Genomic DNA, 144,179 nt, shown 5'->3' with positions numbered 1-144,179 from the left:
GCTGGTTTGCTGGGGGAGCGAATGCTTCGAGAGAAGAAAATGGCGCTTGGTGCAAGTCCCTCCTCTTCCCGCACGGTCTGCTCCGCACTTCGCCGCCTCCCACGCCCCCTCCGTCCGACCTGTCCCCCCGCCCCCCGCAGCGCCAGCGGTTTCCAGCCGCGGGCTTCCTGCAGGCTTCCTGGCACCGCGCGACCCCCTCCCCGGCCTTGGTGCTCGCCGCCCTCGCCCTGTACCGGGTTCATGTGCCCTTTAGTCGTAGTTTATTTTCATCTCGTCTTTCCTAATCCTCCTCGCCATCCAGGACCAAAGATCTCGGTTTTTTAAGTTGTGTTTTGTATATATTCTACACTAGCGATTAGTATTGTTTGCCTGAATTATGAGCCTGCCCCCCCCCTTTTTTTTTAAACAGGAAAGGCTCATTAAGGAAATATATATATTTTGTTAAGCTCTAAGAGGCTGGCTTTAGTTATCATTACCTTGTTTTCTTGTTAATGGACTTAATTTGGGTTAAAAAGGAGGGTGTTTTTCTTTGAAATGATCTTAGGCCCCCAGGCAGCTTTTAACAGATGGTATAGTTACGCTAGACCGTTTCAAAGTGAAAAATAGGTTATGTTTAATTTAATTAGCTTTGAAGAAACGTTTCTTGGCATTATTAGCAGCTAGCATACAAAACTGAATTGATTTGGAGATAAGGTTGTAAAATGGAACAGTAACGGGAATAATGCATAAAACGTGGTTATGAACGTTGCTGCTCCCTTCCGAATTTACTCATCAAACTCAGCATGGCTGGGTTGGGTATGGTTTGAGCTTTCCTAGTTTAATGGCTGGGATTGGGATGGCCCACTTCTTTTACCTTGACCTCCTATTGTGGAACAGTCAGGCAAACTGCTAATACAAGGTCAGTCTAGAGTGCTAGATTATTTATGACAATGAATGAATTCTTTTTTTCTTCTTTATTTGAACATAAACTGTGTTGTACATATTGGGCCCTTAGTGGCATACAAAAATTAATATGACTCAGTCTCTTAAGAGGGGAGATGGAGAGAGCTAAAGATACTTTGATAATAAGCGTTCTACTACCTGGTATTGTAAGTGCGTTAAAAATAGGTACAGCATGCCTTGGAATTCTTTGAAAATTGGGATTTAGGCTTAAAAAAAAACTCAGCAAAAGTAGATACACAAGGCTCTCTGCCTTACTGTGCTCAGGCATTCAGTAAACAGCAACTTGAAAGGAAGGCACCAGACTGTGTATCTCTATCTGGAGGACCTGGGGAACTAGGGTCTTAGTAGGAATATAAGGAAAGGTTTTGCCTCTCCCACAAGCAGATTGTTCAAATTTTAGTGTATTCCATAGTAGAAAATTAGTAAATGTAACGAATTGTGAATTATGTATAACTTCGTGAACTCTGAATTAATACTTGTGATTTGATGACATAGTCTAAAAGCCAGAGAAAATTAAGAACATAGACAAAATATGAAAAATAGTATGACAGTGGCAAATTAATTATATCTCAACATCTGTATAGTGCAACTGTTCCTCATGTTGTGTGAATGTCGTAATTTCCTGTGGTGAATAATTTTATGTTAGGTGTCATCAGTGAGAAGTGTAAAGCAGTAATGAGAGGAGTTACTTATATTTTTCCCTGGCTTTAACAGTGATTGATGTCCGATGTTTCTTGCATTGTACCATACACATAAACATCTAACTCCACTAAAATGAAGTATAAAAAGACCCATTGGCTTTGAGAAAGGTGTGAGATGTGTATGACACTTTCTCCTTGCTGGGTTCAGAACGCTTGACTCTGCATGTTATTTTAAACTTGGAAGAGCATAGATTAGAGTATAACTTCTAGCATTGTGCTCAGTATAACAACTGCAGTACCACAGAATGGTAGAATGAACCATGGAACTTCTTAAATTTTTGATTGGGGGAGAGTTAAATTGAATGTAATAGAACAATTCATAAATCATTTACATCGTATGTTTTTCTTTCAGAATGCCTAAATCAAAGGAACTTGTTTCTTCGAGCTCTTCTGGCAGCGATTCTGACAGTGAAGTTGACAAAAAGGTGACTATTACTGCACCAGGTCCTGGCTGTGATACTTAATTCAGCAATATTGCCCATACCCAGTTCTGAAGGACAGCATTGCATGTCAGAATCTTAAAATGGAAGCTTGGATGGGTGTTTCTGAAAATGGGGATGGCCCCTGGCCGCATGACTTCATTCAGATGCCTAGGGTGCTGCTACATGCACACTCCTAGCCCCTAAATCAGACTCTAGCCAGCCTACAGACTTTAACTTCTGTTGAGGAACTCTAAAGCTGCAGAACCACTGCCATAGACCTAAAGGAATGGCATTAGAATTAGGCCAAAGTCACTATTTGCCATTCTTTAGAAATCTGCTTAATCTTTAGCTATTGTGTGAAGTAGTTGATCCAAATTATCTGAACTCCTGGAATGTATGTGTATGTCAGTTTTGACCGACTTCTCAGTCATTGGTGTTTATCCAACCCACAAATATTACTAAAAGTGTAGGCTTGGTACATTTTAAGTTAGAATGTTGTTTACTTTGGTTCCCTCCTTTTAGTTAAATCAACACCCAGCAAAGCTGACATGAAATTCCCCGTTTAGGCAGAATAGGCTTTTTCTTCATTAGATAACAACTGCACTGTAAGTGGTACATTATTCCCCTTAACCACTCAAGCACCTCACACTTTAGTCAGGGCTTTCTTCCACACAGATCTGTCCTTTATCACCTGGAAGCTTACACAGTGTGTCTCTGAGCTTAGCTAGCAGAGTTAATTAAAAGAGAGCTTAAGGGAGAATCTTGGAGAAGATGGACCTTTATAGGGAAGCACGACCATATTATCATCTGGAAGATTGAAATAAGGCTTCAAAGAAAACACATATACTGTAGTAGGAAATCTCTCTTAATTTTTTTATTTGCATCTAGTATAGCATTTGAATATGTTCATTTAACATATTTTTATTGAGCTTTTATGTGCCAGGCATGTACCATTCCACAGGGAATATCTAGACAGATCCCAATATAAAGAATAATTGCTTTTGCTTACTAAGCTAAGTTTTGCTGTTTTTCCCACATAGTACTGTTAATCCTGTAAGGACTTATATTAAATACATCATTTTTTTGTTTATATACTTTATTTTATCTAGTTTCATGTAATTAGTATAACATTAAAATACATATTAGCTTAGGCTTCTCACTAAGGAGCATGACTGCCCTCTACTGTTTGGGTTGGGAACTCTTCTGGTTTTCATGGGCTGTTAGCTCATTTTGAGAATGAGGCTATATAAAAAGCTTTTGCAATAATGCTGCTTTTAAAACATTGTTTTGATTTTTTAAAAAAAAATATCTTTGTTGATTTCAGAGAGAGGAAGGGAGAGAGAGAGAAACATAAATGATGAGAATCATTGATGGGCTGCCCCCTGCGCGCCCCCTGCTGGGGATCGTGCCTGAAACCCTGGCATGTACCCTGACCCAGAATCCAGCTGTGATCTGGATCCTAGGTCTATGGTAAACCGCTGAGCCACGCCTGGCCGGGCAACATTGTTTTCGTTTTGAATGTCAGTCTAATACATTGCTGTCTATCGTCAGTTAACTTCTTTGTGATGAGAAGATCTTGAATTGTTGACTTGTAGTGCCCAGTACAAAATAGGTTTAGCGTTGCCTACTCATAAATTCCCTAAGCCAGAGCATAAATAGTCATCTCCTAGAAATGGAATAAGCTGGTTGTATTTTTCCTAATTAGCACATCTCCTTTGTAGCTTTAGCAAACTTGTGGTTTCCAAAAGTTGTTTCAAAAGCAGCAGGCCCCTCATCTTGTTCCTCCCAAAGAAACCGTATGTGGGATCCTGGTCTACAAAAGAACTTTCTCTGCTTAATACCACTCTAATGCCTAAAGTATTTTTTGGGCTCTTGAGAACAGTTTGAAAACACTATTACATACCAGTGCTAGGTTAGTTTCAAAGTTTCAGTCAGGTGAAACTTGGGTAGGTTTATACTTACAATTTTTTACATAATAAATGTAATCTTTTGACCCTTTAAGTCTTAAAAAGTATTGGAATCTATTGAACCTGTAGATGTAAGAAACACCGAAATTTGTAGAGAACTTTTATAAGAGTCTATTTGAGCCAAACTGGTGACATTGTCAGGAAGCAAGGTCTCAAATGTTCCGGAGAATAACAGTTTTGCAGTTTCTCGTACATTTGGAATTACAAAGGAAACATAAGGAAGATTACATGAAAAGCAAGGCTGGGATTGGATTATAGGTTAGTTAACAAGACCATGTTTTCTCTTGAGGGTGACTAGTCTTCTCAGGGGTCTGAAAATGAGGCATTTCAGAGGTGTGTTAATCTAGATGCACAGAAACAATGGACAGGGCTTAATGCAAAGATACACCTTTTACTAAAAAGTATATGCCTGGGGTGTGACCACCCTCCATGACCTGCCCAGTTAGGAATTTATGTATTCTATCACCCTGTGAGGTTACTGTTGGTCACTGAACTTGTTCATAACCCTCTTTTTTTCATAAACCTGAGAAGTGTTATTCTTAAGTGTGTGAATTTTAACCATATTCATGTTTTTCTTTCAAGTTAAAAAGGAAAAAGCAAGTTACGTCTGAAAAACCTGTAAAAAAGCAAAAGATGGGTGAAACTTCAAGAGCCCTGTCATCATCTAAGCAGAGCAGCAGCAGCAGAGATGATAACATGTTTCAGGTAAAGTTGGTTATTTTCTTAGATCCAGAGGATTTACCATATGGCTGGATCTGAACAATGATAAAAGGCCCTTAATCTGGATCCCAGGTCGACGCTCAACTGCTGAGCCACGCCTGGCTGGGCTCAACCCCTAATTTTATATGTAAAGGAACCAGGACCCACGTTTAGAGCTTATATTCTATTAGAGCATATTTGGGAAAACCAGATCTACTTTTAGGGGATGGTTATCTCACCAAAAAAGTGGGTTCAGTTCAATTTGGAAATCTTCCCATGCCTGGTAAGGGTATTAGACTCCTCACCCTTTTGAAAATGCCTCTCAGAGGAGCATAGGCCTTATTTCTAAAGTGACTTTTCACAGACCTGGTAGTGTAGGCCTTCTAAGAGATAATATATGTTTAATTTCGTCGTTATTACTGCTTTTTCCTTGAAATGGTATTTTGGTGGTAATACTGATTTTTAATTGGCTTAACAGCACATTAGAGTGCATTGGTTATGTAATATGAAATAAGGACTTTATTAGTAATGGTTTGATAATTTTATTAGAAAGATGAAGGATGGGGTTTTTGGAAGGAAAATGAGTTAGTATATTTTGTATAGTTTTTGAATGGATCGTAAATGCATTTTCTTAAAAATACATCTTTATTGATTTCAGAGATAGGAAGGGAGAGGGAGGAGGAGAGAGAGAGAAACATCAATGATGAGAGAGTCATTGATCGGCTGCCTCCTGCACACCCGCCAATGGAGATCGAGCCGGCAAGCCAGGCATGTGCCCTGACCGGGAATCGAACCATGATCTCCTGGATCCCAGGATGATGCTCAACTGCTGAGCTGTGCCTGCCAGGCAAATGCATTGTTCTTGAACGTCACTTTCCAGTTTATTGCTAGAAAAATGCATAATACTATGTAATATAATGTAAACCGACATATTGTTACATATTTACTTTATTCATAATACATGATACATAAGCATTTTTAGAGACTTCTTAAAACTTTCTATGTTGATGATGATTGTATCTGTTGAGTTTTACATCATCCTTTTCATTATTTTTCCTGCTTTATTGCTATTATTTCCAGTACAATATTGAAAAGAAGTGGTGAGGATAGGCATCCTTGCCTTGTTCCTGATCTTGGGCAATCCTGACTTTCTCCTTCTTCTAATGCCACTGTTGCTTAAACTCTGGAGGGGAATGTGTATACTGCAGTGGTTTGCTTCTCTGGTATGGGAGAGTGAAAGTCCTGGGATAAACGTGGTGCATTTTTCTGTAGGGCCCATTTTTATTTGGAGATTTGCATTGAAGCTTTATGTTAAAATGAGGGATAGTATCTAAAATGCATAGTAACTTTTAGGTTCTAAGTGACTCAAATTTCGGTTGGAGTGGCAGTTAGTCTGTGTCTCTAGATTTTCCTTCATTCTGACCCCACAGCTGGTGTTCCTTGAAATGTTACCAAATTTTACACCTTTTCTCTACTTTGAATAGTTTCTTACTTAGTATACATCAAACACAAGTTATTTGAAAGTGATTAGGGACTTCAAATTGTAAATTTGTAAAGTTTTGAATATGTGGAAGGTCAGCCATGTTTGGGAGGAAGAAAATAATACCTCTTATCTTAACCTGCAGCAAACAAAAATAATTAGAACATACTTTTTGAAATTGTGGGTGAGGGTACTTCTGAGAAGTTTCTAGAGAGCAAGGGTAGAAATTAAAGTAGTTAGCCAACCATTTCTTGTGTTTACTGTGCTGTACTCTGCGCTTTACATAAAATAATTGAGTGCTTGTTGTTTCTTTTTTTTAAACAAACTACATTTATAAGTATAACTGATATATGTGTATAAGTACTTTTTAAAAAATGTTTTTATTGATTTCAGAGAGGAAGGGAGAGGGAGATAGAAATAGAAACATCAATGATGAGAGGGTCATTGATCTGCTTCCTCCTGCACGCCCCCTACTTGGGATGGAGTATGCAATCTGGGCATGTGCCCTGACTGGGAATTGAACCGTAATGTCCTGGATCTTAGGTTGGTGTTCAACCACTGAACTATGCCGGCCGGGCTGAGTGCTTGTTACTTCTTATTTAAGACTGGTAAAATGCCATTAATATGCTAATGGTGTACGTATCTCTTTTTTTAAAATAGATTTACTTTTTCTAGTGGGATTTAAAGTTTTAACCCTGTTGTCAGGTTTCAGGTTTCTCAGGAATACCAGAACTTTAATATGATGATGTGTTTTAAGCACAAAAGTCATAGCTAGTTTTAAGTCAGTAAGATTGAACAGTAGGTTTAGAATGAGTGAGAGGTAAAGCTATTAGAGGTTTTGATCAGAAAGTATCATTTTGTAGTTTTAAGTGCAAGACAGTATATTAGAGTAGCGTAAGACTTCCTGGAAAGTGTTTTCAGGTACTTCGTTGAGTAAAGTGTTTCCATTCCTGTGGAATTTGTAGTTTGTATTAAAGATCAGTATTTATTTTTGAAAAATAGTTTTCTGTAGACGGTTTTAAGTTCTCAATTTGAGACTGAGTGAAGTGTATTAAAGATGTTATTTGACATGAATGTCTAAAGGGGAAAGCTATGTCATATTATTGACTCTGGATTCTTACATTCAGAATGGTTGCTAAAGCAGTGTAGCTTGCTTAAGTTTATGGTTTCCTATGGTTCTGGTTTTTAATGCAAGATTTTGCTTTCTAATGATTTTTATTGTAGAAAACACAACATAAAAACTTGCCACCTTAACCATATGTTCATGTTGTGAAACATCTCCAGAACCTTTTTCATCTTGCAAAACTGTTACACAGTTAAAATAACAACACCCCTTTTCGTCCCTTCCCCAGCCCCTGTAGACCACCAGTCTGCATTCTGTCTCTGAATTGGACTGCTCTAGGCACCTTATAAGTGGAATCACATAGTCGATATCTTTTGGTGACTGGCTTATATCAGTTAGCATAATGGACTCAGGCCTGTCTGTGTTGTAGCATATGACAGGACTTCCGTCTTTTTTAAGGCTGGCTAATATCCCATTGTATGTACACACCACATTTTGTTTATTCATTTATCAGAATATGGACATTTGGGTTGCCCCATCTCTTGGTTATTGTAAGTAATGTTGCCATGCATATGGATGTCCAAATAAATACCTCCTCAAGAGCTTGCTTTTATTTCTTGTAGATACATACCCAGAAGTGGGACTGCTGGATCATATGTTCTATTTTTTTTGAGGAACCTCCATACTGTTTTCTGTTTCCATAGTGGTTGCACTATTTTGCTAATGATTCTTTTAATGTAAAATGATTGGAAATGTGAGATGTGCTTGTTGAGTTCTGTCTCTTTAGGAAAAAAATTTTAATAGTGACATTTCCTTTGGTTGTAGTTTTGATATTGAGAGTAGTTATTTTTGTGATTAAAGGTATCATAAGTATGCAGTAAGTTGTGAATATAAATGTGGACTGTAGAAATTAATACATTTTTATGTTTTGTTTCTTTTGCAGATTGGGAAAATGAGGTACGTCAGCGTTCGGGACTTTAAAGGAAAAGTCCTAATTGATATTAGAGAATATTGGATGGATCCAGAAGGTGAAATGAAACCAGGAAGAAAAGGTGAGATTTAATTTCCTGAATTTGGTGCTGATATTGGGACTAAATTAAAAATTAAGTGACGTGCCTTGTTTGAAATTGAAATAATGTTGGCAGTGCACTAGGAAGATCCTCGGTTGATTCACTGTCTTCTGTAGTCTTTTTTTGGGTACCACACAACTTATTTCCTTCTTATTTTTTAATCCTCACCTGAGGATATGTTTCTATTGATTCTAGAGAGAGGAATGGGGGTGGGGGAGAGAAAGAGAAGGTGAGGGGGAAAAAGAGAGAGGGAGGGGGAGAGAGAGAGAGAGAGAGAGGGAGAGAGAGGTGGATGTGAGAGAGAGACATCAATTGACTCCCTCCAGTACTCGACCTGATGGGAGATTAAACCCACAACCTTTTGGTATATGGGATGACTCTCCAACCAACTGAGCCACCTGTCCAGGACAACACTTATTTTAATGAGGTGTCTTAAATATAGCTGTTGGAATAAAACCCATAACAAATAGTGCTCCTAATATCACTCCAGTTGGCTACTAATTTACTTGAATGTAACTTAAATTTATTTTTACATTAATTCTGAAGTAGAGGAGGCACTATCTGGGAAGTCTGTTGTAAATCCTGGTTCACAATGTTTTCTTTTGGATATTCTTTAGGGTGGTGTCTTTTAAGTGGGTTTTTGTCTTTTGTGCTTCATCCGGCATCATACAAGTGTACTTTATTAATTCACCAAATAGCTAGAGAACATTTGTGTGCCAGCATAAATTCATAGGTAATCTGGGTAGTTAGCTGCTTTAGGTTGATCCTTAGCTAATGAAAAAAATGCCTCATTCTTTTATTCTGCCTGTAAGCCATTTTGAAAGATACGGCTTGTTTCCTTCATGTTGTTTTAGGTTTATGAAACTTAACTTTCATACCCGTTTACATTTGTTCTGGATTGGTCATTCCAGCTGTTCTATTGTGTCCAAAGCCAGATTTCTTCTCAAATTTCTGCAAACGTGTAACTAAAACAATAAGACTAGTTTTTTAAAGCCCTTCTTAGGTGTTGTCCCAATACATTCTCCTCCTTCCTCTTAGTTTTGTGGCCTCCTTGCAGTTTTCTGAGAAGTACATTAATTCTTCAATTCCAGTTTATTTCTCTATTTGTATGGGTCCGATATTAGAATATTGGAAGTTTAAAGTACAAAGTTCTTTCCGTTCAAACTGTTAGTTCTTAAATAGTACAGACATGTCATTTTCTAACATTTTAAAAGAGTGATAGACCAAGCTTTTAATTCAGATCAACTAATATAATTCACAACAACCCTTTGAGGTACAAGAACCATTTTGTATTTATTTTTAAAAAAATAGTTTTATTGATTTTTAAAGAGACTGGAAGGGAGAGGGAGAGAGAGAAACATCCATGTGAGAGTGCAACATCAATTGGCTGCCTCCTGCATGCCCCCTATGGGGACTGAGCCGGCAACCAGGGCATGTGCCCTTGACTGGGAATAGAACTGGCAACCTCCTGGTGCATGGGACAATGCTCAACCAACTGAGCCACACTGGCCAGGGATAAGTACCATTTTAATGACCAGGAAACTGAGGCTCAGAGGTAATGTAACTGTTTTAAGGTCATATAGGTAGTGATATGTGAGACTGTGATTTAAACCCAGACGCATAACTCTAGAGTGTACATTCCAAGAAGTCCTGTATGGATCATATCCCAGGGATTTTCTAAAGTGAAATGAATGCTTCTAGAAGAACTCAGCACAAGGGTCACTCACCTTGAGTTCCTGTGGAAATTTTGAGCAAATGTTGGAACCAGCAGGATGTAGAAATGGGGTGTCAAATACCAGATCTGGACCATGCCACTTAGCTTGCTAGTTTGCAAGCAATTGTGAGATACATCTTCACGTCACCATTTGTTCTCCCTGAGCCGAGTATGCATCATGCAGGATGCAGTGTTGGAAGTAAAACTAGATGTAATATTGATCTTCTCAGGTAATTGTGATGAATCTGTAATTAACAAATTAAGAGAATTTGTTCTCAGTGTTATACCGTCGTACCATTTTAAAGTGGCAATTTTGATAAAAACAGGATTTCAGTTGGAAGTTTGAAAATCCTCGAAAGCTTAAATAAATTTTCAACTTTTGATTTTTAAAACTTTGTTTTAGGTATTTCTTTAAATCCCGAGCAATGGAGCCAGCTGAAGGAACAGATTTCTGACATTGATGATGCAGTGAGGAAACTGTAAAGTCAGAGCCATATAAAACCTGTACTGTTCTAGTTGTACTGTTCTGTCTTTTTACATTGGCTTTTGTTTTTTAAACGTTGTTTTCCAAGCTGTTGTATATTTGGATTGCAGAACAATTTGTAAGAATACTTTTTTTTAATGTGCATTATTAAAAATGTTCTGAGTGAAGCTAATTGTCAACTTTATTAAGGGGGATTGCTTTGTGCCCACCACCACCTAGTGTAAAATAAAATGAAGTAATACAATCTAACTGTTGTGGCCTTCTTTGAGCAGAAGAACTGTTACTATTTAAGGCCAAAAGTTAACAGTTTATAGACCTTTTAATTTCAACTCGGCTTTTACATTCAAAAGGATTTATATTGTATTGAATTTATAAACTTGATCTATGAAATCCACAGTTGATCCGCTTTCTGCTAAACAAATATCTAGGCTTTGATTTTCCACCCCAGCGATACTTCACTTTCCCCTTATCTTCACTTTGTTTTCCTTTAATAACTTGTCATATTCAGTTTTCCTTTCACTTTTTGCTCTTTTTCTTAAATATATTTTGCTAATCTGGAAAGTCAGTGAAACTGTCAAAATGTTAGTTATCTCAGTAAGGTACTTGTAATTAAAATATATGAGAACTACAGTTACTAATTCTACTGTATTAAATATTAGGACATATAGTTTGATAAACAACATGGCTTGTACGAAAACTCTGAGCAAGTTAGTGTATGTCATGACCTGTAGTGTTCTGTGTAGTAATCTTATTGTTTAGTCTGCAGAAAATAATGACTTAGGTGTCTGATTTGCTTTCACTTATTAAACGTTCACCATAGGATGATGTCTATAAAATCAGATATTGTTAAATTAGACTAGGATTTAATAAAAATTGTGAAAGCTTACTGGCCTAACATTTTCATTTTATAACACTGAGTATGAATTACATATAGCCAGAGATATCACGGAGCTTTACTGTTATAGTAGGTAATGTGGTTGGTTTTTAGGGGAAAGAGCATATACTTGTGGTTTTTGGCCTTTGCTTCAGTGGGCTTGGTTCTTTTGCAGTTAATCTGCTGGACTTAAATAAATGTTACTGAGTTTTAGCAGGCACTCTGATAGGATTTTCACTGAACCAGTGATAAGGCAGACACAGATTGAGGCACAGGTTTCAGGGGCTTGGCAGCAATAAACAGGGCATGGTGTGCCTTAGGGAAAGAATGTAAGGGAGCTATAACTGAAGTTAAGGCAGTGAAGGCAGGGGAGTTCTCTGCAAACTAATGATATTTTGATCATGTTGATAGGACACAATTCTAGATAGAATAGTAAAAAGAAAGGTTTAAAGACGTGAAAAATTCTTGTTGACAAATTATTTTTGATAGCTAAAATAATTGGTTACTGCCATATCAGAGAGTTGCACTATTATACCAACTTTAATTGCTAACTATATCTAGAACATTTTGTAGACTCGTCAAGGACTTCACCTCAAAACCACCTGCCAGGCCACAGTTACTAATTTATCTGGCAGCTATTCTAAGTATTTTTTTGACATTTTTAGATTTTTATTTTTTAGTGTTTTCAGCAGTAGCCCTAATCAGTACATAATTGGGGAAATAAATTCTCTTCTGGTATTTGAACCTTCATCAAATAATATGTACCAAAAGTGTTTTATACAATGTGTTTTAGACAAATCATACTTGATTGATAACCTGTTTTTGGAAACATGTAGTGTCCTGTTAACTTGATTGGGTAGATTTGTAAAGTATTCCTTATATATACAGAAAAGGTAGTTAGAACACAGAACTTTGATTTTGGTGTAGATGGAGAGGGGGGTAATGGCTGAATATCCTAGGTTTATATGCATTTAAGGAGTGTATGCATTTTGAAACAATCTGCTAATAGATGGTGCTGAAATCTATTATTAGGCATTTTCTAGCTGTTCAGCTTGTGTTGTTAACTCCATATAAGGAGTGCTTCTCTGGCACAATTTGGTAAGTTGACTGCTAAATTCATTTAAATAATGTTACTGGATAGGCAGTATATAGAAATTAATCTTTTCTTGTGTGTAGGAAAGGATGAGAACTGGGTTAAAATAGCCAAATTTACTTGTACTGAAAGAAAGTGTACTTTGTTTTCTGTTTAAACTTTATCTTCTTTGGTGAGATTCTTCAGGAAGAAAGCTTGGCATTTTGGGCTAGCCATATCTTACTGTGTAATGCCAAGATGAATTTATTTAACATCAGCCCTTGAATGTACCCAGCATCAGGGCTTTTCTAATGGGGTTTTACTCTGTCTTTTCAAGTACAAGTAGCATTTGATCAAATTTTCAATGCTCTTGGCATTTTATTAAAAGAACAACCACTAAAAAAGAAAAACTGTATATAATTTGATGATTCTCTTGTTTTGCTTCATAAATGCTTAAGAACTTCTTTTGAAGACTGTTCCTACCTCATTAGCTAGTCAAGACCCTGTGATGATCAACCTATTCCACATAATATTTTTGGAAAAAAGAATTATGAAAATAAGTATGTACATCTTGGCCTTGGCTATTGAGGGGAAAAGAGAAAGAATTGAGAAGTAAGTGTTCCTGACATGGCTGTGTTAGAAAAGTACTATAAAAGTTTGAAATATTAAAGAAGCGCTGGCTAATATTTAGGTATTTCTCTTGATAGTCTTTGCTATTCACTTTTTATGGAAATTCAGTAAAAACACTCAAAAGTGTTTGTGTGTGTGTGTCTGTGTGTGTGTGTTTTTTTGTTTTTTTTTTTTAGTGGTGTTTTTCCAGATAAATTCTAGGGGTGAACCTTTACATAGTCACAAGTATGTAATTCTGTAACTGGAATACCTGTATGCTTTGCTTGGTACATCTTCCATGGAGATGTCAATGAATATACTCCTCCATCTGTGAATATTTTAAATGTTGAAATAAAAAATAAGAAACCTGCCCTATGTGTCAGCCCAGTTTTACATGCCTGAACATGAATGTCTGCGTCGTCTATCAAATAGATTTCACTAATGAATGGAATGCCTTTCTGTGTGAGGGCTTTTGGAGTGTGAATTAGCCTTAGCACGTTAAGTCTTCCGAGGACCTTGGGACTGGACTGTCCACCGGGTCCAGCTGGAAGAACGTAAATACTGAGGTGTACACAGCCTCCTTCCTTTGCCCTGTGGATGTTTGCGGTCTGAGTATCCCTGGCTATACTTAACTGTGTAATGGGCTTCTTGGTATATTTCTTTTTCTTTTTTTTTTTTTAAATATGTCTTTATTGATTTCAGAGAGAGGAAAGGAGAGGGAGTGAGAGATAGAAACATCGATGAGAGAGCCATTGATCGAGCCTGCAACCCGGGCATGTGCCCTGACCGGGAATTGAACCCCGATCGCCTGGATCCTAGGTCGATACTCAACCGCTGAGCCACGCCCGGCCAGGCTTGGTGTATTTCAAACAGAGTTTCATTTGTGAAGCATTTTCCCCTTAATTAGTGCTCTTGCTTAGTTATGTATTGAGATCTCGTACAAATTTCTGTTCAGGTAAGTTTACACAGGGATAGAAAGGTCCATGGAACACTACTTATTTAATTTTGCTCCACCTGGTCAACTGTAAAACATACTCAAAAATCTAGTCAAGAAAAAACAAAAAGTATTGAATCACTGACTTGACGATTTTATAGTATGGCTCAAAGGCGTAATGGAGCCAGAAAGGGGGTTTGAAAATCGTGAAACATTGAAAAAGTTATATGGAATTATTTACTGTATAACAGTTCATCCCAGACTTAATGTCCCTCTGAGTAAAAGACACTGTTACACAGGACTTTTCTCCACTCGCTTTATAGAAAAAGTCCGTTACAGAGTTCAGACCTTCCCAGACATGCTTTTACAGCCATTTTAGTCCTAGATTAACAGTGACCTGTTTCTGACTAAAGTGGTGAAACACTCCTCTCCTAATTTCACTCGTAGGCATTTGAGAGTTTAAAATAGTTGATCCTTCTGCTGGATAACTTGAGGTTGGGAGTGGTTTAGGCCACTTCCATTCTTTAACTGCCAGAATAGAAATCGTCCTGAATTTCAGCAGCTGGATGCTATCACTACTATAACCTTTCTTGGTAAGAAAAACCACTTTATACAAACTCTTTTTCCTACCGCCAGGTCAGAACTTCTAAAGTTGCTCGTGTAATGGCTCATGAGTCTTGGTCCTGCTCCCTGATTAAGCCTGAGACTTGTGACAGCTCCCACTCTGGCTCTATTTTCCAAATAAGTGTTTGTTGCAAGAATGGTACAGAGAACTCCCATATATCCCTTTACCCAGAGACCCCGTTCAGATTTTGCCAGTTCCAATGTCTATAGCAAAAGCTGCCAACCCACCTGATTTGTCTCTAGTCTTAAGTCTGACAAAGTACCTCAGTTTTTCCTTGACTTTTACAACCTTGACATCTCTGAAGTTCGGTAATTTGTGGGCCGCTTGTGATGTTGACAAGGGCGGGGAAGGCAGTCTGAGGAGTGGAGACCCAGCAGCTTGGTTATGAAGGATGGAGAAATGGGATGGTGGCTACGGAAGGATGTTGCTCCTAGGGCGGGGTGTGTGACTGAAGCTGACATCTGAGTGACAGTGCAGATTTGACTGTTCAGTACACCTTTAAATTGACTGTCAGCTACTGTTACAACCACTTCACTTTTCAGCTTCTTCCTAAGTGCCACCTGAACCATGAACACTTCTAATAATTTTAAAGAAAAAAAATATACCTATTTTACCCCATGGTAACATCAAGAATCTGATCATGCCCTGGCTGGTGTGGCTCGGTTGGGCGTCGTCCCAGGCACTGAAAGGTTGCCAGGCCACTTCCTGGTCAGGGCTCATACCCAGGTTGCAAGTTCAATCCCCAGTCGGGGCGTGTGCCGGAGGCAACCGATCTCTCCCTCTGACACCCCCCCCCATCTCAAATAAATAACAAAAATCAGAATTTGGTAGCGTGGAATGAAGTAGAGTCGGAGGTCAAGAGTTTGATAGACCAAATGGCTGTGGCACTTCATCATAGTGGCAAGTTGTGACTATAAAGATTTTGTAGGCCTCTGACAGCCAGGTGAAGGGAGGTGTGTGGGGAAAGTAAAAGGAAAAGTCATCAACATAAAAATAAGACAAAGAGCTAGAGAGCCTTCATTGCTGCTTAGATGGAGTCTCATCTCTGCTCACAGAGCAGTTCTGGGACAGGCCCATGACTGGGTTGTGAGGGCTGTACAATTGGAGCACCAATTAAATGCTCAGTCCTACATCTCTAAGGGCACTAGTTGGGAAAGGACATGATGGCATTTGGGCTGAGAACTTTGAACCTCCAGATTCCCCTGGACCTCCACTGCCTGCAGAGGCAGGCCACACCCGCCCTACTGCCTCCAGCCCCATAGCCAGAATTAGATCCCAACATTTCCTGTTAGAATGACAGGGCCTCCTCCAGGAGAGCCTATAGATGAAGAATTTAACAGTCCTCCGTTGCAGGAGTGCAGGGAGCATTTGTGGGAGTAGCTCTTGAGTGTGTTAGACCAGTGGGGTCATAGATGGGAGCGGCCCCCTCTTACATCTAGTAACCACTTGAAGAATGTGCATTCCATCCAGTGACCTTGGACTTCATTCCTCCCCACCCCCCTCATGTTTTATTTTGAAAAATTTCAAATCTACAGAAAAGTTGAATGAACAGTAAAAGGAACATCCTTATATCCTTCATCTATTATTTCACATTCTGTCTCTTTTGCTGAACTGCTTGAAAGTAAATTACAGATACATACATACATATACACATATATAGATACATATATAAACATTCATACATATATGCATAATATACAAATCTTTTTGGGTGAACTATTTGAAAGTAAACTATAGACATTTCATTGCTAAGTGCTTCAGTATGCATTTCTTAGGAACAGACTTATTAACACAAGTAACACTTTTAATGGAAAATTACTGTATTTTCCAAAACAAAAATAGCGAGAAGAGTCACATCATTTTATATATTACCAATCTGTTTGCTAGGAGATAGCTGGATCCTCCTGTCTGCTCCTGCAGATAACCTTCTGTAGTACATCGTTTGGGTTGAAGTGTATGAAGAAAATTCAGTCTCACAGACACACATATTTGGAAAAGGGAGAAGTATTTTAAAATAGGCTTTTCAGATAATTGTGGTTATTTTTTGATAACCACAAAGCTTGACAAGTGAGAGTTTCTGAAAGGTTAGTTGCACTATGCAATTTTTGCTTGGATTCTACCAGCAACAACAAAAATGGTCAGTTGTTTTCCTTGAGTGACAGGCCGGTTTGTTCATTTTTGAGAAATGTCAGCCAAATCCATGCCTGAATCACCCTAGTTTGTCAGTTATTCCTACAGGTAAAGCGATGCTCCCTGGAGGAAAATGATAGCTCAGGTCATAATCCAAACAATGGTGCTGTGCTTTTCCTTGAGACTGCTGTTGAACTTCAGCCTTTCCCAAGAATAGAGACATCCTCTTAGCTAACCTCACAATGATTACACCTCTAGAAAAATTCAGGAATTCTATCTTATATTCAGTTTATATTTAAATTTCCCCAGTTGTCCCCCCAGATGCTCTTTGTTTCTTCCCCTGGTACAGTATTTGATCAAGGTTCATGCCTTCATTTGGACATTAGTCTCTTTTAATCTGAAATAATTATCTACTACTTTTGTTGTTCATAACATTGACTTAAAAGAGTCCAAGCCAAGTATCTTGTACTATGTCCCACATTCTGGATTTGTCTGTTTCCTCATGGCTCAATTCAGGTTGATGACATGTCTTTTGCAAGAATACTACAGAGTGAAGTTCTCATTGTATGACACCCTAAGGCCCATCAGGCCAGGTTGCTTCCTTTGCTCTGTGTGATCACTAGGTTAGCCAAGGGGGTGATTGCTAGACCTCTCCATTTTAAAGACACCTTCCCTCACCCTTCTAATTCTTTGAAAAGCATGTAAGTTTGGGGACCTAGAGTGGAAGGGAGGAATGGTTCCCATGAATTGGCAGTGGGGATGGCCCTTTGGCCACCTTAGGCTTCTTAGGCCCCTGAACCAATAGGTGGAATTTTATATGGACTGAGATGATTGATACTGACTGTCTGGAAGTAACTGGGCTGTGGGGAACTATGTTTGGGAATCGGGATTTATTGGTGATCTTTTGTACTCCCTTGACCAGTTGTCCTGGTGAGTGAAAAACTGGAACAATCCACAAAGGAAAGAAGACTTTGAGCTCCCCATCTGGAAAAGAACTCTGGCCCAGCCAATATGCTGGGAGAAGTTGAGGGGAACGGGGAATGGGCAGTGGGAAAAGGCAGCTACAGTGACCAACACAGGCCTCCCTGACGTCACAGCTGTGTTTTATGTAACTTAATTGTTTCTTGTGTCCCTCTGTTTGAAATAAGTTATGTGGATAACACCAATGCTGGCTAAAGTTTTAGGTTTAGGCGAGAGTATGAGAAAATTGCTGTCAGCTTGACATGAAATGGGAGGTGATAGAACTTCATGCCCATTCTGTGATGGGGGCTCAATCCTTCACCAGATGAAGGACCAGAGAGGATGCTGAACGCAAAAAGGCCGGGTATATATTCTGCCTGTCCCTCCAGGTCATCATACACTGTGCTCCGTGTGGATTGTATCCTCGGCCTGTGCTCTCTAGTTTCTGGTTGCGTTTGATCCATGGCGAAGGGAGAGTGAGGCGGAGCGGGGTCAGGCTGGCTGTGTATCTCATCTCTACTCCACCCAAGGTGACTTCTATCTGAACTTCTTTTGGGTTCTAGCAATTGCTCCTTCCCCTCGCCTTTTGGCTGTGGGATGGTAACGGTCTTCCATTATTACTACCCCAGGGTTATAGCATGGTTACCCTTTGGTTTTCTTAAGCCTTTGCTCCCATCTTGGTAAATAATCTATTTTAATAAACATACTCTTTGAGTACCACCTAGTGGCCATCTAGGGAGCAGCTCTGCTCCTCGAATTATCTGTGGTCGGAGTGTCATTTCCAAACAGTTGTGGACCAATATTTTTGTAACATAAAACAAAAAATTATTAGAAAAAATTATGTAAGAAATACACACAAAATACAAGTCTCAATTTTTGTTATTAAATTAAACAAAGAATAACATTTTGATAAATATAATCAGAACAAATAACATGTAGGGAAAAGGAAAATTAAAACTGCACATCTTTTGCTGTAAACAAAACTAAACAAAAAGTTAGAGTGAAGTAGCGATTGCCCCGTATTAAGTGCCTAAACACAGTTTGAACAAACATGATATGTATCAATATTTAAATTTTGTACCCAATATTCTTGCAAATATAAACCAATATTTAAATTATGTAAAAATACTAGCTTTTTAATGTGATAACTGAACTAGTTTCTTGCTTGTTAAAACACCTAATGTAGATTGAATTTTGACAGTGTTACAAATAATGTTTTGTTTTAATAACATACATAGAAAAACCAGCTCACAGAGGCATATTAGAGGGAGTGGGAGAAGATACTTTAAAGCAATCTCAGCACATTCAGGATATTATCCTAATTTTTATTCAGAATTAAGCAAATGAGCTTATATTTTCACGTCATCTTCAATCCTTCATAAGTTGTCAATTCTAACAATTTATCTTGTATTGTTATAGTTAAATTATCTTTTGATAAAAGAAATGAATTTCAGATCCATCTTCTTTTGATGGAAAAGAAAATTTAAAACATTCTATCCAGTATCTAAAGTATTGGTAATTATTGTTAAATTATGGTAAATATTATAGTTTATATAAACTTTGCCTTTCCAAATTATAACTTAGCTCTTATTTGCCATTGGAGAACATGTTGCACGAAAGTATTAAAATATTTTAAAATACTGAAGTTATCAGGCAAATAAGTAAACACAGTTGTTCAAGTAACATCTTTAAAAAGTAGGAACCAACTTTTAAACTAAGAGTTTGTTCCTGAGTTCAAACATTCTCAAGAGAACTCTTTCAGCAACCTTCAATAACCACTGTACTTTGGCAAGCAATACTAGTTGTTGATGATCAGCTTCTCAATTAGTACTAGATATTAGAGAGAATATTCTTTTTTATTACTCCTCACCTGGATATACTTTTTCCGTTGCTTTTCAGAGAGAGTGGAAGGGAGAGAGAGGGGGAGAGAAACATGGATGTGAGAGAGACACATCGATGGGTTGCCTCCCACATGCACCCTGACCAGGGCTGGGGATGGAGCCTGCAACTGAGGTACATGCCCTTGGCCGGCGGAATCAAACTCGGGACGCTTAAGTCCGTGAGCGGATGCTCCAACCACTGAGCCAAACCGGCTAGGGCTAGAGGGAATATTCTTGATGGCAAAGCATTAGCTGTTATGTCATTCAGAATATTTGCTATATGAATAAACATTACAATCACCCCCCTCCCCCAACAAATAGCAAGACCTTTTCAGTGAAGGGAGGAGTACATTGTATTAATTTGCAAGGGGAAATGCAAAAAGAGAAGGGATAAAGAGGCATTGATCTACAGTGATTTAGGGGGGACAATGGGGTATAGATACACACACAGACAAAATTATAAAAGCAACACTTCCTGCCTGGGGCAAAACTAATTCTACCGTGGACTATTTTCACTTAGACTTTTTCCTCCCAGGTTTTCTGCTTATTTCCTTGGCCACCATTTTTCTTTTTATTTTATTTTATTGCCACTGCTGAATATTAAGTGTTAAAAGCATTTAAAAAAGTTATTTCTTCAGGTATTGGAGAAGGGGGACTGTGTCTTGTCTTCACTGTGTTTGCCTTTGAACAGCTTCTGTTTTTAGCCACAGCAGATGCAGGTGAAATAGGTGAACGACAGGAAATAAACAGAATCGCCCGACTCATGCTAGTCCAAACCAGAAGAGGTTCATTATTTTGCCAGAAGGTGGTAGCAAAGTTACAATCAGGCCTTGGGTAAAAATTTTCAATGCCAACACTCAATGAAAGGAAGAAAACAAACCAAAAACAACACGCCAGGAAAACAATGAACTGTCAGCTGCTTGTTTATGGCCTGATTTTTATCTTACAGTCCTGTTTTTAGAACTCAGTATTATTAAAAGAAAAAGCTAAAAGATAAATACGGTTGTTACTCCTTAAGTTTGAGGAAATGAGTGATTATTAAAAAATTCTTTAAGAGTCCAGCCTCTTTATCAGACTGAGTTTCTACCCTGTCAGCTCTGCTCTCCATTGAATGAAGAGGTCAGAGGCGACAAGTAAAATGGGAGGTAAACTCGTAAAGTTCACCGCATTCTACAAACTGGCACAAGGGTGTCATAGGACAGCGCTCCACACGTCTCCACAGGAAAGCGCTGGGAAAGAGCAACCTAGTACCGCATAGTTGCTGTTTCAAAACGGAAAGCAAGTGATAAAAGAAAAAGATGAAGAGGAGAACCGAGGAAGGAAAGTGTGTCTCTCTCCTACCTGCCTTTGGGGCAGGAAAGGTGCAGGCCGGGCGGGGCGGCCTGATTTCAACTCCGCCCTGCCTTTGGCACGAGTACTCTTGGAAGGTTTCTTTTAGCCTCAAAAGTCTGAAATTCTGTTTCCACTGAACAAAATGCCACAGTGCCTCACCAGTCAGGGAGTTTCATGCAAGTCCTCAAAAGTGTCACAATCCCTGGCACACGTCCGAGGGTGTGCGCAGGGCACGCCTTTCTCAGCGCGCTGGCTGCGGGCTGCGAGGGGAGCCTCTCTGTGTCCATAAGCTCACCAGACGTGAGCTCTCGGCCTGCAGTCGGCGTGCTCTCAGGGAGGGATTTGCACGAGCCTGTGCACGCTGGGCCTTAGAGCTGCAGGCCTCCCTGAGGTCTGATTTGTACACTAGGCGGCCAGGGATTTCGGACGCAGTGGGAGGGCCCAGTGGTTAGTGCACAAGCCACTGGCCCACCCTGGTGCATTGCGTGGACCACACTTGCCTTTCAAGACACCAGTGTGTGTAGAACGCGTTAGAATTCACCTGAATGGCGTTGGTGGTGGTTGCTTTCAGACGGGGCTCCGTGTTTTACAGGAGGTTCGCTTTTCGGCTTGTAGAGTGTTGTCTTTATCACGTGCTCGCGGGACACACGCAGGGTCTGGAGCCAGGAGAGCTGGAGTTCAGTCTTCGATCTGCCGCTCTCTAGCAGCGGGGCCTTTATCAAGCTGCTTACCTCCTCTGAGCCTCGATTTTCTCACCTCTCAGTAATAATGACATGAATAATAGCACTGCTGAAGAGAAATGAATGTCTTCTCCTGTGCGAGCATGCATAGTAAACACTGCCCAAGGGACTATTCTCACCTTTCTGCTGCTGGGAGCTCAGGACAGCGTAGGAAGACCCGTGGTAATCAGACCAGTTCATTACTGGTGCAGCCAGCCCCGTTCCCACACCCACCAGTGTTCATGAGCCGGTCCTCTGCATCTGTGTTGGCTGGAGTCTGCTTTAGAACCACCAGGAGGAAGGTCTGAGAGGACAGACATGTAAAGGAAATGAGTGTGGTGGGCCTGGTGGGCTAGGGGGTGGTGGGGACAGGGTCAGGCTGAGGACAGTGCACCTTGTCCAACTGCGGCCATTTGGAAGTGCAGGCCCAGGGGTGCCAGATCTTTTTTTTCTTCTTCTTGACATCATTAATGAATTTTTAAAAATTCAACTTTATGTAGGTTAAGAAACAACAAAAGCCCCCAAATCCCCACAAATCTAACCACATTTGAGCCTTGATGTGGCCCATGAACCACCAAATTTCAAATTCTGCAGACAGGCCCTTGCATCTGCAACAGCTTCTGTGGAATCGGCTTCCAGGTGCAGAGAGGGGACTGTGGAGATGTTGGCTGTGGGAAGACTGAACATGGGCCTGAGCCTCTAGAAATGGGGAGATTAAATAAAGAAGACTGTGGTAAGAGTAATAAAACAACAACAACAACAACAAAATCCTTGCTTTTTTTTAAGGGTCCAAAGTCAGAGAAATTTCTAATATACACACAGGCTGATAGAGATCAATGGTGGGGATTGGCCCCTAAATGTGAAGAGCCCTAAGCAGACGCAATGATTTTCCCCAAAGTTTTTAGGTTTTTACTGTGTTAACATCTTACAACTGCTATGACTCATCTACAGCAAGGAAGAGGGAGCGTGTCCATGTCCCAGGGCACAGACCACTGTTAGATGCCCCCAAAACTTCATTGTACAACTGCAAAGTTAAAGCACATATGTTATGTCAAAATAGCAATACAAACATTTTAATCAAAGGAATGGATGTGTGGGGAATGGTTTAGCTTATTTATACAGATGCCCGTTATCTAATGAATAATCATACTGCTCTTCTGTGATGAAAGTTATTGCATATCCCATCCGACCCATTGTTCTGATTTAGACAGGTTAGAGACAGCTTTCAAATTATCAAAAGGAAAGAGCATCATGCAGAAAGTATCTGTTTTACTAATTCGACATTGCAAAAAAGAATCACTATAACTTAAAGTTCCAGCCTCTTTAACCATCTGTATTTCTAGATTGTATTTACTATGTATTTTTGGTTCAGATACTTTAAGAAAAAATGGTTTATTTGCATTTCAAATTCCTGGGTTCTGTCTAAGTTATGACTCAGATGTTCTGCTGATTGTCTTAAGGCTGCTGTTTTATAACACTTTTCTGACACGACGCCAGGAATGTGGCAAAAAAAAACCCAGATTGAGAAACCTTAGTCAAACTGAGGCAAACATGAGCAAACTTTATCCAAGTGAGGAGGAACTCTCAGTTTTCAGCAGATATTTCAAATGGCTGGGTTCTTGTTTTGTTAAATGTCACTGCATAAGCCAATATCTATTGAGTGACTGCCGCCTACCCTCTGTTGTGGGCCATAGGGTTGGGATGTAGGAATACATTCAACACTCTCATTATTGCCCTCAATAAGATTGAAATTCAGAAATACAGTCATTGATATTTTCTTCTGAAGTTCAACTGAAGTTGACAGATAATGGCCGAGGGCCTGTTGTGTCCCAGGCAACATGCTAAGCATGTGGAAGTCCCTACAATATGCAAACAAGAATACTCAGCTTACTGAGTAAGGCCTCAAGGTACCACCGTGGTGTTTACAGTCTCAAGAATGAAATGATCTCTGAGGATGGAGATGTTTTCTGGAAAAGGAAATGCTGTTAAACCAGAAGGGTGCTATCGTCTTTCGATCATGGAGCCCCTTCCCCCTTGGAGCCTTGGACATGTACTGTACTTTGTACAAACCATTAAAGAGTTTGTGGAGATGCCTCTTTCCCCAGAGTGGTCAGTTCTCGGAGACTTTGCATTAGGCTGTGAATACATTAAGTTTTAACATGCGCCTCAGCAAGGGGCAAGGCTGTTTCAGGAGCTAGGGGCCTTGCCTTCTGTATTAGTCTGCTCAGGCTGCCATGACAAAATACCACAAACTGAGGTGCTTAAACAACAGAAATCTATTTTCTCACAGTTCTGGAGGCTGGAAGTTTGTGATGAAGGTGCCATTAGGGTTGGTTTCTGGTAAGGCCTCTCTTCCTGGTGTGTAGGCAGCCACCTTCTGGCTGCATCTTCAGATGGCCTCTTCTCCGTGGGCTGAGGGAGAGAAAAATCTCTGGTGCCTCTTCTTCTTCTAATAAGGACACCAGTACTGCAGAATTAGGGCCCCACCCTTGTAACCTTATTGAATTTTACCTCTTAAAAGGCAGTCTCCAAATACAGCTACTTTGGGGGTTAGGGCTTCAACATATAAACTTTGGGAGGGCAGAATTCAATCCACAACAACTTCTTTTATTTTACAAACCGATAATTTTATCTAGGAAACAGTAGTGCCTATAAGTAATTATCCTTCATCCCCAATTTTATATAAAACAAACAAACAAACAAATCCCAACCAGATCCTTCAAGAGTAACCCTGTAAAGATAATTTCCTGAGAGGAGGAGCAGCTGGACCCCAGAACCTGTTGTTTGTCCCCCAAGTTCCACCACCCTAGGGGGATCTCTCAGATGTGCCCTGCCACCACCTCCACCCTCAGTGGGTTCAGGGTGGGCTTGGAGAGTGTCATTTCCTTTTGTACAAAACTGGCCTCAACGGGGAGGCATGACCTCTCCTGCCCTGTATCACAGCTGAGCCAAAGTCATGTCACTTAGGAGAGGCTTTCCTAAGAGCTAGGGAGTGACAAAAGGTAGACAGTTACTTTCTGCAACAGGAACGACAATAATCCTTTGGCCAAATCCTCCCTGTTTATGGCCCACTGCAGTGAGCTGCCTAGTTCTTAGTTCCCAGGGTACTAAAAGTACCCAAGCCTCTGCCTTTTATCTCAAGAGAAAATTCCTAAGCTCCTCTTTTTTATTTCCCATTTCCCACCTCACTGGTGAGCCCAGCAGTGACCACTCCTCTGCAGAGAAAGTCATGGAGGCAGAACCTCAACATGACAACCATGTCACCAAGCCCCTCAACATTCCACAACAGGATGGCCCTTCACTGGGAGTCACTCACAGGTGTCCATGTGTCTGTGAATGCAGTTAAAGGGTGAGTCATCTTTATCTCCTCAGGGCTTCAGGTTGAGCGCCAAGGTGGGCTAGATGTTCTTTGTGGAATAAATTGCTCACAGGTCAGCTTTCTGGTTTTTAAATGTTTTTATTGATTTTTTTTTTTGGAGAGAGAAAAAGAGAGAAACATTGATGTGAGAGAGAGACATCAATTGGTTGCCTCCCATACCCATTCCAATTGGGGATCGAACCCGCAGACTGGGCATGTGCCCTGATCGGGAATCCAACCAGTGACCTTTCCATGCATGGGATGATGCTCAGCCACATGAGCCACACCAGCCAGGGCTCATGTGTCATCTTTCTACCCGGGTCCTAGTTGATCTCTGCTTTATTTTAATTAATTAATTAATTTTTAAATTTATCTTTATTGTTGAAAGTATTACAGGTGTCCCATTTCTTCCCCCGAATTGATCCCCTCCACGTCACTGCCACTCCCTCCCTAGGCCTTCACCCCGTTACTGAATATGTCCATGGGTTATGCATATATTCATATAACTTCTTTGGTTAATCTCTTCCCACCCTCGACCTTCCTTCCCTCTTTCCTTTGAAATATGATCGTCTGTTGCATGCCTCAATGTCTATGGATCTATTTAGTTTGTCAGATTCTTTTGTTCATTAGCTTCTTCTTAAAGAAGACTCTTCAACATTTCCTGTAGTGCTGGTCTGGTGGTGATGAACTCCTTTAGCTTTTCCTTGTCTGAGAAGCTCTTTATCTGACCTTCTATTCTAAATGATAGCTTTGCTGGGTAGAGCAATCTTGGTTGTAGTTCCTTGTTTTTCATCACTCTGAATATTTCTTGCCACTCCCTTCTGGACTGCAAAGTTTCTGTTGAGAAATCAGCTGACAGTCGTATGGGTGCTCCCTTGTAGGTAACTAATTGCTTTTCTGTTGCTGCTTTTAAGATTCTCTCTTTGTCTTTAACCTTTGGCATTTTAATTATGATGTGTCTTGGTGTGGGCCTCTTTGGGTTCCTCTTGTTTGGGACCCTCTGTGCTTCCTGGACTTGTAAGTCAATTTCTTTCCCCAGGTAGGGGAAGTTTTCTGTAATTATTTTTTCAAATAGGTTTTCAATTTCTTGGTCTCTTTCTTCTCCTTCTGGCACCCCAATAAAACGAATGTTGGGCCTCTTGAAGTTCTCCCAGAGGCTCCTTATACTATCTTCATATTTCTGGATTCCTTTTTGTTTTTGCTCTTCTGGTTGGGTGTATTTTGTTTCCTCATGTTCCAAATTGCTGATTTGATTCTCAGCATCCTCTACTCTACTGTTGACTCTCTGTAAATTATTCTTCATTTCAGTTTGTGTAGCCTTCATTGCAAATTGGTGCTTTATTATGTCATCGATTTTCTCAGTTATTTCCCTAATAGTGTGCTTAAACATCCTTTTAAACAAAATTCTGAACCCTGTATCTGTTAGCTTGCTTGGGTCTATTTCATTTAGTTCCTCTTCTAGAGATTTCTTCTGTTTTTTCCTTTGTGACATGTTTCTTTGCCTCCACATTTTGGCTGCTCCCAGGTGTTTGTTTCTATGTATTAGGTAGAGCTGCTATGTCTCCTGGAATTTGTAGAGTGGCTTTGTGTAGTAGGTGTCCTGTAGGGTCCAGTGGCTCAGCCTCCCCAGTCACCTGAGCTGGGCCTTCTAGGTGCTCCCCTGTGTGGGTTGTGTGCACTGTCCTGTTGTAGTTGAGTCTTGGTTGCTGTTGGTGTCACTGGGAGGAAATGACCCCCAGGCCAATCAGCTGTGAGGACCAGCTGCAACTACAGCCAAAGAGCTGCTGTGCTGGAGACACCCCTATGGAGTAGGTTTACTCCAGTGGGGCTTTGGTGTTCACCAAGTGCACCCCTTGAGTATGTCACTCGTGGATGTGGTAGGGTTGTAATCCAGCGTGGTCGAGTCTGACCACCAGGTGCACTGTCTCTGGGGCCTCCTGAGAGGTGCAAAGTCAGCCTTGTGCTAGTGCCTTGCCCAGGGCCACCCAGCATGAGCTACACAGCAAACTGTAGTTGGCTGCTTCTTGTGCTGGGCTTGGAGAGGCCAAGCTATGAGCCAGTGCAGCTGCTGCTAGTGCCAGGCCTGGGGCTGCATATCAAGCCGCATGGGGCCCGCTGCTGCTTGTTTGAGAGATTTTATGAAAGTCCTAAGCATGGGGCTGGAGAGGCCACTTGCACAGAAAAGCCCCTGGAAATGGCCTGGATGAGCTGCAGGTGGGGGGGGCCGGGCCTCCGGGAATCATGGGGCGGGGCCAAAGGTGTGAGTCAGGCGCTGGTGACTCAAATATGGCGCCTGCCTGCCGGCTGTGCGGGGAGGACTCGCCACAGGAGCCATGGCCTCCGCCAGCCCTTCTGCCTGGAGGAAGCCGCCCTCCGCCTCTCGCCCGGATTCCAGGCAGGTTAGTTCCCCCCGAGTGTCCCGGGTCCTTTCAGGCTGCTGCCCGGCGCTGGGCTCAGAGGGAGCGTCCGAGTGAGTCCGTGCGGGCCCTTTGAGAGGAGCTGCTGGGGCTCCCGCAGCCTCTGTGACCCTCAGAGACAGTCCCCTCTGGTTTCACAGCCCGAAGTTGTGGGGACGCCTCTTCCGGGCCCTGGAGCCCTGGGCTGGGGGCCTGCTCTGGGCTGGGACCTCTGACTCCTCTGGGAAACCCTCACCACCGAGATTCCCTCCCGGGTTTAACCCGCAGCACCAGGTGTGGGCCCGCGGCCGCGTCTCTGTGATTCAGCCCCGATCCGCCCGCGTCTCCACCCGTCCTCCGGTCTCGGTGCTGCTTCAGTTCCCTGGTTGTGGGGCTTCTGTTCAGCCAGATTTCAGGAGGCTCTGAGTGACGGTGGTTCTGTATTTTAGTTGTAATTTTGATGTGGTTGCGGGAGGCGGAGGGTGCAGCTGTGACCTACGCCGCCAGCTTGTTTCCTTCCTCTGTTTTAAACTTTGATCTTCACTGGAGCATAATTGTTCCTTCCAAATGACGATACCCAGTGCCTGCAACACGGAAGTCAGAGGGGAAAAGTCCGAATAATTATATCAGTTCTTGGAGAGTTTATTTTTCATTATTGCTGCACAACCCCAGATAATGTGGAAGCCTATCTGGAAGCCTGAGAGGCTCCCCGGTAGTCACACAGCAGTAATGAAAGGACTAAAAACTGTACTTACAGCTAGATGTTAGGAGCATCTAATCTTTGTGAGAACATTAAAAAAAATACCATTTTGCATATGTGCATTTTCATCTACCAAATAATTGATAGAAAAGGTTGTTTTTTTGTCTAGGAAAGGAGAATTTTAGCAACAAAAACCGAGGTTTCATTATTTTCCTAAATCAGTTGAATCTATAATACTCAGCTTTCTGCCATCACTCTTCAAACAGCTCCTGGGCCTGAGATCTGGGAGATGATACCAATCCCATATTCAGCTCTGAACTCTCAGCACACATGGTTCTTCTCTGAGCATCCTTGAAAAACTGAGGCCCTCTTTCTCAAAGAGAAAATTACAGAAGCTTACAGAAACTTGGAGCACTATGCTGTGATCTTTGTTGAGACATGTTCAAAAGGAAGTTGGTGTGTGTGTGTTTAATAGACAAAGATAGAAAAGGCCAGGAAAACAGACTCAATTTTTCTTTGAAAATTTATAATTTCCAGGTTTCCAATTTTGACTAAGTATTTCGATAGCTCTGAGAGAAACCTTTTCGGTCCACTGGTGTCCTTGGATTAAAATAAGCCTCTCAATTATTCACTCATGGGCCACCTGTATGTGAGCAGTATATCAGGTAGGTCCTGAGGAGTGCAGAATTGGGAAGTGACGCTTTCCTTGCCTTCAGAGGGTGCACAATCAGGACCTCCAGGGAGGTGGCAGTTCAGTAGTGCCCACTTCAGTAGTGCAGCCAGTGTGGTGACTTTGGTGGGGAGCGGGGGCTGTGAGGTTTGGAATGAGTGGGACTGTGTGTCATTTAGGACCTGACCTGATGGCTGGTTTACAGCTGTATGAAGTGGGATGTGAGGGGACACTGGCTGCATGGCTCCCTGGGTTCAGCAGGAGATGTTGGAAAATTACGTAAATGACTCAATAGAAAGAAGAGATGGGAACCCAGCCTTTGTGATCAAACATGGCTGATTTTCAAGAGGATGGGGCAGGGAGAGGAGAAGTGGGGAGAGAAGCAAACATATGTGCATCAGTGCAAATGCAGAAGAATCTAAAAGGCAAATGGACTGGACTGGAAGGGGAAACCTCAAGGTAAGTGCCATGGGAATGAGCTGATGAGGCTAGAAGGCTGTGGTTAGAGCAACTCTCCTGGAAAAGACTCGGAGGACTCTGTGATATTATGAAATTAATTTTTATCGTCTGTAACACTCTTTTTTATCTGTGCAGTCTCACTTCTGCTATGAATCTCTCTCTACATCATCTATGGGAATTTCCCCCACTCACTTAACCTGCTTTTGAGTCTTCCAAGCTTAGCTGATTCTTCTTTTATCTGTAAGGTGGTAACATCTAACACAGTCAGTAGATGTCACTGTCGAATAGTTAAGGTATCTGCCTACCAAGCTCCTATATCAGAAGCCTCAAGTTCCCCTGGATGGATCTGCTCCATACTTGGTTGGCTGTGAAAAGTCTAAAATGTGTGCAGAGCAGTTACTTCAGACAACTCTGTAGCCACCTCTCCATTTCAGATAGGACACTGGAGACGTGATTTGTGCAGCGTCTGACCGTCGGCTCTCACGCCTTGGCTGCAGCACATTGCCTCATGCACTAAGAAGCCACAGTTGCCCTTCAAGGCTGACTCAATGGCATTTCATGGTATCTACCCCTGGCCCATTGCCCTCTGGACTTAGATCTTTAAGTTGTAGCCAAAATCTTAGCCCCGAAGATGGAGACAGGATCAGGTACCACATGGTCCTAAGCGCAGGAGCCAGTCTGGATGTGCCCTGTCACTTGATAGCAGACAGACACTCTTCATCAGCTACTCAGGACTCCAGGCGCCAGGAAGTAAGTTGAGGTCAGGGAGTTTGTTTTATCTACTGATTTGGAAAAATATTTAGCCTCCCTGGAACAGGGATGTGCATTCCGTGTGCCTGAAGCCATAAAATTTGGCAAGTCCCATATCAGATGCCTAAAACTGTTATACAACTCAGTCTAATTTAGATTGTAAGGCTGCCAGAGGGAACCAGGTCTCTCTGTTGGTCCAAAAGTCCCCTCTGACAATTCTGAGGGCCCAATAATCAATATCAAGCCATAATGATGATAATGATGATGATAATAATATCCACTGCCCAGATTTGACCTACAGTTCAAGAAACACAGCTTTGGATGATCAGAAGCTAGAATTTGGCCCCTAGGGATATGTGAGTCCTTGTGCAACAATTTGGCCAACTCGCAAATGAAGACAAAGGTATTTGACAGTGTGAATTAGAATAAAAACATCTCTAAGCCTAGTGTTTCTTCCACATTTGGCTCTGGCAACCAGAAAAGAAAAGCCATTTTCTTGTATTTTTTTTTCAAGAAGAGGCCGTTGCGCGTTTCAGATAATTTTTATTCAAAATTGTCTTAAAAAGATTTAATTCTAGTTAATTTTGCATGGTTTATATGAATCTTCAAAAGCAAACACTTAAAACTTTGTTCTCTGGGAAAGTAACACTTAAAACAGATAAGCAAACTCAAAATCAGTGTATTCAACACCTACTTTCCAAAGGATTAATAATGCTTGTGTTGTATTTGTGTAAATGTGCACAGAACTTTGGAAAGAGCGTACGTTTCCAATATGTCACTCAGCAGGTTCCTTAACCTTCTCATATTCATGTTCTGTTTATCACAACACAGTGTATTCTGTTTAACACTAATTTTGTTGACTGGGAAAGAAAGATCCCAGGAGAGAGAATGGGAATTGGAGTTAAATAAGAGTGGGAGGTGCCAGGTTGAATGAAGTTCAACTGGCTTTTGAATTGTATGGTCACTCAGAGCCTTTAATGCATTAAAGTATGAGACTATCAGAGAGGGGAGCACTATACAAATTAAAGCACAAAGAATATCCGAGAGTTGCCCAAACTTAGCTATATAAACTTTTCCTCCTTGAGCATCTCATGGAATTCAGGAATTTAGGGAAATAATCACTGTATGCCTCAGGACTCTGCAGGTTGCAAGTAATAGAGACCAAACAGTAGTTTAAGCAAAAAGAGGAAACCATTTGCTCAGGTAATCAAGCCAAAGGCAGGACAAGGGTGGGGTTAGCCTTGGACAGCTGGAGTAGCTTACAGTAGCATTTATTGTGTGGTGACCATATGCCAGGCACTGTCCGACACCCTTCACGTTCATTGATTCGTTCAGTCATCACAGCAGCCCCATGAGTGAAGTACTATTATAATCTTCTTTTTGCAAAAGTGGAAACTCAGGCTCAGAGAGGTTGTCTCCAAAGGTCACCTGAGCAGTCTGACTCTAAGCCCACACTTGGAACCACTATGCATTGTGTGTCTCCAGGGACTTAAATGCTGTCAAAGTTTATTTTCTCTCTGTGACTCTTGTGTCCTTGGGTCTCTTTCATTCACTTCAGTCAGCTTTCCCCATGAGATTAGAGACCTGGCTCCTGCCTCTTAGTTTGCCCCCTCACCTCCTTCCCAGGAAAGGGCTCCTCCCCCTTCATGTTCTATTTAAAACATTTTGGGGAAAAGGCTACGATTAGCTCCTGACTTAAGGTCATGTGCCCAGGCTTGGGGGGCAGGTGGGTGGGGTGTTCTCATCAGCTCAGCTCACGGGTCACTCTGTGGCCAGGAGAGGAGAAAATAATGATTAGTTGTACCCCCTGTATCAACATGGTCTTAATGGGATGGGGGAGCAGTTCTCTGAAACAAAGAAGGTGTGTTTTCCAGAAGAGGCCTTGGGCACTGATATTCCCAACTCTGGCACATTCTGGGATGTCAGATGATTGAATGGGATGTTCATGGAGAGTTGCCAGCATGGTTCCTGGCACTGGAGTAGGTTGTGGATTTGTTGTGGCTACTCTTTTATTCAGGTTGCAGAAGAGAAAGACCTTCCTTTTAACAGGAGCACTAAACTAAGCCGGTGGAAGAACTAGCTAGGAAGTGTGCTTTGTGTGAAAATCACAGAGTTAGAACAAGACGTGACTATCAGGGCAAGGTCTAGGTCTCAGTGGTCAGGCCAAGCCGGCGGAAAAACCAGGTCAGAAGTCCAGGGAGGGGGAGCAAGATCCAAACTTAAAGCACAGACATGCTTAGATGGAACAGGCCAGGAGTCAACATCCAGAGGTCCAATCTGAGTGAGAGGGCACAGGCAGGAGTCCAAACGGGCAGGAGGTCCAGTCCGAAGCAGGTCTGGATGGACCTCCTGGGGCTGGAGTGCAGGATCCCAGCTGGGTGAGGTCAGGGAGTAGTCCTCAGACGTAGAACAGGGAGACAGAAAACAATGCCTCGGATTCCAGTCTCAGGGATTGACTACAGAGCCAAGTGATGCCAGAGAGAATTTCCTCCAATTCCTAGACAGGAAAGTCAACACAAACAACATACTACTAACTTCAACCAACTATACCCACACATTCTAAAGGTCATCTCTGGCTATTTGTGGGGTGGTTGTCAAATCCCAAAGAGCACCCCGCTGTGGAGCACTGTGATGCCAATGGCTTCAGTTCTGACGGCGGTCTTCTGCAGGCCAGTCTGCATGGCCGCCAGCATTGTTCTCAGACCAGGAAGGCATGGCGAGCCTCTTTTGGGATCACACGCCAGGTGGAGCCTCACCACCTTTGTTGCTGTCAGTTTCACACTGCTGCTGTAATAAATTACCAGGAACTCAGCGACTGAAGACACGGATTTATTATCTCACGGCTCTGGAGGTCAGAAGTAAAAAAATGGGTCTCGCTGGGGTAAAATCAAGGTGTTGGAAAGGCTGCAGTCCTCCTGGAGGCTTTGGGGAGGATCCCTTTCCTTCCCCTTTTCTAGAGACCACCTGCCTTCCTTGGTTCATGGCCCCTTCCTCCATCTCCAAAGGTGGCAGCCTAGCATCTGCCAGCATGTCTCTAATGGATCCTCCTGCATTTTGTTTTATAAGGGCCCTTGAGATTACAATGGACCCCACTCCTCTTCCAGATAATCCAGGATAATCACCCCTTCTCAAGGTCCTTAACTTAATCCTACAAAGCCCCTTACACCATGTGAGGAAACACATTCCCAGGCTTCCAGGATTAGATGTGGAAGTCTTGGGGGGGCGGGGAGAGGCTGTTTATCAGTCTACCATAGCTGTCACGTGCACCTTTGAACCTCCAGACAGCTTTGGCTGTTTGTCCTGTGCACACATCATTTCCACAATGCTTCCACTGGTCTGTTCCAGGTTTTGTAAGAACCTGCCTGGGTACCTCCAGGGTGAGAGCTGCATGCCCTGGATGCATTAGCTCTCGTGGAGGATGGGACTGGAAGGTACATGCTGTTCCCCCAGTAAGGCGGGCTTCTGTAAAAGCTGTTCCATATGCTAGAGACGTAGGTCATCCAGAGAACCCTACCAACCATTACGCTTTCCTCCATGAGGGGGGAATTGCTCAGCAACCCCTGGTCCCTAGCTACAGCCATGTAAATCCCCTATACTTATACAGACTGTTGAAAAGCGAATGGGATGGATAGGTCTGTCTGGAAAAACTCTCATTCTTGTGCTCCAGGGAAAATGCAGAATATTCATCACAGTCTTGTTTGTAATGGTGCAAATGGCAAATAACTAAAGTTTCCTTCAGTAGCAGAATGGATACATAAATTGCTGTTAGACCCCGTAGAAATCACCATGAAGGAATTAGAAGTATGCATATTGATATGGGAAAATATTAAAAATGTAATATTGTTGAAAACATTAGAATTATATTGTTTATATATATAGGATGTAAAAGTATAAAAAAATGCTTGGGATGGGTGCCCAGCCTCAGGAAAGTAGATTCTGCCTCTGGACTGGAGGGGCGGGAATGGCCCTGGACAAGGCCACATAGAGAACAGCAGCCACATTGGTAAATTTCACTTTTTGTAACAAAACAAATGGAAGTGAATGTGGCAAAATGGAAATATTTGTTATAGCTAAGTGGTAGGGACCATGTATATTTTGAAATATTTAATATTAAAGCAGTGATTAATTTAACAGCCTAAGCATAAGACATAGTGTAGTTGGATTATTGTAAAAAGCAATTGTTTTCTATAATTTAATGTTAAAAGAAAATTGAAATAGTCCCATTACAGCCTTGGCCAGTGTTGAGCGTCGCCCCATGCACCAAAAGGTTACCCGTTCGATTCCCAGCAGGGGGCGTGCAGGAGGCAGCTAGCTAATCGATGTTTCTCTCCCTCTCCCTCCCTCTCTCTCTAAAAGTCAATTTTAAAAAAAAGAAGAAATAGTCCCATTATGAAGTCAAACTACATACTGAACCAATGAATGAGTTACAGTTTTTCAACACTGTACCCCAACTAAAAATTGATTTAGCACTCAAACTACGTAATTAGTAATTTGCCTCCTTGTCTTTTTAAAGGGCATGGTCAGTGAGGATTTATTCTCTTGTTTTCCTTTCATACAAATGCCACTTGAAAAGGGGAGAAGGGGGTGTTTATACCAACACAAATTCTTACTAAAAACCTCTCTAGTTGGATGATTTCAGCATGGACTTGCAGGGTAAAATCAATGTTCCAGAAATTTCCTCCCCCGGGGACTTGTGCAACAGACAAAATTTCCATCCATATGGAACTAGATGAAAACATATGCTAGGTAAAATTTTATAATGAATACAGAATTATCTCATCACTGCGATAATATTGAGTATCCAAATAATAATATGAGACTCCAGCTTCACCGGGTCTACGCTTCTGCCTTATACAAAATATTACAGGCAAGTTCAAAAGCAGCAGCCATGTAGGAATTTAATTCAACCCTCCTGCCCATTTGTTTCTACTCACCTAGGATTTTGCAGTCTTTACTCTGCAAGCATCACTTTGTACTACTTCTCCAGTGTTCTCACCTGCATGAGAATCGGGTTCCATTACCTTTATTTTATTGCTCCTTTGATCAACCCCCCGTATGTAACCAGTGCACCATCCCTGCGGCCACCCCCTCCCCTGAGCCAATGTCCTTACTCCCAGGGTGCTGTCGCTGTTTGCCGGGCTGCCTTTCCACAGAGGTCCTTCCCACCCCTGCCCCAACGCCCCAGCTGGTGTCCCCGCTGTGGGGACGCCCCCTCCTCGCGCTAGCTCTCTGCCGGCCCCACTGGGCTGTCCCGGGTGTGAACACTGTGTTTTCCTTGCTGAGCACTGACACGCTGCTCTGGCACCACCGCTCTTCCCTGTCCCCGTGCGGAGCCTACCTGGCTCTGCCTCACCTGATTGCTTTAGGACGGAAAGGTTCGAGAAAGAAAGAGAAGGGCACTGGCAGGAGGAGGAGCTGGAGGAGTTTTGTGTACTTTTTAATAACGAGAAGCCCCTAACCCTAACCCCACTAAATAAATGCTGAGCCATTTTAAAAAATGGTTTTTAAAAATCGTTGCTCCGTTGCTGGCCTTCCCGGGGCCCCCACGTCTCTGCGCAGCCCTGGCTGTCAGGCCCTCACGCATCCCAGTTTCTCCTTCCTTCCCTGCGGCCCAGGCCCAGGCCCAGGGAGGCGGCTTCTCTCAGCTTCCTTCATCTCCCGAGGTGTCACTGCAGAAATGTCCCATGATTTGTGCCTGTCAGAAATAATGTGGGTTTGCCGGGATCAAGTTTGCCAAAGCGATGGATCACAGTATAGGTCTGTTTATCAGGGGCTGTGACTGAACGTTACACATGTTTATTTCCGAGTCGGGAGCTGTTTTTTGTAACCGTTTTTGTTCATGTGCCTTGGCACGTAATAGGCAATCGGTGTCTGTTTGCTGGATTGTAGCAAGTGATGCTAATGGATATTATGCTCCACAATGTTTGAACACTTGAAGACTGAAACTAGAAAAACTGTCATTTTCAGTCTCCGGGCTTTTAATTTTCTGAGTTGGCTGTTCCTTTGTTCTGGGGAACAGGCCTTTGGTAATGAAATGAAACCGGGAAGGAGCAAAGACCCTCTTCTGGGATCAGAGGCGTGAGCCAGTGATTGGCTGCATTGTGCACACGGGGTGTGAGTGGACAGGGCTGCCTGGCTGCCTTATCTTTCCTTTTGCAGGGGAGGTTTTTCTGGGTCCAGATCCAGGCTGCGATGTTTTGCATGTCGCTGCTCCAGACACCAGGGCAATGTGTGTTCTTGCTCCCGTATCAGGAGCGGAGACCCTGAGGCATCTGGGAACACACACAGGCTGTAATCCCCTCCTTCCTTAAGCCAGAGGAGAGACTATGCCAAGGAACTGTGCTCGGAGCAGAGGGACCTGCGTGGGATTATGGCTGATCCCACATGGTATTATTAAAGATTGAATAGCCCACTTGGCAAACGCACTTGTAGAGAAATGTGTTCTGACGTCTTTTGGGGCTAAAGAACAATACTGTAGTCCTGGGGGTGGAGGCTGGAGTTTCCCCTGAAAGGAACAGACAGTCTGACCACCAGTTGTCCTGGAAAGAGGTCAGTCCTGGGGGAGGAGGTGGGAGCCTTAGAGGTGGGAGGAGAGCACCCTTTATTCTCTGAGGCCCGGGGCCAGTCAGGCCTGATGTTGGCAAGCGGAGGTGTTCAGAAACCTCCTGTGGTTGTGGGTACCCTGGGCCACGTGCCCAAAAGGCAGATGGGGAGGAATCCAGGGCAAGGTATATGATTTTAATCTCTTCTCTATGTTTTACTTCTCTTCTATGATTTTGGAAACACACACACACACACACACACACACACACAATTTAACTCAGCTAGATTAGAAAAAAAAATCCTTGGAGCAATGGGTAGATTTCATCACCTGCAAAATGAGACCAGGACCTAGCACACAGGGTTGCTGGTGGACTAAGTGGGGCAACCCAGGTCAGAGGGTCTGCAATTGTGCTCATTAAATGAGTTTCCTGTACTTTCCACAGTGAGCTACATTAGGAACTATTTCCAGGGAAATTTCTCTCTTGAGCACTGCACTCCAACCAAACAAGCCAATTCCTTCTCCACAAGGTTTTGTTTTGATAAATGTGCTCGTGTGTGTCCTGGTGGCTCACAGCAATTAATTTTCTCTCTAAAAAAATTAAAAAAAAAAGTGACATAAAATAAAATGATAAACTGTCAAAGTGGAAAGAACTTCAGAGATGACCTAGGTTAGTTTCACAACAGAACTGTGTTGGTTTTTTGGATGAGACAATTATGTGTTCATGGGACTGTCCTCCTCATTACAGGGCATTTAGCATTTTTGGTTCCCTTAGTTTTTTGTGACAACCCAAAGACACCCCACACATTTCCAAATGTCCCTGGGGTGGGAGAAAGTAATATTCTGTTGAGAATCACTAAAATCTTCATTTTCATTTGTAGAAATGTAGGGCTGAAGAGCTCATTGACTTGCCAAAATTACAGAGTAAACTAGAGAGCCAGAAGAGGAACCAAGTCCTCTAACTCCTGTAGGTAAGTCTTATTAGCTCTTTACCTGGATTGAGAAACTGAAGTTCAGGGTGGTTAAGGGCATGCCAGTGATCACACGGGTTATAAATGGCAAAGCCTGTATTCAGCACCGGACCTGTTTGGTTTCAAAGCCCACCTGTCACATTCCCTCCCGCGATGCTCATCAGCTGGCTCACATGTGGTTAGAGAGTGAAGACCCTGACGTGCTTGACACTTTCTGCAGCAAAGGGACAATCCACAGATGTTCTGACATTTCTAGAATTTTCCAATTTTTCTCTTGTAAGGTGCTATAATAGGTGACATTTCAAAGTGATAGGTGATGCAGAAACATCTAAAAAAATTTTTGATTCTTACCCATCTATTAACTCTTTTTGAATTGTGCAAATAATTAAACTTGCCCCAGTCGTGACTTGGCCCTGCTGTCCCAAGGTTTCGAGGCGGGTTGAAGGGATAAAAGGGATGGGAGAATTGAGTCATCACAGGCACGCAACAAACAGCACAGCCACGCCGAAGCCCAAATCGCCTGCAATACGGCGGCCTGTGCTACATTCACGTTGGGAGCAGCAGCACATTCCAGAGAAATACCATCTGGCAAGTTCAAGTTACGTAAGTAATTTGGATTATATTGCTTTTGTCATTTTGTTTGAATTTTAAAATTTGTTGTGGCTTTATAAGTTAATAAGTGCTATAAATCCAAAGATTTTTATCCCCCTGGTTTTGTATTTGTACACATCTAAGTAACATTGCAGTCAAAAGTAATTTAGGATAACACTAGGTGGTTTGTGAGAGCTTTCCTTTTAAAATATTTTATTTATTTATTTTTTTAAATAAACAGTGATCCTGTTAAGAAACAGTCCCCTAAATGTTTTGGACCTTTTCTTTAGGAGCTGCCTTATAGTGAGTGCATTTCTTTGAATATTGTCAAGGGTAGAAATCTTTCTCCTCTGGTCATGGATGTGTTCAAGTCATTGTAGCTCACGTTTTGTATCTGCCTGCCTGGCACACATGAAGCCTTCTTTTGGTTGCTGTCTCTCTGTCTTCCTTTCTTGAATGCGGGCTTGGTGGAGCCGTCTTCACGGTACCCCATCCTTCCTCTCCCCTTCTCCCCTGGCCTACCGCTGGACAGGGGTCCAAATGATGCCAGTCAGACTCTCACTGGAATGTGAGGCTTGAAGCAGAGTGACACAAGGACTGAAAATAGTTGAAGCTGATCCATCCTCACGGTGGAGGCCCAAAGAGGCTGTCTGTGGCTTCCTGTGGCTTTATTCCTGGTTTTATCTGGGTTCTGTCTTTCTCAACAGCTGATCAACTGTTGCTTTAATTCTGTAGGCTAACCCTTATAGTTCAAAAAATCCCTTAATTTTTCATTAATTTAGCCAGAGTTGATTTTTGTTCCATGCAAACATTGATGGAGTCATTGAAGCCTGGTTAGTGATAAGGCCAGGAAGTTTTGTTTGGGATCAACAAAAGAATGTAGCAATAAAGTCATATGTGCGGGATTTATTGGGGCTCCTCATCTGGCTATTTATTCTATAAACACTTATTGAAGGAAGCCGTGGGGACTAGAGTCTTTAGAGTCAGAGCTGGTTCTTTCACTTACCAGCTGTGTGTAACTTTCAGCATGTTACTTAAAATCTCTAAGCTTCAGCTTCCTCATAGGCAAATTGGGAATTACAGTTTGGAGAGATATTGATCATTTTGATATCCTGCTGTTGATGAAAGGACACTAGTGGGACCTGGTCAGGAAGTACCAAACTCCTTGATGCCTTAGCAAGACACAGGTATGCTGGAGGACGGAAAACAGGCCCTGAGAAAGGTTAGGGCTTTGCCATCTTGGTGAGTTTCTAGAGTCCAGTGACCCAGGCATTTGGGGATATTCCTTCTAAAGTGAGAGACACGTTTTTGTATCTTGCCTTGCTCTCCAATGGGTGGGCAGATGGAGGCTCAGAATTGCTCTCCAATGTGGGAGCGACAGCAGACATGGGCAAGTTCAACCTTCGTTCTGGTTGACTCCAAACCCTTGTTTTGCCTGTGGAATACTCCTTAGGAACATGAGCTTTAGAGTTAAACAACTGGGTTCAAATTCCAGCCCTGTCACATATTACCGGTGTGAATGCGGACAGATAGTTCTGTTTTTTGAAGGTTCAGTTTCATCATCTCTAAAACAGAGCTGACAACAATGCTGACTTTGAGTTATTGTGAGAATTAAGTGAGATAATGCATGCAGAGCATGCAGTCCCTTGTTCTTACTGAGCTATGCTCAAGAAGTAGTTACTGTTACTATGCTATATTGCCTTTGTGGACCAAAAAGGGGCCACATGCTAAATCTGACAAGCTCAGGGGAGGCCTGCATGGTGAGCCTTACAAACTCAGAGACCTAAAGTAACCACATAGGATGGTCTGAACATAAAAATTCCTAATGAAAAGCAGGTCATGCGGGTAGTCATGTCCTAGGCCTGTAGCTTCTTTGACAAAGGTCAATCTTTACCTTAACTGTGTCTGTTGTCTTTTTGCATCTAAGATAACATACCTTTGAAATGTCAGAGTAATCTTATTTTCCAGACCCCTCAGGGTACAACCTTGCGCCAGACCACAGACCTCCACTCCTCATTGTTACCCTGTTTGGCGCATACCACCTCCATGTGCTGTAAATGTTAACTAACTATCACGTACCCAGTAACTCTGTTTTACTCTTTAATCTCAGAGATTCCCCACTGATGGACCACATTTAAAGTCATCAGCACAACACACCCTAAATATGAGAGTAAACAGAGGAAAAAAAAAGGGAAATGGACAAAACATATAAACATACATGGGCTAGAGTGAGGATGGAAACAGGAGTAAAGATTAGAACCCTCATCTCTCTACCAATCCAGGAGGCTGTAATTGGGTTTAGGGAGCTTCATCACACACCATGATCTCTTTGTCTTTAGCCGGTATCTTAGCTTGTTAGTGCTCTTTATCCACTGAGTTGACACAAAACCTTTAATCCATGAGGACCTGAGTGCCACCCTGGCTCTGATATATGGCCTGTGTTCCAGGGGTCCTGGTGGTTCATCCACTGTCTTCTTCTCGCTGGTATCGTCGAGTGAGGAGGATTCCCTTCTTATGTCTTGCTCCTGCTGTGTTTCAGCATGCCTGGTTCCCCTCCATAATCAGGACCAACACTTCCAGACAACTTAGCACCAATTTAGGACTCACCCTGTTTGACCAATAGCATGAATTTCTGTTTTTGTAAATAAAGTTTTATTGGAACACAGAGATATCCACTCATTGATGATTTGTCTATGGCTGCTTTCATGCTACAATGGCAGAGTTAAGTACTTGAGACAGATACTGCATGGCGTGCAAAGTCTAAAATATTTACTATCTGGCCCTTTATGGAAAAACTTTGCTAACTCCTGGGTTGGAGAAATGACTCGATAGTCAATAATTGCGTAACAGTTCCCAGGGGCTGTTTGGTTTGCCAACATCTGTTTGGACAACTGCAAATGCTGTCTCTCTACCTGATTAAACATCAAATAATTTATTGTCCTTTCCCCACGATTTATTTCTTTTCATTTCAGCTGAATTGGACATAAAAATGAACATGTGATAGGAATCATCCTCTTTCCCCACATATAAAAAATATTTCCTTCCACGTGGGTCAGATGTTTACAATGATGCCTTTGCTGTCTGTAATAGCAGGAATGGGAGGAAGGCGAGGAAAGCAGGTGGCTAGGATACAAAATTAAGGAGGCGCTCAGTCTCAGGGTAACACGAGTGCTAAGCCCTTCACTGGCACAAACTTGACAGTGAATGTCTGTACATTTTTGTGTCCTAGGTGTCCCTAGTGCCTTGCCCTAGTCCTGGTCCTAGTAATCATGGGTTTCTACTTTACCTCTGATTATTTACCTCAGCTTCTACATCTCCAACATTTCTCACATAGTGTGTTCTTTCATTCCTGTTGATATTGAAGAGATCGTTTCAATTGCAGTGTCTCCTTAGCTATAGTGAATGTGTGTTGTGCTGTCCAGACCCCAGCTTTAGGACAGAGGCACTCACCCCACCAGTAGCTGGGAAGCCGATGGCTGAGGGCTGTCGGCTGAGCTATTCTCCAGGCATTGCCCTCAGTGGAAGGAAACCACTTCATTCAAGATCATGTTCATCCCTGGGGTCACTCTCCAAGGTGCAGCTGAGCACCTTGCTTCAAAATTGGGCATTCTAGCTCCTGAGCTCTTGGTGGGATTGAATTTTAGTGTGTATGCTGTGGATGCTCTTATAAAAAAGACAAGAGATAAATAGAAAGGGTGTGTAGAAAAGGGAACCCTTATACACTGTAGGTGGGAATGTAAATTGGTACAGCTCGTATGGAGAACAGTGGCAGTTCCCTAACATTTAAAAGATAGAACTAACATATGACCCAGCAATCCCCCTCCTGGGTATATATCCAAAGGAAATGAAATCAGTATCTCAAAGAGATATCTGCACTTCCATGTGCATGGCAGCATTATGCCAAGACATGGAAACGACCTTAATGTCCTTCAGTGGATGAATCGATAATGAAAATGTCACTTACACACAATGGAATATTACAATGAATATACAATGGGACATCATTCAGCCACAGAAAGAAGGAACTGCTGACATTTGGGACAACATGGGAGAAACTGGAGGGTATTGTGCAAAGTGAAAGAAGCCAGATAGAGAAAGGCAAGTATTGTATGATATCACTTATGTGGAATAAAAAAAAAGCTGATTCCATAGAAACAGAAAAAATGGTGGTTGGCAGGCACTGGGAGGAGGGGAAATAAGGAGATGTAAGTCAAGGGTATAAACTTTCAGTTACAAGAAGTTCTGAGGATCAATTGTGCAGCATGGTGACTATAGTTAATAATATGGTATTGTCCACTTGAAAGTTGCTGAGAGTAGATTTTAAGCATTCTAACCACACACACACAAAGAACTAACTATATGAGGTGATGTACGTGCTAATTATCTTGATCTTGGTAAATATTCCACAATGTATATCACACAGGCTGTACACTTTAAATATATACAATTATATTTGTCAATTATTCTTTAATAAAGTTTGAAGAAAGATGACCAGTTCTAAGAATTAAACAAAACCAAAGTAATAATGTAAATTTTTCACCTACTAATTAAGATCTATCCATGTCATTCTCTGTGTAAATAAGAAATTTCTGTATTGGAATAATGCAGGCATGCACAGGAAACACTCTTTTTCAATAGTACAGACCCATCTACAGCATATATTAAAAACAAAAAGAATCTTATGGAGTAAAAGGAACGTGAAGAGAGCAATGAAGGGAAGAATTAAAATAAGACAAGAACCTTGCAGATCGATGCTTAATATGCCAAGAACTGAGGACATGGTTAATTAAAAAATCTGTACCTGAGGTTAAAACAAAACCTAAAACCCCAAAGCGATTCACTGAACATGGATGATTTACAATTTGAGATAATTTATACACTTACATATACTTGAATGTAAGAAATTGCCCAAGTAGAAAGTCATTTCCTTGTCATAGCTCAAGATTTCCAAGAGTCAGTAAAACAACAGATTCAGGTAAAAATAATCTTTATCACTTTTTCTCCCAGGCAGTTAGTACAGGGAAAAAGAAATAAAGGCTGAGAAAAATATTTTTGTAGGATGGATGAAGAGCACAGAACATTTAATGCCAAAGGAGTTGCCAACAATTGAAAAATAACAATGTGGGGGTTAGGGGGCTGGGTGAAAAAGGTGAGGGGATTAAGCAAAGAAAAATAAACTTCATAGACACAGAGAACAGCATGGTGATTACCAGAGGGAAAGGGGGTGGGGGAGGTAGAAGAGGGTAAGGGGGGGCCAAGGGTGATGGAAGGAGACTTGACTTGGGGTGGTGAACACACACAATATACAGATGTACAACATACAGATGATGCGTTATAGAACTGTACATCTGAAACCTATATAATTTTATTAATCAATGTTGGCCCAATAAATTTAATAAAAATAAAAAAAATTAAAAAAGAGAAATGTTCATGGGTCTTCTTTAAGAAGAAAAGGCAAAATATATAAATAATAAAATGGCAATAAATACATATCTATAAAAAAAGAAGAAAAAAAGAAAACAATATTAGCCTGATGAAACAATTTTCTCCACTAATGTCAAGGTGAAATTTAATGTTAACAACATGATCACCAAAAATATGAGAGAGCAAATGTTAAGAATTTTCCTGATGTTTTCCTCATGGTATTTGATTCTATTTTAGTCTCATGCATCAGCTATCTAAGATTTAATACCTAGGGGAATGTACTTGCTGGGAAGAAATAAAAATATATACCTTCGAACATTGTACATGGTGGTAACTAAAATTTTCTACATCATCTTTAATTTCTGTTCACAGCATTACAAAGAATAATGTTCTGATTTTTTTTTTTTTTTTTTTTTGGATATGGCATTTTTCCCATTAGCAAGGAAATAATCAAGAATTAAGTATGAGTGATGAGGAGCTGGTATATCAATGTGTTAAGGCCTCCAAGTTGGTATTTAGGATCTTCAGCTTCTCATATTGTTTGCATAATCAGAAACCCAACAGGATAATATTTGAATATTCTGAAAATTAGTTTTAAAGTTTATATATGTGAATTTATATATATGTGCTAATTTTTATTTTGGATTTATCATTAATGAAGTAAAATTTTAAGTGGCTACTACATGTATCATTTTTGAAGGAGGGAATGCAGGAGTAAAAGAAAAAGTCCTAGCCCTCATAGAGTTTATACTCTAATGGATTAGTGCTGGCTAATTTAGAGAATAAAGTGTTCAATATTTTTTTGTTACTCATATTTTACGGCACGTGTGTTCAATATGTTGATGTAATAACACCAGGAAGAAGATTTTTGTATGATGTTTTTGAAATTGAATATATTTTTGCCCTGATCAAGTTTCTCTTAAACATAGCTCATTTGGCTATTATAACATGACTGACTATCACAAAGATTTAAGTATAACTTGGGTCAAATCTAATGAATGTCTGATACAACAGGTTTAAGCTGGAACACGTAATTCTTGACACACTGTGGATGTTTAAGAGGTTGAATTACACAAGAGCATTAAGCCTCGGGCCTGACATCTTTATAGCCTGTGTATTTGGTACATTAGGATACATTTTACTCTTTTATCACTATTAACAATACCCTCGGTGTAGAAATTAAATACCTTCCTTCCAGTACGATCCTCTTTTGCTTCCATACAATCTGTGTATTCCTCCCCTCATCTTCAAAGTCCTGCCCCTTTGCACAGCCACTTGTATTTTTTCCTGTGTTTTTTAAATTTTTTTCCAAATCACTCTGATGTAACCCTGTCTCCCCTCGCTCCCTTTAGTTCTCTAAGGCTGGAGGCAGCCTGAGTTTCTGAAGCCTTACAGCAGTTAAGGGCAGCTCTGGGTCAGCAAGCCTGGCTCCTGCTGTCTTTGTGAACTACATAGAGAGAGGAGAGAATACTGAACCAGCTCTTGTCTCAAGCTTACCAGAAAACATCTGAGTGTGGGAATCCAGGGCTAGTATCAAAGTAATTGCCAAGTGGGTCCCCCAGGTTAACCACCTTCACCACACCAACATTATTAAGTAATGTCTATTGTGATTGGGCAATAGCTAATTCTAAACAAGTTACACATAGCCATGCCAATTTGGGTTTTGAGGTCATTCCTTTACATCATAAGCATTTATTGAACACTTACTTGGTACAATACTCTTTACCAGGCATTCAAGGGACTATAATACCACGAACTGCCTTTTTTCCATTTCCTACTGTATTTGCACTTTGCACCCATCGTTTCTGATCCTCACTTCTGCAGCACCAGGTTGATATTATCTCCATGTTGGAAGTAAGAAAATTGAGGAAAGTGAGGAAACTGAAGGTCAAAGAGTCTAAGTGATAATCTCGGGACATGTTTGTAAGGCTTCTAAATGCGTACTTCCACAGAATACCGTTCCGAAGACCAGATCCCCAGCCAGACGTACCTCCCTGTAAATGGAAAGAAAATTGAGTATGATTGGAACTCTGTGGAAATTGGATGGGGGAGGAAATTGTTGCTGAGGCTTGGATCCATTAGTAAAGGCTCGAGGAACACAGTAGGGACCCAAGAGAGTAGGACCCAATGGCTGTGCACTTTGTCCTGAAAAAAATGTTCTAAAATTCCATTTTAAAAAAATGTTATTTTAGCTTTAACCCTCACCTGAGAATATTTTTTTCATTGATTTTTTTTCAGAGAGAGTGGGAGGGGGGAGGGGGAGAGAGACACATCACAGGCTGCCTCTTAGACTGGGGCACCTATACCAGGGCTGGTGATTGAACCTGCAATCCAGGTACATGCCTTTGACTGGGACTCGAACCCGAGACCCTTCCGTGTACAGGCCCATGGCTCTAACTACTGAGCCACGCTGGCCAGAACTAAAATTCCATTTTTTATGTGCCTTCTCAAATCCTTTCTGGACTATCACAGTGTACAACTAAATAAACCAGTGAAATATAGTCAATATTGGTGTGCATGAAGTTGAGGCACATCCACTGTTTTTGTGAATGTAGTAATTTACATCAAATAACTTGTCTATAAATCAATGTTATGGGAATTCTTCATGTGGCTTGCAAATCCTAGAAAACTCATGGTGATACTCAGGTTAAACCATAGACCAGCTCTATATTTTCTGGAAGTCTTTCTAATGTCATTTTGTCTCATAACATCTCCAAAGAAATGAAAAAAAGACTGGTTGATGGAAACCTAAGAGGACAGTAATACAGAAACAAATCTGACCATCAGGTGATAAGCCTGTTAGAGCTATTTTTTAAAAGCATCCCTCAAAGTCACGTTTGACTGCAGTTTCTGATAAAATTGAATAATAAATTTAAGTAGAAAAAACATGTGATCGCTATTATTTTTAGTGCTGGCAAAATGTAGATTTGTATTAAAAAAAGCACAACAAGGCCAATTAATAGAGTCCCTGATAAAACAAAGCTAAGACCTAGAGGCAAAGTTTTAACTTAATTTTTTGCTTTCATTGATTTTACTCCAATGTCTTGAATGTTTCCTTTAAAACACAAACTGTATTTTAAAAATAAGATCTTAACACTCATTACATTACAGAGATATTCTTGAATTATGTGTAATATTCTTTCATCTTTTCTGCCTCTAGGGGGAAGTGTGTTTTCAACAATTCTGTCCCCAGAAGGTATTTTCTTTGTGGGCTACTGGCTTCACAGGGACATTCTCCCGTGTGACTTCAGGGATGGCTTCACAGGGAGAACAGAGTCTCTTGGAAAATCTGGAAGGCCTCCTGCTTGAGAGGTTGCCCCCAGGATCCTGAAGGAGAAGGTCATAGGGACTATTACAATTGGTGGAGAAACTTCTCTCTGATAGCATTTCTAACATATTTCAAAGAATCCCATGTTAAGGTTTCCTATGTAATGCTGTCTTTCCTGGTAGCAGATACACACTGGTTTTATTTCACACAATTGAAAAGCAGATAGTTGAATACTTTATAGAAAATTTGCCACCTTATTTTGGCAACTTAAAGTTAAAAAATATGGTTTATAGATATTGATGAAAACATTTCTAAATCCTATAAAAAAGTGTTAGTTTCTATGACATCACGTTTAGGGCTAACATTTGTTTTTAGGCCTTTCTTTCTTCTTTCTCTTTCTTTCTTTCTTTCTTTCTTTCTTTCTTTCTTTCTTTCTTTCTTTCTTTCTTTCTTTCTTTCTTTCTTCTTTCTTTCTTTCTTTCTCTCTCTCTCTCTCTCTCTCTCTCTCTCTCTCTCTCTCTTTCTTTCTTTCTTTCTTTCTTTCTTTTTCTTTCCTTTCTCTCTCTCTCTCTCTCTCTCTCTTTCTCTTTCAGAAGTAGTAATGTGTTTACTCACACATTACACAAACTCAACTTTATCAAATTTTAAAAATTATTTTTATATCTATGAATAAAATTAGCCCTTTTCAGTAATGTGGGTTATAAATATTTCCCTAGTTTTTTGTTGTTTGTTTTGTTTTTTGGCTAATTTTATTTTGTAGCATTCCCCTGTAACTTTCTTTTGTTTTCAGCGGGCAATTGTAGCCTGAAAGAATGCATTCAGTGAACAGGTTAGCAACTCTTTAAGTATTAAAAAAGTGCTTTTTTTCCATTTTGGTATTTTACGGATTGGAAAGGAACAATATTTAAAAACTGAGTCTAAGGGACAAGTTATTTCAATTTTTTTTCTTTTTTCCTTCTTTCTGGGTTCGATTCATCGTTACCATTATAATGTTGCAAAGATTCTATCATAAAATATTAGTAATCTTACTGTGTTGTATATTCTCAAAGCTTAACTTCATACAAAGTAAAATTTTGATATAAAGCATGCTATTACTTAAAGTGAAAGTTAGCTTTGTTCCCTCTTTTACATGGTGTAATAGGTGGGACATGCTTTCTTTCTAATCCAACTCCACATGAAAATATTCCCAGGGCATGAGGAATTATTAAATATGCCATTTATATTCTTCGGGCCTCAATTCTTCATCTAGAGAGTGCTGGGTGTCAGGCTGGGTGACTTCTGAAGTCTCTTCCAGCCTTAAGGTTGGAGAACTCCATGACATTCATAATATTTACACAAACTTTCAGCTGCTTGGGAAAAATCTAATTTGATGGAAAGTAAACAATCCCGTAATATTACTTATATTACTTGATGGGTCTTCCTATACTCTGGTGCTTATTTTTGTTGGAAAACCTTTTTTCGTTTTTTTAAATCCTAATTTCTGCTCTTTGGAAAAATTTAAGGGGTGCTTTGAGCATCAGCAAGAGCAGGAGTGCTGGCTTTTTTGGTGCTGCCGTCCAGTTGGGGGGGGGGCTCTTCCCTTCCACAGCCGGGTTTGTCAGTGCTCCTGAGCGACAAGCTGGACGGTGACAGCTCTAATCCAGAGGCCACGGAGAGGCCGATACTCACCCAAACGCAAACTCACTGCCCTGCGCGTGACCCTGGGCGCGGCTGGGCAGCGCGGGGCGAGAGGCAGAGGCATTGCGGCGGTGCCCCGGGCTCCCAGGCGCCGCAGCGCGCCCGCGCTCCCCAGTGTGCAGAATCGCAGCGCCATTGGCCGCTGCTCCCCAACGCGGGGCGCTGCCGGCGGTAATAGGACACCCTGGTTCCTTGACGTTTCTTGGCAACCAGTTTGGAAATCCATTAAAACCCTTGGATTTAGCCATTGTTCTCTCATTCTTGTTTCTTTCTCGATTTCCTTCCTCCCTCGCTTCCTAGGAGTTCAGGGAGGACTGAATGAATGGCCGTGAAGCTCTAAATTTCCATTTCCACTGTGCGCGTATTATTCTGTGTGTGGATTTAAATTTGTACAGATAGATGCCGCTTTTGCTACTGGTTAGCAGCTCTAATTAAATAAGTGAAAGTGCTCGCAGGAGTCAGAAGCTCCTACACCAGGAACCATAGTGCATACTGTGAAATTTAAATGACCCCGAGGGTGAAAGTTACCCAGAATTACATCTTCGGTTCCTGAAAGATCTATAAGGAGGGTGCTACGGACGGCGGCGAGCGCTGATGCCTGAAGGTGCCACATGTCTGGAAACCCCAGTTTGCCTTTTCAGGGTCACAAATGAGAGCGAGAGCGATCTCTCTTTCGGGCCTGGCGTTTAAACCAACCAGCCAACAAACTTGCAAAGCCTGGGACTGGGCACCGGGGATGCCAGTCGGCTTCAAGTTTCTGCCGAGAGAGGGCGTTAGTCTAAGACGCATACATATTTGTGGAAACGACGCCCAGTAGTCAAATGAAAGACCATTTAAAAACATTTTCAATTTATTTTAATTTGCGGGACTTAAGTGTCAGAATTCTCCTGTCCCCGCTGCACGTTCACACTGCAAATGTCCTCAGTGTATTACCGCGTTCAGAGGGTCCAGTTGCGCTTGGACCTGCCGCGCAGCGCGGCGGGCTCCTGGCCACCGGCTTCTCTGCGGCTGTTCCCATCCTTGTCTCCACTGCGGTTGTGGCTGCGACCAGTGGCAGGACTGGGTCTCCGAGGCAGGACCTTCCCCGGCATTACGGAGCCCAGACCAGAGTCTCGCGCGCGCTTCCGAGCAGACGCGGTTGGATTTCCGAGCGTTCGGGTTGGAGCGGAGCGTGCGCTTGTACCCAGGCGACCCTCGGGGTAACGGTTTGGGGGGAGGGGGGGAGGTCTCTTTGTTTGGTTACCTGGTTTAGCAAACAAAGCCCCGCAGACGCCTTGGAGATGCTTCTCAGGCTCGTTGCCGCCTCCAGAAGCCGAACCGTTCGCTCGCCTTTGGGAGCAACAAGTTTCACTTTCCCGCTCGCAGTGCGCGGCGGAAGGTCTGCGCGCCCGGACGCGGGCATCCCCGCAACGCCGCTGCGCGAACGCGCGCTGCCCAGAGGGAGGGGTCGGCGCCGGGCTCGGGGAGGAGGGGTGCGACTACCGCCGGGCTAGCAGGGCGTTCCAGGTCCGCCTTCGAGCTGCCTGTACAGGGTCCACGGTCCCTGTTCCCTTACCTTGCGCCAGGGGACAGGGAAGGTAGGGGTGCCCGCCCCGAGTTTGCGTGTCAGGAGGGAACGTGGCCGGCGTGAGAAAGAGGTGAGAGCGAGGTGGACCTACGGATTTTAGCGCTGAAACCACCAATTTCTAGGACCACCCCTTTTCTCTAATCGTGTTGTTTATTTTTGCACGTTGTGTGTGTGCCTGCGAGCATTTCTGTACTTTCGAAAGCATTTTCTTTTTAAAAGCTGGATGCTGGAAAGAGCGCTCCAGTACTGGGCCTGGGGGAGGAGGGGACCCCGGAGGCGATGCGGTGCGGTGGGGGCTCCCGCGGGTGCAGACGTCGGTGACTGCGGCTTTAAGCAAAAGGCCCAGGGCCGGCGGGGGCTGGGGGTTAGGGACAGGGGAGGGGTGGGAAGGGAAGGGGTGCGGGGAGGAGCCCTGATGTAAGAATGTTAATGAGAGGCTCCCCCAGCCCAGCCCCCACCACTCCCCACCCCCACCCCCCACCCCCTGGAAATACAAGCCCGGCCTCTGCGCGCCATGTGTGGTAACATGCTCAGCCGCTGCCACGCTATTTAAACGCTGGTTATGGATCCAGGAACCGGCGCGAATCAATGAGATCAAACGCGAGGGAGATGCACCGTCAATTACAAGCACTAGGACAAGTCTAACTTTTTTGCTTTTACAAATACGCTTTCAAAAGCAACCTTAGCAACGCCCAAATAGAAGCCACCTCTAAGCAAAATAGTATCTATAAAGGGAGGGCGAATATATATATTTATAATAAGTAGATATATAAATATTTACAGGCGTACAGGTTTACACCCGGTGAACTTTTTCTTTTCTTTTTCTTTTTTTTTTTTTTAAACGAGTGACATTGCAAAGAAGGACTCTTCTTCCTCTCTATCTTTTGGCGACTTAGGGCAGGGGGTATTTTATTTTCTTAGAGCGCCCAAGGGGGCGCAGGGACCTCGGAGAGAAGAGTGGGGCAGAAAGAGGAAGGGTGGGTGGGGGGCCGAGGGCGAGTCGGCGGCGAGGGCAGGCGCTTTCCTGCGGCACGATGCCGTCCCTGCTGGTGCCGACTTTCTCCGCGTGCGTCCTGCTCGGCTGGGCGTCGCTAGCCGGCTGCGCGGGCGGCGGCGGCGGGGGCGAGGGCCTGGGCGGCGGGCGCCGGGAGAGAGAGACGCCGCCACCGCAGAAGATCGAGGTGCTGGTGCTGTTGCCGCAGGACGACTCGTACCTGTTCTCCTTGGCCCGGGTGCGGCCGGCCATCGAATACGCGCTGCGCAGCGTGGAGGGCAACGGGACGGGGCAGCGTCTTCTGCCCCCCGGCACGCGCTTTCAGGTGGCCTATGAAGACTCTGACTGCGGCAACCGCGCGCTCTTCAGCCTGGTGGACCGCGTGGCGGCGGCGCGGGGCGCCAAGCCCGATCTCATCCTCGGGCCGGTGTGCGAGTACGCGGCGGCGCCGGTGGCCCGGCTGGCGTCGCACTGGGACCTGCCCATGCTGTCCGCGGGGGCACTGGCCGCCGGCTTCCAGCACAAGGACACGGAGTACTCGCACCTCACGCGCGTGTCGCCCGCCTACGCCAAGATGGGCGAGATGGTGCTCGCGCTGTTCCGCCACCACCAGTGGAGCCGCGCCGCGCTGGTCTACAGCGACGACAAGCTGGAGCGGAACTGCTACTTCACCCTCGAGGGGGTCCACGAGGTCTTCCAGGAGGAGGGTTTGCACACGTCCGCCTACAGTTTCGACGAGACCAAAGACTTGGACCTGGAGGACATCGTGCGCTACATCCAGGCCAGTGAGCGAGGTGAGCAGGAGGGACCCCGGGCCTCCGCGGCAACGCAGCCGCTCCCCGCAGCCCTCCCCACACACCATCCGCTCCTGCGCGGACCCCGCTCCCCCCCGGCTGCGCTACGGACTCGGGAGGGCACGTGTGCGGGGGCTCGCGGGGTGCGCGCTTTCGGGTTGCTAAGACCTTTAATCACCCGCCTTCGCGGTCTCCGGGTGTACGTAGAAAGTCCCGGGGACGTGATGGGGCCGGGGGGAGGGGCGTCGGAGCCCGCGGCTCCGACAGGTGCTGTCCAACCATCTGGGGTTTTTCTTCCTTGTACCCCCATCGCCCAAGCCCGGCTATCGATTAGGCGCGCACTCTCGGTGCCCTGCTCCAACTGGGACCTGAAAGCATGTGGAGGCCAAAACAACTGTTGCCCCAAAGAACTTGCTGCCCAGCCCTTTCGCGACGTGCGCCCCCTCCTAGTGCGGAGGCGGACGCGGCTCCGCGGCCCGTGCGCCGCCCCCTGGCTCGCTCGGGCCTCCGCGTTCCCCGCCGCTCCTGCCACAGATCCCAGCTTTCTTTTAAAGCTGACTTATCGCCCTTCTCATTCCTTCCGTGTCCCCTCCAGCCCCTTATAAACGAGCTTATGTGGTTTCCACCCAAATGCCTTGCTGTGTCTTGACGCAGGCGACACTCACTTCCCCCGGGGTGTTGGGCATCGCGGTCTCTAAAGAGCCGGGAGGCAGACTTTGGGGGAGCGCGCTCTGGAGGAGTGGGCGATGAACCCCCATTTTTAATGCTCCCCAAGTTTTCTCCGTGGGTCTCTGAGGGTTTGACTGACCACCCAACTATGGCTACCCGGAGTGGGAGGAGAAGCGGGTAGTCGCGGATACGTAATTGCGAAAGCCCCCATGTGGCCCATTTTCCTGCAGAGTAAACTGCGGGAATGGCTGGCGGAGACGGCAGCAAAACGCAGTTCCCTTCCTGCCGGTGTCAGGCTTGGGGAATCCCACCTCTGCTCCCACTTGCACCTGGATTTTAAGTGGTGCAACCCCAGCAAAGCTCCCCACGACCCCACGCCGGGAGCCCGAAGGGAACAGGGGCTGAGCCAGGTGCAGGATGAGCCCACGGCTTGGCACGCCCGACCCCTGGGCGCAGCCGGAGGCTGGAGGTGTCCGGCACACATGAGCGTGGGCAGAGGAGCTATGGAGGATGGCGCTGCGGCCACCTCCCTTCCCCATTGGGCCACCTCCGACTCGTAGTGAACGCACCCTTCAGAGCGAGGAGGCGGGAGGTGTTGACAGTGGGGGTGCGTGGCCAGGTTTCGAGTTTCGAACTCCAGGCTGGCTGCGCCCAATCGCTGCCAGCCAAGCAGGCGGGGCGCGCGGGCTTTGCGGATTATGAAAAAGGGTACTTGTATCCAAAGGTTGCGGACTCGCCACGCCCGGCCGAGAAACCCACATCTACCTCTTACCTCCAGGCTCCAGGTTACTGCAGACCCCTGCAGACACTGGGCTGCTCTGGCACCCGGAGCCAGAGTCTTTGGCCCTGGGCTTTCGAGGGCCGGGAGCTAGGAGTTGGAGACTTCCCAGGGCTAGCTGGGGATGGGATGTGCGTCCCCCTACCCGCGAGATCCGCAGTCTTCTGCCCACGTGTCTCTGCTGCCACCGCCCTGAAGCTCTCAATGCCGGCTGTGATCCCTGAGCACGTGGCCTGGGATTCCTGGCCAAGGGGATCTGTCATTCCAGGTTAGGGCAGATCAAGGCCACGGGGCCCCTCAGCCTTGCAAGGGGTGGTTGAGGCCAGGGAGCAGGGAGTGCAGCAGTGCCCTGGTGGGCTTGGGGGTTTCAGAGGGCCTGGACTATATAGTCTGCTGCTGCTGATTAGTTTTTAATTCCAAAAGCCTCGAAGGTGTACCCAGTCTGCTTTTTTTTGTACTTCTTTTTAAAAAAAATTATCTTTATTGTCGAAAATATTACAGGTATCCCCTTTATTCTCTATTGTCTCCCCTGCTCTGCACTCCAGTGCCCTCCCCAGGTCTTACTCCACTATTGTGTGTCCCTGGGGTATGCATATATGCATATAAGTTCTTTGGTTGATCTCTTTCCTCCCCTCCCCTTTCCCTCTGAGAATCGTTTTTTTCTTCTAAGGTTGAATTTAGTGGTGAAAGCTTGCTTGGCTGACCTGTATATTTTACAGGTTATAAAGGTTACCATTCCTACTCTAAAGTATATTTCCAACAGTGACTTGGCAGATGTTCAGAAATACAAAATAGTTTCTGCCCAAGTGACCCCCATGGCAAATTCCCTACCCTCAGGAAAGAAAGTTGCTTGAGGACAAAGCTCTCTCTGGGGATCTTCTACCATCACTTTACCATAAGCAGTTAATGGGTTAATTAGGAGTTCAGTGGAGTTTGATTTCCAGAGCATTTGTCTTGGCTCAGGCATTCACTGGAGAGGGAGCTTGGGCTGCTCCTAACTCTCTGTCCCTCAGCTTCCTCAGGTAAAGTGGGAGTAGTAGGTACAGCCTCATCTTGGGGCTACTGGGAGTATTAAATGAGCTAACACACTGAATGCGCTGGAACAGTGCCAGGTGCATCAGTGCTCAGTAAAAGTGAAGGTTTATTACAGTGGTTATTAGTTTATATACATGATGATAATCACTTTTACTAGAAGATGAGGCCGTGACCTGGGGAAAGAACCCTGGGGTGAGAAGCAGATGCTCTGGATTTGGTGTCTCCACTCCGCAGCTGCTTGGCCTGGCCAGGTCACTTACCTTCTCTAAGGCTGAATTTCCTCCTCTGAGAAATAGTGAGTTCAAATGAGAATCAGGCCCCTTCAAAGTGATGTTTGGTGGTTCTGATGTGTGCTCACTCAAGTATAAAAGTGTAACTGACTGTGTTTTTGTCTTTGAAAATTCTATATTAAACATCATAGAACTAGGAGTCCACCCCCACCCCCCACCCCTTTGGAGATAGCATTTTAGTACTTCTTTGGACTTAGGTTCATCTTTAAAATCAGATGCAAATATTTGAATCTCTTAAAGGGTAAAAACTTACAATGTCACCATCTTGAATAATAATGTGACTAAAATTTCATTTGGCTACGTGTTGTACTGTAGAAAGCAAAACTAAGGGATATCAACTATTCTTTCATTTTAGTGGTTTACCATTGAAGTCAAAGATTACATTTTCTCTCTCTCATGCCTTTAGCCAACATATCATATCACTGAAATACACACATCTGAGCATATATTATTTAAAGAAAAAGATCTTTGTTTAAAATTGATTCAGTTATGCAGTCAGCTAACTACTGCCTTCAACATTCTATGCTAAACGATAAATTTATTTTTAAAAAGGCAAGTTTAAAACTTTTTCCAGCTGTTGTTTTGTCTATTTAGCTTATAAAATACAGCACTAGAAGTACTGTACCCAAAAACATTTTGCATGAAGAACTGTAGGTATATCCCATTAGTTATTAATAATATGTCATTAATTTGGGCCTGCATAACATCTGTAGAGATAATAGTATTTAACCAGTACAGAGTCATTTATTTTTAGAATTAGGCTGGGGGAAATGACCAAGTGGTTGATCAGAAGAATTTTATTTTTATTGTTCAAAATATTACAGATGCCTCTTTTTCTCCCCATTGATCCATTCCACCCGATCAGCATAATTTTTAAGAAAAGAACCCAGGATAAGTGAAATAATTAACACATAGCAGGGGGAAAAAGAAGCATTGTAGGCTGCCCTATGGAAATTCTGAAATCCTTTGGAGTAGATGGAACTTTGTGAACAATAAAAATAAAGGTGCAATCTCTATTTTGCAAGTGAAACCCGTTGCTATGTAGTGTAGAAACAGCCAGAGAGAAATCCCTTTTCTTAAAAACAGATTTTATTTTTATGAAAGTTAGTTATATAGCTATATAGTTTAAAAAGTCAGAAAATTACATGATTACATGTCTTATTAGGAACAAGAGTTTTCTGTCTCCTACTCCCAATTTCTCACTTCCCAGAGGAAACTATTTTCATATCTTGTAGTTTTTTCTGTAGGTATTTGACCTCATACCCTAAATCACATGTTGCTTTTGATTTTTTCAGTTTTAGGTTTTACGTCTTGTCATCCAGGGGAAGATGCTGATTTAGTTCTCTTTTACTCCCTGTTAAGCACACATTCAAGTTTTCCTTCATTGTGATTGCATTATAACTTTTGGTTAGCTTAGTAGTATTCAGTGTCTGTATTATTATTACCTTCTAAATGCTATTTGTAGTTGAGCCATACAGGCTACTATGATGACGTTTCCTTTCTTTCCCTACTTGTTTTCCTTGGGGTTAAAAAAAAGTCTATTTTTGTTTGCTTAAGTTTCCTATGGAATTATAACTACATAATCTACCAATGTTGTATTTTAAGTCTCCTGAGCTGCTCCAGTTTAGTTATTTTCCAAAAATTCTGCAGAGTTGTAACTCTAGGTTCTTTCTTCAACATCCTCCTGCATCTCCCATCTCTCTCCAGCTAGATCTTTCTGTGTTCTTTCTTGGTTCACACTCTTGTTTTGGTGGAGTACATCCTCCAGGCACTTTCTCAGAAAGGATGAATGAGAGCTAAAGTTTGAGACTTTTCATGACTGAAAATTTCTTCATCCTACCATTATATGTAATTATAGAATTCTAGATCTGAAATTATTTTACCTCAGACTTTGAAGGATTGTCTTTTAAATTCCAGTGTTGCTATTAGGCAGCTAGAATTGATTCCACTTCTTTATCTACTGTTTGTTGTTTTCTTACCCCCTGGAAATTTTTAGACTATTTTTGTTGCTCCCAATATTTTTACATTCCATTATGATGTAATTTTATGCCACTATTTTGCCTTATGCACCCAAAGGTATTGAAGGGTAGGCCTCTTCAGTCCAGAAACTCATGTCTTCTAGTTCTGGGAAATTTTCTTAAATTATTTCTTTGGAAATTTTATCCCCTTCACCTTATCTGTTTTCTCTATTCTAGAACTTGTTTTATTTGGATGCTAGATCTCCTAAGCAGATACCCTACTTTTCTTATCCCCTTTCTTACATTTACCACCTGTCTTAAAAAAGTTCTTACTTAGATATTTTTTTGACTGCTCCCAGAGTGACTGAGATTTGGTTTTTCATTTCTGCTATCATATTTTCAATTTGCAGCACATGGCACATCTTGCTTTGTTCCCATGCAGTAAGTAGCATCCCTTTTCCCTTCCAGGTATAGAGTTAAATGAAAGATGGATGCAGAAGTGACATAGACAATATGAAAGTACCGTTTTTATTATCAATAAAACCTATTGGAGAACATGGGTTTAGACCTGCTGCCAAAAGGGCTGCTTATTACTTTCCCTCAGAATTAGGCAGGTTCATCCACTAAGTTACAGATCAGCTGTTCAGCTGCAGATCCCCCTCCAGGACAGGCCCTTTATATGACAAAAGTCACCCATAATGTGTGCTCTCTGAAAGCAGACACATCTCAAAGAGAACGGAAGAAAGGGCTGAGCCCAATGTGCCCAATTTTTTTTTTTTTTCCTTCTAGACTCACCAATCAGACAATTCACTCCTTTTCCTCCTGGGAGTGGGGATAGAGAAGGGTAAATGAAGGGAGTGTCACCTTTTTAGAGGTTGCTCCAAATGGAAACCTGAGACTGGGGAAAGGTATGCATACCCCTAACTCAGGTATCCTTCTGGTCTCTGCATTGACTTCTACAGCCACCTCTTTGCACTTCTCTCTGCGGTTCTTAGAGTGATGTTAAGAATGTGCCATGCCAGAGTAGTGAGAAGTCTCTTACAGAAGACACGGGGAAATCAGGAAGTGGAGGGTGACATGGACCATTGCAACTTCTTTGGCAAGTGAAGACAAGAGAGCGGAATGACACAAACTCTATCCAGAAACTTAGACTCCCACCACCACCACTCCTTTTAGAATTTTAACAATTTGACCCCCAAATTACTACTTATATATTTAAATATACTTAAATACAGTAGAAACCATCTTAATTGACCTCCATGTTAACAACTTACAGGATTAGCTGATGCTTTTTCTCTGTGAACCTTAGTGACTGCTGGCGAGCGCTGGAGGGTAGCCTGCAGACCTCTCACACGTGTCCGTACACCTTCCAAGAGCTGTCCCCAATCTGTTTATGCCAATTGTGCTTATTATTTTAAGCATGTAGTTTAATGAGTTATGTAAACTGATGAAACATGAGTAGGAAGAGAATGGTATTTTAATGAAAACTATTTTAATCTTCTGATAGACTGCATAAAGGCAAATTGCTAAAAATACTTAGTGTTGAATTAGGGTTGAATGAAACAACCATGAGAGATTAGGGATTATCCTACAAATCTAGAAGGATTCTGCACTCTGACTGCTTTGCCAGTATCTTTAAATACTTGCTCCAACTTAAACTGAATCATAATGTGCATTATGGGTTTATTTTATGCAAAAAAAACAGTACCTTGCCCATGAACTTGGAAGTTAAGGGTTCCTCTTGAGAGTTAAACCACATGGTCAACACACAACGGATGAGATCTAAGATAATCAGTCTGCTCAGATAGCCACAATGCCACTTGGGTCACTTTTGCTCAGTCCAAGTAGGCTCTGACATTTAAGGAAAGAGTGCGTCCGTCAGAAGGAATTGGTCTTGATGGTGATGGGGATAGAGAGAAGTAGATGCATCAGGACTGTAAGACAGAAAAAGAAGTGCCTGGGAGGCCAGTGTGGGGCAGAGCCCAGCTAGGACTTAGGAAAGCTTGAGCTCTGGCCTTGTGGACCCCGCCTGTTTGGTCCTGGGCCGGGTATATATCTCTTAGGCTGGAGATATCCAGCCCTGATGCCTTTAGATGCCTGAATCATGCAACGGACTTACCTGATTCTGATTTCATCCTTGCTAACTTCCCACTTCTTATGATTTTGCTCCCCAGTTTGCATGCCTAGTTACATGCTGACGCAGACAAGTTCGTAGCCATTTCGGTCCTCATTGAATTTAAGTAATCTGCATTTCAGGTCATCTAAAAATATCTGAGTTAGGTTATTGGGACTCTGTATTCAAGCAGTGACTCTACTATTTATGTGCTGACAGAATGAGGCTGTGCGTCTGGGGGGTTAGAGGCAAACTCCGAACTAGGATTAATTGATCAAAAACTGATGAGGGCTGCGGGGCAGACAGTCTGCCCAAGTCTGCTGGACCCTCCTGGACATGTCCCCTCTCAGAAGCTACACTCTTCAGTTGTCCAGCCTCAGGCCCTTATTGGCTATTCTGTGGGACGCCTTGGCTTTTCTGTTTATTTAAGGGACTAGAATTGAATCATTGCTAAAACAAGGGTCTAAGGCATAATGAATAACGTGTTTCTTCGAAAGTCTCCCTACTGAGGCTTCCTGCGATCTGATTATGTATCCCAAATGTATCATTATATTTCTGAGCACAAACAACACCTTCTCCCACAGTTACAGCTCTTGACGAGTTTTATATTGTTTAAAAACAAATTCTCCGGAGTGGTTGGCCTGTCCATGGAGCCCCTTGGCGGTAGGAATGTCAGAGTCATGGTCTAACACTCTGAATGAAGGTCGCAGTGAACGAAATATCAACAAGCCCTAACCCTCCGCGCGGGTTGCCAAGGCAGCTTTGGCACAGCCTGAAGTTTGTTTTACGTCTTTCAGCACCCATGCTTTTACAAAGAACATACTCATCTCCCAGAGCTGGCATGCACGGTGATAACGCGGTCCCGGCACCCAGGCCTCTCCTCTCCTCTCCTCTGTGTGTGCAGCAAAACACAGCGGGTCCCTCATGGGGACAGGGGTCAGCGACAGTGATCGAATTAGCTGGGTAACGGCCAGGTTCCCGATCCACTGCAGCCCGTTGAAGCTCTGGGCGGCAGGCGACAAAGTTCTGGAGCTGCCGAAAGCCTCTCGCACCCGGCAGCGTGGCTGTGAACTGTGGACTCCGGCTGACTCGTTCCTGTGTGTGCTGAGACAGCCTGAGCGACGTGTGTCAGCATGAAGGCCGCAGAGAGCCCGGACCGCGCCCTGCGTCCTCTGTCTGATCTGCCACCGAAGGGTCTCCCTAAAACCGTTCTGTTTGCTTCTTCAGGAAAACGTATTTACCGTGCGATTAAGTATAAAAAGCAGTTGGCACTTCTCACTGTCTTATATTGGGCAAATCTGGTGATTCATTGGAAGAATTTTTTAAAACTTCATTTTGAAATAATTTTACATTTTTGGAAAAGATGTAAGAAATTATTTAAAATAACACCCAACCTCTGTTATAGACTTCACCCAGATTTTTACCAGTTGTTAACATTCTGCCATATATCCTTTTCATTCCAAATTTCTCCCTTCCCCTCATATTCTCCCCTCCCCTCCCCTCCCCTCCCCTCCCCTCCCCTCCCCTCCCCTCCCCCCTCCAAATATATACACATATACATCACACACAAATATTACTATCTTTTTATTAACTATTTGAGAGTAAGTACAGCCGTCATGCTCCTTGACCCCTAAATACTTAAGTGTGTTTCTTAAGAAAAGAGACACTTACAGATCCATGGCCGAACAATGAAAACCACGCTTCACACAAAGCAGCGCTATTATCTGGCTTACAGACCTTAATCACATTTCTCTAGTTGTCCCAATAATACCCTTTACAGCAAAACTTTTATTATTATTTTCTTTAAGGTCCAGGGTCCAACCGAGGATCACACATTGCGTTGTTTTCTGTCCCTCTAAGTGTGTTTTAGTCTAGAACATGTCCTCAGCCTGCCTTTGTTTTCCGTGAAATTGACCGTTTCGAAGAGCACAGGGCAGCTCTTCTCCAGCCCGCGCGCTGCTGGATTGGCCGCTGCTTCCTCCCGATTAGATTCCGGTTTCCTACTTTGATGCTTTGGTCCTGGGTGTGTTACATCAGGAGGCTCAGGAATCTGTTCCCATGGTTGGTGACATTGGCTCCCATGCCTTGGTTGTGGTGGCATCCGCTAGATTTCTCCACCGTAAAGTTTCTGTCCTTCCCCTTTGAAATTAATATGTAATTTGTGAGGATGCTTTGGGGCGATGTGAGGACCCTGTTCCTTGCCAGCCACCCCCCGCTGGGTTCAGCCTCTCACCATGTTGCTGGTTCCTTTCCCCAGTGGTGATCATGTGTGCCAGCGGCGACACCATCCGGGACATCATGCTGGCGGCTCACAGACACGGGATGACCAGCGGAGACTATGCCTTCTTCAACATCGAGCTCTTCAACAGCTCTTCCTACGGTAACTCGCATCCGCTTTCCCCTTGTGGGCTGGGGGTCAGCAAGGGGTGAGAAAGAGCCAATAAAGTGAGTTACGGCAGCAGATTTGATTTCCATAACTAGGGGTTTAGAAATTTCTGATTCTGATCACGGTCACGACTCCTCCTAAGTTCTCTAGCTTTTCTTCTCTGGGAACTCAATTAGAGCAAAGAGATACCACTTACCTGTGATGCCGAGGGACCTGTCTTCAAATGATCTTAAGTCTAGGCCCTAAAGACCCAGCCTAGTGCATTTCCAACTGCCGGTTGCCTCCATGATGGACTGTAGAGATAATTTGAGTGAGATCTGGGCACCATATTGAATAGAATGGAATAGACTAGAACATATCAATGTAATAGGACATGTTAAAGTGTGTCACACATACCATATGTATTATTTCATGAAACTTTTATTTAGTAATATAATTGTGTGTTTGTGTGTATATATTTATGCATATTACCCATATGTTTGTAATGGGCCACCATGTGAAATAAATAAAATAACCATTATTGTAAATGGAGATACAACATTTTGAAAGTCTCTGCTCCCAGCCCCACTTCATTTCAGATTAGTGCTCCTTAAGCTTTTCCTATTTAGAAGTTCAGGAGCCACCAACATATGTGATTGAAAGCATTTAATTTCTTAAAATGGGCCTGGGGAAGTTCCCAGGGTGCCTGTGATGGAGGGTGTGTAAGAAGGTCATCAAGATCACAGGTATAAGACAGTTTTCCCAGGTGTGGTCAGGACTCTCTCTGAAGTAGACACTGTCGGGCACATTGGCAGTTGAGGGGAACTGTGACTGTGCATGTCACCAACGGCATGTTGATGCTGAGCTCCTCTTCCCAGCTCTGGCTGTTGGGACAGTTAGACAGGATCTGAACCTTACAACACACACCCCAGCTTCCTGCCCTGATATCCTGGTTACTTAAGCACTAGATCACTGCCCATAAACGGACAGTAAAGCACACTTCTCACGGGCATCAGGGAAAGTTGATGACACAAAAGTAGCCGCTGCTTCCTTGTAGTGGGTAAAATGGGAGATTTGAGGCTTTCGGGATAAACACCCAGTGTTTTCCTCCTTGCTGCTGTGATGGTCTTCTCCCCTCCCTTTCACTAGCAGAGTGGCAGTTTCACTTCTTGATCCAAGGTCAGAATGTACTTACATTACTGGCTGCAGTACTGAGTTCATGGAGAGAGTGGTAGACACTGGTGAGAAATGAAAAACACTTATTCTGAATTTTGCAAGTTGGCTACTGCAAACATAGAATTTGGAGGCAATGCATGTGAATGCACATTATAAATAGGCAAATGCAATACAAATATTAGGTACTGGCATTCCTCTCATCCACAGATAAAGCTCGTATTACTTTCTCCTGTCATTTTAATGCGTGAGTATTATAGAAAATTTGAGAAACAAAATAGCACAAGGAAGAAATTAAATTTTTATAATTCCATCACCCAGATAAAAGTGTATTGATAACATTTGGAAGTATGTACATCTTGTCTATTTTACAAAATATAGATTTTAAAATACTTTTAATAAAATGATCACTCTATTTATAGTATGGGTACATAGTGTTTTATAATTTTGACTTGCCATCTTTACTTTTTCTGTCTCCTATTTTAAAATATTTGTGTTTTTCCCAGCTTTTTGCTATAAGAACGAGGCTATATTGAGTTTCCTTGAGTGTATGTGCATATGTGTGCCTGTACACACACACACACACACACACACATTTATTCTGTAAGATAAATTTCTAGATGTAGAATTTCTGGGTCAAAAGTTACATGCATTTAAGCTTTGGTAGATATTGCCAAGTTGTCTTCTAGAGAGGTTGAGCAATTTACACTTTTGCAACAATGGATGAGATTGTGTGTTTTCCTATATCCCTGTCATCTAACTTTTAAATTATTTATTTCAATTTCTTTTCATGACTATAAGCAAAGATTTGCATCTTTCTTCCTTTGAATTCGACAACATTCTTGTAGAGTTCATTCTTAGATATTTTATGTTTTTTAGTTGTTATGATGATCATGATCTTTTTCCATTGCATTTTGTAACTGTAGTTGTTATATAGAAAAGCTGTGAGTTTTGTTTATTTATTTTGCAAGAATTCCACATATTAAATTCCTCCATTCCAACAGTGTTTATATCATTTTCAAATGACAAGTTTTCCCTTCATTCTGATAGTTAACATCTTATTTCTTTTTCTCTTCTTGTTGCATTGACAAGAGCCTCCAGAAGAATATTATATAACAATGGTGATACTTTAATTTCTGACTCTTTGTCTTTAAGTACATATACATATATATGACTTACTGTTGGTGATTTTGGAACGTGTTTTTTTTGTTTTTTTTTTTAAATATATGTCTTTATTGATTTCAGAGAGAGGAAGGGAGAGGGAGAGAGAGTTGAAACATCAGTGATGAGAGAGTCATCATGGATCGGCTGCCTCCTGCACGCCCCCGACTGGGGATCGAAGCCGCAACCCGGGCATGTGCCCTGACCGGGAATCGAACTGTGATCTCCTGGATCCTAGGTCGATGCTCAACTGCTGAGCCATGCCCGGCCAGGCTGGGACAACTTTTAAAACTTATTTTTCTGAGTTCAGTTTTTCTGCTTCTGGAAAATTACACACTTATACAGTGTATAGTGTGCTTTTACATGACCTAGAAAGTATCCTCAGTGTTTCTGATTCGATTCCCTATCTTTTCCCTTCTATAGCCTCTCTGCTCAGGTTTTGAGCTCAGGTGTCAGTCTGTTTGAGAGGCTGTGCACTAGGTCTTGGCACACTGATGTAACCCTGCCCTCCCCGCAAGCCTTAGTTTTATCTAATGATAATAGGAATAATAATAATAATAATAGTACTTACCTCATGGCATCAGGCTGAGTAATAAATGAGGTGATGTATATGAGATACATAACAAACTTCTTGAGTATTTAGTAAATGTTAGCTATATTTATTATTAGTCTTAGTTTACTTTGACTATTACACATGAAACTTTAAAAATACATTTGTACATTTTCCTGTGGTCTGGTTTCATAGACTGATTTAGGCCATACATTGTTATCAAATTAACCAACTTTTAGAGATTGTGTCTGTATGCAAATAACCAAGACTCCCAACAATAGTGATGTAAACAAATGTAGAGTTTTATTCTCTCACTTGTAAGAAGTCCAGAGGTGGGCAGTCCTGGGCAGGGATGGCAGTGCCATCATGTCCCCAGAGATCCACGCTGCTTCTGTTTTTTCTCTCCCTCAATTTTAGTGAATGGCATCCAGCCTCAGTGACACAAGATGGCAGCTAGGGCTCCAGGGATCATGTCCTAATTCCAGGCAAGACAAAGAGGGGAAGATGAGAGGCAAAAAGAGACCCTCTCAATTGACTCAGTTGTGTTGGGAGAGCTCTCTGGAAGCCCCACTCGCTAACTTCTGCTTACATATCATTGCCTGCCCCTGCTTGTGAGGGGGCAGGAAATGGGTGCTTTTGGCTGAACTCACTGCTACCCCAAGTCAATTTAGGAATCTGTTGCTCAGGAGAAAGGAAAATGGATGTAGAGAGACCACTGTCCGTGTTTGCTGCAGACCCCGAAACACCTTTCCTCCTCAGAGTAGAGGCAGGAAACAGAACCTATGACAGGCAGAGCAACTTAGAGCAAGGTTCTGGTGTCCATCAGCAGGAAAGGGGTCCATCATCTGCTCCGAGACTGTGCCCCAGGGATCAGATACATGTTCATGAGAAGTTTCCCACCATCCTCTCTCTGTGCTTCCTCACACCAGACTCTACACCCATTCTAGAAAAAGGTTCTATTTCAATTAAGACTTACTTGACATTGGACTTTTTAAAAAACATTTTGACAGTATGTTCACATTTACCTTGTACTAGATTGTTTGATCTTGATGAGCACTCAAAAACACTCTCATATCTGTCCAAATTACATTGTTACAGGAGTTCAGAATATGTTATGGAGGAATCGAAGTGATGGAAAATAAGGTAGAAAGAATAGGTTTAAAAAAATCTGGAGAGACAATGATCTGTGTTGCCCTGGGGAGTTTTTATTAGCACCTTGGAGCATTCTCATTCATTGGCATCACCTTTGGACGTAAGTTAGGTGGAAAGGTGTTTGGACGATCCCATCTAGGACCGTTAATAGGAACTTTCCTGCCTCCCTGAGAACTCGGAGGGCACGAATTAAAGTGAGGAGGGAAGGATAGTACGGCTGGGCGATGCACATGAATCATTTGACTCACTAAAAGTGGAAAAATAGCAGAAAAACTGGGGACGGATTGGATTGATTATGTTTTGCTATAAAAGTGATTTATGCACATCAAAGTCAGTTTGGGACAATGAGAAGAGGAAAAGAACTCTGACACAGTCTTTCAACTGTAGCAGTTGTTAAACCACATTTAGACGCTTCCCCTTCCCATCTTTCTTCCTGTTCCTTGTGTCTCTAACATTTTCGTTACCCACTGCGTTTGCGGTTTTAAATCTTGGAACACCCCAAACTCTGATGAACTGTACCGGGGAGCAGGCCCGGCACCAGGGTTTGGAGTCCGGATTGCGTTTGAATCTTGCTTCTGTTGTTTATTAGCTAAGTGACTTTGGGCACCTTAATGCCCTCGAGCCTCAGTTTCCTTATCTTGAGATGGGGATCATACTTAAATCTACCTCACAGTTTTTAGGAGGGTTCAAGAATGACATGGCCCAGGCGAAGCTGTTCACAATGGCATCACCCAGCAAGTGGCGCTGTTATTGCTGGTGGGAGCAACTGGACCAGCCTAGCTCATGACATGCATGTGACACCTGGCCATTCGGAGAGGGCAGGGCGAGGCAATGAGCTTCCCTTTCACTTAAATGGCCACCAGAGGCTAAGAGCCATACATAGTACCATGCAGCCAGCCCAGATGAACTCGGGCATTCATTTCCAGGGTGCATTCTGTGATGTCTCAGCTAGTCACTCAGCCCACGTTTATCCGAGGCCTACTATGTGCTGGCTCCTGGGTAAGTAGTGAGAGCTACAGGACGACACAGTTACCCTGATGTGGCCACAGGATTGCTGAGCACAGGGCTTGGTGCACAGTGATTATTTCCTTTTTCACAAATATTCTGTACCCTTCTCACTCTAACTGCAAACTTGGGACTCCATGGTGTTCAAAACAAGACAGGACAAAGCTAAGCAAATTTGCTTTCCTTCATTCCTGAGACGACTGTTAAGAATCGCCTTCTGGGCCCCACTTTCCACAAGCAAACGTCTCTTTCCTCTTCTCAATCCCTTGTTCAGGACCATTGTGAGAATATGACATTAGTTCCTCCCACTCCTCTGAAAGTGTGTCTTTCAGGTTACCGGCCACCTCCTCATTGCCAAAGCCATTGGCCTCACCCCAGGCCGCGCCTCCTCCCCTGAGGCAGCCCTGTCCAGCCGAACTTTCTGCGGTGCTGGCTGTTCCTTTCTGTGTTGAAACGTAGCAAGTGCGACTGAGAAACTGAATTTTTAGTTTTATTGAATTGTAATTAATTTAAGTTTAATTAGTCAAACATGTGGCTAGTGACTACTGTATTAGTGCAGCTCCAGAGCACTCAAATTGTTTCCACCCATTTCTTTCTGGAAGCCCCGTTTTTTCTGGCTTTGGTGCACAGCGTTCTTCTGGTTCTCTGTGAGCTCCTCTGTCTCCGCCTGCTCCTTCTGCCCACTAAAAACAGCATCCCCAGAGTGTCTGTGTCAGCCGTCCTCCCCCCCCTCTGCGCTCTCTTTCTTACCCAGTGCAGTCAGCCCCTGGTTCTAACTCTAAGCCTTATGGAATGACACCCAACACTCTTCGAGCCTCCACTCCTCTGTTTCCTACCCTAGCCTGGTGTTGTCACTTGGGCATTCTGTAGTCGGTGACCTTGGATTGCCCATGACCTTAACTGACATCCTTGTAATTTCCATGTCCGCCTCCCCCTTCTGACTCTGCTCTTTCCTCTAATGACAACCGGTTTTCCTTTCCCCTTTGCATCACTGGTGACGTGCCTCCCTCTGTTGTCCCTCACTCCCTAACTCTTGTGGAGTCTTGAGATTCCTCTTGTGCAGTCCTCTGCTATCATTCTCAGGGGCTCTCCCTTTTTTCATGATTAAAAAAGCAATAAATAATGATTATTGAAAATTTCCTAGATTCAGAAAAACACACAACAGAAAAAAGAAAAGAAAAGGAAAGAAAGGGAACTTGCCCATGATTCTAGCTACCCAGAGAACCATGTTTAATTTTGGGGGGGGTGTGACTTCCCACATCTGACCTCTTGTAACCTCTTGCCTGGACTACTGTGGCTTGAACCTTCAGTGTCTCCCCACTCTAATCCACTGCTATGTCCCAAGGCATGATTCTGATCATGGCACTCTCCTGTTCCACTCATAAATCTCCAGAGGCACCCAGTTGTCTACCGAATTAAATTTGTCCCACGGATGCGGCATCGTGCCAAGCCGACCTCTGCTTTCCTAGGGCTTAGCAACCCCATACAGGAGATGTTACTGACACATCACAGTGACAAACCCACAAAATCAGCAGTCATAGTATCAGTTATGTTTGGGACCAGATACCTATTTATTTTGGCTTAAGTTTATTAAGCACTACTGTTTCCATTCCTCTTTTCTAGGAAACAAAACTTCAAAGTTATTATCTTTTAGATTTTGGTAGACAAATCTGTTGTACTGGATTTCATTTCTTTCAAATTAAAAAAATGATTTTCCCATTTGAGTAACTGAGAAAGTTGCCGTTTCCAGATCCGTGTGTTTTTTCTAATTGTGCAGCATAGCACCCGATAGGGCTACGTATTCCCAGGAGAGAGCTCTCTTTCCCAGAGCTGAGAAACTCCCACCCTCTTTGCCTAAGAAACGTCACTCCTGCTGAGTCTTATACCTCAAATCAATTAAAAGTGAATCAATAAGTATTGATGGCATGCTTATGAGAAATGGGTTCTTCCATGGCATGAAGATGTTCTGGACATTTCCAGACTTTGGGGCCTTCCTGACAGGTGGGTTCAGCCGCTTCACAAAGGCCAGGGGGTCTGTGTCCACCGCGCAGCTGGGCTTCCCTGGGCCCAGCAGGGAGGTGGCGCTCACTCGCGCGGGCACAGTGGCCGCCTGCTCAGGCTGCCGCCGCCTCTGGGCTCAGGAGGCTTCATGTGGGAGGAGGGGGACTTTGTCAGGTTCTGTTTGGTGGCCTGAAATTTAATCTTGTGCTCACTGAGAACAGATCTAGCCCTTAATGAATTTTGTCCTCGGCTCTGCCTTATTTATCTTTGAACAGCTGCTGCCCACTGGATGTCGCGGACATTTGCACCTTTGCTTGTGCCTTAGGCTCTGCCAAGCATGCCTCCCCATCCCCCTCGGCGCCTGTTAAAACCCTGGCCTGTTAAAACCCAGGCCGATGCCCCCGCCTCACACGAAACCTTCCTTCCTGGGAGCCGGGCGCCTTCCTCTGCACTCCGCAGTGTTCCTTTGTATCCCCCCCCCAGGCTGTTACCTGTAATAACTTCAGTTGTTACAGGTCTGTCTCTAGAGCCTTCTCTTGAAGGTGATGGAGACTGTTCAAGACACTCATGCTGTCCACTGTGCTGGCTCCCACAGACCTCTGACCGTAGTTCAGTTAACCCATGCTTGTCTGACTTAAGCTGTGATGGAAACTCCAAGGCCACTAGCTCTCTTTCTGTAAGAGTAGAGAGAGGGCCACGGAGCCCAGACTCACTCTCCAGAACCATCCTCGCTGCTCAGCCGTCAGGCTGCAGGCATTTGCCATGGACGGGGGACTCAGTGTGAGCAAGTGCCTTCAGTGTGGGACTCCAGGGCTTGAATTCCTTGTTGTATTTCCAGATTGCCAGGGATCATAATGATAATTCATAGAAACAGCAGCTTATTGCCAAATGTTAGAGGTCCACATTTTCTTCTAGGGCGCTGAAAGCCATGTAGTTTCTAAAAAAATGAAATAATAAGAGATTAATGATTTTTAAAAAATCCTCACCAGAGGATATATATATATTTTTTATTGAATTTTGGAGAGAGAGGAAGGGAGGGAGGGAGAGAGAGAGAGAGAGAGAGAGAGAAACATCTGTCTGTTGCCTCCCATATGCGCCCTGACTGGGGATCAAACCTGCAACCCTTTGGTGTACAGAACGACTCTCCAACCAACTTAGCCACCCCGCCAGGGCAAGAGTAATGATTTTCACCCCTGTAATTTGCCTTTGCTTTTGTGAAGGGAGAGTTGTGGAACAGTGGGGTACCCAGCTTCTCATGCCTCAGTTTCCTCATCTGTAAAATAAAGACGATAATTGTACCCACATCACTGGGTCTTGTGAGGATTAAGTGAGTTTCTGACTGTAAAGTGCTCAATAAATAACCAGAGATGATTATTATATATCCGCCCAGTCCATGTTAGCAATTTTCATTTCATTACTATCGGTGCAGATGGACACTGTCCAGTAAATAATGTAATGATGTGCCCAGTGCTAGAGATACAAATCCTCATTCCCCTAAGCTACTTCTCACTCTAAAAGGATTCCAGAAATATTTTCAGAGCTATCGATAATTTCAAACTTTTTTGTTTTAACGGTGCCAACTTGATCATGCTTGTGCACACCCGCTGTCATTCAGAGCCATTCCTGCCACCACATCTGCATAGGATCAGGTTTGTTGCACCAGAGCAACAACTTGGTTGACCTCCACAGTGGACTGTAGGGATGAAAAACTGAGCACGAATGAGAGCGAATGAAACTTTCTTCTCACTCCTGCAATGCTGAGATTCTCGAGGCCTGCAAATTACAGTTACACGGTTATTATAGGGTAGTAAACGCCACGGTGCTTTTATTTCTCTCATATTTCAAAGGAACACATGTCTAAAGGGCCTTCGCCTCCTCTGAGGGGCCTGACGTTGTCACATCATACCCAAGTGCAAGGCTATGACAATACCTCCTGCCCCTGCTTCCAAAAGTAACATGTAGAGACACATCGCAGTTGGAAAGGGAGAATGGCCCCTTTATGGTGACTGGCTTGGAATGATAAATATTTTTATTTCTCCTGTAGGAGATGGCTCGTGGAAGAGAGGAGACAAACACGACTTTGAAGCTAAGCAGGCGTACTCATCCCTCCAAACAATCACCCTACTGAGGACAGTGAAACCCGAGTTTGAGAAGTTTTCCATGGAGGTGAAAAGTTCTGTTGAGAAACAAGGGCTCAATGAGGAGGATTACGTAAGTGCTTGATTGCGAGCCGAGACCTTAGGCATGCTGAAAACAGGCTTCTAATGAAATCAGAGGTGACAAAGTGTCCCATTCTGAACCATTCAGAAATTCCTAGGTTCATGTCTGACTGTCACTGTGCTTTCTGTGTGTGTGTATGTGTTTCTGGCCAGCTCTCCTCCCTCCCTCCCCCAGCAAGCCCCCATCACCCCCACCCGGCACTTAACACTTTTCCAACTGCTGCAGAAAGGCAAATTGCTTTCTGTGGGCACTTGTGGTAATGCCAAGCAGATGTCTGTAGACTTCCATCGCTTTGTCAGCTAGGAGCGTGTTGGGGCAGAAGATGGATGAAAGGGTGCCAGAGCTTTGCATACCTAATTTTTCCAAAGCTTGGTGGCAGGAGGTATTTCAGGTCTCAGAAGACTCTTTCTTTTGGCAGTCTGTCTCAGCTTTATGGCGAGTCTGCTTCTCTCTTGTGGCTGTGTCATTGCCCCTTTGGCTGCAAGCTGTTTCTTACCCGAGTATTCCAGAGCTTCTCACTCAATTAGTGCTGTTGTTACTGAGACATTTTCTAATAGTGGACTGGAGTTAGGCCGGGCTATGGATTAAACAGAGGGACTCTTCTCATTGATGGCACCGAAGAAGGCATCTGACCACTCCTTCCTTGGTGCCATTGTTTTGATGTCTTTGCTGGGTGGCCCCTCACACCTTCGCCCCACTCCTGTTTCATAGCAGGGTGAGCAGCGGGTCCTCAGGCTGGTCAGGTAGATGAGCTGCTGGTTTTCAAAGCCTTTCCCTCCACAGTGTCCAGAGCAGCCTAGGAGCACCTTCTTAATTTTTTTAAAAAAAATTTATCTTTATTGTTGAAAGCACTACAGGTATCCCATTTTCCCCCCAAATTGACCCCCTCCATCTCACTCCCACCCCCTCCCCAGGCCCTCACCCCGTCATTGTCTGTGTCCATGGGTTATGCTTATATGCATATAACTTCCTGGGTTAATCTCTTCCCACCCTCCACCCTCCTTCCCTCCTTCCTCTGAAATATGATCGTCTGTTGCATGCGTCGATGTCTCTGGCTCTATTTAGTTCATCAGATTCTTTTGTTCATTAGCTTCTTCTTAAAGAAGACCCTTCAACTTTTCCTTTAGTGCTGGTCTGGTGGTGATGAACTCCTTTAGCTTTTTCTTATCTGTGAAGCTCTTTATCTGACCTTCAATTCTAAATGATAGCTTTGCTGGGTAGAGCAATCTTGGTTGTAGTTCCATGTTTTTCGTCACTTTGAATATTTCTTGCCACTCCCTTCTGGCCTGCAAAGTTTCTGTTGAGAAATCAGCTGACAGTCACATGGGTGCTCCCTTGTAGGTAACTAACTGCTTTTCTCTTAGTGCTTTTAAGATTCTCTCTTTGTCTTTAACCTTTGGCATTTTAATTATGATGTGTCTTGGTGTGGGCCTCTTTGGGTTCCTCTTGTTTGGGACCCTTTGTACTTCCTGGACTTGTAAGTCAATTTCTTTCCCCAGGTAGGGGAAGTTTTCTGTAATTATTTTTTCAAATAGGTTTTCAATTTCTTGGTCTCTTTCTGCCTTGTCTGGCACCCCAATAATATGAAGGTTGGGCCTCTTGAAGTTGTCCCAGAGGCTCCTTATACTATCTTCATATTTCTGGATTCTTTTTTGTTTTTGCTCTTCTGGTTGGGTGTTTTTTGTTTCCTCATGTTCCAAATTGCTGATTTGATTCTCAGCAAATTATTCTTCATTTCAGTTCGTGTAGCCTTCATTTCCGATAGTTATTTTATTAGGTCATTGATGGTCTCACTTGTTTTCCTAATAGTCTTACTAATATGCTCGAGCATCCTTATAAACAAAATTCTGAACTCTGTATCTGTTAGCTTGCTTGGTTCTATTTCATTTAGTTCTTCTTGTAGAGATTTCTTCTGTTCTTTCCTTTGTGACATGTTTCTTTGCCTCCACATTTTGGCCTCTCCCAGGTGTTTGTTTCTATGTATTAGGTAGAGCTGCTATGTCTCCTGGAATTTGTAGAGTGGCTTTGTGTAGTAGGTGTCCTGTAGGGTCCAGTGGCTCAGCCTCCCCAGTCACCTGAGCTGGGCCTTCTAGGAGCTCCCCTGTGTGGGCTGTGTGCACTGTCCTGTTGTAGTTGAGTCTTGGTTGCTGTTGGTGTCACTGGGAGGAATTGACCCCCATCCCAATCAGCTGTGAGGACCAGCTGCAACTACGGCCAGAGAGCTGCTGAGCTGGAGACACCCCTTTGGAGCAGGATTTACTTCACCAAGTGTGCCCCTTGACTGTGTCACTTGTGGATGTGGTAGGGTTGTAATCCAGCGTGGTCGAGTCTGACCACCAGGTGTACTGTCTCTGAGGCCTCCCGGGAGGTGCAAAATCAGCCTCTGCCAGTGCCTTGCCCAGGGCCACCCAGCATGAGCTACTCAGCAAAACGTAGTTTGCTGCTACTTGTGCTGGGCTTGGAGGTGCCCAGGAGAGGCCAAGCTATGAGCCAGTGCAGGTTGCTGCTAGTGCCAGGCCTGGGTCCCCTTATCAAGCCGTATGGGGCACACTGCTGCTTGTTTGAGAGATTTTAGGAAAGTCCTAAGCATGAGGCTCGAGAGGCCACTTAGAAAAGCCCTTGGAAATGGCCTGGATGAGCCTGCAGGTGGGAGGGGCAGGGCCTCCGGGAATCATGGGGCGGGGCCAAAGGTGTGAGTCAGGTGCTGGCGACTCAAATATGGCATCTGCTGTGGGCTGGAACCTCTCGCTCCTCCGGGAAACCTCCACCGCTGAGATTCCCTCCTGGGTTTAACCTGCAGCACCAGGTGTGGGCCTGAGGCTGAGTCTCTGCCCCTCCTGCCGGTCTCAGTGCTTCTTCAGCTCCTTGGTTGTGGGGCTTCTGTTCAGCCAGATTTCAGGAGGCTCTGAGTGCTGGTGGTTCTGTATTTTAGTTGTAATTCTGATGTGGCTGCGGGAGGTGGCGGGTGCAGCTGTGACCTATGCTGCCATTTGGCTTCTCCCTCACACCTCCTTAATTTTTTAAAATTTTATTTAATTTTTAAATTACAGTTTACTTTCCGTATTATTCTGTATTGATTTCAGGTCTACAGTATAGTGGTTAGACAATCATATACTTTACAGAGTGTTCTCCCCAATATTTCCAGCACCCACCTGGCACCGTACAGTTATTACAATATTATCGACTCTGTTCCCTATGCTGTGCTTACATCCGCATGACTAGTCTGTGTCTGTGAAATTTGTTTGTTTGTTTAATCCCTTCACCTTTCTCACCCAGCCTCTCAACCCCCCTTCCCTCTGACAGCTGTCAGTCTGTTCTCAGAATCCATGAGTGTTTCCATTATGTTTGTTTGTTTATTTTTTTTTTATTAGATTCCACATATGAGTGAAATTATATGGCACTTGTCTTTCTCTGACTGGCTTATTTCACTTAGCAAATACTCCCTGTGACTCTTCTGTAACTACCAATTTGTATTTCATAATCCCTTTACCTCGTTCACCCAGTGCCCAACCCCCCTTCCTTCTGGCAATCACCAGTCTGGACTCTGTGGGGGCACCTTCTTAATGACAGATGTATGGCTTCCCCAAGGTAGACGGCGACAAACTTCACAAGAGATTGTCACTTCCAAACAGGCCTCTCCTGATTTCTTTTCTTGAAGTACCACAGGGTACAAGCCTTGGCCTCAGCCAGACCTCCATTCAGAACCTGGATCTAGCACTTCCTCGCTGTGTGATCTGGGGCAAATTCCTTAGTCTCTCTGATCCAAATTACTTCTGCTTGTTGGGAAGATCACGGGTAATCTATCTGAAACATTTAGCATTAACCCTGTCAAAAGTTGGAACTCAATAAATGATGCCTCTTTCATACTATTATTATACTATTATAATAATATTATACCTGTATTTATAGAAACTTGCTATCAAATGACATACAAAGGTTCTTGTAAACTTATTTGCTAATGTCTTAGATGTTGTATATTATACATACATCATTTAAAATACCTTTTGACTTTCTAAATCAGCACTGTCCAGTAAATATGCAACATGAGTCGCGAGTGAGCCACACGTGTAATTTAAAATTTTCTAGTAGCCACATTTAAAAAAGTTAAAATAACCAGGGGAAAATAATTTCAGTAAGACATTTTATTTAGGTCATATATAAAATATTATTTCAACATTTAATCAGTGAAAAAATTATGAATGAGATTGTATATTCTTTTTATTGTACAAGTCTTTGAAATCCAGTATGTATCATACCTTTTGTATCATATCTTCAGTTCAAGGGCTTGGTAGCCATATGTGACTAGTGGCTGCTATATGGGACAGTGTGCTCAGAACGATGACAGAAATAGGCCTGCTGTAGCAGAGCCCAGTTTAAGGAAACCTATGGTAGTATCATCATCATCCAAATCCTTTGTCCCAGGGACATGAAAGAACACCGAGGGCGCTGAGCTACCTTTAGCGGTGCTGTCAAAGGTGGCCTGGGCCATATTGGAAACATTTAAGTCTTATACATGCCATTGTATTATTTTATTTTACCTCATTTATAGTAACTTTATGGCTTAAAAGCTCAACAATGGTGTCATTTTTGTCCTGCATCCTTCCTGAGGTTGTTGAAGCTCAAGTATTTCAGTATCGGTTGTCCAACATAGTGAAACTCATTGGGCAAAAGTTGGCATTTCAACACACTACTGGGTCATTCTTTTTGGTTACCTATCAGTTTTTCTGTATGCAGAATATTAAATCTTATTTTAAGGGTAGTCTGAGGTAAATCTCATTGGGAAGGTATACCTACTACAAAGATCCATAATACATTGCAAACCATGTGCTTTAGAGATTATTGGTTGTCTTAGATTACAATAAAGCTTCTCTCTGATGGTGGGATCATACAAAACTGACTTTATAAGTAAATAAAAATGATGATTTTGAGTAGAAATTAGAGCTCATTGTAATTACTTACTGCCATTCTAAAGATGGGCCTGTCTTTCATAGCCATGCCTGTGTTACTCAGGCTCTTTGAGGGCCAGTTGCAGATGTTTGTCAGGCCAGCATAGACAGGTGGTTGTGGTGACCACTGTGGAAGAGGGAGACATGGGTGTCTGAGAACCAGGAGCTAGGGTGGCTGGGACTCACACGTGCTACACCTAGATCAAGTGCAGGAGGAGATGCTTGACAAGACTAGCAAGGCTTGGTGGTCTTCATTCTAGGGCTCAGCTCTTTCCTAGGTCTTTCTGTGTCTCTTGTTTGTACTCATCTGCTTACTTAGAACTTAAGTTCAAGGCACCCATCATGGGCTCCTCGGCCCCTGCTTTGGATCTCACATTCAGAAACTTCAGTGGACTCTGATTAGTTCTAAAATTTATCACACATTTTCTAAACAGTCACATGGCCTGTCAATAGGGACAAATCTGTTTCTTTTCAATTCTTCTAAGTATGCTTAATTAAAATTATACTGAAGTATGTTGAATGAAATAAAGTATTTAGTAATAATAGCTTCCTTTTATTGGCTGCTTCCTTTTATGTGCCAAGCATACAGGAAGGGAATCCAAAATAAACTTTTGATGGACCTGGCTAGGATCCCAATACAGAGTGAATATAAGTAGTGACGGTGGGCATCCTTGCCTTGTTCCCAACTTTAATATGAAGAACATAACAGATTTCATACCTGTGCATTTCTCCAAGTAAGCCTAATGTCTACCATGGGGTTTTGGGAGAGCCTTTATGAAATTATAGGAGTTCCCTTTTATTCCGTGTTGGTGAAGTTTTGTTTTGGCAAAATTACACCTTTTATTAGGATAACTGAAACAAACCACACCAAACATCACAGTGTATATAATGTAGGTGAAGGGAAGACTTTGGACACAGGATTTTATTGCAGGCGTTATAAATGATATTATATCCCTGACTCTATGTCATACATGTTAGTATCATGTTCGTCATATTAGCATATTGGCAGCATGTGTTCTGAAAATGCAAACATTTGAAACTTTAAAGTTTTTATAAGGCTATAATGAAACATTGAAAGGATGGAGTGGCTATGATTTTAAAATAAAATTATTCTATATTTTTAACTTACCAAATTTTGATGGTTAATTAAATTTTGTTTTTATAAAGGTGATTTCCTCTCCCTTCCTTTCCTTCTCTCCCTCCCTCCCTTTCTCCTCCCTTTATCTCCACTTCTTACCCTTTTAAATATTGACTTTTTAATGAAGATAATTGCAGATTTACATGCAGTTTTAAGAGGCAATACAGAGAGATTGCTTGTATACATGCCCAGTTTCCTCCACTGATAACATTTTGGAAAATTATACATAAGATCACAAATGGATATTGACACTGATACAATGCACTGATCTTACCCAGATTTCCTCAGTTTTATTTGTACATGTGTGTGCGCACACGCGTGTGTGCACGTGTTCGTGTATAAGTTCTATGCAATTTTATCGCTTGTGTAGGTTGGGGTATTTGAATTTTATCAAATACCTTTTCTGTATCTATTGAGCTAATTAGATGTTTTTTCTTATTCTGTTATAGTATAATTTGTTGTATTACTAGATTTCCCCCCAGTTTTATTGAGATATAATTGACACATAACATTTCCAGGCTATGTCATCTCAAAGGTTATTACAACCTATAGATTAGCTGTCTCTGGGTCAAATACCTACTCTTGTTTCATTCATCTCTGGGGGTGGTTGGGGAGGTGCATGTGTGTGGAGTGACAGAAAATAAGACTGCTTAGGGCCGGGCTGACACTGGGGCTGTGGGTGCTGCATGTGCTGTAACGGTCTAGCTGTTAGTACATGTATCACATGACAGTTTCCCCACAATTTCCATAGGTAACGTGATAATATTTTGAGAAGTACCTTTGTGCTCTTACTAGTGAACCAGGTAGAAACCAATTCCATTCTGATAAGTTATGTCTTAATAGGGCCCAATGGCCACCACAGGAGGCAGTATAGCCTAGTGGTTAAATGCACAGGCTTGGAGTTTCACAAACCTGGCTCTGCCTTTTACTATTCTTACCTTGGGCACATTTCTGAAATTCTGTGCCTCAGTTTACTGGCTGTAAAATGGGAGAGAAGAATAATTTTTAAACTGGGAAGGTTATTGAAAGAACTTGAGAATTATATATACAGATAATATTTAACACAATGCCAGGCCCTTAGTACATATTCAGTGGATGGTAGCTATTTTTTTAAATTTTTGTCTCTCATACTTTTTGTTTCTTACACTGCAGACCAATGGATATGATGTTCTTGCGTGCCTAGTGTACCTAGAACTCCTCCTCACCCCTCAGATCTTAACGTAGACAGTCTTCCCTGACACGCCAGCCCGCCTCCTGGCACTCTGCTCCTTCCATCACAGCATGCGTGCCCCTCAGGCTGTACTCACACACATGTGTGTGGGGTTTCTAATGATCCTGGGCCTCTTCTACCAGACTGTAAACTCTGTGAGAGCAGAAACAGGTCTGTTTCTGTTCACTTTTGCATTCCCTTCCCATAGGCTTAGCACATAGGAAGCAGCCAATAAAAGTGAGCTATTATTATTAAGCTTATTATTTTAGTTATTATTAAACCAGAGGACATAGAATCCGACCCACTGCTTGTATAGTGATGGAAACTGAGGCCCAGGGAGGTGAGGTAGCCTTCCCTGATGTAACCACCACAGCAATACTGCCATCAGTGCAGCAACGTTGGGCGGTGATGGAGTCCTGTGCCTAGACCTTGTCAGGTACACAAAGCCAGGAGCTCAGTTTCACTTATACTGTGAGAGACAGTGTTTGGGGAGTAGTAATGGGTTTCCACAATGGGGGTTCTGAAGACCTCCTGTCGGGGGGGTCATCAGAAATCTAAAGTTAGAATTAAAGCCCCACTGGAGAGGCCCTCAGGTATCAGCGTGGCTCAGGTGTTTGCCAAGTGCCTGCCTGGCTTCTCTGGTGGTTCTTGTTGGGTGGCCCACATGTGCAGTGGCTTTCACTCGAGGGTATCTTAATGGAGGTGCTTGGCCTCTGCCACTCAAGCAGTTCCAACCTAGAGCACTGGCGTTTGGGTTTAGAATGCGCCGTGTGGCGGCCAAGCCAGGATTAGTTGCATCCCCTGACTCCTGGTTCAGTGACTTTCTTTTTCCACTACATCAGTCTGACCCTTTTAACAACAACGTGTCCGACGTGGGGGTAAACCCATGACCCAGAGATTAAGTGTCTCAGGCCCTACGAGTGAGCCTGGCAGGCAACACAGGCACCCTGCCTACCCAAATACACACACTCTTAAGATATCGATTTCCCTTCACCCTTTCACCCATGTGACATAGTCTGGCGAGGACTCTATTCCTCTGCAGCGACCTGTTGTCTCCTGGAGTGTAAACCATCATTTCCTAGCTCATCAGATGCTGTTTACTGAGTACTCCCGGGAGCATGGCTGTGAGCTTGATCCTGGACCATGCAGTGGCTCCATCTGGGGTGGGATCCTCATGACCTAAAAACACACAAGCAGCTATGTAAACATCCATGGCCGTGAGCTCTGGAGCCTGCAAGCTCCACTCCTGTGCCAGCAGGGATATAGACGGCCACGCAGCTCAGCGTAAGGCGCTCTGACAAACTGGTCCTCACAGGGGTCTGGACAGTTTATCTTGTAGCTGACCAGCTGTGGCACATGCGTGAAAATATCCATGTTCCCAGAGAAATGCATGAAAATAGCCATATTCCCAGAGAAAATATCCATGTTCCCAGAGAAAATATCCCAGCTGTGGCACATGTGTGAAAATATCCATGTTCCCAGTGGAGTGGGTTCACTTTAATAGGAAGCTACTTCCATATTCATCCATGTTTCCATGATCTCTTTAAGTGGATGAGGGTTTCTTGACTTAGGGTGCATTAATTCTTTATAATAATGCACAAAATGTAAGTGCACATGTGTAAATCTGTGGAGAGAGGAGTCAACACCCCTCACCTGAGTCATTGAACTGGGCTATGGCTGATCCACATGCCATTGGCCCAGGTATTGTCTCCAGCCTGGTTGATTCACATGGATAAGATGCAACGCTGTGTGTGCGGGGCTGGGTTGAGGAATTATTTTTATATTTTATTGATTATTTAGTTGGGTGTGAAAGTCTCAGTCTGAAGAGGATTTTCCCTCAGAATTTTGATGTCATTGCTGTATTGTTTTGCAGCTTTTCCTGTTGCCATTCTGATTATTTATCTTTTCCATGCTACTTTCTTTTTATCTCTCTCTAGAAGCCTTTAGTATTTTCTCTGCATTGTTGATTGTATCAGTCAGGAAAATAGAGTCTACACCAGGTAATTCATCAGAAGAAGTTTAATAGGAGAAACTAACTTTAAGGTGTAACAAGAGCTGAAATGCCAAATAGAAGAGGAAGGCAAGGCAGAGATTAGCCACAGCAAAAAGCCATGGCCACCTCCGGAGCTAGAAGGACCAGGGAAGAGAGTTTTACCAGGATCCAAGAGTTAGTTGGGCTGTTATGGGAGCTGGAAGCATGGAAGAAACACAGCTTCTGCCAGAGATGCTATCTGAGGCACAGAGAGAGGGAGAAATATCGTGGCCCCCCCCTTTTCCTAGCTTTCCCACCAGTCCATCTTGTCTGAACCAAGCAGGAGTCAGCTGATGGGGAAATGCAGCCCCCAGAGAAGGGTCCTCCTCCTCTGATGCAGAGCAGGGCAAAGCAGGTGTAGGAAGGGGAATGAACTGGAGAGCAATAGGCACAGTTAGTTGGCTAACTGGTGTTCTGAAATTTAACAGTGACGTGTCTTCATGTGGGCCTTTTAAAATATTTTTTTTTTAAATTGATTTTTAGAGAGAGAGGAAGGGAGAGGGAGAGAGAAACATCGATCGGCTGCCTCCTGCATGCCCCCAATAGGGAATGAGCTCGAAACCTGGGCATGTGCCCTGACTGGGAATCAAACAGGCAGCCTTTCTGTGCACAGGATGATGCCCAGTCAACTGAGCGACACTGGCCAGGGCTTTTTAAAATCTTTGTGCTGGGCTCTTTGCACTTTCTGGAAATTTAGAACTTGGATATAGGTTCTCCTCGGTTAATTCTTTAATTTTCTCTCCTGTTTTCCAACTCTTCCTTTTTCTTTTACTTTCTGAGAGATTGCTTCAATTTTATCTTCTAACCTGTTATTGAATTTTTAATTTCTGCTATCATATTTTTAATTTCCAAGAGCTCTCTCTTATTTTCTGAGTGCAGTGCCTCTTTTTAAATTTTTTAAAATAACACCCTGACCTTGTTTCCTAGATGCAATATCTTATTTTTCTGAGTATACCCTTTCATTCATTCGAGAGTACACTTATTTCACATTTTAACTTACCTAAAGTTGGGATTGATTTATTTCTTTCACAGTACATGCTTTTCTTAAACTGTTGGTAATCCATAGCTGTCTGTTGAGCCACTAGAGAGCTCTCCGGAATGCCTGTGTGTATGGGAACTTACGTAGAGGTGGACTTTATTGTAGGGTAATAGGGGTCAAGCTAGCTTTTTCAAAGGGTTATTCCAAATATGATTACCTGGAGGTTGTTTCTCTTAGGCTCGTCAGTTTCTCTAAAGAAGTACCATCCAAGCCCCTTCTTGAGAGGCAGACATTCGGGAGCTGCCCTACATTCAGAGACAGGCAGTCTCACCTTTAGGACTGTGGACTTTTCACTTAAACCTCAGTTTTCAGTTTTCTGTGTCACTGGGTCTCCACCTGTGCCTGATACCCACCAGTTCAGATCTTAATGTCACCATCTTCAGACAACAAATCTTCCATCTGCTGCCCGGATGGGAAGGGGCAGTTTCTCCTCTGTAAGGTCTGGGGCTGGAAGGGGATTTAAATGCTCCTATGCAGATTTTCAACTAATCCTGCTGTATTCAAGCCCCCTCTCCCACCCCCCCACCTCCAGAGGTAACTAGTGTCTCCATTTCTGGAGCCTCTGGCTGGAAGTCCTTGCTTCTTGTTGGGGTTCTCTGCCATGTGAACACCTTGGTTTTAGTTTCTTAGTCTATTGAGTCAGTTACCTCTTTCCAGCTTCCAAATTTTTCAACTTTAAGTTTACACCTTAAAAAAATTCACTTATTGCCATTTTAGTAGGGATTTTGGAGAAAATATTTTTTATAAAATTAAATTTATTGGAGTGACATTGTTTAATACATTATACAAGTTTCAAGTGTACAATTCTGTAATACATCATCTATATATTGCATTGTATACCCACCACCCAAAGTCTAGTCTCCTTTCGTCACCATATATTTGCCCCCCTTTACCCTCTTTATTTCCCCCACCCCCTTCCCCTCTGGTAACCACCATACCATTGTCTGTGTCTTTGAGTTTGTTCGTTTTGATTGTCCATTTGTTGCTTTCTGTTTTATATCCCACATATGAGTGAAAGCATATGTTTCGTGTCCTTTCTGTCTGACTTATTTCGCTTAGCACGATACTCTCAGGTCCATGTTGTCCCTAGTGGCAGTATTTCGTTCTTTCTTACGGCTGAGTAGCAGGGAATGTGGTTTACATGGCTGTGATTTACCAGAAGTGTGTCTGGATTGTTGAATCTCAATGCTATGCAAGTGTTCAGAGATGGTGGTGCCATCGTTTTTGGGGGTGGGGTGAGGCGGAGGGGGTAATCTTGTTATATTAAGAGCAGGGAAGGAAGAAGGAAAGAGAGTGTGTTTTTGAGAGAGGGAGCGAGCATGTTTCTTGGGCCAGAATGCTCTCTAGCTCCTTTAGAAATTCCCCTTTGGTTTGTCTCCCTTCTAGTGGAGAGTTTTTCTTGATTTACTCCTACCTCTGTGCTTACTTACCCTCGCAGACACGCCTGACTTCTGTGATTCTTTAAAAACAGTTGTACAAAAGCAACATATATTAACAATAATACATACTCCATAAGAAAAGCGTTGTTCTACAGGTTTGTCACACTGGTGTATGGAGACTTTATTTTACCTTACGTCAAGGGCTAAACGGTTTCCTCCAATACAGCTCTTATGCCAGCTTCACTCAAAAAAAAGAACATATATAGGAACGTCATCTAGGAGCCCTGTTGCCTGTGTAAGTAGAAGTTTAGGTTTTGAAGTGAATTTTTTAAAAGCTAAGTTGACTAAGTTGTAAAGTTAAAAAATGGGAAACTTACATAAAAATAATTAGACCGGTTTGTGTCCTGGCAGGTTATTTGTAATTTATCACAATGCATTGGTAGAAATTTTACACCCTTTCTAGAATCTATTAGGACTCTTTTATTGTAAAACAAAATACTTCAGGAAAAAAAAGTTGGAAACATTGGAAGACATAAATGTAAAGAGAGTTCCCATGTGGGGCTCAGTTACCTTCTGATGCAGCCTTCCAAAGCAGAGACTATCTCTTCGGAATAGGACCCACTCCTAGTCATCTCCAAGGCTGCAGAGCCAAAGGCAGCCCAGCTGCAAGGAGCTGTAGGAGAAGGTGGAGAGAAGGCAGAGCTCCTGACCCTGGATGAGCACAGTGGACCTGGGCTGAGGATGCCCTTGGCTGGGTCCCTTTATTCTTAGGGCTCCCTCTGTTGTAAAACCAGATATTTGGGCCACCACCTCCAGGAGCTTTCCCATTCCCAGGTTTCTGTTATTAGTTGAAAGTGTTTTTCTGACTTTAGTCTTAATTTAGAGGCTACATTTCATTGCCGTTATCTGGGTATGGACTTATCCTTCATTGTAAGATCACAGTGAACTAATCGTCACAACCCCACCACCCTCATTTTAGGAGAATTTGATTATAATACGGTATTCTGCTGCTTGTGACAGTACATCAGAAAACTCTCTGGGACATTTTCATTATTCCAGCTTTAAAATACAAAGGACCAACTTTTCTTCAGCTCCAAGCTGTCACCGTCCTACGGCGTGTAACTGTTTATATACGCAGAACTCACCTCTGTGTACACAGAGTAAGTGGTTGTAATGTTTTTTGTCCAGCTTGCGCTTGCAAGGGTACAGCTGCAAATGTAATTTTGCAGACACAAAATTAGAGCCTGGTTTTCAAGAGTGGATCAGAAACATGTATTTTTGTTTTTGTTTTTAAATATTCCTCCAATTAATGTCAGAGATGGCCTTTGCTGTCATTGCTGTTAGAGAAAGGTGTTTTCGTTATAAAGAGTGTGTGGAGTCCCCTTTTTTAATAAATAATGCTCATCCTTAGTGCTTTAGCTTTCAAATTCAGTCTCATACTTCTTAATGCGACCTCTGTTCTTGTCGTGGGGTAGAATCTGGTAAATGCTGTTTTTATTTCTAACCAGGTATTCTGAGCAGGGGGTGATTTTATAACCTTGGATATTTGCTCGTTTGAGGTTAGCGGGCCACCCATAGCTTGTTTTTTCTCCTTATTTAAAAGTTGAAAATTTAACTAATTATACAAATATTCCCGCGGTGTTCAAAGCACAGCAACATTGTCAGGAAGGCAGGATCTCTCCCCCAGGTCTCCCTCTGCACCTAATGTGAGATGAGAGCCTGGGGCGCAGGCAATTTACCCAGCCAAGGTATTTGAACAGAGACAGGGTTTAATAAATCATTGTTTAGATAGGCCAGACATTACATTTTGGAAAGTACAAAATGTTGCAAAACAACGCTCTCATTTCCTTCAATGAGGGGCAGGCCCAGCAGTAAAGTTGTCTAGACCAGCTTGTGTTTTGACACTGGTTTTGCACAGAAGCAGTGTGGGAGGTGACATTGGTTGAAAAATTATCAGATCATCAATAACATCTTGGCCAGACACTTCACCCCCTCTTGTCTTACATAATATCATTTAATTGGAACTGTATACTCTTACTGAACATTGAAAAAGTTAGCTATTCAGTAAAGCTAATGAAAGAAAAAATTGCAGCAGATAAAGACCGTGTTTGCCCCACTTGTGGTGAGATTGTGCACAGGCAGGCTTTTGTGTCTGCCAGAGCACCATCCGAATAGAAGGAGACCCCTCCTTTGCCTCCCCCACTTTGCCCTCACCCCTTTTCTTTAAAGCCAGCCAGAGAATAATTTGTCCAAATGAAAAGGCCCTTTCAGGCCCTGGAGAGCTTTGCTAATTGTATTTGAAAGAATAAAAGCAAACCACAAGTTGGCGTTTAACAACAGGAAAAAAATGAGTTCACAGGCCAACATATTAATAAGATTAGTTTTATTAGGAAAATGTAATCAGGCAGCCGCTCTGCCAGAGGAATGACTTATTAAAAGCTATTCTTTTTGTCTAGCCAAAGAAATATCAGTTGGCCTTCAAGACATTTAAATAAAGAAGGACCGAAATCTAAATAAATAAATAAATCACCTTCATTTTTTTGAAATAAGAGAAAATATCTTTAAAGTGATTTATTCCTATAACTTTTTAAATTGCTTTATTTGTGCTAAATTAGAATATTAAGAAAACTTAGGAATATCCTGGTTAAAGTTTTTTTGTTTGCTGATCAGTATCCATTTGCATGTGATTTCCACATTGGAGCAGGTGTGAACTGATTAATTGCAAAAGCATAGTGAACCGATGTGATCTGAAAATGTCCCAGGGAGAACCCCCGTGCCTGTGAAAAATGACTTTTCCAAACAATAGGCTTCACTTTGACCTTTTGAAAGACAATCACTGTGGGGTTTTTCCCCGTCGTGTATGGTGTTGTAATTTCATTTAGAAAGATATTTCGCAATAATGGTGACAATATACTCAAATATGCACGAGTGAAATCGCAATGCAGTGTAGGGAATACATTTCACAACTGAAAGGCTAAGCGGTTACGCTTTCCCCCCTGTGCCGTCACTGCACGAATACAAGGGTGTTTCAGCACATTTGGCCAAATTCTTCACAATGGAAGCACAAATGAATTTCTTCTTAGAATAGTCAGGTCACTTAAAACACGAGCTACAGACACATTACTGGTGCGTCCTGCAGAAAGAACATGCATCTGCTCTAACAATTATACCCATTCAGTGTAAGTGAAGACACTCAAAGCTAAATTATAGAGGGTGGAAGCTCGGATTTTTTTTTTTTTTTTTAAATATATCTTTATTGATTTCAGAGAGAGGAAAGGAGAGGGAGAGAGAGAGAGAGAAACATCAATGATGAGAGAGTCATTGATTGGCTGCAGCCCGCAACCCGGGCATGTGCCCTGACCGGGAATCGAACCCTGATCGCCTGGATCCCAGGTCGACGCTCAACTGCTGAGCCACGCTCGGCTGGGCCAGATTTCTTTTTTCTGCCTTTCTGCCCCTTTTCCATGCCTCTGTGCTCCAGGGGCCTTAGGGTCTCAGACCTGTCTCTCTCCTTGGCGAGGAACTCATTTACACAAAGACATCAGGGGTTCAGCAGATTAGCTTTGCCTGATGTTGCATGTCAAAGAGGAGCCTGGAAAAGGAAGGCTTAAAGTAAACACATCTAAAGGTGCTATTTTGCTGTCAGGTGGAGTAGAGGAGAGAGTCTCTCAAACACCAGGATTTATTCTTTCTACTCTGCCCAGGCCTCCCCACGGCTGGAGCAGTGTGGTGCTTTCAGAATTACCCCCCCGGCACGAAGGTCTGCATTTTACTAGTAGGGCTGCAAAGAAAGGGATCCACATTGCACATAATTTGCCGGGCCCCAGAAGGGAATGCCGTGTGTTCTGCCTTCCAGCTTGGAAGAGGGGAGGCCGGCGGGCCCCTGCCAGCTCTGCTGGCCACCGCACTAACAGAGGGCTCTGGTGTTCGACGCTGACGGCAGCCACAGGTTTTTAAAGTCTCAGGGCAGAGTTCTGGTTCATGAGGCCTGACCATTGATGCTGCTATCCGTGTGGGTGGATGTGGCGGAGGAGCCTGAGGTAGTGGTTCAATAAATATTAATTGATGGGCATTAAAACAATCGATGACCCCGGGGCATGCCAGCTTGTGTGCCAGAGACTTTAATCTGTGAAATGGAGAAAACCACACTGAGTTGCTCTTGGAAGTTATGAAAAATGATTGTAAAGGGGTTTATAAGCTTAAGCGCTTTGGGTGATAGTATCCAAAGAAAACAGCCCCAGCAGCCGGGAGCAGAACATCCCTGTGGCCTGCAAGCAGCGTACAGTAGCAGTTTTAAATGACATCCTTTCTGGGCTCCAGCCAATGGTAAAAAGAGAGGAACTAGAATAATATATTGCTGGGGACTCAACCCCCTCCCCAGTTAGGAAATCTGAAAGTAGCTCAAGCTGTAGGAAATTATTTTGGATTAGTCTTTATCTTCTGATTTTTTTTTCTCTCCCTGGAGTGAAAGTTGCTTCATTTCGTAAAGTTCTCAAAAATCTCACTCCCACAGGCTGTGATATAAAGGTAGGGAGGAGGTGAGCCAAGGATTTTTTTTTTGGTATAATAAACAATTTGACATTGACCTAAATTTGGGGACCTGGATTAACTGTTTCGTTTACCCAGTTGTCTCTATGTGGGGTGATGACTATATCCCCCAAGTCAACTGGGTTTCTACCCTATCCTACCGACCTTGAAGATATTTGATTCATTAGTAAACAACCCTGCCTCAGATGGCATGCCCATTGCCCAGTGTTGCCCTACAAATTACATTCATTTCAGTTTTAGGCCATTTTTTCTTTTCTGTATTCAGCAGTGACATATGTTTATGGGAACCAAACGTCCAAGAATTTCTCGGGTAGACCAGATGTCAGACACAGTTCCTATGCCCTCTAGGTGCACATGTATTTGTGTTGACCTCTTGACCCCGTGTACTGCCGTGAGGATAGTAGAGCCTGCAGATGGTTATTGATCGAACCTGTGTGCATACCCCTGTCCACCTACCGAGTCCCTCCTTTGGTCCCGTGAGGAGAGTTCACACCTGTCCTGGTGTCTCTTGAAGGATGGGTAAGAAAAATTGGGCACAGAAGAGCTTCCCCTGTGAGGCAGATAGGGAATCCAAGCTCAGAAGTGGGACTGCATCACACACATTTAGGGAATAGCCAGACAGCCTGGCTTGAATGGAGGGATTTTGTAGAGGAGTAGTTTGGAAGCATCCCCCCTTTTTTGAAATCTGCCCCTCCCTTGGCCGCCAAGACACCACCGTCTCCAAGCTCTCTGCCTACATGGCTAGTCTTCTCTTGTGACTCCTCTTTTCCACTTGCTCTGCAAATATTAGTGTTTCCCAAGGTTCTTCCCTTGGCCCTTTTCTCTCCAAACACTACTTCTGGACAGCACATCCACTCGCCTGGGTGGGATTTTCATCCCTGTGTGGATAACACCTAAATTTATATCTCCGACGCCAACCTCTCTGAGTGGCAGGCCCCTGCTTCCAGTCCCCACTGGCCTCTCTGCCTGAATAACACCGTGTCTACCCCGCCTCATCCTCCTGCTGGGACCTGCTCCATTCTGAGCTCTGCTGGACCAAGCAGAGGCAGGAGTCAAGGAGGATGGGCGTCTGAGCTCAGAGAACTTGACCTGCACACAGAAGGAAGTAGGAGGCAGGAGATGGGCGTCAAAGGAGATTTTCAAGGGTTGTGAAAGGAGAGCAGTTCCCGGTGATAAGACTAGGGTCTTGCTACCAGGGAACAAGGAACCTTACGGCCCAGCCCTCAGACCTACTGAATGGGAATCTGCATTTGAATAAGACCCCCGAGTGAACTGTAGGGTCTAGGGTATGTGTGGGAGAGCCAGTTGATGAAAGTAAGTGGAGATGAAATTCATCAATAATGGTGGTCAGGGAATCAAGAGGCCACAGTGCTGAATGAATGGATAGTGCACAGGGATGTTGAAACAGCCCTGTACGAATGCAATAGTGTGGGTGGAGAGGAAGAATGTGAGCTGACTGCCAGCCTCCTTAATGCATTCATTATGCCCTGGGAGTGAGGGAGCGTCCCAGAGATGACAGTGATAGTTGACACAGGATTTTTGACGTCTCAGCTCCTTGAGAACAGTCTCTGATTAGGATTTTTCCATATCTCAGCTATTAAAAAATATAGCAGGTCCTTAAATAATGATGAATTGACATTATGAGCAGTAGGCTTGAAGAGATTAAGCCTTTCCCACCCCTGCTTGTATATCAATTTACAATTTTCTTTTTTAAAGGAACCTTGGAGCTGACTTTAACGATCTGGTATCATTATACCTTTTTCTTTCCTTCGATTCCATTTTCCTGACAGTCAATTAAAAATGTGTTTGCCGGGGCAAACCTTCTCATTCTTTCTCTCCCCCCTGATGCGCAGGTAACATCTCGGCAATCTTATACATGTTAGAGAAGTCAGATTAAGTCTTGAGAGAAGAGATTGTTAATCTTGGTGTGCTATCTCTGGGTGTGAATTTGGTCTTTAGGGAGTTGCCTGGTTTGATAAACAAATTAACGCTGCGGATGAAGGTGCTGGTTTGGAGACAGACAACCTGAGTTCCAGTTGCAGCTCTGTCCTCACTATCTGTGTGACGTTGAGTTCTAAATTCCCTTCGAGTTGTAAACTTTTCTCATTCTGTAATTCTTTTGGGCTGTTATGAGATGCCTATGCATCTCCCCGAGACATGTACGCAAAAGTCACTCTTGTAGTGTGGCCAATATATTTATTAAACTCAGTGTCATTCTACCTTTAAAACATTGGAACTAACTCCGTGATAGTCCTGATACATCTGCATCTAGAATACTTTGCATAGTTTTGGTAACTTTCTTAAGAGAAACCAGTCTCCTTACATCAGTAGAGTATGTTAGCCCTAAATGTTTTTAAAAAGAAATATAGTATCTTTTAATTGCCCAAGGGAGCGAAACAATTTTCTTATGAAGTAGACTTAAAAAGATCAGTCTCTTCAAAATGCTTAAGATGTGGCATGATCCAACCTGTGAAGACTATGGGGCATTTCTTGAAATCTGAAGACTTAACTGAATTCTCAAACCATAGACCTGAAGGGAGACTTTCATGATAATTACAAGGAATGCCTCTTTTTCTGGGTAGTTAGTAAGCATATGAAACTCATTACTTGCATAGTTTCCAAAAGCTGTCTTAAATGGGCTCCAGAATGATTTAGATCAGTTCATTATGATGGATCCCAAATGGGGCCGAGAGCATGTTGACCGCCTGGTATGTTGCCCTGTTCTTTCAGGTTGATGTTGGAGATCTTTTAATGTCTTTAAAAAAAAAAAGTCTCTTAAAGACAATTATTGGTTTAAAATGAAACAATTGGTTAAGTGATATAAGACACAAAACTGGACAACACGTGAATGTTGACCTTACTGTGTATTTTCATTATGTTCCAATAGTACTGACTGTGGAAAGGTTTCCACAATTCTTCAGGCTTTGGTTATTTGATTGATTAATAAAGAAAACATTTTATTATGGAAATTTTAAATATATACAAAAATAGAGAGTGCAGTAGAGTGAAACTCCATGTCTTTATCACTCAGCTTCAGCAATGTTCAACTCAGTCTGATTTTATCTATAACCTTTTCCCCACCATTACCCCTCCCTGATAATTCTGAAGCAAATCCAAGGCATCGTCGTTTCCTCTATAAATATTGTAGTATGTATCTAAAAGGTAAGGCTCTTTATTATATTATTAAACTAAAATTTATGTGCAGTGAAATCCATAGCTCATAATTGTACAACTTGATTCTCTCTGATAAATGTATGTAGATGCAACTACCACTCCAATCAGCACACACTTCCCTCTGTCCCTTTCCAGTCAATTCCCACCCCAGTGAGCCACCACTCTTCTTTTTTTCCAGCTTTATTGAGGTATAGTTAACAAAAGAAATTGTATAAATTTAAGGTGTACAACACAATGATTTGATATACATATATATTGTGAACTAACTAACTAACCACAGTAAAGTTAGTTAGCATATCCATCACCTCACATAATTACTTTTTAAGATTTACTCTCAGCCCGGCCGCCGTGGCTCAGCGGTTGAGCGTCGACCTAGGATCCAGGCGATCGGGGTTCGATTCCTGGTCAGGGCACATGCCCAGGTTGCGGGCTCGATCCCCAGTTGGGGGCCTGCAGGAGGCAGCCGATCAATGACTCTCTCATCATTGATGTTTCTCTCTCTCTCTCACTCTCCCTTCCTCTCTCTGAAATCAATAAAGATATATATATATATAAAAAGATTTACTCTCTTAGCAAATTACAGGTATACAATACAATACTGTAAAGCAAAGTCACCATGCTATGCATTCATTAGATCCCCAGCACTTACTCATCTTATAACTGAGAGTTTATACCCTTTTGCCAACATGTCCCCATTTCCTCCATTGTCGGTCCCTGGCAACCACCATTCAACGCTGTTTCTATGTATTTGACAATTTTAGATTCCGCATATGTGAGATTGCCCAGTATTTGTCTTTCTATGTCTGATTTATTTCACTTAGCACAGTGCCCACCAGATTCATCCATGTTGTCACAACTGGCAGGATTTCTTTCATTTTTATGGCTAGATGATACTTCACTGTGTGTATACCATATGCACATGAAATACATGTATGTGTATATCGTATATATGTGTACATTATATATTATGTATGTGTGCATTGTCTTTGTCCATGTTCTTCACATTGTCTTTATCCATTCATCCGTCAATGGACACAGGCTGTTTCCATGTCTTCACTATTGTGGCTAATGCTGCAGTGAACATGGCGTGCAGATATCTCTTTGAGGTACTGATTTCATTTTCTTCAGACATACACCCAGGAGTGGGATTGCTGGATCACACGGTATTCTCTCTAATCTTGGAGGAAGTTTCAGATTGTTCTCTGTAGCAGCTGTGCCAACCTCCATTCCCACCAGCAGTGCACACGTTTTCCTTTCCTCCCACATCTCCGCCACTACTTATCTCTGTCTCTCTTTTTGATAACAGCCGTTCTAACAGGTGTGAAGTGATAGCTCATTGTGGCTTTGACTTATATTTCCCTGATGATTAGTGACGTTGAGCACCTTTTAATGCACCTGTTGGCCATCTGTATGTCCTTTTGGGGAAAAAATGTCTATTCAGGTCCTTTGCTCATTTTGTTAATCAGATTGCTTTTATTTTTGCTATTGAGTTGTGTGAGTTCCTTATATATTTTGGATATTAGCCCCTTATCAGATATAAGGTTTGCAAATATTTTCTTCCATTCCATACGTTGCCTTTTAATTTTGTTGATGGTTCCTTTGCTGTGCAGAAGCTTTTTAGTTTGATGTAGTCCCACCTGTTTATTTTTGCTTTCGTTGCTTGTGCTTTTGGTGTCATATCCAAAAAAACTTTGCCAAGACCAATGTCAAGGAACTTTTCCCCCTATGTTTTTTTTCTAATAGTTTTATGCTTTCAGGTCTTATATTTATTTAAGTCTTTAATCCATTTTGAGTTAATTTTTGTGAGTGGTATAAGATAGGTGTTCAATATCATTCTTTTGCATGGGGCTACCCAGTTTTCCCAGGACCATTTATTGAAGAGATTATCCTTTCTCCATTGTGCATTTTTGGTTTCCTTGTCAAAGGTTAGTTGACCATATCTGTGTGACTTTATTTCTGGGCTCTTGATTCTGTTCTATTGGCCTGCTTACCTGTTTTTATGCCAGCATCATACTCTTTTGATTACTATAGCTTTGTAATATAGTTTGAAATCAGGACGTGTGATACCTTTAACTTTGTTCTTCTTTCTCAATGTTGCTTTGGCTATTCAGGTGCTCCATACAAATTTTAGAATTTTTTTGTTTTGTTTATGTGAAAAATACCACTGGAATTTTGATAGGAATTGCACTGAATCTGTGGATTGTTTGGGGTAGTATTGGTGTCTTAACAATATTAATTCTTCGAGTCCAAGAACATGGGATATTGTTTCTGTTTATTTGTGTCTTCAATGTCTTTCATCAATGTCTTAATAGTTTTCAGTGTACAGATCTTTCGCCTCTTTTGTTAAATTTATTCCTAAGTATTTTATTGTTTTTGATGTAACCGCTTTTCTTATTTCTATTACCATATTTGTTTTGTCCATTCTTGAATTCATATACCACATATTGTATGAGTGGAATCATGCAGTATGTACTCTTGTGTCTGGCTTCTTTCACGCCGTGTAATGCTTTTGTGATTTTGCATGGTTTGCATGTATCAATCTTTGTTTTCCTCTTTCTAAATTGATGAGTAATATTTCATTATATAAATACACCATAATTTGCTTATTTATTTTTCTATTGATGGAATTTGCCCCTCCAGTTTGGAACTATTATGACTAAAGCTGCAATAAGTATTCTGGTATAAATCTTACAGTAGACATATGTTTTCATTTCTATTGTTTGTGTGAATACCTAGGAATAGAATTGCTGGGTCCTAGCATAGATGTGTGCTTTATAAGAAACTGCCAAAGTAGTATTATTTTACATTCCCACCAGCAACATATGAGAGTTACAGTTGTTCTGCAATCTCATCTACATTGAGTGTTGTCAGCTTTTAATTTTAGCTATTTCAATGGATGTAAAATGGTATCTCAGCATGCTTTAAATTGTATTCCCCTGGTGACTAGTGATCTTCAGCCCTCTTTTCATGTGCTTGTCAGCTCCTTCACTTTTATGGTCTCTCTGCTGAAGTATTTTACCTTTTTTAACTGGGTTATCTTTTTTGTTATTGACTTAAATAATTCTTTTAAAAATATTCTGGATATAAGCCATATATATGTATAATAAATATTTTCTCAGTCTTTCACTTGCTTTTTCATATTTTTAATGGTGTTTTTGATGAGCAGGGTTTTAAATATTGATAAAGTCTTTTTAAGTATCTTTAGTGGGTTTTTTTTGTATTCTCTTTAAGAAAAATTTGCCAACCTCAAAGACCCAAAGATATTCTGTTTTCTTTCAGAGATTTACAGATTTAGCTTTATATTTAGATCTATGATCCATCTCAAATGAATTTTTGTATATGCTGAGAGGTAGGAATCAAAGTAAATTTTGTTCTAGCAGGCAGTTTGACTAACACCTTTGAATTTTGGCAGTATGCTTTTTTTTTTTTTTTTTTAAAGAAGAAAGTAGCTCTGTTTTGTTTTGCTTTTACTCTTAGGATGAATCTTTAGTCTCTGGATATAGTCTTTACTTCTGAGGTGTAGCCCATATAGAGTCTTACTGGGAAGCCTGGGGTATTTCCCGAGCTCTTCTAACTTGGTGGTATTCGAGCCCCAAACTCTCTTGGTGCAGAAGGCAGCCGTTCAGATGCTCTTCAGCTTCCTCAGCCTTCCAGCTGCTGCTTTCACTGGATGCCCGGTACCCACCCTGTGTGTGTGCAGTTTAGGAATTAACCAAGGACAGCAGAGGTTTAAGGACAGCCTTGGGCACTCCCGTCTCTGTGGTGTTCTCCCCAGGACTTACTTCCTCATGGTACATCCTCAGTATCAGCTCCGAGCTCTAAAGCCACGTGAGCCAAAACTTCAGGGTGGGGGGTATGGAGGTGCTTCGCTCAAGCACAGAGCTGGACCCTGCTTTCTCCCTGACCAGCTGCCTGACTGTTAGTAAGACCCTTGCCCTTTGCGTGGCCTCAGAAGTCAACCAGGATAGGGATGATTTTAAATTTCACTCTCTTCAAGGCTAAAAGAAGTCAGCAAGTGACCAGGCGTCAGTTCCATGCAGCCAGGCCCTATATAGAAGAACACACATTAAGGTGTCTGTCAGTAAGAGTAAGAACCCCCTTTGTGATATCACTTGATTTATGGAGTTCCTGCTGTTTCTCTAAATTGTAGATTTTTAACTGTAGATTTTAAATTGTAGATTTTTATGATTCAGAAGAAAATTGAATGAAAGCAGATAGTATCTATGTTTTTATTGTATGGAGGTCACATGCAGTGTTCACCAAATGCATAATATTCTTTAATTTTTGGCCTACCTCTGCTGCATGCCCAGGACATGTTCTTCGCCGGTCACCATCTCCAGGGGCTTAGGAGGGGAGGACAAGGTCCATTTTCAGGGTCTTACTACAGATTAGGCAAGATGCCGGTGCCATTGCTCCTGCTGCGATGGGGAAAGGCAGGTCCCGAGCCCATCTCTCCGCTTACCTTCCTGCCATCAAAATTGCCCTTCCCCCATCTTCTCTTGAACTGAACGGGAGGTTAAAGGCCATGTCTTTCAAAAGACTCTTGAGATATGTTGCCCAACACTCTCCACTTTCCTTACCTGCATTGGGACCATTGGTTTGTGGGAAGGAAGCAGAGACTCTGTGTGATATGCTTGACTTCACTGAATAGCACAGGCAAGACCCTGGGCAGCCCGGCCTTGCATTTAGCTGCGGCAGCTTTCTCCCAGGACTCTGAGAGCTTTATAGGCTCTCGGATACCCACAGGGCGTGGGAGGCAGATGCACGGAGCAGCTGAGAGACGCAACAGTCTTCGCTTACTTGTTTGGAGCACAAGCCTTGAGGAATTCTCCCTGAATGTCCCTCCCCAAAGAGAGATGAGAAAGGCTGCACTCCTGTCGCAGGTAGGAGCCACGTCATGCATGGCCACGCTCTACACTCAGTTAAAAAATAGCAAGATTTCCATTTAGCTTTCCCCATGGTAGATGAAAAAGCAACAACTAATAAATAGACGTGGCTGACAAGTGCAATCAGAGAGAAAGCCGAAGGCAAAAATGGCCTCCTTCCATTTGGCATCCCTGCCTCTGGCCAGCTCCAGAGGGGAAGTCACGGGAACAGAGATGAAACCATGGGGGGGCTAATGCCGGCGTGCTGCCTTGTTCTGGCAAAGTTCCTGGGACAAGTGGAAGATGGGGCGGGACTTCCACCTTGTTTGAATGACACACAGCACAGTGACCACCCTGGGGCTTGTCCCTCATGGTCTGCTTCCCAACAGCCTGTGCAGACTCCATCCATGGCGCTTGTGGAGCTGGGACGCTGTTTGGTTGAGACTGTGAATCCCCAGGGCTCATGGATTGTATTGTCTTAACTCTGCTTGGTCAGCATCTAGCAGGGGAATGGCTGCATTTGGGAATTTAGTGGACTTATGGCTAATGACAGTAAGGAAGAGCTTTCTGGCTGAAAATGGTGCTAAACACTAGAAGGGGTCGGTCAGAGGAGGGAATGCTAATTCCTGCCATCAGTAACAATAGTATAATGTGCCCGTCAGGACTTCGAGGTCCAGGTGTTGTTCTGACAGGCGGGGGACAGACCAGGTGACCTAGCTCCTTTCAGCCTGAAAGTCCAGTGGAGAGTGTTCCAGAGGCAGCTTAATACTCTGGCTTTCTCTCTCCCTTATTTTTTTAAATTTGCACGTCCAATTTGCAGTGTCTATAATGTGCGAACGGGCTTTCCTCCCATTTAAAAACACGTGTGGATGTGAGAATGTTCTCCTGGAGAAAGGGGCGTCTCTAGGGTTTTGCTCTGGCCCAAGGCCCTATGAGGTAGGTGTTATGAAACCACCTCCGCAGCAGGCCTGGGTGCCAGCAAACCTCTGTGGGGTCAGCAGCTCTCCTGCTAATTTTGGCAGGAGAGGGAGACACTCAGCTACTTTAAAAGGAAAGGAAATAAAGTGCAATCCATTTGCAAATCAAAGTGGGATGGGTTTTCAGACCTGGGCATGTGTTCAGAGCCAATCTGTTCTCTTCTACCGTTAAACCTGGTAGCACAAAAGGAATCCAAGTCCCTGTTTCTCAGCCAGGTCATTGTTCTTCCCATCCTGGGTGGCAGAGGGGGCAGCTCAGAGGGCGTATCAACAAGGAAGGGGCGGTGCTGGGCACACGTCCAGTGCTTTAGGTGGCCAGAAGCAGCATGGTGGCCTTGGGTTAGGATTTTGAAGAGTCAAGAGGAGGAAGAAGAGAGGCAGACAGGTGATGCCCAGTAGCTGGTACTTTGCAGGTGAAGCAGAGGCTGTCCTAGGCCCCCAGGAACAGGGACGATGAAGGGAACAGCCCTCAGAACAGAGCGCAGGGGGATCGAGGGTGAGCGATCCTCGTTTGGTCTCCAGAGCAAGGAGAGGGTTAGATGAGAGCTTTTCTGAAGCCCCTTCTGTCTTCCGTATTCTACGATTCTGTGATTCTGAGAGCAGGGTGGTGTTTATTCGATTATCAAAGAGAAGAAAGAGCTTTTGAAAAAAAATTTTTAGTGGCCCGAGAATTGAGTTACAGAGCTAACGTTCACTTATTAAAACTCATCAACTCACCAGCACGCATACTTTCTCAAGCCATGATGACTTCATGGTCTAAGTGAAAATTTCGCGTTCCTTTGGAAAATGAATTAGCATAGCCGAAGCAGCAGAAAATTCTCTTTGACCAGTAGATGTTATTTCTACACATTGTGCTTTGCCTAAGAAAATAATGGTTCTGAGACTTAAGCTTGATTGCTAAGAGCAAGAGCCATTGTCTGCTTTTTGCTTTCCAGAAATTGTTTGGTCCCAGAAATTGTTTTAGATGTTTTACATGCACTCTTTCATTTAATCCCAGAGGAGCTCTTTGAGATGAGTAGGTACTAAACTTCCATTAAACCGATGAGGAAACTGAAGATCACAGAGATTAAGTAATGGGTCAGGACCGGGATGAGATTCTGGGTCCAGCGGCTGGCTCAGAGCTCTCCTGTGAACCAGCTCTCTTCCGTCTCCCACCCATCCCGAGAGCCAGTGCACTGACCAGCTTGGGCTGCACCCACCATACTTGGGTGCAATTAAGGGCCAGACGTTGTGGAAGTAGAACTACTTGGGTGTCAAAGCACGAACAAGGAGTCTCAGTTCCCATTAACTGAAAAGTGGGTCAGTAAGATATATTGTGCCAGTACTGCTACTAGAAGTTAGACACTAACCAGGATCCCTAGGTTTATAATTCTCTATCTCTAGACAATCACAACAACAAAAACTAGCAGTGAGGACTGACTCTGTCAGGCCTCTTTTACATCTATTGATTTGTTTAAACCAAACAGCACCCTCCTAAGATAGGTATTACTACTTCCCTCATTTTCCAGATGGGGGAAACTGAGACCCAGAGTGGTGCAGACACACAGCTAGGGAGTGGCAGAGCTGGGTAGTGAGCCCAGGCTCTCTAACCATTGTTCTAATCTGCCTCTCAGCAGTAGACTTCGGTAAATCTGAACTATTTGCTTCTGGAACACAAACAGGACTTACCGGCTTTTGGGGTGGTTTGAGGCCAAGCGGAACTGGATGTTGAGCTGTGTCTTCTGTGGATGTCTTTGTATTTGAACCAGGGCTGAGACAGGGATCAGCACTCACAAAGCCTCACCATGGTCGTCCTTGGGATGCCCAATTCATTCTGCTGTATGGTGTTCCATTCTTGATGCTTCCTCCTGAAATAAGAAGGCTCCATTTCTTTCTTTCTTTCTTTTCTTTTTTTTGGTACTTTTGTACAGACTTTGTAAGCTACTCAGTGTTTCAGGATTGTATTTGCTCATATCATGTTCAGTGAATGTACAGTGGGTTTAAGTGTGGCATTAGAACTTACCAAATGGTGCTTAGAGAAGGAAATAAGGCTTAAAGAGATTTAAGTGGAGAGATTTAAGATTTAAGAGATTCCCCAAGTTCGCATGGAGCTGTAACTTTCTTGAGGGCAAGGGCTACCTAACTTGAGCCAGGACTCAACTGGGATAAACCAATGGTCCAGGCCTGTTTCCACTTCTGTCCTCAGAGCTTGGCAGGGAGTGGAGCTAGGGAGTGCTCAAATGCTCTGAAACTACTCAGAACACAAGTTAGAAAGAGAAACTGAGATATTATTTCTGATAGAATAGAGAACAAACATGCTGGGCAAGCGGGGGTGGCAGTGCCCACTCCTCTTAGCATCCTTAGCATTGTAGTAGGCATTCGATAGTATTTGGATATGAATGAATGAATGGATCCCTACTGTTCTTTTAGCCACATTTCACTCTCAGAGCTTGGAGAGATCCGAGAGGGGGAAAACCTCAAGGGGGAGGTTGGACTCAAGTTGGCCTGAGGTAGACGGGGATGTGGACGGGGAGGGGGAAGGGGGGGCACCTGTGTAGAGGGGGCTATGGGCAAAGGCTGACACACCTGGAATACCTAATCTAGTCAACAGGTATCTTTTTTTTTTACTTCTGTAATATCTTGTCTGCTTTCCAAATTCCCAAATTGGGCAAGAGTTTTCCTCACGAGGCCAGTGCCAGGAAAATCATGCCATGATTCCTCTTAGCTACTCTTCTGCCTGCCTCTGCCATGCTTACGGGCCTGGAGTCTAACTTGCTGATCATTCTGGTTCGCTTACATCATCCTCGGCTCGAGCCGTTTGGTGTTTGGTCTCACCCAGCTGGGTCTCCTTTCCAGGTGAACATGTTTGTTGAAGGCTTCCATGATGCCATTCTGCTCTACGTCCTGGCTTTACACGAAGTGCTCAGAGCTGGGTACAGTAAGAAGGATGGAGGGAAAATCATCCAGCAGACTTGGAACAGAACATTTGAAGGTGAGGATTCCGTCTATCAGGTGGCGACACCTCGTAGCTCACTGAGCCGCTTCTTCGCTGGTTCTGGTTTTCTCTTACAACGGTGGGGCCTTGTTTTCCTCAGCTGTAAAGTAGGGATAAAAGTCAGGATCAACCCATCCCACACGCTTGCTGTGGAAATTCAACAAGACAAAGCGTGTGCAAGTGCTTTCAAAGGGTCCCACTGACATGGGAAGTGGCTTATCTCCTGATTGTTGGGTAACAGTTTCATGTTTTTTAAAATTAAATTCATCACAAGCCTTGTTCACAACAAATGATCAGTTTCTGAAGAGCTCTGTAGTCAGTTTTAAAAGGAAAAATCCCAGATACACATTTCCCTGTTCAAACCTGAGTGGTTGAAGATGGTGAGCAGGTCCAGTGAGCCTTACGCTTTTATTTTATTTTAAAAATGATGAATATTAGCTGTGGCTTTCTTGAGAATGGAGATGTAAGTATAAGAACAACAACCAGAAAATGGCCCATCATCGCATCACTCAAGCAACCTCTGCTGACATTTGAAAATTGTGCAAGAATGAGACTGTTCTTGGCTGGAAAACTTAAACAGTACAAGTATGTACAAAATGAAAAGTGAAAGCTTTCCCCCCCGCCCCAGTCCCCTCTCCCCAGTGTGATCTCTATCAACAATTCCCCATGATTCAGTCTAAAAATATTTTGTGTCTTCTGCCAGCACATATGCATTCGAATTATATCTTATCTAAAACATTTTTACAAAAGAGTCATACCATGAATGCCATTCTTCATCATAGCTTTTTTACTTGTGTGCCAAGAATTTTCCATATGAGCACTCGTAGATTCAGCACATTTTTCAATGGTAGTTCCACAGTTTTACACCGTGTGGCTGTACAAGAATTTCTTTAATCAATCTCTTACTGATGGACACCTCAGTTATTTATAGTTTTTGCTATTATGCATCTTACACATCTTGATGAGTTTTTGTGAGTACATCCAAGAGGGGACATTCTTAGCTGTGGGGCATCTGGGTCCAGAAGTATGTTGGTGCCTTTTAAGATATTGCCAAGTGTCTTCCAGAATGCTCTACTAGACTATACTCTTGCTAGTAGTGTATAGAGTTCTGGTTTTCTCTGGCCTCACCAACACTCAAAGAAAATTAACATGAGACTCAACATGAACCCTGCAGATATCAACTTCATATTCATTCATTCATTCATTCATTCATTCATTCATGCATCAAATATTCTTGAGCACCTACTAGGTGCCAGGTACCGTTCAAGGTGCTGAGGATTTAGCAGCGAACTAAAGACATTTCCTGCAATAATACGAGCTTCCATGGTATAGTGGGGGGAACTGGTGGTAAACAAATACACCATTTTAGGGGCTATTAAATAAAGCAGGATAGGGAGATAGAAAGTGTGGGGTGGGACTGCTAATTTAAATAGAGTGATCAGGGAAGATCTCTCAAATAAGTGGCAGTTGAGTAGCGACCTGAAGGAAGTGAAAGAAATTATATTCGGGAGAGAACAGTCCAGAGGGAGCAGCATATGCAGAGGCCTTGAGTGTATCTGGTGTGAGAGTCCTGTGTGCCCCGGGACAGACTGAAGCAGAGCACAGGAGAGGCAGTGTGACAGGAGCCATAGCCAGAGACGTAGTGGGGGCTAGATCACGTGGACCTGGAAGCTGCGCCAAGGACTTTGGGCTCTACCCTGAGTGAGAGAAAAAGCCACCAGAGGGTTTTGAGGGATATGATCTGTCTTGAGTCTTTAAAAAGGGTCCTCATGGGGCTATGTGGAAAATAAACTATAATATGCTAATAGATATCATGTGAGAACCACTGACATAGGGTACAGATTGTTGGACCAGGAAACCTGCATCCTAGCCACTGACTCTACCTCAGTCCTTTGGACTCCTCCCATCATCTATAGTTTGGGGGTTAGACTAGTTGATGACTGACAAGGGTCCTTTCAGTTCTGCATCATGCTAACTCTTCCTTTGAATCCTTTAATGCATTGGGACTATGACTATATTTATTTACAATCTAACTAATGAAATTTTCAATTATGGGAACAAATACTGCCAAGTCTAGATTTGAGGTGCGCACACACACATTTTTTCAATTGGGACTCCTATCTACTCCACTGTGTCGTCTAGTTCTCAGTTACTAGATGGGGTAAGGCAATACAGAGGGGTCAGGTTCCATCAAGAATTGTCTGGGCCATAGCTATGGTGACAAGTGGTAGATTTCATTTCTCCTTGGTCATTTTTGCGGATGCCACATCTTACTCAAAACTAGAGTGACATCTGCTTAACTTTTGACAGATTGTAGGAGGTGAACAAATAAGCCTCGAGGGTTGTCTTGCTCAACCTCTGACTGCTTCAGCTGGGGAACTGGAATCAAGTAGGGTAATTCAGGGGGCATATTAGGACAGAGTCAAATTTTCCAGAAGCTATGCCCAATGCACTGAGAAACTGGCGTGTGTGTGTGGACACAGCCTCGGTAGGCCACATCCCGTTCTTAGCTGTTCCTCACTGCGCGGTGTGGTCATTTGTTCTTGGTCTTCTGAGGGAGGTTGCTAAGGGACGGGCAGGTGCCCACAATTCAGTTTTATATAGAGGGCATGGACTGACTTTTCCCATGGGCTGCCTTGATCTTCCATTCCAGGGCCAGGTCTACACAGGCAATAAGAAACGAGTTCTAAAACAATCAACTGTGTAGTTCAGTTTGGACTTAGAATCTCACTTGTCCAAATGTAAAGACAATTGAAGCCAAGGTAAGTTTCCATTCTACTTGCTAAACAAAGGTCAAGCGGAGGGTAGCCCCCAAAAGAACCCTAAGAAAAACTTTAACCTTTCTAAAATTAAAAACAATTTTAATTTTAATGGTCACGGTAAGTGACCATTAAGTTCTCAAGGGAAAAATACTCTGGATGTTATTCGACAAATTTAGATTTTATTACCAAGAAACCTATGACCAACTCTCAACCATGGCCTGGGACGAAGCTAAATTCCTCTCTGTGTGAGGGGTCAGAGCGACAAGGTAAATAGGACTGCGGCTCAGAACTTGAGCTCCTCTCCAGGCAATAGAAATGAGGGTGGAATGCCTCATTGCCTATGCACAGGAAAATTCTGCTGTCAGCCCGGCCATCGCACCTTCTGTGCAATACTCTCAGGTGAAGTCTCACTTGCTAATCGGCCACCCTGAGGGTTCTCACCTTGTTTCTTGGCAGAATTGTAATAGCTTAAAGTGTAATGAGGTCTTGGATTACCAGGGCCACCTTGTCTTATAAAATACTCTGCAAAAACACTTACAGAACACACCATCAAAACCCCTCTGAACAGAATAAGAAAAAGGTTTTGGATTACCAAGACATTTGGAGATAAATACATTTTTTGAAAAATGGCATTACTTAAAAGTTGTGCAGGTTGTCAGGGATAAACAAGCTTGAGGTAGGTGTATCCTTTGTAACCAGTCTATATTAAGAAGACAAGAAGACAAAACATCCGGATGAATGGTAGCTCCATTCTCTTTCTGGCAAAGTAGACCAAAGTCTGGAAAAATCGGCGGATCTTCAAACCACAACCCAAGGACAGCAAACCCAAATACTTGCCCTCTCCAAACCACACTTGAGGATGGAACTTTCCCTTGGGATCCCTTTTCCCAGACATTCATTTTACTTCCGGAGAGAACCAGATCAATGGAAACACCAATTAAGAATTACACTGAACTCCACCACAGTTTGAAACGAAAGAAAACAAATAGCCTTAGTTACGCAGAATGTAGCTGATATATGCTCTCTATTATTAATGAAAATTATAATATAGACATTTAATGTCAACTAATGATACGTATTTGCTTTTACTGGTGAGCCACCACTGCTAGCTAAAGCGAATTCAAGACTTTTTGTGTGGGCACTCAGGGCTCTCCATGCTCTGGCCACTCTGTTCCAGCCTTTCTCCCTGCTCCCTTCCACTCACAAAGGCCATCTCCTCAAAACCTTATGGCCACTCTGCTTCCTTCCAGCTTCTGTGCCTTTTTAAATACAACCAAGGTTAGCCTTTCTGCCTCAAATACTCCCACTCCCTGTGGCTTCTTGTCCAAATCATAGACTTCACCAGCATGCCTACGAAGGACCTGCGTTTTCATCGAGTCCTCCTCGGAGTGATGTGGGCACTCTCCGATGTCCTCCCCAGATTTCAGGCATAGGGACAGTAGTGATAACAGAGGAAAACTACCAACTTCTCTTAAACCTGTGTTGAAAGGGCTTTGCCTGTTTCATCTACTATGACTCTTCTAGAATCCTGGAGACTGAGGCTCAGAGGGCAGAGTCCTTGCTCAGGGTCACAGAGCTTGCAAATGTGAAAGCCGGGATTCAAATGCAGACCTTCGGATTCCACCACCCAACAAGCTAAATCCCTAGTCGTGGCTGCCCTTCTCTTGAGCGGAGAATGTGTCCAATTCATCTTTGCCCCCGTGGCAGCATTATCGTCAACACCTAGTAATCACCTAGAAAACTCTTGGACAAACAAGAAATGATTTATGGTATCTCTATGAGAGAATGGATCTTAACTAAACTTGTGGCAGTAATCATTTCACAGTATATGTAAGTCAGAACTTTACGCTGTACACTTGAAACTCAAACAGTGATGTATGTCAATTATATCTTGATAAAACTGAGAAAAACTCCCCAAACCAAAAAACCACCAATGAACACAGTGGGATCAAGACTAGCTCTTCCTTAGCTCTTGGCTCCCGTGGCCCCTGAGGCAGGCACATGCCGAGTCCTGGGGCCTGGAATGAGTTTTCTTTTATAATATTTGTCTGGTGACAACTTGAACCCACGACAGGCCTAGGAAGGAGCCACTCCTCCCCTTCTGCCTCTTGGCAGTTTGCTTTTGTTTTCAATTAATAGAAAACTCTGGGGGAGGCATGCTTCTCTCAGGATTAGCCTTAATCTTCTTTTAAAAAAACATATTTCTCAAAGAAGGTCATTTATTCCCTTTTCTTTTCATTTTTAAATGGAGAAATGTTAAGAATTCAGGAATGCAGACGCAGATGAAATTACAATGTCTTCCCGCATGCCAACCCAAACGCCCGGCGTCTGATGAGATTCCCTGTGGCAGGAGTTGCTTTAAAAAATCCCATCAATTCATTTTCGCGTTTTTGTTGGCAGATGGCGGCATTTCAAGCAACTCACTTGGCGCTTTTCTCATGTCATCCTGCAGGTATTGCCGGGCAGGTGTCCATAGACACCAACGGGGACCGGTACGGGGACTTCTCTGTGATCGCCATGACGGACGCGGAGGCGGGCACCCAGGAGGTAGGGGAGCGAGCTCTGCCCCGGCTGCTCCTTCGGCCTGTTAAGGTTCCCAGGAATGTGTTTGCCCTGGTGTCCAAAGAGCTGTCCCCAAGGCAGCCTCCAAATAAAAATGAGCCCCAAACCTGGGAGTTTCCTGCAAGGGAGGCTCACTTTGGTTGAGGGCATCAGGGCAGGCCTCAGGAAGTGGCCCCGCTTCCCCCAAGTGGGGAAATCCTGCCTTTCAGGTGCCCACCAATCCCACCTCGGTCCTAAGATGCAGGAAGGATCGTCGGTGAGAGATGAGAGAGTTTAAACTATGTATTCATCTCCTGCCTTAAAATGGGAATTTTTTTTGGTGGTGGGGTTACAAACGGGACTGGTGTTAATATTTCTAAAGATGGTGGAGTTTCAGGAGGGCACTCCCTGGAAGCAAAGATGATCGTCTGACACTGGGTGTGAGCTCTCTGCCTCAGTTTCCTGGGCTGTTACATGGAAATCATAATATCTTCCTTGATCTCACATGATTATTGTGAGCACCAGCTGAAATGAAACCTAGAAAAGTACTATATAAACTTTAAATGATAAATACATATAAAGATTATACAGCTATGCAGTGTTTCAGGTCAGATATGCTACTCGGCCTGGCCTGGGCCTCATGTACATCCTAGGCCCCGTTCTGTAAGAGATGGACAGCGATGGTCTGTTCTAGAGTCACTGTGGGCATTCAGGAGTGAAATTGCGTAAGGCACTCGATCAGTTCTCAGTACACGCCAGTGATTGTTGTATTTCGGTGATTATTGAGAATTCTTTTTACTATGCCATGAAGTAGCCCGGGAGAGCTTGCTGCGCCTCCGTCACGAGAGAGGGGAGGAGGTGCTCAGGTCGCTGGGGAGCATGCTGTGCCCACACAAAAGAGCTGCAGACCCGGAGAACCTGGGTGGGGGTGCTGCCAGATCAGAGCTCTGGAAGCCGATGAAACAGTCACTCAAACCTGAAACTGAAAGAGAACCTTGAACTGAGCATAAAATACTAGATTTTTCAAGAACCAGAGCAACCAGTTGAAAAAGAGTTCTGCCTGGAAATGTGGGTGCAAAAAGGGTAAACTCATCGGCCAGGAGAACGGGATCCCCGCCGTCAGGATGGGGAACAGCCTTCCCACCAGAGGAGGGCGAAGCGGGGCGCTTCTTCCTGAAAGTCCCTCTTTTTAATGCTCTAATGCTATGCGGGGCTCACCGAGGGGTGTGAGGCCATGTACCTGTAATAAGGCTCACCCGGCCTCAGGCGGACCCTGATTTCTCTCATTCAGCCGGAGAGGGACTTGGGCCTGCCCTGTGGGCTGCTGCCTGGTGGGGTGGTGCAGCAGCCTCCATCAGCAAGGGGAAGGCCAGGAATTCCAGCCGAGATCATTGTTTTCTGTGTAACCAACCAGTTTTCTTGCCTCGAGGGGCCACAGTTCTCCCTAAGTGAGGCTCACCTTAAAAGCACCAGGGGCAGCTGTAAATCCTGATGCACACAGTCCTCAGAAACACGCCCGTGGGGTCAGAGTGGGCCCTGTGCCTCTTTTGAAACGTAACTTTGGCCGCTGAGCGTGAACGCTTGCTCTTTGCCTTTGTGTAGGTTATTGGTGATTACTTCGGGAAAGAAGGTCGTTTTGAAATGCGGCCCAACGTCAAATATCCTTGGGGACCTTTAAAGCTGAGAATAGATGAAACCAGGATGGTGGAGCACACAAACAGCTCTCCTTGCAAATCATGTAAGTTCAGAGACGTAATTCACCCTGTGTTTCACCGCCGGTGGTATCAGTGTAACGCAGGTTTAAAAGAAGTGTTATCCAGGAGGTCACGTTCTGAAAGTTCAGATTTCTTTCTCTGATGTGGCACAATCCACCGGAACAAGGCACAAACTGGAGACCCACCTTCATTAGGAGCTTCTAGGTCTTTCTTCTCCCCCACCCTTTTCCAAACTGGTAAAAGGCTTCTCCCTATCTTACGTCTCTTACTATGAGCAAAGTTTGAAAATCAGAATGAGACTTCCTATGAGAGGTGGACAAGGGAAGGACGTTTAGTATTCGAGTTTACTCTTTTAGAGAAAATCAGAATACCAAATACTAGTTGTCACCCACTTACTTGTCTCTCATAGCAAGTCTCATTCTGATTTTCAAAGCTTGTAGTTTCCTCTGACCCCTCAGAACCAAACAGATGATGCCCTTGAAACAACTACAGATTTACAAACTGGCAAATGAATGTTAAATCTGTTATTTTTGAACAGCCTTGTCATAAATACAGAAGCAAGTGGACGTTCCTATAAGGAACTTACAAATAGGAAAATTGTTGGAAATCATTGCTTTAGAAAGGCCTTTTTATAAGCTAGTGAGAGAAGACAGCTAATGTTGGTCTTTTAGGCTACTTGGTGACTTTGTTAATATACATATGCACACTGTTTTGGGGACCAGCCTTCAATCTGTGGGGAGTTTGTGTGTGTGCAGCAATTACGGGAAGGAGTGAAGCAGAAATGTGTTCGGAACACAGTCTCTGGAGTTATTGGGCCTGGATTTGAAGTCCCACCCTTGTTACTTACTGGTTTTGTGACCTCAGGGGTGTTCCCACACTTCTTTAAGCCTCAGTTTTCCCATGTGTAAAATGAAGGGAAACCGCCCAACTCTTAGGACTGTTTTGAGAATTAAATAAGGTGATGCACTGAAGGCTGTGCCTGAACTCTTTACAGACAAGCTAGTTATTTTATCATTTTTATATAATGACTGGGACACCACCAAACTTGGTTGTTTTGAACTGTTACTCACATTTTCACCAAGTTATAGAGGACACTTTGACATGAAACTCTAGCTTTGGTGAGAGAACACCTGAAAACAGAACATTAACTCAATAAATTTTTCACCAAGCCTTCCAGCACTTTGAAGTGTCGCCACCCATCTGTGAAGGGAAGGCGTGCTGGGTCAGTTCCATGGTCCAGTCGCCCTCTCCGACTGTAAACTCAGACGAGTGTGGATAGATCTGAAAACCTCAGTTTCCACGTTTCCTCAAATCCTCTTGTGCCAGCTGTATTCCCACTGTGCTCACTGTCTGTAGCAGTGTGTTCGCTCATCTAGTATTTTCTTAAACGCTTCTTAGAAAAAATGCAGGATCCCCTAGAAGTCTTTCTTAATAAGAAAGGAAAATTTGCCTCTCAAGTGGGAAACTGAGAAACACTTTCCAATGAGTGAAATTTTCCAATGAATGAAAAGTTAGGATGAGGCATTTCTGTTTCTCAAAATGAACTCTGATTATGTTTTTTTTCCTCAAGCAGGTGGCCTAGAAGAATCAGCGGTGACAGGAATTGTTGTGGGGGCCTTACTAGGAGCCGGTTTGCTAATGGCTTTCTACTTTTTCAGGTTAGGACCTCATTATAGGGTTTAAAAACTCACTCTATTTTATTATTGCCTTTGTCACTTACCTTTGCATGATCCTTCTGTGACCTGCCCATATCTTGCTCTTACCCCCAGAGCTTGGTGTTTAGAGAACAAAGCCATCTTTTGGTGGGACTCCTGGAGGTCAGTGGGCTAGCATGCTAGGGAGAGGCAAGGGGGCTCCTACTGCATTCCCCTGTGGGCCACAGAGCTGCCGCTCTCCTTTGATGACAAATATTCCGACCCAGATTCCTACCACCCACTAAGTGGAGGGGGAATCTGGATGAAGGGGAAATAGACTGCCCCGTTCTCAGGCTTCCCCCAGCTCCGGATAGGTGCTGGGCCCACCTTCTGAAGAGGCGGCGGCTCCAGCAGGCCATCCCTCGGGCTGGTCTGTGCTCAGTGTTTGGAGAACCCACACACTTAGTTACCACGGTGGTTAAGCCCCAAGGCTTGTAAAGTTGTAATATTTGTGTGTGTCCAAATACTGACAGTTTTGCACCACGAGGGCGGTCGATTCCTTTGTAATCTTTGGTGGTTGAGCTGTGGCTTACTCTTAAGTCATTAGACCACGATTTCTTCATTTCTGCATGGAAATGCAGTTCTGGGTGTATGTGACTCTTTGTGGGGACAATTGTATTCCTGTTCCTTTGGTCACAGTGTACATAATCTGATCCTTATCTGGGGCATATCCTGGGAGCCGGGAGGGCCTCTGTGGCAGAATAGAGAAGACTGGACCCAGCAGGCGCCTGGGGAAGAAGGGGAAGGCTTGTTCTATGGCATTTCGGAAAGCAGGCCAGTCTCCCGCCTTGAATAAGGGCACAGCGCCTTGGGGCGCACTGCTTTAATCTCTGACCAGGGTTTCATATTCTGTCACTTCTCATTTATCAACCCAAACCCAGATGTCCCCTGAGGGCATTCTTTGTAAGAGAAACCATAGTATTTTGTAGCCAAGTGAGGTTTTATTACTACATTCACTTTCCCTTTACCCAGGAAGAAATACAGAATAACCATTGAGAGGCGAAACCAGCAAGAAGAAAGTAACGCTGGAAAACATCGGGAGTTGCGGGAAGATTCCATCAGATCCCATTTTTCGGTGGCTTAAAAGGAAGGCTTTTCTTTCGGCCTGAGATTCTTTGAGGAGACTGATGGGATGAAAGACATCAATGAACAGAAGGGGTGCTCTTGAAGAATTCACTCTTTTAAGCATTTAGTCATTTCGTCGTAAAATTTCTTTAGAAGCTCAGGAACTATTATTAATCATCAGATGCCTCCCGGTCTTTCATCTCACGACCAGCAAATATCAGAATATAATGTCACTCTGTTAAACGTTCATACTGTTTCAAGGGCATATGATTAGATTTCTGTTTTGAGAATCTGATGTCTCCATATCTTGATGACTTTTGGGGGCATGTCACAGAAGGCTATAAAATGTGGTTTCCTTAACTGAAATGTTTTAAAGCTAGAATAAAATCATTTTTACAAGTAGAATATTCTTAGAAAGAATCTAACACCCAAGAGAGGAAAATGAAAAATCTCAAGGTTGGAAACACAGTGCTCCTTTCTCTAGGGCTGGCCAGCCAAGTTGAGTGGAGGGCAGCTCTGTCCAATGTATGCATTCAGGTCCCGACTTCATATCTTGAAAAAGGATTTCCTTCCTGTCTCCTTCAGTGTCTCATGAAAGCTGCTCTGGACAGTTGTAACTATTACTGAAATAAGAGGATTTATACAAGAAGAACAAATCTAAAATGTTTCATTTTTTTAAATGTAAAAAAACCCCTATTTCTCACTAACATTTTATTTTTAAGTACTTTAATCTTATATTTTGCTATTAGAAAATGTGTCTATTTTTTCATTTTGAAGATTAGATTTCACTTATATTTGAAAAGCTTGGGTAAAGTGCGCAACAAACCAACAATGATGGAAGATGCTTCTTTTTTCTCCCTGCTTCCCCCTTCCCCTTGGCCATACCCAAACGCAAACTGCTGCTTTAATTATGGAGACCTAGAAATGTATTCAGATCACAGGCTCTGCAGGAGTACATTAACCTACCTGTTCTAAATGCAGGTAGTTTTAGGGATAGATCCCATCCAGTTCTGGCCAAATGAGGAGTTTCAGGATCAAGGGTGAAATGTACTAGGGTTAAGTAGGATTTTATAAGGGGAGGCAGTTTTTTCCTCAAGAACTTTATAAGAGAGCTAGAACTTGATGGAAAGCACAGAAATGATAAATTAAGAAAAAGTTCATACATGACATTCTACCAAAATTTACAGTGATGATTTGGGTTAATAGCTACTACATGTCCTTTCAGTTAACTCCACAGGGTTTTGTAGTCATCTGCTGATAATCTGCATAACAGTGGCTGTGGGTGTGAATATAAGGAATTTGGACAAGGTCGAAAAAGCCTTTACTGAATATCTACTTTGCACCCAGTACTCTGCACACAGGTTTAAATTCAGGCTGTCGGTTTGATTATGATTTGAGGAGAAAATAGATGGTGAGGGAAGAATGGGCCATTGCTGGGTTAGCATACGACCTTGTTATGATGTCACTCGGTCCTGGATAACATTTTGAGCATCTGGAAAATAGTTTTAAATATTTTCTTAATGTCTATAAAAGACCATGCGTAGGGAGGTAAATAGTGGGGCTTGAGCAATCCCTCAAAAGTGGCGGAGGTCATAGTTCGCAGAGGTAACGGTGGAGGCAGATGAGTGGAAGGCATGTGTCTTGGAGGATGACCCCAGTTTGCTTCCTGGAGGAGTTGGCCCCTGTCCCTCCTACTTCAAAGTGAATGGATGTTTCTGGGTGAGGCACGTTTCCCCTTTATGGCTTAAAAATATTATGTAGGCAGCTGGAGAACAGGATAAAAGAATTAACAGTGATCAACTGAAACAACTAGGTTGTAGTTCTCCATGTTGGATGCAAAGGAAAAAGCACCGAATTCAAAAAGGGCTGGAAAAAGAAGGCAAGGAAGACAAGCTCCAGAAATGCTAATGTGGGAAGAGTTTGGGAAGTAAAATCTAGAGAAGCAAAGCGTTTAACAGCTCAGGACTCCTCAAAGTGAAAACAGAATGGAAGGTTTGCACCCATTTAATTTTTATGATTTGAGAAGTTACTTCTTTCTAATTTTAAATTTTCAGTGATGTTTTTCATATGTTTTAGAGATACTCATTTTCTTTTATTGTGTGTTGGTAAAAAACACATTTAAATTTCAAGCCTATGTGCTTATTTCAGGGGGAAAACACTCTACCTGGTTGCAGTCTTTGGGTGTAAACATTTCTAACCTTTATAATCTACATAGGGGCCCATTAACATTTTTAAAGCAAACATATTTTATTTCTACTTTAATAGAGGAATAGTTCTAAACTTAGTATTATGATGTCCCCAGATAAAATTGTAAAAATAAGCGAGAATTTAGTCTTTCAAGAACGGTAGCACAAATCGTGAGGTTTCTCATATGCGATGCTGTTCACTTCCAACTTAACGCAATTCTAGGGCTCTGAAGGTTGGTTGCTTATGTCTGTTTTCTACTCCTTCTTCCTTGAAATCATCATACAAGTTACCAAAGCTCTCTTAGGTTTTGAAAATGCCATTGGGTTGGAAATCTTTGCTAAAACTGTAGGTGTTTGGCCCAAGGTTACCCTGGGCTCAGACCTGTGGAGATTGTAATTCTGGAGTTAAGTTCCTAACTGCTAAGCGACATCTTTGACAACTAGTCATTTATACTCTGCCAGTAGCCACATATCACACAGTAAAATAAATAGGGCTCTAGTTCTTAAATCATTCTACACATTTTTACCCTGAAGTCCAGGGTGTTCAGGTTTGAAAAGAGATCAATGTCAGCTGGCCAAACATCAGCGGACACGGATACCAGTCAAAGTGTATACTTTTCGTATAGACTCATGGCCTTGGAAATATGTGTAGGTTTTATGCTCATCATGGTCACCTTCTCACATTTTTTTTCCTGGACTCAGAAGTAAAAGCTTTCTCCAGATGATCACTTCTGTCCAGAAAACACTTTCTGTGTAGAGTGCATATCTTCCCCCAGACTGACCACAGGTTCCACAAGGAAGCCCCTGTAAACATTACATTTCTCGGAAGGACCATTAGCATGTCCTTTCCTGAACCGCAGACATGGTTCCACAGGCTTTAAGACACTTCTTTACATTTCAGAAGCAATAGTTAGTGGAGGGAGGGGAGAAATGTATGGACATAAATTCCTGAAATTCAAAGACTTTATTTTCAGACACTGCTCCCTACTCACAGGCTTCTAGGGTCATAAGCGTCTTCAAGGCACCTGTGCCCTCTTTGCCCCTAATTTACCACTTTCCTTCTGGCTCTCGCTGATTTGGGGAGTGTGAGATAGGCCGTTGGCAGTGAGATGAAGGCCACTGTGTAGATCTCATGCAGTGACAGGAATTCAGAAAGTAGGTCCCAGTGGTATCGTGAGTGAGTCTACAGTGGCTATTTGTGGAAGTCTCTTTGGGAGACCAAATAGAATATTACGTTTCTTGGGACACAAAAACCTTAGATGCTGAGTGGATGCAGTCATAAAGCCCAACACCTGCCAACATTAGGCCCCATGATCTGCGTTGTGTGGTTGGTTTAGTTACGCCCTGTGGTCCAGCGCTTCATGAGGAGGCTGATAATGGACTGACCTTCTTCAGTGGATGAGTGAAATTGCCTAAAACATGGCATGTGTGGCAGAAGAGAGGAGGAGGTGGTGCGGGTCAGGGGGTCTTTCTTTCCCAGTCGACCTTTGGAAGTACGGAGTAACCAATACTTTAGTCCCTCTTCAACAGCCAGACTCAGCAGGAAGCTTAGGCCACACCCAGCAAGAACCAGGAGCTTGATTCTCCAAAAGGAACAGAAGAAGGTACAGTTGCCAGCAGCCAGGTCTTTCCCCCCTTCCTCCCCGACCCCCGATCGCCACTGGTCATCGCTGCAGAGGTGCAGGCAGAAGCTTGCAGTGGGGCCTCCACACTTCCCCGGGGGAGAGGACCGCAGGGTGCGGGCTGTGGGAACGCAGCTGGCTTACGTTAACCTGACCACACGTGCTCTCGGGGCACTTCAAGCCTGTGATGTGCATGGACTCCAGCAAACCTGGCTTTGGTTTCCAGCACGTCGATCTCCCAAATCTCTCTCGCAGGCATACCCCACAGCTAGACTCTAGGATTAAAATGACTTTCAAAAGGTGCTGGATTGGAGTTTGTTCAAATTTCTCATTAACCACTAATGTTAATTCATACCAAAGGCAAAGCAGTTCTAAGCCAGCTAATGCTGTTAATGTTCGTGTCTTAAGCTGCTTCAAACACGGGGGAAGGATTTCAGTGGGTGCCGAGTCTCAGAAGTAAAAATCCGTATGTTATGGATTTTTGATGTATCAGGTGGGGGATGATTCCTAGGGGAGAGATTTGAACAAGCAGAATGAAGACTTTGCAAAAAATGCCGCCTTGCTCTGATTCACGTGTTTAAAGACCTAAACTTCTATGCAGCAAGGAATAAAGGGCCCATTCCCCACGGGTAAGTCAGAACATAGCCTACCAAATTGTTTTTTATTTGTGAGGAGAAAAAGCCATCATTGCACATAATAATTGGGCAGAGAAGGTTAAGAAAGGGAATTCTGGATTTTGAAGCGGGATGTCCTATTTATTATTCAATACCAAATCTGAACGTGTCCATTGTGGTGTGTCTTACTTAGAAAATAGCCCTGAGGTGCCCTAGGCAGCCTGGAGAGGCTGTGAGTTTGCAGACCTTTTGGCTGGGTCTGGGAATCTGAGCTTTGTCCCCTGTGCGTGGTGGGTAGGTGACACCAACAGGGCACGGTCTAGACACTGTGGAGGGTTACTTCTGCAGCCCTTGTCTCCTGGGCCACATTATTATTCATTGTTAATTTAAATACAGGACTACCAAACAATACAAACCTACCACGAGTCTGGTAGAAAAGTAAAAGTAAAAGCTGCACAGACTACATACAGTTTATTATTCTAATGTAAGTAGAACTATCTGCATATAATGTGATTTAATTTATTGTTGTGTAGAAAATGAGAATGACTGTGGATATAACCCCTGTTTTGTATAATATATTTTATTTCTGGTGCAAACTGGTCATTTAAAGTATCCGCTCCATTTGGTGTTTGGATATAAATGTGTTCTTGTAAATGTTTCTCTTCAGCAAGAATGCCACATGCTCACAGTATAACAACGTGTTCTCATTAAAAAATACGTCCCACAGAAAGCGTTTCCTGTTTATAATTCATCCACCATACACTGCCCATATCCATACTCTGGGAGGACTTTCTGTTCTCCAGGAGGAGTTTAAGTAAAAGATCAATCAGCGGATGTGATGAACTTTATTGTTTGAATGGTATCTGTGAAAAAACAAGAATTTCTGCCCAGCAAAGGGAAATTTGCAGAAATAAGAAAATAGTATTATTAAAATGAGGGGTCAACCTTGAATTGGCAAGTAAAGGAAGAAATCTTTATGAATAATATTATCTTGAGCCTCTATGGCTTGAGAACACCACGTTGTTACACAGTTGGCCTCATTGGCTCAAGACGTCTCTTACCCACTTTGATGAGGTCCTAAGCTAGTTTTGTCCCTCTAAAGAGGGCCATACTCAGCAGACCAACCAGCTTCAAGCATCTCCAGTTGCCTCTGGGTTGTAAAAAGTTGATTCACTATCTGGGAAGTTACTCATGGTTTATTTTAAGCCCCAGAAACACATGACAATTCTCATGGTTGGAGCAATGTTCTCCCGGTCTTGCTGCTGCCACCACCAATGGGGCCTCCTGAGAACACAACAGCCACCCACACTGGGTGCTGGCATTCGAGAAGGTTCTACAGCTGGATGCTGACTTGGGGGTGGGAGTGGGGGACAGGTGTCGGGGGGCCCTATAGGAATGAAGGGTGGGCCAGGAAACCTCCAGGAGACACAGGATGTCTTAGTCCACTGGGGCTGCTATAACAAAATGCCAGGCCAAGGCATTAAATGGCAGGCATTTACTTTTCACAATTTTGGAGGGTTTGGTTCCAGGTGAGGGCTGTTGCCTGACTTGTAGGTGCTGCCTTCTTGCTGTGTCCTCACATGGCCTTTCCTGTGTGGGAGTGTGTGTGTGTGTGTGTGTGTAGGGAGGGAGAAGGAGGGGACATCTCTTGTGTTTCTTCTAAGGACACTAATCCTAGCAGATCAGGGCCAGACCTTTATGACCTCATTTAACCTGAATTGCTTCCTTAGAGACCCCGTCTCCAAATACAGGCACACTGGGGATTTAGGCTTCAACATGTGAATGGTAGGGGAACACAAACATTCAGTCCCTCGCACAGAGTATTCCTGCTACTTTCCCATATCGCCTTGGGGAGCAGGACTTCCTTGAATCTTTCCACCCCAAGTCTTCCTCCTCATCCCTCCTGAACTTCTTCCCACCCCCAACATCCCACGATGGGCCAAAGATGCCTCATGACTGTGGCTGGTGGGGATGTGTGTCCCTTGGAGGAGCCCTTGGGAGCTCCAAACACCTTTGATTTAGGGCCCCACCCTAACCCTAAATCATGGGCTTCTGGGGTTGACTTAAATAGCAACTACTATTGGATTGGGAGAGGTACCAGGCTCTGGGTGTCTTTAAAAAAATAGCAATTTAATGAACCATCTATTAGCACCAAACTAGAACCAAGAAAAATAATTCCTGTCGCTGGCTTTGTGCATCCCTGACCGTCGCTGGCTGCTGAAGCTCCATCGTCCTCAGTTCGCAGAGGAGGGCACGCTGGAGCCAGACTCCCCAGTTTACAGCCTGGCTCTGGCGCTTGCGGCTGTGCCGACGGGGAGAATGGAATAATCACAGGCCCCCCTCGCCGGGCTGCCGGAGGCTTCAGGCGGAGCACAGGCGAAGCACTCAATGGAATAATTGTCACCCTCTCCCGTTTCCTCGGAAAAGGGGACAGAGCCCTCCGTTGACCTTTTTTGAGACCTCTCAAGACAATCTGGCTTGGTGACAAGTAGTCCTGCCCTTTTGGAGGATGAGATGAGAGGCAACGGGGAGGAAGGAGTCCCTTTTCCGTACACTGTCCCCATTGCAAATGGTCCAGACAAGGCCAAGAGGGGACAGTAATGGCCATACTGCCTCTGAAGCTCAGAGGGCCAGAGCAGTTTCATTCAAATCTGCTTTTCCCCAGGGTGGAGGTGTCACAGCTGGACCAGTGTGTCACAGCGGTCAACTCACTTGCCTTCTGCCCTGGCTGAGAGGGACCTGGGACCGCTCCCTGGACTTCACCCCCTGGGAAAATGACGCCAGCAGCTGTGACCCATCAGAGCAGCGCCTGCTCCCACAACAAAAGGGACCCTCCAGAGTCCCCTCCAGGGGCTGCCTTCACTGCCCATCTCCCTTGAGAATGCTGGGACTTGTAATGTTGGTGCCCCGTGCAACAACGGCACCTCCTGTGTCAGTGGGTGGGGGTATTTCCCCAGTGAAGACAAAAGGGGGTCCTTATTCCACAGCTACTCCCGTGGGCCAAGAGAGCAGGAGTGGTGCAGGATGGTGGAAAATGACCACAGCCAAGCCACCAAGTTCCTGGTACATATGGGAGCCTTCTCCCAGGTCTGGAGCCCCAGTGACCAGACAGGGATGAAACAACTCCTCCCTGACAGTCAGAATGAGGGCCGGGTTAGTGGGTCCGAGGCTGCGTTCCAGGCCCGTCTCCTCACCCCCACACCCGTGCACAGAGGCCAGTGCCGAGGAAAACCAGCTGTGCGTGGAAGACCCAGCTTCTCCTGGCAGGAGCATCCTGGGTGGTGTCAAAGGCATTTTATGTTTTCAGGCAAAAATCCAGCAAGAGACTGTATCTAAATAGAACCTGCTACCTGCTGCCTTCACCGAGTCCCACTTTATGACCATTGTCAGCATTTCGTTCAGAAGGAAACTGAAGTGAGTGTGCGCCTTCTCAATTCAATGACGGTCCCTGTTTCTCGAGAGCCCTCCACAGGCCAGGGCTCAGCTCGTGGGCTCATTGATTTAACCTATATGGTCATCTACCTGTCGCCCCTATGAGGCAGGACCATGGCCATTCTCCTCCCTTTGGAGGTGTGTAAACTGAGGCACAGAGAGGTTAAGTCACTTGCCCAAGGGCTCCCAGCTTCTGAGTGGCAGAGCTGGGGTTCAAAGTCAGGCTGGTGGCTCTAGACAACTATGCCAAACTGCCTAAGCCAGTAGGTGGTGGTCACTGTCAGTCTTTCCTAAGTAGACCCAGCTTCCTTTCTATCACCTTCCACATCCAGTCAGACTCCCACCCATCTCCTCCCTTCCCTGCCACCAAACAAGGCCTTTATCACCTTACCCCCAAATTGGCAGAGAGCAGAGAGCAGAGACCGAGAGCTGAGAGCAGCCTCACTTCTCATTTCTCAGTGCTCCTCCTTGTCTCATTTACTCGCCACCGCCACGTCAGTCCTCCTAAAATACAGCCTTGACGGTGCCAGTGGCCTTTAATGACTCCCATTCCTCACAGACCAGGTTCCACATTCTGAGCCTGGTGTCGCAGCCCTACGCCCTCTCTCTTGCTTTACTAATTTATTATTCACCATTCCTTTGGTTCAGTCAAGCTGTGCTGAATTTGACTGACTCAAATTGGTTTACTCGCCACCCACACAGCATTCCTTGCACTCTCCTGCCCGCTGGAAACCCTCGCTTTCTGGTGGGGTCCATCCTCGATCTGCAGCTCACATCCTGGTCCTCTGTCAGCATCCATGCCCAGCCCAGCCCAGCCCAGCCCAGCCCCAGATGAGCGCTACCTTATTTTGTGGTGTTTATTGTCTCGGGTGTTATGAATGGGTGTTTTGCAGATGAATTTTGTTTGTCCAGCCAGTGTTTAGAAAAAAAAAAAAAAAAAAGGAATTTGACTGCCTTTGGATGGGATAAATGCTCTCCTATTTGCCACAACCCGTGTACTCCCAGGGAAGTTCTTGCATCCAGCTTTCTTCACGAATTCCTACCAGGCTCTGGGGCTGCAAACTCTGCTTGTGCAGTTAATAGAAAATCAAGTAGAGCTTGATGGTGGCATCTCATCTATTGCCACCTTATTTATTCTTTTAACATCATAATTTTCAAGCTACTGGTTTTCAGAGAATTTCTTAACAATTTATGTATTTTTATTTTATATTTGTTTCAGGTGTACAGCATAGTGGTTGGACAGTACACAACTCACGAAGTGCTCCCTCTGACCTGGCCCCATACACAGTTAGTACAATATTATTGACTGTATTCCCTATGCTGCCCTTTACATTCCCATAACTATTCTGTAACTTCTTACTCCCTTCACTTTTTTCACCCAGCCCCCCGCCCCTCCCCTCTGGCAACCCTCAGCTTGTTCACTGTATCTGTGAGTCCGTTTCTGTTTTGTTTAGCTTGTTTTTTAGATTCCACATAGGAGTGAAATCACTTGCTATTTGTCTTTGTCTGTCTTACTTCACTTAGCATAATACCCTCTAGGTCCATCCATGCTGGTAATATTTCATTCTTTTTTATGGCCAAGCAATATTCCATTGTATATATGTACCACCATTTCTTTATCCAATTGGGCACTTGGGTTGCTTCTATATATCTTGGCTATTGTAAATAACACTGAAACGAACATAGGGGTGCGTATATTCTTTGGAATTAGTGTTTTGGGTTTCTTTGAATATACACCCAGAAGTAGAATCTCTGGGTCATAAGGCAAGTCCATTTTTACTTTTTTGAGGACCCTCCATACTGCTTTCTGCAGTGGCTACACCAATCTATATTCCCACCAACAGTGCACGAGGGTTCCCTTTTCTCCAGATCCTCGCCAACACCTGCTGTTTGTTTATTGACGATAGCCATTCTGACAGGTGTGAGGTGGTATCTCATTGTGGTTTTAATTTGCATCTCTCTCATGATTAGTGATGTTGAGCATCTTTTCATATATCTGTTGGCCATCTGTAAGTCCTCTTGAATTCCCTGACCGTTCAGATTTGTCTGTGTCCCTTTAGCTTGCCAAGTACTAAGTGATTCTAAAATAAAATAGTTCCTACACCAGGGCAATTATTACACCCCAAAACTCCATATAGTTTTTGTAATGTTAGTACTCCATAATGTTTCTGTTTTTACATTTTCTTAAAACTGAGATATGCTTATGTGGCCTATAATAAAACGGACTTGAGCCTAAAGCCCTGTTTTTCTATTTACTAGATGTGGGACCTCAGCAAACTCCAGGCCTTTCTAAGCCTCAGTTTCCTCCTTTGAACAATCAGAAAAATAATAATAACTCCTTTGTAGCATTTTCAAGCGGTGCCTCCTACGCAGCAGAAGCTCAATAGATGAAAGCCGGCCCTGTTTTCAGGAGGCAGCCTTACTCAGTGCCTCAAGTTCTTAGGCTCCTGGTGTCAAGCCTGGCCCTAATGGGGCCCTCTTGGGAGATATGCATTTAAAAAAAAATTAAATTTTCACCTGAGGATACGTTTTAATTGACTTTAGAGAGAGAGGAAGGGAGAGAGAGAAACACCAATGTGAGAGAGAAACATTGGTAGGTACGGGCCCTGACTGGGGATTGAGCCTGAAACCCAGGTATGTGCCCTGACCGGGAACTGAACCGGCAACTTTTTGGTGCACAGGGATATGCCCAACTGAGCCACTCGGGCAGGGACATAAGCATCTTTTTAACCCTAATCCTCATGTCATAGATGGGGATACCGGGACATACACAAAATTGTGGGCGGGAAGTTCCTGGCACAGAGCAACGACAATAACTCGCATCTGGGGTGGGGACCCTCTGCGCGCCCGGCGCTGGTCTAAGGCCTGTATCCCATGCAGTCCCCACCGCAGCCCTCTGAGGACTGTCCTGTGGCCATCTCTGAGGCACTGAGTGCTCCAGCACCTTGCCTTGGCCCCCAAGGAAGGAAGCGACAGAGTCAGGGCATGAAAGAGACAGAAGGCTCACTCTCTCTGAAGTAAGCCTGCGGCACACTCAGTGTTGTCCCTCTCGCCTCATGGAGCCTCAGAGACCCTCCTGCCTTTAGTCCCCTGTCACCTCTGCCCGTCGCACACCAGTTGTGATGATAAGACAAAGTAGTGCCCTTACAGCAGGATTTAGACTGCAGCTCCGAGCGTCCCTCACACCACCTGCAGACTGGTGTCAGCTGGGGAGTTGTAAGTTTGTGCTGAAATAGGAACAGTTAGGACAGTGATAGGCAAAGGCCATAAACACACACTGATTCAGTGCTTAAAGCACTGGCGTTTTTTTCTGAGATTCTAATTTTGTGTCTGGATTGTGAAAATACATTTTCTATTATTAAACAGAAGTGATACTAATTAGTGGCTTTTTTCTTTTATGTCTTTACTTGACAAGATAAAAAATTGGCAAAAATGGTTGAAATTCATGCAGCCTGTCAGTCTAGACACGTTGCGCTGGCCTGTTGTCTGATGAGGCCGACGCGACGTCGCTGTGTGGTCACTGAGACCTGAGAACACAGCTCGTCCTGGGCCGGCCTTCCCTCCTTCCTTAGGGGTTCTGCCCGCCGGTCTTTGAAGAGCCACACAAAACCCTGTCCCAGCCCAGGTCCCTGATAGCACCCCTTTGCCCATCTTGAGGGAGCCTCACGTTCTGACCTGTCAGGGGATTAATAAGTGAGCCTCAGACCAAACTGTTGGCAACGCAAAGGGCCCAGACCCCTGCTCCCCCTCCGACGTCAGAGCTGCTCCCAGGCCGCCTGCAGTGTGGGGTCCAGCTTCGTTCAGTGTGAAACAGGTCACCGCTTCCAGCTCAGAACAACGACAGTGACGATGTTGCCACAACACGCCACAGGCTTCTGCTTAGTGTATCTTCCAAAGCAAAACCGTGAAAACGTTTTTATTTAACTTTCCTTTAAACTGAGCTGCTTTGACTGAAGAGAAGAAAAGTGAAGCCCTTGATGCCCAAACTGCACATCAGCGCGGATGCTCTGCTCGCATTTTGTTCTCATTTCTATGCATCCAAGATCCTGTATCTTCTCATTCAAGGAAGGTTTGGCTCAAAACCTTTCTTAGGTTTTATTTAAGAATTGTCTCTGGCCCAGTAGCTCAGTTGGTTAGAGTCTTGTCTTGTCCTGACATGCCAGGGTTGTGGGTTCGAGCCCTGGTCAGGGCACGCACAAGAATAAACCACATGAATGAATAAATAAGTGGAGCAACGAATCGACCTTTCTGTCTCTAAAATCAATAAGAATAAATAAATAAAATGACTTGCCATTCTCTGGTTCATTTCTGGCATACAAAAGACACCAAACCCGTTGGTGATGTGCTGAAGCCGGCTGGCACTAGCTCGTGAGTACAGTGTATTAAATTTTCAGAAGCTTCGTGAGCTGGTTGGTAAACAAAGCCATTCTTAGAAACTAAATTACATAAACTTACAATTAAATAAATCTCATTAAAAGCAAAGGTAACAAATACTCAAAACATCATTTTCTAATTATTTCACTACATTTTACTGTTCCCTATGCATTTGAGGTTATTTATATCTACTCTATCTGTAATCCATATAGAAATACAGAATAATGCTGTGCTACCATATATCTCTTCCTGGCTCCACACTCAGTGACATCACATTGGTAGCTTGAAATTGGCCATTGTATGGGTATTTACACCCCAGAAATCAACAAGTATTACAAACCATGGCACGTTCCCTTCAGAGACCGGGTTGTAAAGGCTTCCCAGCCCACCACCGTCTACCCTTCTCTTCCACCAGGTGAACCCAGAATTCAGTGCACCAATGACCTCTCTTTCACTGATAAGGAAACTGATGTTCTGAGAAATTAAATAATGTGTTCGAAGTCTCACAGCTGATAACCAGTAAACCCCGGACTCGAGCTGCAGGCTTAGTGCTCCTTTTATGCTACAGATTGCAGGACCTGAACTTTCCAGCTTAATAACAGCCCTGGAGAAATTTTGTCCTGCGCATCTGCTGAGAGATCAAAGGTTCTGATTCCTGTAACAGAAATCCTTAAAGTACAAAAATGCTTTTATGACCTCAGCTGGTATTCCCAAATTATCGCACAAGAAACCCTTCAAGTTTCAGTGAGTTTTTTGTGTGCGTTGCAAGTTGGGCAATGGGAACGGGGAGGGGATCCACAAAAGGATGACACTGTCCAACAGTCTGACAACTGGAAGCTTAGCTGCTGAGCCTTTTAGACCCCCAACCTCCTCTTAAGTTTACAGTCCTCCCCCCCACCACATATTCATACATGGCGTGCATGGGAAAGTTGGAAACATGATAAAAACTTAGAAATAAAAACTCAATTGGAAACAATTGATGTATAGTAGGCCTTCCAAGTAAGACTTCATTCCACATCCATTTGCATAATATTACTTCTTGTGACACTTTTAATATTATATTCATATTGTAGAACCAATCCCAGCACACTCATAGTAGAGCATAGAAACTTTACAGGCTTCCTCAAGAGTCATGAATGTAATTTCCTAAATAGAATGAAGAATCCAACGTCAGCCTCCATTTTGGAAACTGTCTGTGCTAATTCTGTAAACTCTCAGATAACCACAACTATCTTTTAAAAATATTTTATGGAGCAGACAGTGTTTTTAATACACTTTGTTTTATTCCATAAATTAATAAAATAAATGTAGTAACTGATAATAAATGAATGGCTGGCTCACCTTTTCAAGATGTTGTCTGTATGGCCCAGCTACTTAAAGGACTGTAGTTGTCTCTTTACCCTCGCTGGCCGAGCATGCTCAGCGTCTCCATAGGCCTCATATCTACATTTCTGTAATGGTATTTCTGACTCAATATTTGACTCCTAATTTCACCCCCAGCCTCCCATTACTCAAACTTTATCTTTTTTTCTGTCTTAGGAACTCAGGTATACTGGGAATGTTTCCCTTGACAACCACAATACATGGTGTTAATAACAGAGTTTGTCTATAAGCAATGTTATGTTACTTAAACATGGGCAGGGAATGTTCTCCATGCCAAGCCATAGACTTGGGTATTCAAATTGCAATGATCCCCTGAGTTTTTAAAGTATGAGTGATGCTTTCTGATATATAAATGAAGGACTGTGACTAGGAAAGAAACGGAGATGGTGCATTAGTTCCCCTGGCGGAGTGTTGGGCGTCAGTTAGATGTTCACCTGGCTCTTCTATTCACTGTTATTTTATGCAAACATAGTATTGAGTGTAGGAAGCTTATACTATTTACTTTAACACAGAACTTTCAATGAAGAGGAGAGAAGATCTGGCTGAGTAACCTTGGTAGATTTTCCACTGTGGTGGTCATAGATTGTGTAGAAGATACAGAGTCCAGGCATGTCCTAGCTCAGTTAAAGCCACTCTCTGATTCCCTCACTGCATTTGGTGAGGATTCCTGATGCAACTCGGACTTCTCACCCTCTGCTTGAAAAGCCCATGGTAACTTGGCTGAACTGGTCGGTCCCCAAGGGCTTCATTCCTTAAATCCCTTTCGAACATGTACAGGAGACATTCCTGCAGCCTACTTAGGAAACTATTTCTTGAGGAACAGTCATCACATTTCTGAAAAATTATGGTGGCAGCTGATCCAAAATCTTGGCCTTGAACTCCAGCCAATGTTTTCTTGACTCCAAAGTGTCCTGCCAAAACAAAGTAATTGCACAGCTGACAGAACCTCTCTTGTTACCTCTTAGGAATGACCATAATTTACAGCCCACAATGCCAATGGGGGTCTCCCAGTGAGCACACAGTTGCTCTGGGTGCATGTCAGTGACTCATCTCAGGGCTAATGACCTTCTCACATTTACCTTCTCAGGAAAACATGGATCCCTGTTTGAGGAGAGTGAACACCACTGATAAGGAGCTGTTTTTACTGTAACTGTATGTTCCTTTTGCCCTCCCAGCTGTCTGGTTTCCTGACAGGACCATTTGGTGCCCTATGCTGCGATCTCCAAATCTTCTCCCAAGCTCTGGTTCCAGACTTAAAGTGGCCATGACCAAAGCTGTCACTATGGAGATATGTTAAAGGAAAGACATCATATTTGGCTTTAGAAAAAAGCAGGCTCTCTCCTTTTAAAAGGTATGTGTGTTTAATTTTTCTGAAAGATTATTCTAGGATTGACTGTTCATTTTAAGGCAAGGTAGGTTCAGGATCACCTAGGCTATAGATTCTAGAATCTAGAAGCTTTGTAATGGGTCAGTCAGGGAGATTATCCTTAAACCTTGCAAACCTGGGTGAAAAGATGAGGAGCTGAAGCCTCATGAGTGACTAAACGCTGCCAAAGCTAGAGGATCTGAGGGTCTTCAGAGTTTGCTATAGTACCTAAGAGGTTTCCGTGTCCTCTGCTTTCTGAGATGAACATATCCGGAGAAGCACTGAAGAAAGTTCATTACATTCACCTTCAGGATCAGCCAATGGGAAGAAAGATCTGGGGGCTGGTTCTGACCAGGAGGCTAGAAGTAACTCAAGAGAGATATGTGATTATAGTAAAATTTCTCTAAAATATTTGTTCTCTGTTTAACAACCTGCATGGTTGTTAAAACCCAAGTTCTGGTTCTGTAAACTGGCAAACTCCCCACCCACTTTGTACCCAGGACAGTGGCCCTTTGGCTCATGCTCTGACTGCTCTGGGGTTCATCCAGTTCCTTCTGCGTTTTGGGCCCCTGGAGCTGTCCCTTAATTTTTGGTGAGCTTAGCTATGCATTTATAGGAGTGCTTGCCAGATGTACCCAGTATGTCTAGCTGTTCTGTAGTTGGAAGTTTCCAGGTAATCATATCTTCCATGCTGATGGAAATAAAGTTTTCGCAACCTGATGTAAAAGTGATTGAAAGAGATCAATAATGGACGGCCTTTCTTACCCTTAGTAGGAAGGGTCAGGCATTGGCGAAGTCCTGAATCAGGGTCTTAGAGGTGAGGTGAGTTTCTGTATGAGGTGATTTGTATTACTCCTAGAAAGAGCTTTTTAATGGGCATCAGCTGCATTTTGCTGCGGGGCTCTTGGGTCTGCTGCTTGGACCCCTCTGAGTCCCTAAACCTCCATTGGTCATACTTCCCACCTGGGGAACAGAGGTTTCTATTCATGACCGTGGTCCATACTAGTCTCTGTTTCTTAGGCTCTGACCCACTGGCTGGCCTTGTTTCCATTACTTTGTTATCCTGTTTTTTCTCACTGCGTGCATGTTTTGAAAAACTGCCTTGCTTCAACCTAAAGAACCATGAATGTCTACCCCTGGATGGCTCACCTGATCCCCAGCTGTCCCCCCAGGCCCAATCCACTCCTGTGTTTTAGCTCCCAGGATGCAGTGTTTTCTCTTAGTCTTCTCCCCAGCACAGATAGAGGCAAATCCTTATGAAGTCTCTGTGTTGACAGTTCAGGTGGTAGTAAGGAGAAGAGTAGTAGGTGGGCCTGTGCTATCAAAAGATGTGGATTTATCAAGACATTCAGAATAGAGGAGACCTGAAGTTAGCTGAAAGGAGGTCATGCACGAACCTCTTCAATCCCTTTCGTATTCCGAGGTTATTTTCTCAGCTCTGTCTTCATTTACACTCTGCAGATGCAATAGTGCTCAAGTTACTGAGAAGGACATCATGCCCAGACCCCTTAAAACTCTCTGTATTCTTCCCCCTGTTCATCTGCCTGTTATCTGTCTCTCACCCTATCTCTCCTGAAATTAAGGGCCAATGAGGGAATTGGAAATATCTTTTTTGTGTGTGTGGTAAAAACTATGTAACATAAAATTTACCACTTTAGCTATTTTTAACTGTACAATTCAGTACTGTTAAGCATATCAGATCTCCAGAACTTTTTTATCTTGCACATCTGAAACCCTATACCCACTAAACAACAACTCCCCCTTCCCCACTCCCTATCCCCTGGTAACCACCATTCTTCTTTCTATTTCTATGAATCTGGTTACTAGATGCCTCATATAGGTGAAATCATACAGTATTTGTGTGTGGGGTTTTTTGTGTGTGTGTGCCTGGCTAATTTCACTTAGCATAATGTTGTCAAGGTTCATCCATGTTGTAGCATGTGACAAGATCTCCTTCCTTTTTAAGGTCAAATAATATTCTACTGTATGTATATACCACATTTTGTTTTTACATTCATCTGTCAATGGACATTTGGGTTGCTTCTGTCTCTTGGCTATTGTTAATAGTGCTGCTGTGAACATGGGTGTGTGATTATCTCCTCGAGACTCTGTTTTCAATTGTTTTGGGCATATATCCAACAGTAGGATTGCTGGATCATATAGTTCTATTTTTAATTTCTTGAGGCACCTCTATACTGTTTTCCATAGCACCTGTACCATTTTACATTCCCACCAACACAGCACAGGGTTCCAGTTTCTCCACATCCTTGCCAACACTTGTTTTTCCACCCTAATGGGTGTGAGGTGGCAATGTTTTTCTTATACTTTTTCATAAGCTCTTTGGGATTATGGATGTTTTGAAAATACCTAAGCAGCCAATCCTTGGATGTCCAGTTAACTTTCAATGGCAGATGGGGATTCAAATGATCTTCCAAATTCAAAGAAGTGGTAACAAATTAAGAGCTTTCTGATCAAGAGTAGAAAGCATCCAGAACATTCATGTTTACTTTCCATTGAAAATTATCACTCAATTAATGTTCACCACCAAATCACACCTGGTTTCATTACACAGACTTTATAGAGCTCTCCTTACAAGCCTTCGGTGTGTTTTCCTAATCATGGAAAGACCATTTCATCTTGGCTTCTGCCTTTCTTCTGTGAGCTCATGCTAGAGTCATTGTGCTGCATCTTTTATGAGCTTGGGCTAGACTAGAACTACAGGAGTCCATTCCCTTCTGATTCTAAGTCTTGGTCTCTCCTCAAGCTGGGGTGGCTGGCTTCTTTTGGAGTTCAGCAAGGTCACCTTGGCTTTAAGTAACGACCACCAGCAACATATCGTTTTCACTGCAAATGACTTTCTTGTTTATCAAATTTTATTTACAGTTGATATTGGATCAGAACCTGATGTATTTAGCTTGGCAGCCCGTGTTCCTGTCAGCATCATGCCATTCCCAAAGAGGGTATCTTATGGTGCCTTTCAGCCTGGTGTGCCTCTCCTCTAACTCATGGCTTTAAAATAAGAAATCCCAGTTCTGACATTCCCCTTTATTTCCTTATTATGCATTGAGTTACAGCCCTGAGACCATTCAACACAGCAAAGTACATGGCAAAGGGAGAATTTACAATTCATAATTGGTGAATATTTTATCTTATTGGGAGGTAGCCTGAAGGCAACACAGTGTGAACCTATGTCTGACCAAACACTATTAAACATTTTTGTCCTGTATAACTGAATGCTTCTGACCTTGAAACTCATTGACTGCTGCTGTTTTACAGAGAAATTGGTTTGGGACCATGGTACTTTTTAGTCATGTGATGAGGGTGGTAGTCCTCAAAATCGTGTGCCCTGGTGAGGCAACACTTGAAAATACCTTGCAAAAATGCTCTCACTATAATTAAGGGACAAAATAAAGGCACTTCAAATAACAGTTCAAAAAAAGATTAAGATGGAAAGAAAATGCTTCCTTCATGACCAGAAGTATGGTAATCATAAACCAGAAATCTTAAAGAAAAATTCAGTGGTAGAGAAGAAATGTGGAAGGAAACTGGTCCCTTGAAGATTTTGATGATCCATTGGAGCCAGCGTTTCAAAGTCTTCTTGTTAAGTGACATCATTATTATTTAAGCCAGTTAAGTGAGTATTTTCTGTTATTTGCAGCCCAAAGCATCCAAAACATGAAGACATGTGTAGGGTTTGGTCTTTAAATTATGAACAATGGGAAGCTGCTGAGAGATTTTAACAGAAATGTGCTGTGATCAGATGTGGGTTGAAAAAAGATGGTCTAATCTAGTTTCCATGTGTGGAGATGGGGTTGTAGGGGTTTAAGGATGGGTGTACGGGGTAAGTATAAAAGGAGGCCAAGTTTGAGGTGGAACACTATGAGGTACATCTTGGACATATTGAGTGTAGCCTGTCTTTAAGTTTTCCTAGTGGAGATGCCAAATGGGCAACGAAATATATGGAATGTAGAAATGAGATTTTGTCCAGAGAGATAAATTTAAGAGTCATTGATATATATAGCTACTGAAATCATGAATATGCATGGATGGACCTGGGATGAATCCTTGAGGAAGTTCAATATTTAATGACAGGATAAAAGAGGGTGAGCCTCCAAAGGAGACAGAATGAGAGGCAATGTGGAGGGTCAGAATACCCTAAAATCAGTGCATGGAGTTCCACTTAAACACCCATTGGAGATTCCTCAATAATATGAAGGTTGGGCCTCCTGAAGTTGTCCCAGAGGCTCCTTATACTATCTTCATATTTCTGGATTCTTCTTTCTTTTTGCTTTTCTGGTTGGGTGTTTTTTGTTTCCTCATGTTCCAAATTGCTGATTTGATTCTTAGCATCCTCTACTCTACTGTTGATTCCCTGTAATTTATTCATTTCAGTTCGTGTAGCCTTCATTTCAAATTGGTCCTTTATTATGTTATCGATGGCCTCAGTTGTGTTCGTAATACTCTTACTAATATGCTCGAGCATCCTTATAAACAAAATTCTGAACTCTGTATCTGTTAGCTTGCTTGGGTCTATTTCATTTAGTTCCTCTTCTAGAGATTTCTTCTGTTCTTTCCTTTGTGACATGTTTCTTTGCCTCCACATTTTTGCTGCTTCCAGATGTTTGTTTCTATGTTTTAGGTAGAGCTGCTATGTCTCCTGGAATTTGTAGAGTGGCTTTGTGTAGTAGGTGTCCTGTAGGGTCCAGTGGCTCAGCCTCCTTAGTCGCCTGAGCTGGGCCTTCTAGGTGCTCCGCTGTGTGGGCTGTGTGCACTGTCCTGTTGTAGTTGAGCCTTGGTTGCTGTTGGTGTCACTGGGAGGAATTGACCCCCAAGCCAATTGGCTGTGAAGACCAGATGCAACTATAGCCGAAGAGCTGCTGTGCTGGAGACACCCCTATGGATCAGGATTTACTTCAGTGGGGCTTTGGGTTCACCAAGTGGGTCCCTTGAGTGTGTCACTTGTGGATGTGGTAGGGTTGTAATTCAGCTCTGACCACCAGGTGCATTGTCTCTGAGGCCTCCCGGGAGGCACAAGGTCAGGCTCTGCCAGTGCCATGCCCAGGGCCACCCAGCATGAGCTACTCAGCAAACCATAGTTGGCTGCTACTTGTGCTGGGCTTGGAGGTGGCCAGGAGAGGCCAAGCTATGAGCCAATGCAGCTGCCGCTAGTGCCAGGCCTGGGGCCACTTATCAAGCCCTATGGGGCCTGCTGCTGTTTGCTTGAGAGATTTTATGAAAGTCCTAAGCATGAGGCTGGAGAGGCCACTTGCACAGAAAGGCCCCTGGAAATGGCCTGGATGAGCTGCAGGTGGGGGGGGCGGGGCCTCCGGGAATCACGGGGCGGGGCCAAAGGTGCGAGTCAGGTGCTGGTGACTCAAATATGGCGCCTGCCTGCCGGCTGTGTGCAGGGAGGACTCACCACAGGAGCCATGGCCTCCGCCAGCCCTTCTGCCCGGGAGGAAGCCGCCCTCCGCCTCTCGCCCGGATCTCAGGCAGGTTAGTTCCTCCCCGAGTGTCCCAGGTCCTTTCAGGCTGCTCCCGGCGCTGGGCTCAGAGGGAGCGTCCGGGTGAGTCCGCGCCGGGCCCTTTAGAGGAGCTGCTGGGGCTCCCGCAGCCTCCGCGACCCTCAGGGACAGTCCCCGCTGGTTTCACAGCCTGGAGTTGTGGGGACTTTTCCTCCCCGCCCTGGAGCCCTGGGCTGGGGGCCTGCTGTGGGGCTGGGACCCCTCATCCCTCCGGGAAACCCCTACTGCTGAGTTGTCCTCCTGGGTTTACTCCGCTGCACAGGGTGTGGGCCCGCGGCCCCCTCTCCAAGATTCAGCCCGATCCGCCCGCGTCTCCGCCCCTCCTGCCGGTCTCGGTGCTGCTTCAGCTCCCTGGTTGTGGGGCTTCTGTTCAGCTGGATCTCAGGAGGCTCTGAGTGACGGTGGTTCTGTATTTTAGTTGTAATTTGATGTGGTTGCGGGAGGCGGAGGGTGCAGCTGTTACCTACGCCGCCAGCTTGTTTCCTCCCCTCTTAAATTGAATTCTTGAGCATGAACTAGAAAGTCTGATTGAGCCCATCCTGAAGGGATCTAAGGATCATGGAACATTCCTCTGAAGTCTTCCACCTGAATAGCATCCAGCTGTCTGTTTGAGGCCATATGATCACTCCCATCACTGGCCTACAGATTTCTGATTCAGTCTAATGATCAAAACACATAAGATAAAATAATCCTTACTCTGACCAGGCTTTCTAATACCAAAGTTGATCATTTCGTTATTTCATGTAGTACTTCCAAATAGGATCCTTCAACCAAAGCAAGCTTTAAAATGGATTTAACACCAGAGATTGTACAATCTGTAAGATGGTGAATATTATCAGCTTAGTTTACTATGGTCCAATTTTGTGACTGTTTTTAACTGATGTCCATTCAAAACAACACATTTGACATCCAGCTAAGTTCATTACAAAATCTAAGAGTTGGTAAAAAAAAAAAAAAATTCCATTATTATGGAGCAGTTGACTAAAGCACAGAATGGAAGGTGGAATGAAGCCTGCATTTGTTGGTACTTCTTGTTTGCTGGAGTCTTTAACATTGCTATTTCATTTGACAAGAAGCATAAAGGCACACGCACCTTTGTTTTCTGGTTTTAGCAATATGTTTTAAGTAGTTAAGAATTTTGAATATTATTAGACCATTTACAATTATCAATTTAAAATAAAAATGAAGTGATTTCAAGTCCCAGGTTTTTAAGTAATCTAGATGGGCTCTTCTGCTTTCAATTATCCAACAATCCCTCAAAAATCACGTCTTTCTTAAGCCAGCAACAATTAAGTTACTCTTAAACCCAAACTAAGTGCTATTTAACACAGGGGACAAAAAGCCAGATAGGTCTGGCTTTTGGTATCAGTAGTGTCTCTGTTGTGGAAAGATATCAGTTTTCAAGTTTTCATTACACTGTACAGACCTGTGTATCTCAGGCAACTTTACAGCCCAAACCCCACTCCTTGGGGACTTATAGCAACTTGTAAATCCATGAGGAATTTTTCAGCAAAGTTCTATTTCTTAGTTTATTCATGGATTAGACTTATAAGAGTAGGTTCATTCTAAGGCTTTAATGAGCAGGCATCTTTTTTTTTTTTTTTTTTTACACTGAAAAGAACACTTGCTTCTCTTTTTCCAACATTCGGCTTATGATGGTTTTAGAATTTATGTTCTCAGTTATATACCCCATTGACTTTGAAATCTTAGAAAATACTCACCTTGGTTCTTCCCAGCCCGGCACTCTTCAAAGCCTTTCTTTATGTAGCATTAGAAAATGGAGACCCACAAAACTATTTCACATGAGTTAGCTGCTCTGGTTTACTTCTTAAGGACATTGGCTCTGCTCTTCCGACTGACCAGAAGTCAGGACAGCGGTCTAATAACTGAGCGATGTCTGTTATTAGGGGTGGAGCACATGAAGAGAAATTCCATATGAAGTTTCTTAGAATTGGGCTGAGGGTAAGTTCTTTTTCCTTTCACTGGAAAAGATTTGAGCTAGATTTTAAAAAAAGGAGATGTCTTCAGAATGAAATCTATAAAACCAAGCTGGCAGATACTAATGATCCCACTGTCCACCTGGCTGGGTGTGCCGGCATCAGGCCTGTAACTGGTCTGCGTCGTTCCATTTCATTGGCTTCTAGTGGGCTATCAGTGTATGGGCTTTTAAAACTTTCTTTTAGAGCCAAATTTCTTTTTAGTCTTCAATACTTGCTCATTTTTGTTCTTTTATTTCCAAACTTCATTCCTTTCTGCTTCACCTCAGTTCAAATGCATTTCTTACTTCTGGGTCACAGGACATAAAACCTTTGAGCTGAAAGGTCCCTTAGAGTTCCCCCACTAGAATGTCCTCATTTTACAGATGAGAAAAATGAGGCTCAGAGAAGGGAAGGGAATTGCTATTCATAATTCAATGGGATTTTTCTAAGATCTTAGCTCTTCTGAGTAGTGATTCAGCTACCTGCTTAAAGAGACCATAAAATCAGAACAGAAGCACATGTCCAAACAGTATGTTTCCTCACCTTATGACCCTGTATTCATTTCTATGCTATGTAACAAATTGACACATAGTGTCTTAAAATAATATGCATTTACTATTTCACTATTATATACTATATTAGATAATATATGCATATTATACTATATATATTCTATAGTATATATCTTACTATTTCTGAAGGTCAGGAATCTGATGAAGGTGTAGCTGGATTCTCTGGATTCAGGCTGCAATAAGCAAAATATCAGCCAGGCTGTGTTCTCATCTGGAGGCCCAAATGGAGAAGTATCTTCTTCCAGTCTCTCTCAGGTTGTTGGCAGAATTTATTTCCTTGTGGCTGTGAGACTCAGGGCTCTAGCTTCCTTCTGATTGTTGGCTGAGACTGTCCTCAGCTCCTAGAGACTGTTCTCACCTTGACATGTGGGCCTCCTAGCCATTTACTCCTTCAAAGCCAGCAAGCGAGAAAGTCTCTAGCAAGGTAGCCTTGTACAACTTAACATGATCAAGGAGAGACATTGCATCACTGTTGCCATATTCTGTTGCAGCTTACAAAGCAGCACCCCAACAAGGGCATGGATAGCAGAGGATGAGGGTCCCTGGAGGTCGCCTTAGGGTCTGTCCCTTACAACCCCTTAGAAGTGACTTACCTGGGCTAACGTAGGAACACATTCCAGGCACGCTGTTTTTACTGGGGGTCGCTGCCAGCATTTGCAGGTGTGTTTCTCGTGGTGTGTCTCCAAGCTCTACCCTCTATCTCTTTCAGTAATTTTACTCTTTTTATCAATGTTTTCAGGAAGATACAAAAAGTAAGTTTTTCAAATTTACGAGTGAGTGAGACCAGAGTGTTAGCAGATAATTGGGATGACGCAATTAGGTTCCACAGCACAGACCAATGGGGACTGGAGAATACGCTGCATTTGGGGACTTTCTTCCATCATCACAAGGTCTCGCGATGTCCTCCTTCAGCCAGTCAACGCCTTGGAGAAGAGGGACAGGAATGAATTCTCCAAAGGACTGGCAACTTACTCAAAAGAGCCAAATCAGTTTCTTTCGGCTCAAAAATCTTTTTTGAATGAGACGCCACTACTGGGAAATTAATTTTTTTCTTGCTACCCAGCAGGGTGTTAAGAGGGTGACTAGCTCTGTTACCAAACACTTACAAAAGCCACATTTTCTTAGCATAACTGACAGCAGTGTGTGTAAATCTGTGACCAGCTACACTAGAATTATGAATCAAATAAGCTAAGGTGATGTTGCACAGCGGCAAATGGGAGATCCTGCCTTTGAGTCAAAAAACACACTAGCACAGGATGTGAATATTTGGGTTAGGAACAGCAGGGCAGCCTTCAGGAAGAAAAAAATTAGGGGTTGTATTAGTCAGGAATTTTTTGGTTGCACCTTACAGAAACCCAACTGGAATTAGGCAAAAGGGTGAAAAGAGAATTTATAGGCTCTTGGAATCCAAGAACAACCAGCCTGAGGGGAGGAAGGGAGCCTGCTGGTTTCAGGGATAAATGGGGCAAGGGACACACAGCCCGGGGCTCTCTCTGTTCCAGTCTCCACGCTGCTCTTTGGGTGGCATGCTCTCCTGGGGTTTTCTTCTCTCACCTCAGACCATCCTTCTGCACCAGGCAGAGTGAAGGCCCTTAAATGCTGTGAGTCTCACCTCTTCTGACTTTTGCTACTAGACTTGAGAGAGGCTCAGGAAAAGTCTGTGGAAGGATTCTGATCAGAAACCTGGTAAAGACTCTCCTGTAGCCAGTGAAACAAAATCATGTGAAAAGGGACAGGGCTCAAAACAGCCATTTAAATGTGCTTATGGGGAGGGGGAAAGGAGAGGGCCATTGCAAAATTTCAAGAAGTAAAGGGAGTTTCTGGATAAATAACCCATGTAGTCCAAGTATAATTGTGTGGTCGATGTTGTTACTATGAAGTCAGTGAGAGAACGTGTTTTCAGAGCAGCTGAGGTGGCAGGAGGCTAGGTCTGTGGATGCAGAATTTAGGGCGCAGCAGTCAGCACACCTGAAGTCTGGGATTGGTTATGGGGTCACCCTGAGAGGAGATTATAGTCCAAATGAAGAGTGTTTCGAGGGAAGCACGTAGGCTGCTGGGGAACTCAAACCATTTCATGTCACTGTTGATGTATCTGTCTTGAGGACCCCTGAAAGCACCAACAGTGTTACAACCGGAGAGGAGAGGGCCCGGGGACAGAGCAGCTGTCGTCAGCTGCTCCTGTTCTTTATGGACTAATACATAGAAGCTTCAGGGCTTCCTCATAATTAAAACTGTCCCAGGGCTGATGGGCATGTGATGAAGCAGGGAGATAACAATACGTGGTTCTATAGGGCTGTGTCATTCTCTCCTTCGTCCCTTCATTCATTCAGCAAATCTCTGTTCGTGAACAAATGGACAACATTAGCAAATAGCCAGCAAGTTTTACAACCGTAGCTCATCAATGCACTCGCCACACCTGGCCCAGTGTTAATATGCCAGCACTGTGTTAATAGTTAAGTGAATGCAGGACTATATGAACGAGTGAGGGGGTGTGGGCGCTGTGCTGGGCGCTGGAGGGGACTATCGAAGAACACCAGTGCCGCTCTCCACCCTCTGATGGACGTATGCACACGTTGCTTGGAAAGGACAGAGGGGTGGCATTGGCAGAAAGTGCTCCTGGGGTTCACAGAAAGGCTGGCGGAGTGGGAGAGGAATGGGATAAATTCCAGAGGGAGAAAGAGTGAAGTGAAGGGAAAGAAAGAGAGGCAGGGCCAGGTGGGGCCTTCTGCTCCCGGGTTGCTCTGTGATTGATGGAAGGCCCCCACCCCTCTCCCTCCACAAGCCTGAGGGTGCTCTGGTTCTGTCCCTTCCATTTCCACACGCACTTCCCATTCCTGCCCCGTGACATGTGCAGGGGGCAGCCAGAAACTCTGGGTGTGCTGTGGAGGCCTGCAGCCTGGCTTCTCTCCCTCTTCTTGTGGGGAGAGGGCACAGGCCTAGGATCCCCAAGGTGCTCTGACCTCCTCAGAAGAAGCCCTTTACCCAATCCTTCCTTGGAGCATTTGCATTCTCACTCCCATCCCCTCCCTTATCCAACCTGACCTCTTTTCTCTAAGGTGATGTGATGTGATGGATGTGCTGTGATGTAATGTAATATATACTCAGTATCATAAAGATGTAATAATGGACCAAGTTTAATCTCTTACTCATTCAGGGTTCATTTACATTTTAATAAGAGAGAACATTTTTAGCCAAGGCAATGACGTCCTGAATGGGAAATTTTGAGTATCGCCAAAAAAAGTGGGAGGATTTATGATCAGGATTCACTACCTTACCCCCCACCTTCAATAGTTTTTTCACTGTGGGTCATGGGTTGGGAAATTGATGTTGCGGATCAGAGCTAGCTAGCATTTTAAAAAGAATGAAATAGAATTGAATAGAATGCAATGGACAAGTTACGTTTCACAAGACATAGTTCAGATAAATACATGTGTGTGTGAAAATGATGTAAAATATATTTTTGCTATGGGTTGTAGTAGAAACATAAGTTTGAAAAATGCTGTCTTAAATTTACTTTCTAGAAAAGTACAATTTAATTTTACCTAAATGAGTTGGCTTTTTCTTAGAACAGGGATGATCATGGCTAGTTCAGCTTGCTTTCCGGTGGGTTCTAAGCAGAATATTTTGATTTTTTCCTGTATCCTATATCAGACGGGTGGAAGTTTCTCAGGTTTTCCAAGTCCTCTCAGGAAATGAAGCAAAATGAAATACTAACAATTGTTTCCTGCTCACCTAAGCAAACGATTTCTGCCTTAGATTTCCCCAGGGGCCACTACAAGAGACAAAAACTTGACTCAGGTTTCTAATTGCCTTTGAGGATTAGAGTCATTAATAATGCATATCTGTCATGCATTGGAGTAAACGTGAATTTCCTACTGAACTTCTCCATTTGTTGAAGGCAGAAGAAACAACATGGTTTCTTTAAATCAAATAAGGTCACTGTTTAAATAACTAACCTTGAGGAAGAAAAGCTAGACCCACTACTAGTATTGCACGGCGTCCCCCTGCTCCCAAAGGCAAGATGAGCCCCGAGTCTATGGCACCAGGTGATGGGAGCAGAAGAACGCACAGAAGTTGTTTTTTTAAAAAATATGTTTTTATTGATTTTAGAGAGAGAGAGAGAAAGGGAGAGGGAGAGAGAGACAGAAACATCGATGTGAGAGGAACATCCATCAGCTGCCTCCTGCACGCCCCCTACTGAGGATCAAGCCCGCAACTTGGGCATGTGCCCTGACTGGGAATGGAACCGGGGACCTCCTGGTGCAGGGGCCGATGCTCGGTCCACTGAGTCACACCGGCTGGGCACAGAAGTGTTTTCAATGACTATTCCATTTTAGGGTAATATAATGAAAATTATGCTTTGTTGAAACAACAATAACAATTATTATTATTATTATTATTATTATTATTATTGGCCAGAAGGCTTCCTGAGCTCTGTAGAGATGCATGGGGAATTCCAAGTCAAGAGGATGACTGAAGATGCCAAGTCTATTTGGTTTAAGGTGAAAGAGATCCCTTGGAAATTCAGAAGGACAAGTTGGAGAGTTTCTGCCCCAGGGAAACCACCCAGAATTGTAAACGGGCTGTTTATGTGATGAAACTTACTCAGCGTCTGTGCCACCCAGATGGAAAAAAAATAAACGCACAATTTTGGCCAAATTGATAATGAGTAATGATTAACAAAACGTTGTTTTTCTTGGCTAGGCTCCCAGGAGAGAGACTTTCTTTCTCCAGGTGGCTTAAAGAGGAGCTTGCCTCTGTGTGTTCCCCATGTCCCAAAAGGGTGAAGGCAGAGCTAATGCCTCTCCTACAGGTGAGGTTCCCCGACTCAGTTGGCCTTGATGGGCCAGGCTGCCTCCTAATTATATCCTGGTCCTTTAAAAAGTGAAATTCTACGAAGCAGTGGGCCAGTCAGAACCCTCAGACCCGTGGAGGCAAGAGGTCACCTTAATGATGTAATCAACCAAGAGCTTCAAAACATAGCTCTGGCGCTCCTCCCTGAAGTCCCACATTACATTAGCCCAACTGAATACAATATGCTGGGAGAGGTCATCTCTAAGCCTTATCTGTTATAAGCTTCAGTTCAAAACCTTTTACTTAAAAGGAATAGGTAGGGAAACGTTGAGAATATCAAATGTTTATAGCATTTCTCTCACATTTGGCCTCATGAAATTCAGACTTGTTCACAGTTTAATAAATAAATGTGTCTTTTAAAAAGGCAATGAAATAAAAGTGGCAAGCAGGGTCCCAGCAACCACTGCTTTAGGGAGGTACAGACCACGTGGTTATCAGAAGGAGGGAGGACTGTGCGATTGACAATGCTGACTGAGAGGTGGCAAACATGACCTTTTAAAAGAGACGCTTGCTTAGGAATGAATGGTCTGCCTCACATTCTTACAAAGTTACAGGAATTATACCAAATAGGATCCAAGTTTCACTGGAAATGGTTTATGGACCAGAGAAGTATGTTTGGAGAGACAGTGGAAGAAAATTCAGTAAATGCTGTGAAATGTAAACCAAGTGTAAGAGGCTGGAGCCTTCCACGAATGCCTGGAAGGAGTCCTTCCCAAGCAGAGTTCCCCCGGGAAGGTGATTCTGGGTCCCTGCTCCCATCGCCCGCAGCCTGCTGTGCGCCCTTCCCCTCCGCGTGCGCTGGCCATGTGGGTACTTACCGTCTCTGCTCCTCCACAGCCCTTAGTGAGTTTCCCAGACAGAGGTCGGAAAGAAGGAAAGACGGGAGAAAGGATCTAAGGGGAAGATGGAAGGAAGGGAAACAAAGAAAGGAAAAAAGAAACAAGCAAGTTGTACTAGAGCCTGGAAAACAGGCTGCGGACGAAATAGAGGCGGCTTCGTTCATCCTGTTTCACAGCCGGCTGTGCCAGGACTCATGTCTACTCCTTGTCTGGGGGCAGGAGGATCTTGTCTGTCTGCACCTGGGACGGGACCAGGAACGAGCTTCTAGAATGAGCAGTACCCCCAAGGCCCCCTAGGAGGCCCCGGTCAGGTTGAGTGAATCTTAGAAAATGAGGAGAGAGAGGGGCCCAGAAGGCATCATGTGGGAAAGAAGGAAGCAAGTGCGCTTATTCCAGATGCACAGCAAATGCTTCACAGTGGCGCAAACAACAGCAGGTACCTGGGGGTGGTCTCGGCGCAGGGTAGGTGCTCAGTGAAGAGTCACGGGGCAGGCAGAGAATAGGTGCTAAAAGGCTTAAGGGAATAAAGATCTGGAAGCATATTTGGAAGTATTTATGTTTTGAACTGATGTGTCAGTTAAGACCCCCCCTTTGGTGAAGCGGGCCTTCTAAGGGTCTTGCTGGCAACATGGTTTTGGTCGCACTGTGGTCAGCATCGTTCAGGAATCCCAAGTGCTTTCTTCTCGTGGCCCGTGGCCGTGGCCCGTGGCCCAAGCTTATCTCCCTGCGGGCCTCGCTGCGTCGGGGAGCGAGTACCTTTCCTCTTCTTTCCTCACTCCCGTTTCCACCCCCAGTGCACTCAGCAGGACCCGGGGCCCCCATGCAAAACGGGTACAACTGCTGCTGCTTCTCAGTGTTCACCGAAGACCTAGACTTGTCCCCTGGCACCCCGTTTCTGCTTCCAGGATCCCCATCTCACGTGGGGAGCTCTGCAGACGACCATGACTGGGACAGAAGGGAATGAGGGGGAGTCCCAGCAGCCCTCCCCTGAAGCCCTGAAGCCCGAGTTGGAACTCGGGATGTTTTAATTTCAAAAGCAGAGCTGAAAGCGGCGATGCGATTTCACGGTAGTATTAGTGTGGTACATTTCAGGCACAAAACCAGTTAAGGAAGCATCTGGGGGTTGGCTCAGGATCTAACCACAATGTTTCTATGGCAAATTGGCTATTAATTTGCCAATAATCAACTTAGAAATGACTATGAAAATCAAGACATATTCACCGAGAACTAATGAAACTGAATATGGCCTAACGATTTCATATTTCGCACAGAACTCAGATGGATGTGACTTTTCTGAATTAGGGCCTTCAAATAAAGTATATTGAATGCATCCTCGTTACGGGCTGATTTGCCCACAGGGAAAGAGGCAATAAAGTCTGATACTCTGGTGGTACTAACACCTTCTGGATGTTTATAGAAGGAGCAACCTTGGGCCAAGTGAACAAGAAGAGAGGAAGTTCCCGAACCACTTGCAAAGGGTTGAGGCTGCAGAGCAGATGTCTCTGGGCTGCCCAGACGTCTGCCACATGGCCCAACTGTGCTACCGCTGCCGAAACCCCAAGTCTACAACTCAGGGTGGTCTGGAAGTTAAGGATTGTTTTCCTGAGAGTGGTTTCAAGAATGTAGCTCCTCACCTAATAAAAGGAATGTGCAATGATTAACTGGGTCTAATATTAGCATCCGCAAAATAAAGAGCAATTGGGCCTGCTATGAAAGGGAACAAGCCTTGTATGCACCCGCTGCCAGGTAAAATCTGCTCTTTTTCAGTCATAAATCTTTCTTGGACGCCGGAGAAAAATTTCACTTCCGTCAGAAACACTGGGTGGACCAGAGAGAAAGAACATGCTGTTTTGGAGATGAAAGAATCTTGAGTTTAAAGCTCTTGGTGTCTTTTCTGCCTGCTTTGCTGGCTTCCTTCTGATGGTGTCCTTGACTTGGCCATGCCTTGCATTGTTTTTTATAGGATGAGGCAACAGGGGGGAAAGGTCAGCATGGGCCATTTGCTTCAAGTTTTAGCTTCAGTCAGAGAACTAGCATCTGACATTGAATCTCACTGTTCTCCAGGGTGGACTGTTGGTTAAACTTCCTTGAACACCAAGCCCTTAATAATTGTGAAGAAAACATCAATAGACTTTTGGGTGTTCCTAAACTCAAGAACACCACTAATTGAGATGTAGAAGTTAAATTGACTTGTTTACCAAATAAGGTTACCATTCTTGCTGATCCAGAGATTCACATTAGTAGTGGCCACCTTACTTACATTTGTCTTCATGAAATCCTTTGATGTAGGGCAGTGATTCTCAAAGTTGGGTCCTGACAATATTAGCATCGCCAGAGACCTTGCTAAAAATGTACATCCTAAGGCCCCACCTCAGACTTACTGGGCCAGCAGTCTGTGTTTCAGCAAGACCTCCAAGTGCTTCTCATTCACACCAAAGTTTGGGAACCACCAATGTAGTAAACAGTGTCATCACAGAATTGGTTATAGCCATCATATCTTGGATCTTTGAAGTCTCCTATGGACAAAACTTTCAATGTTAAATTCTAGATTTCCAAGGATCTTCAGCAGCATGCATGTGGTGAGCATTCAATAAATGCTGAGTTTCTGAGATAAGTCATCTTTTCTTCCTTCTTCCCTCCCTTCCCCTCCCCCCTTCCCTTGTTTCTTCCCCCTCTTTTCTTTTTTTTGCCTGCCCTACATCACTTTAGGGAACATGCTCTTCCCTTTTACATGTATTTAGATCGGGCTGACAATCAAGTAGATCCTATCTTACTTTCCACTTAGTAGCCACTTAACCCATGCTGGTCAAAGTGTTCCACTCCCTGGACACTGATTGGTCCTGTGGTTGTAGCAGGGCCGCTGAGAACCTTTGAGGTTTGGGAGATCAGTATGAACTCTGTGAAGGAGACTCTCTCCCTATTCTTCACTTCATGAGTACCAAGAAACCAGGTGAACTTGGAAGTTCTGGGAGGCTCATTTGCTTCCCTGTGGAGACAGCCTGCCTGGGAGTGAAGCCAACACAGAGGAAAGCAAAGCCAAGTATTGAAGGGGGAGAGGGTAGGAAGCTGATGTCATCTTTTGAACCTACAGGTCCACCCTACCTTAAAGCCAGAGTCCGCTCTCTCCTTGGGTTTCATATTCAAGTCAACATTCCTTGTGAATACCTTAACCTAGGATCCTGGGAACATTCATATTAATGATTCTTTTCCTTATTGCAAAAGTAAGAAGTACATATACAAAAAATTTGAACTAAATAGAACTATGACATGGAGAAAGTTAGAGTCCCTTGTGATCACCTCTACTTCCCTGAAAATCACTGTTTTTAGTTTTGTGCATATTCATTCCTTTAGATTTTTCTATCAACATACTAATGAAATGGGATGTTAACTGAGAATTTTCTTGATATCTGTTTTGCTAGAGGCCCATAAAGTTGAGATTCACACAATAGGTGCCAACACCTACATTCTAGAGTGAGGTTACCAGAATATGCAAGATTTGCAAAGGGATTGATCTAGATCTGCCATTATTAGCTCATGTAAGGGATTATATTTTTAAAAGGCTATGAATTAAGAAGAAGATTGACAAGGCCAATGGGAGCACATCTCTGAAGAACATTTTTAGCATGGTGGGGATAACCTTCATCTTAGGATGGGGGCAGGGAACACTCCACTTTCACCCTAAGCCAAGTTGGGAAAGAGGACTTCAGGGAAATCACTCAGATGACCTTATATGCATATGCCGAAATGTGGGGAACGCTGTGCCTGATAACTCACTCATCCCATATTCTTACCTGCAATGCAGCAGAGGGAAGAGATGAAACTAAACTCATAATTTGATTTTACTTGACTTGATTTCCTCTCTGACTTTCTGCCAACTGTTTTCAATTTGGAACTGTTGCAAAACATGAAATCATCCAGGCAGAATGCATCCATCTGGTTTGGTTGACACTTGGGAAACTTTCCTCCATCACATCCAATCATGGATTTTTCTTTCAAATGCATGACCTTTCTTTTATACTCTCCTGAGTCATTGCTCCCATCCTGGGTTGTCTCCACTTAGCAGACTCAGGTACAGCACAAATGAGGTTGTTATTATTGTGTGAAGTGCTTTTGTAGGACCAACTACATGTACAATTACTTTAGCTATGAGTGCACGGACAGTGGATGTCTTTACAATAATTTCCAGCTCTGTGCCCCAGTTAACATCAGAACTTTCTGGAACTACAATTCTTTTTCTGTACTCTAAATCTACCTTCCATCCTGTTTCCTCTCCCTTCACTTAAATGAACTCCAGTGTATCAAGTTCTTAAATTCTGCCTATGGTATCTTCCCTCATTGAATCTATCTAGCCTTTAGGTCTTACTCCCTTACAAATATTCTAAGAGCATTGTTTATAACAACCATTTATTAACCTTAAATAAGTGCATTCTTTGGCCATGTTATCTCATTTCCTCCTCACACCATCCCTGTGAGGTATGATCATCTTAATCTTGAAGATGGGGATATGGAGGCTCAGATGGGGTTGAGCAATTTGCCTGGGTCACACTTCAAGTTAGTAGCGGAGCCAGGACAAGAAATCAAATTTTCCTGCCTTGCAAGGTCTACATTCTGTTTCTTAAAACCCCATCTCCTCAGCTGCCTCAAGATTACACTCAGGTCCACCAGCTTCCACTATTTCTCTCTGCTCTATAGCTCCATCATTTCTCTTCAAACTCGTTAGTTTCTTCAAACTCTTTGAGAAGTATCTATCAGTAGAGTGTATTTCAATGAGTTTGACTCTGATCAGACTGAGGGCTGCCCATATGCAAAGGAATTTGGGGGAACAAATTGTATTGGCCAATGTGAATATCTGAGACTTCTGTTGAATCTACCTTTTCTTCAGGAGTGTTTTCTTTTTCTTAAAGAAAAATGCTTCCCTCTGAACAAAAAAGAGTTTGAAATTCCCATTTGCAGAATTAGGGGAGGTTTCTAAAAGAAAAACAAACAAACTTCTAAAATACAAGACTTGAGCAAACATCTGAAAAATGTTGGTAAATTAAAACACTCACTCAGCAATCATTGTTTCAATATCACCCTGTATGTGTGTATACGTGTTTACTTTTCTTCTCATTTAATACTTTTGGCTATTAGCAGTTTTTGTGTAATTTTTGTTCTATGTAATTGTTTTTATAACTTTTTCGTTAACAAGAGAAAAAAGATGATCTTTAATAATATTACTTGCTTTTGATAGCCTAGCATTTAAAAATAGTTGACATTGCATAAATAATACATATACCATGTATAGGGGCTATTTTTACTTGTACATAACTGCCTAACCAGATGCCAAGTGATTTTTACAGCTGATTTCAAAATTTAAATCTTTCTTTTAAAAAAATATACTTTCAAGTATGTTAGTTTTTATCTTAATTTGTTTAAATATTAGGCTTCCTGGTTTATATGTTCACTGAAAGTGGTTTGAATTAACAGCATTTATTCTTGGTTCTTGAAGAAAAAAATAACATAACTTCTTAATTTCATATGTCTAAAAACATGAGTCCCCAAACAGCATTTACAGCAAATGTTTACATACATAACCTCACTTGACCTTCAAAACAACCCAGTGAAATATTATCATTATTTACAAGGTGAGAAGTCTGAAGGTCAGAAGGCCCTCATTCTGTAAATATTGATTAAGGTTTACAGGGCCTAAGAGAGAAGGGGTTCAGTGGGGCCGCTTGACTCAATCTGTAAGCTTAAGAGGGATGTTCATTTTGGCTGCTATTAAGTGGAGATTTTGTCCATGGAAACAGGGTCTGTCCTTGTCTCTGATGACGACTTCAACCTAGAATTACTCTTCTATCTTTCTCTAAAAGCCACATTGTTGTCATTTCAGAAACTGACAGTCACTCAGAAGTACTAGGAGATGGCAAGCCAGTAGGGTTGCCAGATAAAATACAGGACACCCTGTTAAATTTGAATTTTTGATAAATAATGAATCATTTTAAAATATAAGTATGTCCCACACAACATTGGGACATTCTTATGCTAAAAAAAATATTCATTGTTTATCTGACGTAAACTTTTAAATGGATGTCTTGTATTTTTAATTTGCTAAACCTGGCAACCTTAACAAGCTGCCTCCTAGCAGAAGCAGTTGGTGGCCTGGTCCAAGCTTTAAGGATAGTGAATTCACTAATAACAGCATGGGAGACAAACGTGGAAGCTAAAGCTGGACTCTGCTGCTTGGGGACATATTCTGGTTCTACTGTTTAGTAGCTTACTTCACCTCGCTGAGCCTCAGTTCCCTCTTCTGCGAAACAACAGGTAACAAGTTTATATTTCCTTAGGGTTGTAGTGAGAATTAAATGAAATAACCCAGAACACCATTTACATGATAAATGCTCAATGAACTTTGTTTTCATATTAGCATTTTCACATAGTACTTCCTCTTCCCCGATATCACAGTGATGTTAACCCTTTGAATTACCCATAATATGTCTATTTCTGTATCACCTACATCTACATCCATATATATGTGGAGCTTCTTACTGGCCAGGACACTTGTATACAGCAGCTGCACTGTCTGGTGAATCTCCTTTAGAAATATTTTTCTCCACTTGTGAAGTGTTTTGCATTAAGTTGTCTACATTTATTATTACTGATTTCAACTCCTGCATAAGAAAACTATTCAGTTTTGAAATATTTGAATATAGATATGTTTAACTTCAATTTTTTGTCAGCTTCATCATAATATTTTTAAACTTTTCATATGTATAGTCTTACTTGCTGAGTTAAAAACTAACTATTCTTTCATTACATACAAAATTTCCTGAGTTTAGATATTAATTAGGAAATAATTTCGGTAAAAATGCAACTCGTGTACACCCTGAATAATGCAAGTATTGAAGTTTCACAAAACGTCATTCTCCTCTGTCTGTGTACATATATATGTGTATATTTGTGTCTGTGTTTACATGTGTATTACGAATGCTTTGGGATTTGTCTCTTTAATTCATGGTTGCCATATGACTCTAACCTGAACCTCATAAGTCTAGTAACAGCTACACACGAGGGACCTCAGCATGTAT

General features: G+C 43.4%; 2 protein-coding genes across 3 annotated transcripts in view; both read left to right on the top strand.

The window, feature by feature from the left end:
• SUB1 (SUB1 regulator of transcription) overlaps positions 1-11,428 on the top strand; it is a 12,039-nt gene extending 611 nt beyond the window's left edge. The window contains exons 2-5 of the mRNA XM_016224337.2: positions 1,996-2,068; positions 4,615-4,737; positions 8,218-8,326; positions 10,462-11,428. Of these exons, the coding sequence (XP_016079823.1) occupies positions 1,997-2,068; positions 4,615-4,737; positions 8,218-8,326; positions 10,462-10,541 (384 nt within the window). The 5' untranslated portion in view covers position 1,996 and the 3' untranslated portion in view covers positions 10,542-11,428. The remainder of the gene's footprint in view (positions 1-1,995; positions 2,069-4,614; positions 4,738-8,217; positions 8,327-10,461) is intronic.
• Positions 11,429-50,532: 39,104 nt separating this feature from the next.
• Positions 50,533-113,518, top strand: NPR3 (natriuretic peptide receptor 3). 2 transcript variants are annotated; one of them, XM_087815316.1, is made up of 8 exons: positions 50,533-51,837; positions 60,938-61,060; positions 70,132-70,298; positions 98,451-98,586; positions 103,804-103,898; positions 105,495-105,630; positions 107,181-107,265; positions 108,274-113,518. In XM_087815316.1, the coding sequence occupies exons 1-8, from the start codon at positions 51,084-51,086 to the stop codon at positions 108,383-108,385; spliced, it is 1,608 nt and encodes a 535-aa protein (XP_087671442.1). In that variant the 5' UTR covers positions 50,533-51,083; the 3' UTR covers positions 108,386-113,518. The 2 variants fall into 2 exon arrangements, with proteins under 2 accessions (XP_087671442.1, XP_016079834.2); XM_016224348.2 differs by having other exon boundaries at positions 107,178-107,265.
• The last annotated feature ends 30,661 nt before the right edge of the window (positions 113,519-144,179 follow it).

Source organism: Miniopterus natalensis, chromosome 3, assembly GCF_054644295.1.
Source record: "Miniopterus natalensis isolate mMinNat1 chromosome 3, mMinNat1.hap1, whole genome shotgun sequence".
In the NCBI taxonomy this organism is placed as follows: domain Eukaryota; kingdom Metazoa; phylum Chordata; class Mammalia; order Chiroptera; family Miniopteridae; genus Miniopterus; species Miniopterus natalensis.
Note: the sequence above shows the minus strand (reverse complement) of the source record. Positions and strands in the feature narration are given on the sequence as shown.

What these genes read in the sequence shown, in the direction of transcription:
- NPR3 (XM_016224348.2), top strand. Translation starts at nt 51,084, where the DNA reads ATGCCGTCCCTGCTGGTGCCGACTTTCTCCGCGTGCGTCCTGCTCGGC. An exon ending in CATCCAGGCCAGTGAGCGAG is followed by an intron (nt 51,838 to 60,937) that starts GTGAGCAGGAGG and finishes TCCTTTCCCCAG; the next exon opens with TGGTGATCATGTGTGCCAGC. An exon ending in ATGGCTTTCTACTTTTTCAG is followed by an intron (nt 107,266 to 108,273) that starts GTTAGGACCTCA and finishes CCCTTTACCCAG; the next exon opens with GAAGAAATACAGAATAACCA.